Source organism: Perognathus longimembris, chromosome 16, assembly GCF_023159225.1.
Source record: "Perognathus longimembris pacificus isolate PPM17 chromosome 16, ASM2315922v1, whole genome shotgun sequence".
NCBI classification, from domain to species: Eukaryota; Metazoa; Chordata; class Mammalia; order Rodentia; family Heteromyidae; genus Perognathus; species Perognathus longimembris.
In genome coordinates this window covers 4,298,762-4,442,940 of record NC_063176.1, presented here as the reverse complement: position 1 = coordinate 4,442,940, position 144,179 = coordinate 4,298,762, and the positions used below count along the sequence as shown (strand labels likewise).

Genomic DNA, 144,179 nt, shown 5'->3' with positions numbered 1-144,179 from the left:
TTGAGGTTATAGTCACAGAGGGTTGTTAATGACGGTCTCAAGTGCTCTGAGCAAGTCTTTACTTGATAGCTTTCTTATATCCACTTGCACAGCTGCTCCTTTGGCCACCATGTGAGCAATGTCATCATGTTGTTCCCCAAACAAAGGAATGCCCACCATGGGAACCCCGTGATGGATGGCCTCGTAGACACCATTAGCTCTACCATGAGTGATGAAGGTTATTGTTTTGGGATGACCTATGAAGAGTTTTAGCCTCATTAAAATTATCTAGATTGAAAAAGAATAGTTGTATTTAGAGGGAAAGACCATCATTTTTAGCCTTAAAATTATCTTCACAGGCAAGAAGAAGACTATCATCTGGGATTTAAAATGACTTATTCCAGCATAGGGCATAAATTTATTGAAACAAATTAAAGCATTGTTACTTGGAGAACTGCAAGGATGGTTTATCATAGTGTTTCCAATAAATCTATTTAGATAATTGACACATTTTAAGACAAAAATAGAGTAACTTGATGTCACTAATGTGAAGGACGAAATGAAGGAGACTGATGAAAGGGGTAAACTGACGAGGAAATGTTGTGCTCATAACATGATTTATGGACCTGTAAACAACCAACTTTTTATGACTACTTAATACTAACAATAACAACAATAATATCTATATTTTATGTAGCCTGTATGGTCAAAATTTGGAAATGTTTTATCTACTTCGAGTTTTGCAATACTATAAATAATGACTTTACAACAATAATTAGTTTTATATATTGGAAATTTTATATTCAAAGGTAGGGTTATAATTTCATTGTGACAATAAGTACCTGAATATGAAGAGGCAATGAAAAATGCCTCAGAAACTGTTGCATGTTTTTGACAAAATGCTAAGGGAAATGTTTTCCTTCGCTAACTGTGTGTATAGTAGGAATGATGTACACTGTATCTTGTTGGTCCATTGAAGGCCTGTTTGGAGGCCCACCCGTTAACTGATGGCAATATTATTAGGTAGCATAACTTTAAGGAAGCAAAAAGGTTTAGAGTAAAGGAGTTATATCATTAAAAATGTGGAGATAGAGAAAGCTGGCGCCAACAGAACAGGGAGGCACCCCGACTCGCTCCAACTAAATAGCAAGCTGGAAACTCCAATACCCAACACCCCACCAAGAACCCAGCAAAACCAGCAGCCAGAAGCAGTGGAGAAACGCAGGAAAACAAAAAGGAGCAAAAAAGAAGAACCAAAAACGGACACGGAGCCGGAGAATCTCCGGGGCACCCTCCCCCCACCAGCCGATCCTGGCCCAAACAGGGCCAGGCCGGGAAAGGGGAACCCGGCGATCGGCAGACAGGCTGCCAGGAGCGCAGAATTCATATAGCGGGAGACCCCACGGACACAAGGCAGGGTGCGGACCAAGACACACACCGGCAGCGACGAGAAGTTCGGGTCCACACCGGGTTCGGACAAGGGAACCCAGCGCGGCAGAAAGAGGGAATGGGGAAGCCACCACTACACTTCGCCAACCCCTGGAGGGCCAATGGCTGCGCGGGACACACACACAAATCAGCAAAAGTGAGTTATTATCCCCTCCCCCAACGGGAGACCAGCTATCAGAGACCCAAGCCCGACAAAGAAGCTAGATCCCCCTCCCTCTCCCTCCCCACCCCGAGGGAACAAAGAACCCCCAAATCAGGCGGGGAGCCCCCATCAGGCGCTGGGAAGGCAGTTTAGCAGGGGAAGGGCGGAGCAGCCCCAAGGTCACACAGGTTCCTGAACTGGCAGAACCTGCCCCGCCCCCTTCCCAACAGGGGCCGGGAGACGGCCGGCAGGGCAAGCCCCACCCGAGGCGCCTGGACCTCGCAGACTCTTACAACTAAAACCACAGATCGCTGGTGGGCAATACCAGCCCAGCAGGGTCACCTGAGCCTGATCATGTCCCCCCCTTGCAGCGGAGGCGAGGTCTGAGGGTGCCAAGCCACACCCAGACAGTCGATCCCACTGGGCCCCACACATACCGCCTCCCCCAAGGAACTCGTGGGAGGGCGCAAGCACAACCCAACAACCCGGGGCTCGCTCTGGGAGGCATATCCCACTAAAGTTCATGTTGTAGTGGACAACAGCACACAGGAGGGCGGGGCCTCGGCGACAGCGCCCGCTCTGGTAGGCGTACCCGGCACTGGTGGGTGGGGCCACAGCGACAGCACCTGCTGCCGTAGACACGCCTACACAGAAGGGAGGGAAGGACCTACACAGACCTCCAGATGCGCAAATCACAAAGAAACATAACTCAGTTCATCAAGGGCAAGCCAACTCGCCAGCTCCAAAAAGCAGCACGACTGAAGAGGAGATGGAGACTAAAAAAGCAAATGAGGCCATGTTAACAGGAATGATAGAAAGCGTCAGAAATGAAATCAGAAAACAATTCCAGGAGTTTAGAGCGGAAATCTGGAAGGACACCCAGGAAGCCAAGAAAGAAATGGAAGCAAAAATGGATACAATGCAAGCCTCGTTTAAAGAAATGGAAGCAAAAATGGATACAATGCAAGCCGCCTTTAAAGAAAATCTCCACATCCTGAGAATTGAAATGCATGAAAAAATAGATTTAAAATACAACTCTTTAAAGGAAGAAATTTCCATGATCAGAGCTGATATGACAACCATAAATAGCTCTCTGACATCCATAAACTCCGCAATTGAAACCATAACACAAAGAGTGGACCACATAGAATCCAGAATCTCTCACCTGGACGATGAAGCAGCTGACAACAACCAGAAAATGACCACACTCCAAGAAAAGGTGAAGCTTCAGGGAAGACTAATCCAGGAACTAATGGACAAAGACAAGAGGTATAATCTGCGCATAATTGGAATAGAAGAAGGAGCCAAATACCAGAACAGAGGGCTTAATCATGTTCTCAATAAAGTTATTGCAGAAAACTTCCCCAATCTCACAGGGGACCCCTTCCAGGTAACCGAAGCCTATAGGACACCTGGCAGGCCAGACCCCAGGAAAGCTACCCCAAGGCACATAATATTCAAGACTACAGACCTCAAGATTAAAGAGCAAATTCTGAATTCAGCCAAAGCAAAGAAGGAAACTTTTTTCAATGGGAAAAGGATTCGAATAACATCCGACTTATCCACACAAACTTACCAAGCTCGAAGTGAGTGGAAGAACACCATCCAAGTACTTCAGAATAACAATTTACAACCTCGGATCAAATATCCAGCGAAATTGGAGTTCACATTCGAAGGAAGAACCAGATCTTTCCACACCAAAGAGGAGCTAAAGGAGTATGTGAATAAAAACCCAGCCCTACAGCGAATATTAAGAGGGGAACCCCACCCAACAGAGATCGTAAAAGACACACAGACAGAATCAGAAAGAAACTTCAATAGCCAAAGTCCAGCAGAAAGACCAGCTCACTAAAGACAGAAAAAAAAAGAGGAAAAAACAGCCCAACAAGAAAATGGAAGGAGAAAAAACACCCTTATCCTTGATCTCTTTAAATATAAATGGTTTAAACTCCCCGATAAAGAGGAGCAGACTGGCAGAATGGATTCGCAAACAAAAAGTTGACATCTGCTGTCACCTTACAGCAAGGGACAAAAACAGGCCTCGAATGAAAGGATGGAGCAAGATCTACCAAGCAAATGCACCCACCAAAACGGCAGGTGTACCCATTCTGATCTCAGACAAGCTGGACTTTTCATTAAAGTCCACTCAAAAAGACAAATAAGGACACTACATATTAATACAAGGAAAAATCCAGAATCAAGAAATCACGGTGATAAATGTATACTCACCGAACAAAAGAGGCCCGACATGTCAAGCAAATTCTCACAGAATTACAGAGCAAGATAGACACAAACACAATCATAGTGGGTGACTTTAATACTCCTCTCTCTCCAAGAGACAGATCCAACACCCAGAGGATTAGTAAGGGAGCTGAGGACCTAAATAACACCATTTCCCAAATGGATCTAACAGACCTATATAGAACTTTCCACCCTACAGAGACCCAATACACCTTCTTTTCAGCATCCCATGGATCATATTCAAAAATAAACCACGTCATAGCCCACACAAAGAACCTCAGCAAATACAAAAGTATTGACATCATCCCATGTATTATATCTGATCACAGTGGATTAAAGGTGACCCTCAACAACAAAGGAAACCACAGACACTATACACACTCTTGGAGGCTAAACGCCATGCTGCTATCCAACACTTGGGCCACAAACCAAATTAAAGATGAAATCAACGAATTCATAAGCCACAATGACAAAGAGAACACATCACAAAGAAACCTATGTGACACAGCTAAGGCAGTACTGAGGCGCAAGATCATTGCACTCAGCAACCACATTAAGAGAATGGAAGCAGAGCAGGTGAATACCCTCACGATGAAACTAAAACAACTGGAGAAACAAGAAATGACAGAATCTAAAACGACTAGGAGGGGAGAGATCACAAAGATTAAAGAAGAGATAAATCTGATTGAAAATAGAAAGACCATTCAACAAGTAAATAAGACTAAAAGCTGGTTCTTTGAGAAAATAAACAAAATTGACAGACCCCTTGCAAGACTTACAAAAAAAAAAGAAGAGAAGAGACTCACATACGTAAAATCAGGGACTCCACCAGAAAAATTACAAGTACACACGATATTCAAACAATCATAAGGAGCTATTTCCAAAACCTCTACTCAGCAAAAAACAATAATTTTACAGAAATGGATCAATTCTTAGAGAAGTACAAACTGCCCAAACTGAACCAAGAAGAAATAAATCAAGTAAATAAACCAATGACTTACAGTGAGATACAGGAGGTAATCAAGAACCTCCCTAGTAAGAAAAGCCCAGGCACAGATGGATTCACCAATGAATTCCACAAAACCTTTAGTGAGGAGCTAATACCAATACTCCTCAAACTCTTCCATGAAAAAGAAACAGAGGGAGAAATCCCAAACTCATTCTACGAAGCTAATATCATACTCATTCCCAAACCAGGCAAAGATCAAACAAAAAAAGAGAACTACAGACCAATATCACTAATGAACACAGACGCAAAGCTCCTCAATAAAATATTAGCTAACAGGATCCAAAAACTAATCAAGAAAATCATACATCATGACCAAGTAGGCTTCATCCCTCAGTCACAAGGATGGTTCAACATCTGTAAATCAATCAACATAATTCACCACATAAACAGATCTAAAATTAAGAATTACATTGTTATCTCAGTCGATGCCCAAAAAGCCTTTGACAAAATACAACATCCATACCTATTAAAAGCTTTGGAGAGAACAGGAATAGATGGAACATTCCTCAAAACAATAAAAGCCATATACAACAGACCAACTGCTAATATCATATTAAATGGAGAGAAACTTAAATCATTCCCCCTAAACTCAGGAACAAGACAAGGATGCCCACTCTCCCCACTTCTGTTCAACATAGTGCTGGAATCCCTAGCCATAGCAATAAGGCAAGAGGAGGACATCAAAGGGATCCACATCGGCAAGGAAGAAATCAAGTTATCCCTATTCACAGACGACATGATCCTATATCTGAAGGACCCAAAAAACTTAGTACCCAAACTCCTACACCTAATAAACCAATTTGGCAAAGTAGCAGGATACAAAATCAACCCACAAAAGTCAGCAGCTTTTCTGTACACCAGCAATAGACAAACAGAAAAGGAAATTATGGAAACAATTCCATTTACAGTAGCCAAAAAAAGAATAAAGTACCTAGGGATCAACTTAACCAAGGACGTGACGGACCTATTCAATGAAAACTACAAAAATCTAAAAAGGGAAATCAAAGAAGACACAAGGAGATGGAAAGACCTCCCATGCTCATGGGTAGGCAGAATCAATATAGTGAAAATGGCCATATTGCCCCAATTGTTATACAAATTCAATGCGATACCTATCAAAATCTCACCCACATTTTTCACTGAAATAGAGAAACCAATCCATAAATTTATATGGAACAGCAAAAAACCTAGAATAGCCAAAACAAATCTAGGCCAAAAAAATTAGTGCAGGAGGTATCACAATACCAGACTTCAAGCTCTACTACAAGGCCATCATAACAAAAACAGCATGGTATTGGTATAAAAACAGATCGGAAGACCAGTGGATTAGAATTGAAGACCCAGAAATAAAACCGCATTCTTACCACCAACTGATATTTGACAAAGGAGCTAAAGACATACAATGGAATAAACATAGCCTCTTCACCTACTGGTGCTGGGAGAAGTGGGCAGCCATATGCAGAAAACTCAAAGTAGACCCAAGCCTATCACCATGCACCAAGATCAACTCAAAATGGATCAAGGACCTCAACATCAGACCTGAATCCTTGAAACTACTGAAGGACAGAGTAGGAACGACACTAGAACTTATAGGCACAGGAAGGAACTTCCTGAAGAGTCCCCGGGGCACAACAAATAGGGGAAAGACTCGACAAATGGGACTACTACAAATTAAAAAGTTTCTGCACAGCTAAGGTCATAGCCACCAAAATAGAAAGACAGCCAATGATATGGGAAAGGATATTTACCAGCACAGCAACAGACAAAGGCCTGATATCGGTCATCTACAGAGAACTCAAAAAACTAAGCCCCTCCAAGCCCAATAAACCTATTAGGAAATGGGCAAAAGAGCTAAAGAGAGACTTCACAAGAGAAGATATAAAAATGGCAAAGAAACACATGAGGAAATGCTCAACATCCCTGCTAGTAAAGGAAATGCAAATAAAAACAACCCTGAGATACCACCTCACCCCAGTTAGAATGGCCTATACTCTGAACTCAGGAAACAACAAATGCTGGAGGGGCTGTGGGGAAAGAGGAACCCTTCTCCATTGTTGGTGGGAATGCAAATTAGTACAACCACTTTGGAAAACAGTATGGAGGTTTCTCAAAAAGCTCAATATAGACCTACCCTATGACCCAGCCATACCACTCCTAGGCATCTATCCTAAACAGCAAAACCCAAGATATCAAAAAGACATTTGTACTTCCATGTTTATCGCGGCAGAATTCACAATAGCCAAAATATGGAAACAACCCAGATGCCCCTCCACAGACGAATGGATCCAAAAAATATGGTACTTATACACAATGGAATACTACATAGCGATTAGGAATGGTGAAATATTGTTATTCGCAGGGAAATGGTCAGAACTCAAACAAAAAATGTTGAGTGAGACAAGCCTAGAACACAGAAAACAAAGGGGCATGATCTCCCTGATATATGACTGTCAACAAAGGGAGACGGAGAGACAGTAGAGACCAAGTCTGTGAAGACTGTATATGTTCTTGATACATTGTATATTGTATATATGTCTACCTGACTTAGACAAGGGATAGAAAAACAGGTCGTAAGATATCACAAGAAATGTACACACTGCCCTACTTTGTAACTGCACCCTCTTTGCACAACACCTTGTAAAAAAATTTATGTTCAATTAATAATAAAAAAAATGTGGCCTTGAAGGATATATTTACTTCATTTTTCTTTGTATTTACATGCCTAAAGAGAGTTACTGACACACCCAACATGATATTCTTGCTCGCCATAGTCCCAACTCTCTGCAAACCTACTGAATCATGGAACAAAGTAGAATCATGCCATGTAAACAAAACCATTCCACATGACTCTGGAGTAAAATCTCTGAAACTGGGAGCCAAATGAACCTTTCTTCCTCATAAATGGATTATCACAGTTATTTTGCTCTCGCAACAGAAAACTGACTACCAATTGGGAAGGGGAAGAAGAAATCAGCAATATATGGGATAATTATTGTACAACAAGCAATTACATTTTTAAAGTGGCGTTCATTAAGACCCAAGTTGAGAATAATAACCATGTAATTCCAAGCACACATTTCCCCCAAGGGCCTTTATTTAATGAAGAATTGCATTAGATTTATACTGGGAAAAGGTCTGTTAATAACGCTAAAAATTCAGGTTCCTCCAGTGTTACCGAGGTTAAAACCAATTTCTAATGTGATGGGTCATCCCTACAGGATGTGTCTACATTTCCACAGAACACAGCGAATATTCATCTGCCTACCTTCGTAGCTCCAAGTGCTTGATGCTGTCTACTGGACGACTTGGGCACTGTCTTCAATGTAGAAACATCAATTAAATAAACTTTTCCCCCCCTCTGTGTAATAGCAATACGTTAAGGTGAACAGACCAATTTTAATGAAATGGAAGTATAAATATAGAACTTTCATAAAATGTCATAATTTTATGACAATTTTAACTAGCTGTACTCTTTGATATCCTTGTGTTCATATATCATATTTAAAAAATGACTAGTACATCTGTATAATATGAAGGTTAATTTTTTTCTACCAGAAGTAAATGCAAACTTAAATAAGAGGCTATTGTATTATTTTTCTAGTTATTATCTTCTATAATCTAAGGTTCAGGAGTTGGGGGAGTTGCTCAGTTGGTAGAGTACCAGCCAATGAATGAAAGTGTCAGGAACCCCGTTTGAGTCCCCATCTTGGACCTACAATAAAAAGATTCCCTTTGTCAGTTTTACTCTGACCAAGAATCTAGTCAGGCACGTGTGTGTAGCTCAGTGGCAGTGAAATGTCCTAGCATGTTTGAAGCCCTGGGTTTTATATTAGCTTTACAGAAAAAGTAGTACTGAGAATAATTCCTATCTATGAGAATTAGTATAAAATAATAACTTAAAAATACTTACATTAATCAGCTATGTATCAATATAACTAATATATTATTATGATTGTACTTTCTTTAGCTCATACAAACCATGGTAGTCTTCCCTTTTTTTACAAGGGAGTAAAATTAACCTATATTGGCAGTACAAAAGTTTAGCTTGCTGTTTCTCTGCATGCATATTTTGTACTTTGGTCAAATTCAACCTCTGTATTAGTGCTAGGCACATTTCCAAGAGAATACAAGATACTGTAAAATCAAAGATATTAATGCTATTTTCTCATTCTCAAATATTTTTAAATGATTGAAATATGATCTGAAAATGTAAAATAAAGGAGACACAGAGAGTATCATTTTTGTTTTAAAATTTATGTCTTTTATTTTTATTTTCCCTTGCTTGCCTTAATCAACATTTTCCATGTTATTTTGAATCAGTCTTTTACATAGTTTTCTCTTCACTGTATATTTGGTGTCTGTGAATTCTTTTTTTTTCATCACTAATAATTGAAAAAGGCCTACAATCCTGCCAGAAAAGCACTGTGTTCATTGACCTTCATACACAGCCCTTATGTTTGTACTTGCTTTTGAGAGATTTTCAGTTACTATCTATGATCTGGCCTCAAAATCAAGATCTTCCTGCACCAGCTTTCCCCACTTGCTGAATTATAAGCTTCAGCTACCTTGTATGCCTGACTCTAAAGTGTAAGGTCCTCTCCCTGAGGGCTCCATGTAGATGCCCCACCTTATTAAGTCTCCACCCAGTTACCTGGGTAACCTGCAGACCTGGAGGCAGTTACCTCCCCTTTCCCTGAGGTCACATCCTAATCTACCTGGCCACACCTCTTACCCCTGCCCTAGATATAAGGCAGGGCTGGGTGGGGGTCGCTCTCTCTCTGCCTTCTCCCCAGCCATGGATCACCTTGGCCACAGGCCAGCAGTTCGCTAATAAATTTTATCTCCTGCCTGAATACCGCGTGGCGTTCTCCTTTACCGGGTACCTACTTTAAAAAACTAACATATATGGTGCTGAGACTTGGATGGGGCTTAAGAGTCAGGACAGGCAGAATTCCCCTCTATTTTTCTTCTTTTTCTGGGAGTATCCCCAGTCCTGACAGCCCTTTTTCCACGAACTCAACTGCTGCGAGTCGCCATGTGGCACTTTTCACTAATACCATTGCTGGCCTCCACATCCACCTCCACACCACTTGTCTACCCTGGTGAGTGAAACTGCTGCTGCTCCGGTTCTCTGCCGCTCTGTCCGCAGCTTCTGCCGCTTCTGCCACTTCTGCCTGCCGCTTCTGCCCGGTAAGCTCATCCACTCACCAGGCGCCTCTCTCCCGTGCTTTTTGGGTTTTGCATCAGTCACATCCAAGCCGGGAAACTGCTAGCACGACTCTCGGCAGTGCAATGAGGCCTGCTCGAAATACTGAAACAGATACAGTTTTTGCCACTGCAATGGTAAATGGTTAGAAGTCACTTATATTCAGGCTCTCTCTATCTTTCTCTTTTCCTCTCTTTCTCTTCCTTTTTCTCCCTCTCTCTCTCATCTTTCTGCTTACTTGCTTACTTTATAAAATTCCCAAGTCGTACTGAAGTGCCAGACTTTGAAGTCAGGCCCCATTTTACCACGTGAACCCCATTTTACCACGTGAACCCCATTTTAGAATCGAACCCTGAGCCAATCAGATTTGTACCTATGTCCTAATCTTGATTGTTTGAACACCTGATTGTTGTAACCTTGTTCTTTGCCTTTATAAGCCCTGTGTAATCACAGCTCGGGGCTCCCTCCTAACCTCCGCTGTGTCGGTGGGTAGGACGAGGCCCGAGTTGCAGCTCGCTTAAATAAAGCCTTGCCTTGCTTTTGCATTTCGGAATGTCTGAGTCTTGGTGGTCTTCTTGGTGGTGGTTTCGCGACTTGGCACAACAGTACCATCGTTGTGTGCCTTGCTCACAAACTGCCTATTTTCACAGACCTTCGATACTGAGGCTTGACCACCAATGTGCTTTGTCAGCAAAGATATCTTAAAAGTTCTCTTCTCTAGCATTGACCACGTGATGGATATTGGATTTAACAGGCATCAGCTCAGGTGCCATTATGCCATGCCACGTGTTCTCTATTAGTGTGTTTGTGTCCTCCTTCCACCCCCCTCAACATGGCTTGCCACTAGAGTTTATCAAAATATGGTTTCTCCATTTTATATTCTGAAAACTGTTGTTTGCTAGCAAAATTGTTTTTCTAACCAACCATGTGATTATAAAATATTTGACAAAAAATGTCATTTACTATTGGAATTCCGAGTCTACTGCTGAAATTCATTTTTGCATGATGTAAGACCTATGTGCACAGTGTGTATGTGTGTTCCATGTGTGTATGTATGTGTAAACGTCATTTGTTAGTATGTCCATCTAGCTATATATCTGTGCTAAAACTCATCACATCTACTGAGTTTTGTCATTGCAGAATTCTGGCAAGTATTTGGTCAGTTCTTGACAAGGTACAAGTAAGCTCTAGTCCCCTTGGTCTCCTTATTGTTTTATTTATTTATTTATTTTTATTATTTTTTTTTGGCCAGTCCTGGGCCTTGAACTCAGGGCCTGAGCACTGTCCCTGGTTTCCTTTTGCTCAAGGTTAGCACTCTGCCACTAGAGCCACAGCGCCACTTCTGTCCGTTTTCTGTATATGTGGTGCTGGGGAATCGAACCCAGTGCCTCATGTATACCAGGCAAGCTCTCTTGCCACTAGGCCATATCCCCAGCCCTCCTTATTGTTTTAATTGGAAATCAAAAAGGGCTTTTGTGGCAAAGACTCCTTGGATTGCAGTTCTAAGCCAGCCCGGGCAGAAAATCTCTCAAACTCCATCTCCCAATTAACCAGCGAAGAGCCAGGCTGGAAGCATGGCTGAAGAGACTTATCTCTTACCAGCCAAATGCTGGAAGTGGAGCTGTGGCTCAAGTGGTAGAGTGCTAGCCTCGAGCAGAAGTGCTCAGGGACAGTGCCCAGGGCCTGAGTTCAAACCCCGTGAATGCCAATGGGGGCAAGCCATCCCAGCAACAAGCACCTAGACCACTGGGACTCAGCCAGTTCTGGGAACAAGTATCATGGAGTGGAGTAAGAGGAAAATGATCGCATCCAAAATGGAGTCACTTTGTCTCGCCCTTTCAAAACTAATCAGAGCCGGGGGATCAAGAGATAGTAGCTTGTCCATCTAATGTCCATACCTGAGTATAAGAACTATCCAAGTCATCCAATTTTTAATTTTGTGCCCTAAGCCCTTCCTTTTGCCTTAATATTTTTTTTGTCCAGCCCCTGCCTCATGAGACTTCTTCCAGGCTTCATTCAAGGACTGGCATCTAACAGCAAGGGACCCTGCTGCTCACCTTCTCTAGGAGAGGCCACATTTCTGCCTTTTACCCCTAATGCCCATGTCCCTTGCCAGCAGGAAGCAGCCAGAGAGAGTCTTAGCCCTTTTTCATAACTATTAAAAGGCTGGAATGTAAGGTCCTCTTCCTGAGGGCTCCATGTAGATGCCCCCACCTCATTAAGTCTCCACCCAGTTACCTGGGTAACCTGCAGACCTGGAGGCAGTTACCTCCCCTTTCCCTGAGGTCACCTCCTAATCCACCTGGCCACACCCCTTACCCTGCCCTAGATATAAGGCAGGGCTGGGTGGGGGTCTCTCTCTCTCTCCCTTCTCTCCGGCCATGGATCACCTCGGCCACAGGCCATCAGTTCGGTAATAAACTTTCTCTGTTGCCTGAATACTGCGTGGCGTTCTCCTTTACCAGCTACCTACTTTAAAAACCTAGCATAAAGTTTTTGTTTTACTGCTTCTCTTTAAGTAGCTTAAAAAACACTTGCCATTCCCTGTGATGATTTCTTTTTTTTTTTTTTTTTTTTGGCGAGTCCTGGGCCTTGGACTCAGGGCCTGAGCACTGTCCCTGGCTTCTTCCCGCTCAAGGCTAGCACTCTGCCTCTTGAGCCACAGTGCCGCTTCTGGCCATTTTCTGTATATGTGGTGCTGGTGAATCGAACCTAGGGCCTCGTGTATCCGAGGCAGGCACTCTTGCCACTAGGCTATATCCCCAGCCCCTGTGATGATTTCTTAAATGAGGCCCAAAGAAATGAAAACTACAGCCATATAAGGGGCTGGCAATTAGGAAGAATGTGAATCACAAGCATTTCACACAACAAAATGTAGTTGTTTGGTTGTTAATGTGTTCCTGGTTTTCTCGGAGCCTGATCCGCGTGGGCCAGGGCCGGGGACCTCCGGCTTGGAGTCGTGGGAGCTGCAGGTCTCACCCGAAGAGACGCCACCTGGCTAACGGGCCGATTCCAGAGTGGAACTGAGTATTTGAAATATTTCAACCATGACTAAAATAGAAGCAGAGGAGCTGATAGAGATTGAGATTGTTAAAACTGTGGAAACGGTTGAAGTGGTGATTGATCCAGATGAACACCAGGTGGAAGCAGAAGCCCATCTTGTTGAGGAAGCCCAAGTGATAACCATCGATGGTACAAAACACATCACGGCAATTACAGATGAAACTGCAGAACAAGTGCCACGATGGGCTGCTGCACTGGAAGGTTATAGGAAGGAACAGGAACTCCTTGGGATACCCTATGACCCTATTCAGTGGTCCACAGACCAAGTGGTTTGGGTGGTTTGGGTAATGAAGGAGTTCAGCATGACTGATACAGACCTCACCACACTCAACGTTTCAGGAAGAGAATTACGTAGTCTCAGCCAAGAAGATGTTTTTCAGCGGGTTCCTCGGAGAGAAATTCTTTGGGAGTCATCTGGAGCTACTTTGAAAATATGTGTTGGCAAGCCAGGAACAAGAGATGAATGAAGTAGTTGCAATTGATCAACCTGTGCAAATTATTCCAGATAACCCTTTCAAGATGCTAGTAAGTTACTTTAAAAGTTTATGAAAGAGAAGCCTAGGCTTCATTATTGGCAGTCTTCTCTTTAAAGAAGACCTTTCCTCTTCCTTATGTTTTTCCTTTTGAATCATATGTGCATGTACAAATACCTATATATGTTCAATTGACCACTTCATACCTACACACAAACACACAGACACACACATACACACACACACACACGAAGGCTTAAAAATATTCAAAAGGACAATTATTAAATTACTTTTAGTTAAGTAATCTGTATGTGAAATTCCTTACTACAAACTAACACTAAACAGAGATAGCTTTAACAAAAATTCTCTCTCATTGTTTCTACAATGTTATGTGCAAGTCAAATGTGAGACTGGGTAGAGCTTTTGTAGCAGAAAGGCCACTCTGAAGATAATCCTTTCAATACCTCTCATTATTTCCTTTGAAATTCATCCCCAGAGCAGCTTTAGAAGTTGCTTGATTGGAGGGGCCGGGTACTGCCAGCACTAAGCGGTGCCTTAAATGAGCACCATAGTCAGAATCTTAGGGACCGGAAGACAAAGCAGGTCTGATTTCCTTATCTGGTAACTTTAAGTCATTTTCAATACTGGCTATAGGATTTCAAACTGCATTGTTACTTCATTTATACTGTATAAGGCCTTTAAGATTCTGTAGTAAATAACTAACAAAAATAAAATCTATATCTTTTATTAGCACTTATTTGGGCACCATGGCTTTAAGAATGTCCAAATAGAATGTTACAACATGTAACAGTATATAGAAACCCCTAACATCTATCTGGTCACAGTAGCAGCTATCAAAGTTTTGCACCTTCCCTTTAAGTCCTATGGAATTGATAAGTCATTTCCTGTTTTAAACGAAAATACTAAAGTATAACCTGGTATCTCAAGAGCTTAAGAATCTTGACTTTTAGATTTGAAATTCTTTTGATACATTATTTTTTAGAAAAGAAGACAACAGATTTTATATCTCAAATTCCATGTGTGTGTTTTGAAGGAAAGGAATAAAAAGAAGCTTTTTTTCTCCTTTAAGCATTCTTCAGATGCTTTTTATCATTTTTTAAAAAAAACTGTTTTCCCCCTTGGGAAGTTTTTCTTTCGTTCTTTGAAGAGTTGTGGCGTGTGGTTAGATGCTCTTTCTTCTTCACTTCTCTCCTCACCATTATTTTATGCACCATTACAGCTGACATGTCTCATTTTTTCCAATTGATTAAAGAAGCATTTTAAGTACTATCTCTCAACGGAAAAATAAAATATTCTGTTGCCCTTATTGAGGTGACAGTTTCCTATTAACTGTAACTGTTAAGAAACTATAATTCATGCTTAGTTGTTTTTTTCCCCTGTAGAATGATATATTCAAAGAAAACAGACATATTGTTGATCATCTTTTGTACTGAATACAAAATAAAGAAATACTCACTTTTGTCTTAAAGCTATCTTTTTTCTTGCAAAGTTTATATTTGACCAACTTCCATACTGTCTTGCTGGCTTGAAAGTTTGTGTTGGCACTGGAAAAAAAGTCAAACACATAACACAGAATTTCCGAATTTCCATGTGTGGTTGATGTTCACATACATCAATTGATTCCATTCATTTTGGTATCAATCTGTGTCAAATTAGGAAAATTAATTGTATTTTCCCTGAATGGTAATACCCCAGTATGATATTTCTTTTTAAGGGCTGTGCCTCCAGATATTTTTGGTGAGGTCTGCTATTTTCTGCGTTCATCATTTTTGCTACTTTTATAAAGAAGTATGTATCTTTGAAATAGCACAAGAATGTTTAAAAATTCTTAATGACAAAAGCAGCTTAATGTCTTTAGACCTAAAGCATATAAAAATATGGATACTTCAATATTTCATTAGTGTCCAGGAAAAACTACTTGCAATCTTTTGTAAAAGGAGGAGGGTTTTTGCATACATTTTTACTCTTTAAATAAAGACGCTTATACTCTCATAATAACAATTGTGTATTTCTTTGTGTTTTTGTAATTTTACATAAAACAGTTATTTTCTATTTTTACTCAGATAAAAATATTTATGGGGTCCGGCCCACGCGCTCTCGGTGGACAGCCTGCTTCTGGCTCAGCTCCGCACACTGGGGAGTGGAATAATTAATGCAAATGTTACCACATTCATTGGAAATGGTGTGGGAATTCATCTGCCTGGATTGTTTGAAGAAGTAGGGAAAAACGTTCAAAAAGGAAACGGTCTAGAAGGCTGGGAAAAGAGACTTGCTGTATCTGACAGAGCTCATATTGTATTTGATTTGGGATCCAGGAACAAAGACAAGAACAAGCAGGAAAAAAAAAATTGGGTACTACAAAAAAGGGCATTGGCCCAGTTTACTCTTCCAAAGCTGCTCGAAGTGGACTTTGGATGTGTGATCTTGTGTCTGACTTCAGTGGCTTCTCTGAGAGGTTCAAATTTCTGGCTAACCAGTACAAATCTATGTATCCTACTTTGGAAGTAGACATTGAAGGTGAATTACAGAAACTCAAGGGTTATATGGAAAAAAATAAACCAATGGTGAGAGATGGAGTTTATTTCCTATATGAGGCCCTACATGTACCTCCAAAGAAAATCTTGGTAGAAGGTGCAAATGCAGCACTACTAGATATTGATTTTGGGACTTACCCTTTCGAAACTTCGTCAAACTGTACGGTTGGAAGTGTTTGTATGGGTTTGGGTATGCCGCCTCAGAACAATGGAAAAGTGTATGGAGTATTGAAGACTTATACCACCAGAGATGATATTGGCGCCTTCCCTACGGAACAGGACAATGAAATCAGATAATTATTACAAACAAGGGGTATGGAGTTTGGTGTCACTACTGGAAGGAAAAGAACATGTGGTTGGTTGGACCTTGTTTCAATCAAATATGATTAATGGATTTACGGCATTGGTCCTTACCAAGTTGGACATTTTGGACATGTTTACAGAAATCAAAGTTGGAGTGGCTTACAAGTTAGATGGTGAAATCATAACTCATTTTCCAGCAAACCATGATGTCTTAAATAAAGTTGAGGTCTAATACAAGACTCTTTCAGGATGGAACACAGACATACTGAATGCATGGACGTTTAAAGAACTACCTGTAAATGTGCAGCATTATGTTCGCTTTTTTGAAGATGAGCTTCAGATTCCAGTGAAATGGATTGGTGTAGGTAAATCCAGAGAGTCTATGATTCAACTCTTTTAAGGATGGTCAGGGGATGCAAGAAACACTCCTATGAGTGAGGGAAAAGACTCCCTTAAATACTCCTTTACGACCTACAAGTTGCAGAATGAAGACATGGAGTGAGTTTGGAGCCTTGCACCTGTTTCTAGGCTGTAAGGCGGTGGCTGGTGTGGAGATAGACGTGGGCATATTCCAGTGCCAGCTTCCTTACCTGGCACAATGGCCGAATCGTCTGTTGCTCCTGCTGCTCATGGTGCCACGTTTCCTGTCAATGTTTAGTCGTAGATAGCATCCCTGTTGTTTGAACTCCAATGAGTGTCCTCCAGTGTGGGTTTTCTTCATTGTCATTGTGTGTTCCTTAGTTTTGCCCCCTAGTGCTGTAGATAGTAAGGACAAGGCAGTTTTGCACAAGCATTTCTTCATTTTGATCATTCTTTCACTGTAATCTTTGTTGTTAGAAAAAGTGATGGCAGGATGGCTTTGTAAACTCCATAATGCTAGTAATTCTGTCTTACATAGGAACTGTTACTTTTAGCGGAGACCATTGCAAAACTGAGCTTTGGCGGGGTGGGGGCTATGTCATAACGTGTCCCTTAGTTTGTACAGAACTTACTTCTCTCTTCACATTATTTAATGCATTAAATGTTCAAAGAGAAAAGATGTTTCCCCCAGCAACAACCTTAATGTTTAAAAAATATAGTCATTAAAAAGATCTATTATGATACTTGGTGGATATTTTTCTTTAGTTTGAGACATGAACTGAACTTAAAAAAAAATTTAAATCTAATGGATTGATTTTTCAACATTGTGCCAGCCAGTATATCTACAAAATCATATTCAAGTGTCTAATGAGCCCAAATTGTTGGCCATATTTTGATCATGCCTTAATTTCTTTCTTAGACAAAAAAGGGTGTTGTTTTGATAGTTAGGCATAACATATTGTGTTGTAGATTATCCTACCATGAACTAGTAAATGTTTACGTACCACTTAAATTTATTTCATGATGCCATCAATAGCTGATTAAAAGGGACCAAATATTTCTAGTAAAATAAATTTGTGGATAAAATGTAAAAATAGAAAATGAGAAAAATAAAACTATTATACAGTAAAATAAAAATATGTTTCAATTTAACTTCTGGATATTTAAAAACATCCACAATAAACTTTTCTCAAATTAAAGGCATTGAAATTTATAACCCTGCATTTACCACATTCTTGGTTGCAAAACTTTCTTTCGTAAATATAAATCATTGATTTGTATAATTACTCTGAATCAGCCTCTTGCTTAAAATCACAGGTTAACATTTAGAACGTACCCTTGTTCTAAACATATTATGGATGGAAATACCCAAGTAAGCATGTGAGAGTCCTTTCATGATCAGGTGCAATTCATAACACACAATAGGAATCTGAAATAGGTTCTTAATTGATCATAGTCCAGCTTAGACTATCATGGCCTTCTGTATCGATTTCCAGAGACTAGGATGACAGAAAAATACACCCCTATTCAGCTGTTGGTTTTGGGCTTTATGACCTTTACTGACCTGTGTGAACTGTGATCTGAACTTTTCTGTTCCCTGTGAACTTTGGTATGATGTTTGTTTCTGTTGTTTTTTTTTCAGATCAGAAAATTTTTATTATTCAGTTTACTGATGATTGTAAAAATTTTACTTTTTTGGCCTATTCTGATATGTGTATGTTATAGTGCAATTTCTGAGGATTTCAGGTCACTTAACCTACAACATTGAAAAGCACTAATGATGCCTTCTGAAGTATTCTACAGTTCATCAAAATTACTGTTTTAATAAGCTGAGGGATTTAAAAATACGGAAAATGAAAGTAATCTCTATAATCTTTAAATCCAAGTGAAACAAATGTCTTTGTAGTCCAACAAATTGTAAAATGTAACCAGGTCTCTAGACCAACATATTAGTGTATAACTTTAATAATTTCTAGCAGCAAAACAACTGGAATAGCCAATAACAAATGTTTTCACTGAGTTGTAGAATAGTTTCTTTATAAGTAATCTTTATAAGTAATCTTTATAAGTAATGATTGTTAAAAGTACTCTAAAGTATTGTTCCACTGCACCCAAATATGAAAGATATCAAAGATCTTGTTTATCTCCACTTTTTCCTGTGGAATCAGGTGTACCAGGAACCTTATTAGATTCAACCCAAATAGATTGAAAGGCAGGTTCCTGTTCATCCAAGGAATTGGCAGCTGTGGCTCCTTTAATTACTGTCGGGTTGGTAAAAGACTGTTGCTGCTGGGAAATTTGACTCAATTCTACCATTTCTCTACCTCTTCTTTCACCCAAAATTTTGACATCATTTGCAGGAATAAGTCCTGTTGTTTGACCATCAAGACTTGCCAGAAGCCAGCCACGCATGTTGGGTTGCTGTTCGTTGAGAGCCAAGTTCAATTTATCACCAGCACAGAAAGAAATTTCTTCTCCAGAGAGAGCAGCAAAATCATATTTTGCTCTACAACTATGTGGTCATTCTCGCCACTTGTCCAGTTGAAGATGCCTGTTACTTCATCACTGTGAGTAGACAGAAGCTTCCAGATGAGATAAGGACCACCAAGAATAAGAGCAAAGAACGAGAATATTGGCCAAGATGTTGCTGAGTTAGCTGCTGGGTCCAAAGCACCGAGGGAGGCCACAGTTCCTTCGCTCTCTGTCCACAGGTCTTCATTCTCTGAGCCTTTCTTAAACCCATCATCTACTGTGTTCCTCTAGAAAGGTATCCTATAGTCCTAACTAAAGCACTAGCTGAAAAACCCTGTGTAAAGTGTATTTTTAGTCGGGAAATTGATTTGCTACATCCAATACAGCCCGGAAACTGCTACAGACAGCAGAAAAGGTATCATTCATCATGATACTAACAGAGGCAAATGCATGCACGGTACTTTCGATGGACAGAAATGCACCTCTGCTGCTTTCTGTTGCTTGCTGAACAAATCTACTGGGTGGAAGTTCATCTACACCGAGGCGGTTAAAGCTCAGGCCATTCTGTCCATAATTACAAGGGCTATAGCGTCCATAAAATGAATTTCCATAGGTGCCGTAGACAGAAGACAATGAACTGTAGGCAGGTCTGGAAGCGTTCACACTGCTTGCTGCTCCGTGTCTGCTAGGATGGCCTTGGAAGGACAGGAGGGGGCTCTCTGGTTAGTGGCGGTTGTCCAGGTCTTGTCACTAAAGTAGGACCCAGTCAGCAGAATGGAAGGTGGGGCCGGGGCCCAGGCCCTGCCCAGCCCCCGGAATTGGGCGGGTCTCCCATTGTTTGAGGGGAGGCTGAGTCTGCAATGTCATCTCTAGGCGTCCGGTCGGCTCCCCTGTCTCTGTTTTTGAATCATGATCTACATGGTGTCCTTGTCCAAAATGGCTAAGATTACAGAGAAGAGACATTATTGTTGGGCCTAAATAAAGTTTTTAATAGAATGTGCCTTATTCATTTGGTTTTCTCTACTGTTTGAGATATCTTGCAAAGCACATTAAATATATATGTGTATGTTAGGAGTTACATTTTTTTTTTTTTTTTTTTGGCCAGTCCTGGGCCTTGGACTCAGGGCCTGAGCACTGTCCCTGGCTTCTTCCCGCTCAAGGCTAGCACTCTGCCACTTGAGCCACAGCACCGCTTCTGGCCGTTTTCTGTATATGTGGTGCTGGGGAATCGAACCTAGGTCCTCGTGTATCCGAGGCAGGCACTCTTGCCACTAGGCTATATCCCCAGCCCCAAGAGTTACATTTTTAAATGTAGAAAACTCTCTTAGTCAAACTAAAGAAATGCTCATCATTCCTGGCAAAGCAAACATCTCACCCCAGTTGGACTGACACTTACACCAAATGGAATTTTGCACAAATGTTGGAAAGAAAAATGTTCTGCGATTTGCAGGGAAAGGGATGGACCTAGAACAGATTAGGGCAAGTGATTCTAGCTAAGCTCCAAGAGAACAACAGGGTATGCATTCGCTCTTTTGGGGAATGTAGACCATTAGGTCTAGTGAGATATCATAGACATCCAGTCCATATGTAGAGTTTTTACGTGGATTGTATGTGCTAGATTTCTTCTTTGTCAGACCATTTCATATCTTCCATTCTGTCATGTCTCTATCACCACTACAACCATATTTCCCTGAGGCACTCTGCCTCATACTCTCTGAGCGAATAAGTGCTGTTTTTAGCTGATTAGGTCCTTCCTTTTGGGTGAAGCATTCACAATGCTTTGAGTTTGCCATCTTGATGACTTCCTAAGCGCATTTTCAGGATTCCTTATTAGAGTGCTTGAATGCTTGAACACTTGATAGCGAAAGTAATTGCAGGCTTTGGAAGCACACTACAATGAATTGATGCTATACTTCAAACTGAATTGTAAAAATGTGAATTATATTTCAGTACAATTGCTACAAGTATTTCTTGAATCATGTTATAAAACAATGAGAACAAGAAATGTACTCACTGCCTTTCATAAGAATCTGTAACCCCTCTGTACCACACTCTGACATACAAAGTAAAAAAAGAGTAAATCTGAGCCCCTATGAAATTGGCATGTCCATTTCTGTGTCAAAGAGGATGCAAAGACAAGTCACCGCTCATGTGGCATAATTCAGTAATCATGAAATGGCTTACATAAGACAGGTGTCTTCTATATAAGGTCAATGAGTCCTAGGAACATGAAAGCAGATCCTTACAAAAAGAAATGTTGAATTTACCTGTTTAATCATCAGGGAATGAAATGTCTTTTGTAAACCTGCCCAGCTTTCCACGCACATGAAATGGACATCAAACATATTTACTTTCATTGACCCCAGTTATAATTTAACTTCAGGATCTATTTTTTTCTTACATACCAAACAAAAGACATGGGCCCAAGTCAGCATAGTTTGGCGGACACTGTGCTGTCAGTAAGGATGCCTGGGAAATGGATTTGGGTTCTCCTGCTACTGCAACTGAATTGTTACTTTAGCTCTGGAAGCTGTGGGAAAGTACTGGTGTGGCCGATGGAATACAGCCACTGGATAAATATGAAGGTAATACTGGATGAACTCATCTTGAGGGGTCATGAACTAACAGTTGTGAGACCATCATCTGCTATTTTTGTTGATAGCAATGAAACATCCAGCATGAAATTTGAAACTTTCCCTTCATCCTTCAATACTGATGAAATGATAGATATTATCTCAGGAATTATCAATTTGTCGACATATGAATTGCCAAGAACAAATTGTTTGGCATATTCGCCATTATTGGAGAACTTATTTAGGAAATTTTCTGACACTTGGCTCAATATTTGTAAAGAAGCAGCTTTGAATAAGGAACTGATGTCAAAGCTACGAAAAGCAAGATTCGATGTTGTGATTGCAGATGCCATCGGCCCTTGTGGGGAGCTTCTGGCTGAGCTCTTGGAGATTCCCTTGGTGTACACTCTCCGCTTCTTTCCCGGCTATACAACGGAGAAGTACAGTGGAGGCCTTCTGGTCCCTCCTTCTTATGTGCCTGTCATTCTGTCAGGATTGAGTGGTCAGATGACGTTCATGGAGAGGGTGAAAAATTTCATATGCATGCTGTATTTTGACTTTTGGTTTGAAACATTTGAATCAAAGAAGTGGAGTAGCTTGTACAGTGAAGTTTTAGGTAAGTCAGGTTTCATTTTTAGTCAGATAGGATAGTAACTTTCTTGAACTTTGGAAGAGGTACTCTGAGATGCACGTGAAAGAGAAGTTGGTCTGTTGTAGGTAAGACAGTTAAATGAGATGTAAAGGTGTCTTCCAGACTCCTGACTCTGGAAAATCTCACATTACAGTGTCAGAAGGAGAACAGTTACCTATCTGTATAGGACACTCCATATAGGAGACTCTAACAGGTCATCCCGTATGAAAAGCTTCATGCACAATGAAAAATTCTTTACTTTTCCTCATTAGCAAAATCAATAATTATTTCCCTAAGAGACTGATAAATGAAAAAATATATATACATAGGAGATTCATTTTTATTATCCCTATGTATGTAGGAAATAAGAAACTGTTTCCCTTGATCATTTTCCTCATTTAAATCAAAATATTTTATTTGTATTCTCTTCCTTGTTTTTCTTTTTACTTTTACCAAGGTTTGTACTCAAAGTCCTCAAGTTTGCTTGGCTTACTTGTTTGGGCTTGTACTTTCTGACTTGAACCACAACTCCATTGGAGGGACAGTCTTGAGGATATTTCTGCCCATCTTAACTTCAGACTTCCTTTTTTTGAGATCTGGGTATCCTGGGTAGCTAGGGATACATTATTAGCCTCTGCTGTCCAATTTACTGGATTATCTAAAAGGTTTCCTATTCTTGATAAACCAATGTTTTAGTACACACTGGATAACTATAACTTCTAGTGATTTTTTTTTTTTTTTTTTTTTGCCAGTCCTGGGCCTTGGACTCAGGGCCTGAGCACTGTCCCTGGCTTCTTCCCGCTCAAGGCTAGCACTCTGCCACTTGAGCCACAGCGCCGCTTCTGGCCGTTTTCTGTATATGTGGTGCTGGGGAATTGAACCTAGGGCCTCCTGTATCCGAGGCAGGCACTCTTGCCACTAGGCTATATCCCCAGCCCCTCTAGTGATTTATTTTTTAATTACCCATTTTATGACTATAAAATCTGGTAAAGTGTGAGTGTACCTGTGATTATTGTCTTTCATTTTCAATCATGTTTCTTCATTTAATAAATTATTAGCCATGAATGAGATAAATTTAATTATATATTCTGGTTATTTCTAAAATACTTTCAGAGGATATTTGCCAAAGTTTCTATATAATAAACATTTTAGGTCCTAATGTGAATCAAGTTGAAGGAAAAATATCACACACAGTCATATCCTTATTTATGATGAACTTTTGCCCATCTCTATCCCTGTCCACTCAGGACGACCCACTACCTTAATGGAAACAACAAGTAGAGCAGAAATCTGGCTTATTCGATCCTACTGGGACTTGGAATTCCCTCGTCCTACTTTACCAAATTTTGACTTTGTTGGAGGACTCCACTGCAAACCTGCAAAACCCTTGCCTAAGGTAAATATGTTCCTTTTGTCTGTTATTTGATTTTTTGTTCCATAAACATGGTTCAGCTTCACTAAATCCAAATCTTCACTTACAGTGACAGAGATACAGGAAGTGGGGGAATGCATTCTTGCAACTGAAAATAATTTTTGAACCATCACATGTTTCTTAATTTCAGAAACCACCAAGTCATTCAGAACAATGTCAGTTTAATGAACACTTCATTATACAACACCTAGATGGAATCCTGTATCAATCATAAAACTGTGAAGTGATTACTATATATGGATGTTAATGTTAGATGAGCAAGAAACCAGCAATACTAGTTATTCCCAAACCCTCAAATCTTACACTCCATTTAAAAAGATAGATTAGAAGGAATAAAAATACTGTGAAAGACTCTTGGAAAGTGAAGATTACATTACTAAAAGACCAGAGAAGGTAATCATAGAAAGTTTCTCAGTCATTCATAGTAAGATGGTATATGGGCAATGCTCAGAAATCAGTGGAAGAATGAGAATTGAAAAATATTACTAATGAAAAACTATTGGGATTCTAAGAACAATTTGCAAGACCTAAACATTTTGCTTATCAAGGAAATTCTTAGAGAAATAATTTAGCATCCAGATGGAAATGTTTGGACAATATTTTGCACAATGATGCTAGGATACTGGGTACTAGTAAGTGTAACTTTATACATGGGGAATGGAAATTTTTGTTTTCTGTATTTAACTGTGTTAATATGTCTTCCTCTGTTATTTTCTGATATTAATTTTTTCCATATTTTAGTATTTTTTTCCAATACTAACTAGGGCTTGGACTCAAGGTCTGATCATTGAACCTGAGGCACAGTGCTGAAGACAAGTGTTTTACCACTTGAGCCACAATTCTACTTCCAGAATTTGGTGGTTAATTGGAGCTGAGAGTTCCACAGACTTTCTGCCTGGGCAGGCTTTGAACCATAATCCTCAGATTTCTGCCTCCTTAGTAGAATGGATTACAAAAAAGAACCACCCATGCTTGGATAGTTGGACATAAAAAAATCTTTAAATGTTTGCTTCACTATTGTTTGTATGTGTGTGTGTGTATGTGTTTGTGTGTGTGTGATAAAGAGAGAGGCAAAGAAAGAGACAGAGACAGAGAGAGACAGAGAGAGATAAATCAAATTTTTTGTCACAGGAAATGGAAGAATTTGTGCAGAGCTCTGGGGACAATGGTGTGGTGGTGTTTTCGCTGGGGTCAATGGGTGTTAACCTAACAGAGGAGACCGCAAATGCAATTGCATCAGCACTGGCACAAATTCCACAAAAGGTGAGATGTAGTACCTCAGTAGTGGTCTTCACTGAATGGGCTTAAACTCTGTAGATACCTGATTACACTAGATTCCCAGTGATAGATACATTGTTCCAATAGCTCTCATTTACCTTATCCAGTTCAAAGACAGATATGCATGGCAGGTGCTGAAGTAGTATGGAATTTGTATTGTGTTAAATTGATAATTACTACCACATGAATTTTGTGATGAGAAAGAAACACAGTGGCCACAATGTGAATTTTTTAAGCTTTGTTTTTTCCTTTGTTGTGACAATGAAGTACAGAGGGGTTACAGTTTGATATAGAAGGCAGTGAGCACAATGTGAAATGTTGTTACTATCATAATATTGTTAGCAAGACTTCAAAGAAATCATTAAATTTCATCATTTCAGAAAGGTTACACCCTCTCAATACACTAAGCATGTTTCAGAAAGAGGATAAATGTCACTCAATAATTTAAGTCATACAATAACATTTAGCCTGTAGAAAAAAGGTTTGAACTGTATTATATAGGTTAGTGTTCCCATTCAATCCTACCTTCCAATTTTGAAACTGACCCATTGAGAGTACCCTCAATGGGGTATTCAGAGAAAGAAAAAGGAAGATTCATCCGTGTTGTAGGTATATATTCAGCCTTTCTAATAGAGAATGTAATTAATACCGACTTTCCCTACCGGACTGGGTCTTTCTCATATCTGAAAGCAGATCTGTACACGCCATGTGAAAGTACACAGAGACTACTGAAGAATAAATGTAACATCATTAACATTTGGATTCTTTTCAGCAGCCATGAGACATATGAACTACATGCCAGCTCTATTTCCCACATTTAAAGATTTTCCCTCATTAATGACAGTAGGTGTAGATGTCAGGATCATAAAATTCAGCTTGCAATTTTTCCTAGATGTCCCAACTAATAATTTGTAATCTAAAATTAGGTTTATGTAACTAGTAAAAAGAATTAATTGATTGCTGATAAAGAATTGATTACACACATGTTGAGGAATTTGACTTTAAGATATGCTGTATAAAAATAACATGTGTTCTCGTGCTGGTCATGAAGCAGGAGTTGCAGCCTTAACATGCTGTCTTGGACTTGTTCATGTGGGTTGTACCATGCAAAGGCCTTGGTAATTACCCCATGATGGGTTCTAAGGGCCACTTGTCCGTCTGTCCAGATCAACGTGTCCAGGGGGATTAGAAACATCTAGAGGAGGCAAAATGGCCAGTTTAAAACCTACAGTATTGTGGGGGGTTTTTACAGTATGAATTGTATGTCAGTATTGTGAAATCACTCCATATTGCTATTATGTAGTACAATATCACTTAATATAATACTAAGTATTTTGTACTTCAAAATACTGAGCCATTTGCTTCAGTTTTTGTCAAACATAACAATAACTTTTCATATAACTTCTCTCCAAGGAAAACTGAGAATGTAAAATATTTGTCATAAATAGGCAGATGGCCCTCAGTAGATGAGTGGATCAAGAAAATGTGTCACACTGTAACTCTATGCCTCTGTCAAAAAGAATGATACTGCCCCATTCATAAGAAAATGGAAGGACTTTGAAAAAGTCATACCAAGTGAAATGAGCCAGACCCAAAGAAATATGAACTCTATGGTTTCCCTCACAGGGAATAATTAGTACATGTTTAGGTTCATCATAGCAGAAGATCACAATAGTTCAATAGCTATGCCCGTATGAATACATTAGATATTGCTAAGCAAAATGTACTCAGTTCATAGGAATATGTGGTATATCATTGTTGTAATTAATTTCAAAATACTATGTGAAACAGTACTTTTTTCTCTCATATTCTCTTTCCTGTTTTTTACTCCTACTGTTATTGTAACTTGTCCTATTACCCCAGATAGTATACCCTGGATATACGTGTATTGTACCTGGGGAAAGGAAAGGAACACCGAAATTGAGAGACAATGGATAAAAAGACAAACCATTGTAATAGCAATTCAGGCAAAACCAATTTGTGTAAACCAACCATACAACTCCTGGTGGGGGATTAAGCTGAGGAGGAGGAGATGGGGAGAAATGAGGGAGGAGTTAACAAGCAGGATAAGTAATGGACTTGCCTTACATAGGAAATTGTAACCATTTGTCCTTTACTTTGAAAATAAAGGAGAGGGGAAAAAAAGCAAAACAAATGAAAACTGTTCAACTCAAATTAATTTTCATAGAATAAGAGAATATTACCATGCTATCACTTTGTAAAGGTTAATAGCGAAGACTGGAAGAAGGCCAGTTTAGTTCATATTTACGTGTAATGATGTCAGTCTTATTAATTTTTAATGCTATTGTGCACCAGATCTATGAATATGACATAAAAATATCTTGAATGCCCTCATTTGCCCTGAAATACATCATTTGTCTTAGTACTGTGAAAAATTGTGATGCTATTCCATCTTGTTGAATATGAAAATAAGTACAGGAAAGGTTGGTATCCTTTCCCTCTCAGTTTTACAGTAATTCTCATTAACTAACACCACCTGTTCTCTTTACCCGTTCAATGAAAGTTATTTAACTGTGCCACATGTCAATTTTAAAGTGTGCCTTTTTACAAGTTAAAAATTCAGTGTCTTTCCCTACCAGATAATTTGGAGATTTGAAGGCAAGAAACCAGTCACCTTAGGACCCAATACTCGGCTGTACAAATGGCTCCCCCAGAATGACCTCCTTGGTAAGTAAGACTAAAAACAAATACTGAAAACATGAGTAAGTGCAGAAGTAGTTGATGGCAACACAACAGGAAACAAAATGAAGATGCCTTATTAGGAAAAACTCAGAAATTAAAGCAAACAGTTTATATTCACAATCCCTTGCTAATGAAAATAAGACTTCACAGTTGGGATTTTATTACACTCTGTTGTATTCCTTATAATCAGTTTAAACTTGATTCAAACTATGATTAACATTGATAAAGAATTTCCTGTAATTACGTGTAGTTATATCTCCATGCCTTCATTCAATCATTCCATTATCCGTCCTCCAAAAGCAGGGCAAGTAATTACAATGCCACTGAAACAAACACCTTTTATGCATGAGTTTGCATTTTCTGTGTTTCTTAACAGGAAGTGGTTATACACTATTTTTCAAACACCCCTCCTTCATTAGGTTAATTTACCATTATTAAGTGTATGAGAGCATAATCTAATATGGATGTTTTTTTTATTTCAGAATCTTTTCTCTATTATCCATTCTGCGTTTTCCTATCTGTTCAACAAACAGCAAATGTTACAATCTTAACTCACACAAAGCTTAGTGCACGTACCTTCAGAGTTTTACTTAACTCTCAAGTGGATTAGGTGCTACTTGCAATGAGATAGGAAGTCGATGTAAATGTAATGTCATTGGCCCAATAATTGTTATTTGGAAAGGACTGTTCCATCCAGTACTTCACGTTAGACATTTTTTTTGTCTAAGACTTTTAATGAGAAATGTTATTGAAATTCACCTAATCGTAGGTCATCCAAAAACGAAAGCCTTCATCACTCACGGTGGAGCTAATGGCATCTACGAGGCCATCCATCACGGGGTTCCCATGGTGGGCATTCCTTTGTTTGGGGAACAACATGATAACATTGCTCACATGGTGGCCAAAGGAGCAGCTGTGCAACTGGATATAAGAACACTGTCAAGTAAAGACTTGCTCAGAGCACTGGAAACCGTCATTAACAACCCTCTGTGAGTATAACCTCAAGTGTGTGTGAGTGTGTGTGTACAAAAGTGTGTACTTACATGTGAGTGTGAGTGCATGTATCTGTCTGTCTTTCTGCGCATTAAATTCAGGGACAGCTCAGGGACTCATGACTGTAACCACTCTAATCTAGATATCTGTGAGTCGGATTGTTGTTCTACGACATAGCACTGTACTGGATATAATAGTATAGCAGACATATTGTAAAAGTCGTGTTATTTTAGTATTTGGGGGAGGTACTGGGTTTGAGCTCATAGCTTAATATTTAGCTTGTTTGCTTTCTCAGAGGCCTTCTACAAATTGGGCCATCACTTGCATGTTACTTTTTTGCTGGTTATTTCAAGATAAAGTCTAGGCACTTTTCAGTCATGTCTAGTCTTGAACTGTGATTGTCGGATCTCTGCCTACGGGGCTAGACAAGTTTACGGACAGGAGCCATGAGCGTTTAGCTCCCATTTGATTTTCCTACAGACATTGGGCAACCTAACAAATATTTTGTGAGCCATATTTTCTGCTCCTGTTTTTTATTTGTTGGATGTGAAAGTAATCTCTCACATATTGATCCTTTGAAATTTTCAGGAGATACAATGCTGCTACTGAGAAATACAGGGGATTTCTTAGACAATATAGGCTAAAACTGTTGGTATATTGTGCATTTCACCAATTTTTGATGTATTAAATTTAAGTTTTACCTGCTGTATTACAAAAGTATATACTAAGATTAGTATCACCACTGATGCTGCCTGAAAATCTTCCATGTTCTTCCCACTCAAGCAACCTGATTTGAGTATTTTAAATAGTAGGGAGAAAAGTCATCTCAATTTGCAATTGCTATACTCTCCTGCTATTACACCTTGGAACTTACACTTAATAATAACTTACTAATATTGTCTATATGCACATTTTCACCTTGCCTATAGGTTCTAATTATTTCAATACCAATCACATGTACCCACAATGCCTCAATGAAAATAGCCCTTTTGTCGGGTATAAAAATCATAATATTAACAAACAGTACAATAAAGCTATCCAATGCCTAACATATGAAATTGTAACCTCTCTGTACATCAGTTTGACAATATAAATTTAAAAAATAAAATAAATAAAAAAGAAATGTGAAAAAAATCATAACACTAACAAGAAAAATGACTGCAATATTAGCAAACATCCTTCCTATTCTATTTGAAAATATGAATACATAAAAGTATTCTAAATAAAAGTACATTACTTCTACAAGTCAAGGAGCTCAATTATTCCTTTTTGTCCACGTCCTATCTTTCTGTTGTGTAACAGTAAACAAGTAAATAGGTTCACAAAAGGATAAGGCAAGTAATTGGTATGAGTGGAACTTGCAAGTGATAGGGTCAAGAAATAAAGGGAAGGCTGAGAGCCAATGGCTGATGCCTGTGATCCTAACTACTCAAGTGGCTAAGATCTGAGAATTATGGTTTGAAGTCAGGCCAGGCAGGAAAGTCCATAAGAGACAGGCTAAGTAACAACTGAAAAGCCAGATTGGAGCTGTGCTTCAAGTGATAGAGTCCTTCCCTTGTGCAAAGAAAGTTCAAGAAAAGTAACAGGGCCCTGAGTTCAAACCCTAAGATCAGAACAACAACAACAACAAAAAGACACAATGGACTTTTATAGTTCCATAGTAATTGATCATTGACAAAAGATAAGTACATATCCTTGGGAGGTAAACTTCATTAATTTATCTTTCTATTTCTAAATTATGATGCAATTCTGAACTTCAAACAACAGGTGTATTAATAATTAAGCTTTCGTACTGCCTTTGAGATTTTACCACTTCTACTTTCAACTTCAGAAATTCTTGTGTTTAATAAGATTGTTTTAAATGGCTAAGTCCAGGGTCACTATGCTCTTGCCTTTCACACTAACATTTCCAGAAACATAGCAGAAGAAAAGCATTTCCTTTTCTCTTCAAATTTTATAGAATTATTTTTGTCATCTACAGAATATATCACACTGTCTTTTCTGGTGCATTCTCAAAATGATGTCAATTTGATTTGCCTTTAGGTATAAAAAGAACGCTATGTGGCTATCAACCATTCACCATGATCAGCCTATGAAGCCTCTGGACCGAGCTGTCTTCTGGATCGAATTTGTCATGCGCCACAAAGGAGCCAAGCACCTGAGGCCACTTGCCCACAACCTCACCTGGTACCAGTACTACTCTCTGGATGTCATTGGCTTCCTGCTGGCCTGTGTGGCCACCGTTACCTTCCTTGTCATAAAATGTTGCTTGCTTGCTTACCAAACTGTTTTTAAGATGGGAAAGAAGAAGAAGAGGGAGTAGAGCTTTCAACACCACAAAGAATGGACTAAGAGCCTACGAAGCAAGACCATCCTAATGAACTAGAGCACAATCAACATGGGAGAGATTCACCTCTACATTTCACCTAAACCTATGCCATTTGAATAAATAAAATATAATAAAGTGAAAATCATGAAAGTTACAGTTCCTTGAGCTTATTTCACTTAATTTAATTTTTTCCCTAGTCTTTCCATTTCCTTATGAATAGGGCAATGTCCTTTCTGATGGGAATATAAAACACCCGTGTGTATCTGTAACACACCTTCTTGATCTACTCATCCACTTATTGGCATCTGGGCTGGCTCCATATCTTAACTCTGGTAGATAATGCTGCAGTGAACATAGTCATAGCTTTCATGTGGCCTTATTTGTGCTCATTTGGGTAAATACCCAGGAGTGGGATTGCTGGGTCACAGGGGAGCTCTATGTATAGGTTTTTTGAGGAGCCTCCATAGTGCATTCTACAATAGAAGAACAAGTTTTCACTCAGACCAAAGAGTAGTGGGGATGCTGTCAGCATCTGTTGTTATTAGATTTCTTGATAATGGCCATTCTAACTGGGGAGAGGTGGAATCTCAATGTCATTGTGATTTGCATTTTGTTTTCTTTCTTTTTATTTTTTTTGTCAGTCCTGGGGCTTGAACTCAGGGCCTGAGCACTGTCCATTGCTCCTTTTTGCTTAAAGCGAGCACTCTACCACTTGAGCCACAGCACCACTTGGCCTTTTCTATATATATGGTGCTAAGGAAGCAAACCCAGGGCTGCATATATATGAGGCAAGCATTCCAGCATTTGGGCCATTAACCCAGCCCTGATATGTAATACTCTAATACATTCATGTGTCCACATCCACATACTCATTTTATATGTATGAATATGTATGTACATGTAAATGTGTATATAGGTATGTATGCATATATACCTACATATATACATATCTCTATTTTCTTCCACTGAAAAGTCAAAGGCCATCTATACTGGTTTCATAGCTGGCTATTAATAAGTAACACTGCAATAAAACATCTGTGTGTGCAATGACATTACTTCAAGAATGACATTGCTAGATCATTTCATAGTTTATTTCTAGGTTTCTAAAAATCTTCAATGTTCCTTTCCAAAGGAACTGCAATGATTTGCATTAGTGCCAACAGTATACAACATTTCCTTTCCCACCTATTGCCTGGTTAGCATCTGTTGTGTTCTTTTTAAGTATCTTATGTTTGAGTTTCTGTTTCTTTCAAATGAGGGGCTTTCCTTGTGATATTTCCATATATACAAATTATGTACTTTGAACATATTTTCCTTTCCACTCTATTTTTATTCCTTTCAACTTTCTCTCCTCCTTTCTCAAATAGTATTGCGTTCATTTTATCATGATTTTTCATAGATGTGTGTGTGTGTGTGTATTATGTGTCCTTTTATAGTCTTTGCTCCAAGCTAGTCCAACCTTCCTCTCTTCCTCCTTTTGCTGATCCTCTCCAAAAAAAGCTGCATTTACATTCATGTACCTTGTTTGCTAATTATTATCATCATCATCAGTTTAGTTGTTCACTCCACAAGTAAGCAAGATTGTGCTGCATTTGGTATTTTGCTTTCACTTCATAGGCCTCAAACTCATTATTTCCACTTTAATTTATTTTATTTATTAAAAAGGCATAGGTTTAGGTAAAAGGTAAAGGAAACTTCTCCCATGTTGACTGTGCTCTAATTCATTAGGATGGTCTTGCTTCATAGGCTCTTAGTCCATTCTGCGTGGAGTTGAAAGCTCTACTCCCTCTTTTTCTTCTTTCCCATCTTCACAACCATTTGGTAAGCAAGCAAGCAACATTTTATGACAAGGAACATAACGGTAGCCACACAGGCCAGCAGGAAGCCAATGACATCCAGAGAGTGGTACTGGTACCAGGTGAGGTTGTGGGCAAGTGGCCTCAGGTGCTTGGCTCCTTTGTGGCGCATGACAAATTCGATCCAGAAGACAGCTCGGTCCAGAGGCTTCATAGGCTGATCATGGTGAATGGTTGATAGCCACATAGCGTTCTGTTTATACCTAAAGGCAAATCAAATTGACATCAATTTGTGGAATGCACCAGAAAAGATAGAGTGTGATATATTCTGTAGATGACAAAAATAATTCTATAAAACTTGGAGAGAGGGGCTGGGAATTTGGCCTAGTGGCAAGAGTACTTGCTTTGTATACATGAAGCCCTGGGTTCAATTCCACAGCACCACGTATACAGAAAATGGCCAAAAGTCGTGCTGTGTCTCAAGTGCCAGAGTGCTAGCCTTGAGCAAAAAAGAAACCAGGGACAGTGCTGAGAACCTGAGTCCAAGGCATGGACTGGCAAAGAAAAAAAATTTGAGAGAAAAGTAAATGCTTTACTTCTACATATTTGGGGAAATGTTAGTGTTAAAGGAAAAAGCATAGTGACACTGGACTTAACCATTTAGAACAATATTATTAAACACAAGAATTTCTGAAGTTGGGGGGCTGGGAATATGGCCTAGTGGCAAGAGTGCTCATCTCATATACATGAAGCCCTGGGTTTGATTCTTCAGCATCACATATATAGAACAAGCCAGAAGGGGCGCTGTGGCTCAAGTGGCAGAGTACTCGCCTTGAGCAAAAAGTAGCCAGCGACAGTGCTCAGACCCTGAGTTCAAGGCCCAGGAGTGCCCCCCCCCCCAAAAAAAAAGAATTTCTGAAGTTGGAAGTAATAGCAGTGAAATCTCAAATGCAGTACGAAGGCTTAATTATTAATACACCTGTTGTTTGAAGTTCAGAATTGTACAATTTAGAATTAGAAAGATGATTTAATGAAGTTTACCTCCCAAGGAGATCTTTTGTCAATGATCAATTACTATGGAACTATAAAAGTCCATTGTGTCTTTTTGTTGTTGTTGTTGCTGTTGTTCTGGTCTTAGGGTTTGAACTCAGGGGCCTGTAACATTCCTTGATCTTTCTTTGCACAAGGGAAGGACTCTATCACTTGAACCACAGCTCCAATCTGGCTTTTCAGTTGTTACTTAGCCTAAGTCTCTTATGGACCTTCCTGCCTGGCCTGACTTCAAACCATAATTCTCAGATCTTAGCCACTTGAGTAGTTAGGATCACAGGCATCAGCCATTGGCTCTCAGCCTTCCCTTTATTTCTTGACCCTATCACTTGCATGTTCCACTAATACCAATTACTTGCCTTATCCTTTTGTGAACCTATTTACTTGTTTACTGTTACACAACAGAAAGATAGGAAGTGGAGAAATAGGAATAATTGAGCTCCTTGACTTGTAGAAGTAATGTACTTTTATTTAGAATACTTTTATGTATTCATATTTTCAAATAGAATCACAGGGTGTTTGCTAATATTGCTGTCATTTTTCTTGTTAGTATTATGATATTTATACCCGACAAAAGGGCTATTTTCATTGAGGCATTGTTTGTACATGTGATTGGTGTTGAAATGATTAGAACCTATAGGCAAGGTGAAAATGTGCATATAGACAATATTAGTAAGTTATTATTAAGTGTAAGTTCCAAGGGGCAATAGCTGGAGAGTATAGCAATTGCAATGACTTTTCTCTCTACTATTTAAAATACTCAAATCAGCTTGCTAGAGTGGGAAGAACATGGAAGATTTTCAGGCAGTTTCAGTAGTGATACTAATCTTAGTATATACTTTTGTAATACAGCAGGTAAAACTTAAATGTAATACATAAAAAATCGGTGAAATGTGCAATATACCAAAAGTTTTACCCTATATTGTCTAAGAAATCCCCTGTATTTATCAGTAGCAGCATTGTATCTGTTGAAAATTTCAAAGGATCAATATGTGAGAGATTAGTTTCACATCCAACAAGCCTATGAAGAATATACTGATTTTCAAAAAAACAGGAGCAGAAAATATGGCTCACAAAATATTTGTTAGGTTGCCCAATGTCTGTAGAAAAGTCAAAGTAGGAGCTAAATGCTTATGGCTCCTGGTTGTGAACTTGTCTAAGGCTGAGATCCCAACAATCAGAGGTCAAGACTAGATATGACTGAAAAGTGCCTAGACTTTATCTTCTAATAACTAGCAAAAAAGTAACATGCAAGTGATGGCCCAATTTGTAGAAGGCCTCTGAGAAAGCAAACAAGCTAAATATTAAGCTATGAGCTCAAACCCAGTACCTCCCCCAAATACTAAAATAACACGACTTTTACAATATGTCTGCTATACTATTATATCCAGTACAGTGCTATGTCGTAGAACAACAATCCGACTCACAGATATCTAGATTAGAGTGGTTAACAGTCATGAGCATGTCCCTGAATTTAATGTGCATGTCCCTGAATTTAATGCGCAGAAAGACAGACAGATACATGCACTCACACTCACATGTAAGTACACACTTTTGTACACACACACTCACACACACTCAAGGTTATACTCACAGAGGGTTGCTAATGACGGTTTCCAGTGCTCTGAGCAAGTCTTTACTTGACAGTGTTCTTATATCCAGTTGAACAGCTGCTCCTTTGGCCACCATGTGAGCAATGTTATCATGTTGTTCCCCAAACAAAGGAATGCCCACCATGGGAACCCCGTGATGGATGGCCTCGTAGATGCCATTAGCTCCACCGTGAGTGATGAAGGCTTTCGTTTTGGGATGACCTACGATTAGGTGAATTTCAATAACATTTCTCATTAAAAGTCTTAGACCAAAAAAATGTCTAACGTGAAGTACTGGATGGAACAGTCCTTTCCAAATAACAATTATTGAACCTATGAAATTACATTTAAATGGACTTCCTATCTCACTGCAAGTAGGACCTAATCCACTTGAGAGTTAAGTAAAACTCTGAAGGTGCGGGCACTAAGCTTTGTGTGAGTTAAGATTATACCATTTGCTGTTTGTTGAACAGATAGGAAAACGCAGAATGGATAATAGAGAAAAGATTCTGAAATAAAAAAAATCCATATTAAATTATGCTCTTATAAACTTAAAAATAGTAAATTAACCCAATGAAGGAGGGGTGTTTGAAAAATGGTGTAATACCACTTTGTGTTAAGAAACACAGAAAATGCAAACTCATGCATAAAAGGTGTTTGTTTCAGTGGCATTGTAATTTCTTGCCCTGCTTTTGGAGGACGGATAATGAAATGATTGAATGAAGGGATGGATATATAACTACAGGTAATTACAGGAAATTCTTTGTCAATGTTAATCATAGTTTGAATCAAGTTTAAACTGATTATAAGGAATACAACAGAGTGTAATAAAATCCCAACTGTGAAGTCTTATTTTCATTAGCAAGGGATTGTGAATATAAACTGTTTGCTTTAATTTCTGAGTTTTTCCTAATAAGGCATCTTCATTTTGTTTCCTGTTGTGTTGCCATCAACTACTTCTGCACTTACTCATGTTTTCAGTATTTGTTTTTAGTCTTACTTACCAAGGAGGTCATTCTGGGGGAGCCATTTGTACAGCCGAGTATTGGGTCCTAAGGTGACTGGTTTCTTGCCTTCAAACCTCCAAATTATCTGGTAGGGAAAGACACTGAATTTTTAACTTGTAAAAAGGCACACTTTAAAATTGACATGTGGCACAGTTAAATAACTTTCATTGAACAGATAAAGAGAACAGGTGGTGCTAATTAATGAGGATTACTGCAAAACTGAGAGGGAAAGGATACCAACCTTTCCTGTACTTATTTTCATATTCAACAAGATGGAATAGCATCACAATTTTTCACAGTACTAAGACAAATGATGTATTTCAGGGCCAATGAGGGCATTCAAGAGCAAGGGCATTTTATGTCATATTCATATATCTGGTACACGATATTATTAGAAAATATTGACTGACATCATTACACTTAAATATGTACTAAACTGGCCTTCTTCCAGTCTTAGCTATTAATGTTTTCAAAGTGATAGCATGGTAATATTCTCTTATTCTATGAAAATTAATTTGAGTTGAACAGTTTTCATTTGTTTCTCTTTTTTTCCCCTCTCCTTTATTTTCAAAGTAAAGGACAAAGGGGTTACAATTTCCTATGTAAGGCAAGTCCATTACTTCTCCTACTTGTTAACTCTTCCCTCATTTCTCCCCATCTCCTCCTCCTCAGCTTCCTCCCCCACCATGAGTTGAATGGTTGGTTTACACAAATTGGTTTTGTCTGTATTGCTATTACAATGGTTTGTCTTTCTATCCTTTGTCTCTCAATTTTGGTGTTCTGTTTCCCTTCCCAGGTACAATACACTTATATACAGGGTATATACATAGCTAATGAACTATTGTCTTCTTCTGCCATGACTAACCTAAACGTGTACTAATTATTCCCTGTGAAAGAAACCATAAACTGCATATTTCTTTAGGTCTGGCTCACTTCACTTGGTATGACTTTTTCCAAGTCCTTCCATTTCCTTATAATGAGCAAGTATCATTCTTTTTGATAGAGGCATAGGAGTTACATTGTGAAACATTTTATTGATCCACTCATCTACTGAGGGCCATCTGCCTATTTATGACAAATATTTTACATTCTCAGTTCTCCTTGGAGAGAAGTTATATGAAAAGTTATTGTTATCTTTGACAAAAACTGAAGCAAATGACTCAGTATTCTGAAGTACAAAATACTTAGTATTATATTAGGTGATATTATATTACATAATACTCAGCATTATGGAGTGAGTTCACAATACTGACATACAATTCATACTGTAAATACCCCCCACAACACTGTAGGTTTTAAACTGGCCATTTTGCTTCCCCTAGATGTTTCTAATCCCCTGGATACGTTGATCTGGACAGACAGACAAGTGGCTCCTGGAACCCATCATGGGGTGATTACCAAGGCCTTCGCATGGTACAACCCACATGAACAAGTCCAAGACAGCATGTTAAGGCTGCAACTCCTGCTTCATGACCAGCACGAGAACACATGTTATTTTTATACAGCCTATCTTAAAGTCAAATTCCTCAAATCTGTGTAATCAATTCTTTATCAGCAATCAACTAATTCTTTTCAGTAATTACATAAACCTAATTTTAGATTACCAATTATTAGTTGGGACATCTAGGAAATATGGTAAACTGAATTTTATGATCCTGACATCTAAACCTACTGTCATTAATGAGAGAAAAATCTTTAAATATGGGAAATAGAGCTGGCATGTAGTTCATCTGTCTCATGGCTGCTGAAAAGAATCCAAATGTTAATGATGTTACATTTATTTGTCAGTAGTCTCTGTGTACTTTCACATGGCGTGTACAGATCTGCTTTCAGATATGAGAAATCCCAGTCTAGTAGGGCAGGTTGGTTTTAGTTACATTCACTATTAGAAAGGCTGAATACATACCTACAAGAAGGGATGAACCTTCCTTTTTCTTTCTCTGAATAACCCCATTGAGGCTACTCTCAATGGGTCAGTTTCAAAATTGGAAGGAAGGGTTGCATGGGAACACTAACCTATATAATACAGTTCAAACCATTTTTCTACAGGCTAAATGTTAGTGTATGACTTAAATTATTGAGTGACATTTATCTCCTTTCTGAAACATGCTTAGAGTATTGAGAGGCCTTAACCTTCCTGAAATGATGAAATTTCATGATTTCTTTGAAGTCTTGCTAAGCAATATTATGATAGTAACATTTCACATTGTGCTCACTGCCTTCTATATCAAACTGTAACCCCTCTGTACTTCACTGTGTCAACAAAGGAAAAAAATGCTAAAAAACTATTGACATTGTGGCCACTGTGTTAGATTCTGGTGACAAAATTCATGTTGTAGTAATTGTCAATTTAACACAATACAAATTCCATACTACTTCAGCACCTGCCATGCATATCTGTCTTTGTACTGGGTAAGGTAAATGAGAGCTATTGGAACAATGTATCTATCACTGGGAATCTAGTGTAATCAGGTATCTACAGAGTTTAAGCCCATTCAGTGGAGACCACTACTGAGGTACTACATCTCACCTTTTGTGGAATTTGTGCCAGTGCTGATGCAATTGCATTCGCAGTCTCCTCTGTTAGGTTAACAACCATTGACCCCAGCGAAAACACCACCACACCATTGTCCCCAGAGCTCTGCACAAAGTCTTCCATCTCCTGTGAAGAAAATTTTGCTTCATCTTTATCTGTCTCTCTCTGTCTCTGTATCTTTCTCTGCCTCTCTCTTTCTCTTTCACACACACACACAAACACACACACACACTAACAAGAGTGAAGCAAACATTATTTAAAGAGTTTTTTACGTCCAACTATCCAAGGATGGGTGGTTCTTGCTTGTAATCCACTCTACTAAGGAGGTAGAAATCTGAGGATTATGGTTCAAAGCCTGCCCAAGCAGAAAAGTCTGTTGAACTCTCAGCTCAAATTAACCACCTAAAGCTGGAAGTAGGGGGCTGGGAATATGGCCTAGTGGCAAGAGCGCCTGCCTTATATACATGAAGCCCTGGGTTCGATTCCCCAGCACCACATATACAGAAAACGGCCAGAAGTGGCGCTGTGGCTCAAGTGGCAGAGTGCTAGCCTTGAGCAAAAAGAAGCCAGGGACAGTGCTCAGGCCCTGAGTCCAAGACCCAGGACTGGCAAAAAAAAAAAAAAAAGCTGGATGTAGAATTGTGGCTCAAGTGGTAAAGCACTTGTCTTTAACACTGTACCTCAGATTCAATGACCAGATCTTGAGTTCAAGCCCTACTTATTAATGTCAGAAAATAACAGAGGAAGACACATAAACACAGTAAAATACTTAAAACAAAAACTTCCATTCCCCATTAATAAAGTTACACTTACTAGTACCCAGTATCCTAGCATCATTTTGCAAAATATTGTCCAAACATTTCCATATGGATTCTTATTTATTTCTGTAACAATTTTCCCTGATAAGCAAAATGTTTAGGTCTTGTAAATTGTTCTTAGACTTCTAATTGTTTTTCTTCCACTGATTTCTGAGCATTGCCCATATACCATCTTACTATCAATGACTGAGAAACTTTCTATGATTACCTTCTCTGTTCTTTTAGTAATGTAATCTTCACTTTCCAAGAGTCTTTCACAGCATATTTATTCTTTCTAGTCTATCTTTTCAAATGGAGTTTAAAATTTGAGGTTTAGGGGATAACTAGTTTTGTTGTTTTCTTGCTTATCTAACATCTCCATATGTGGTAATCACTTGATAGTTTTATGAATGAAACAGGATTCCATCTAGGTGCTGTATAATTAAGTGTTCATTAAACTTACATTGTTCTGAATAACTTGGAAGTTTCTGAATGCAGAAACTTGTGATGGTTCAAAAATTAGTTTCAGATCAGGAAAATGTGGTATACAAACACAATGGAATTTTATGCCTCTATCAGAAGGAATGATATTGCCCATTCATAAGGAAAAGGAAGGACTTGGGAAAAACTAAGTGAACTGAGCCAGACCCAAATAAACAAGTCAAATAAACCCAAATAAACCCAAGTCACAGCAGAGGACCACAAGAGCCCAATAGCTATACCCTTTTGAACACATAAGATGATGCTTAGTGAAATGAACTCCGTGTTATGGAAACGACTGTTATATCACTGTTGTAATCACTTTCAACATGCCATTTGAAACTGTAGCTTCTATTATTGCAATTCTCTTGTATCCCGTTCCAGTGGTTGTACCTGCAATATCACTGTATCTTATCTGAGTACATTGGAAACCGTGTATACTGGCATTAGAACTAGTACACTGAAAGGGAATACCAAAATTGAGAGACACAGGATAAAAAGACAAATGTCTACAAAAGCAATACTTCCAAAACTGTTTGGTGTAAATGAACTGAACAACTCATGGGAGAGGGAAACAGGGAGGGGGTTGGGTGAATGAAGGAGGAGGTAAAAAACAGTACAAGAAATGTATCCAATGCCTAACTTATGAAACTGTAACCTCTCCATACATCAGTTTGACAATAAAATGTAAAAAAATATTATTTTCAGTTGAAAGAATGCATTCCCCCACTTCCTGAATCTCAGTCACTGTAAGCAAAGATTTGGATTTAGTGAAGCTGAATCATCTTTATGGAACAAAAAATCAAATAACAGACAAAAGAACATATTTACCTTAGGCAAGGGTTTTGCAGGTCTGCAGTGGAGTCCTCCAACAAAGTCAAAGTTTGGTAAAGTAGGACGAGGGAATTCCAAGTCCCAGTAGGATCGAATAAGCCAGATTTCTGCTCTATTTGTTGTCTCCATTAAGGTAGTGGGTCGTCCTGAGTGGACAGGGATGGAGATGGGCAAAAGTTCATCATAAATAAGGATATGACTGTGTCTGATATTTTTCCTTCAACTTGATTCACGTAAGGACCTAAAATTTTTATTATATAGAAACATTGGCAAATATCCTCTGAAAGTATTTTAGAAATAACCAGAATATATAATTGAATTCATCTTATTCATCGCTAATACTTTATTAAATGAAGAATCATAATTAAAAATGAAAGACAATAATCACAGGTACACTCACACTTTACCAGATTTTATATTCATAAAATGGGTGATTAAAAAATAAAGGAATGTGGAATCACTGGAAGTTATACTTATCCAGTCTGATCTAAAACATTGGTTTATCAAGAATAGGAATCCTTTTTGATAAACCAGTATATTGGACACCAGAGGCTAATACCTGTATCCTAGCTACCCAGCATTCCCAGATCTCAAAAAAAAGGAAGTCTGAAGTTAAGATGGGCAGAAATATCCTCAAGATTACCCCACGAATAAAGTCGTGGTTCTAGTCGGAAAGTACCAGCCCAAACAAGTAAGCCAAGCAAACTTGAGGCCTTTAAGTTCAAACCGTGGTAAAAGAAAGTAGAAAAAATAAGAAAGAGAATACAAATAAAATATTTTGATTTAAATGAGGAAAATGATCAAGGGAAACAGTTTCTTATTTCCTACATACATAGGTATAATAAAAATGAATCTCCTATGTATATATATTTTTTCATTCATCAGTCTCTTAGGGAAATAATTATTGATTTTCCTAATGAGGAAAAGTAAAGAATTTTTCATTGTGGATGAAGCTTTTCATACGCGATCACCTGTTAGAGTCTACTATATGGAGTGCCCTATACAGATAGGTAACTGTCCATTGTTCTTCTGACACTGTAATGTAGGATTGTCCAGAGTCAGGAGTCTGGAAGACAACGTTATATCACTTTTAACTGCCTTACCTACAACAGAAACTTATCTTTTCACATGCATCTCAGAGTACCTCTTCCAAAGTTCATGAAAGTTACTATCCTATCGTACTAAGAATGAAACCTGACTTACCTAAAATTTCACTGTACAAGCTACTCCATTTCTTTGAGTCATATGCCTCAAACCAAAAGTCAAAATACAGCATGCATATGAAGTTTTTCACCCTCTCCATGAAGGTCATCTGACCACTCAATCCTGACAGAATGACAGGCACATAAGAAGGAGGGACCAGAAGGCCGCCACTATACTTCTCTCTTGTGTAGCCGGGAGAGATGCGGAGAGTGTACACCAAAGGAATCTCCAAGAGCTCAGCCAGAAGCTCCCCACAAGGGCCGATGGGATCTGAAATCACGACATCGAATCTTGCTTTTCGTAGCTTTGACATCAGTTCCTTATTCAAAGCTGCTTCTTTACAAATATTGAGCCCAGCATCAGAAAATTTCTTAAATAGGTTCTCCAGTAATGGTGAATATGCCAAACAAGTTGTTCTTGGCAATTCATATGTCCACAAATTGATAATTTCTGAGATAATATCTATCATTTCATCAGTATTGAAGGATGAAGGGAAAGTTTCAAATTTCATGCTGGATGTTTCATTGCTACCAACAAAAATAGCAGATGATGGTCTCACAACTGTTATTTCATGACCCCTCAAGATGAGTTCATCCAGTATTACCTTCATATTTAACCAGTGGCTGTATTCCATCGGCCATACCAGTACTTTCCCACAGCTTCCAGAACTAAAGTAACAACTCAGCTGCAGTAGCAGGAGAACCCAAATCCATTTCCCAGGCATCCTTACTGACAGCACAGTGTCCGTCAAATTATGCTCACTTGGGCCCATGTCTTGTGCTGATAGGTAAGAAAAAAAATTGATCCTGAAGTTAAACTATAATTTGGGTTGATCAAAGTAAATATGTTTAATGTCCATTTCATGATTGTGGACTTCTGGTCAGGATTATACAAGAAATTTCATTCCCTGATGATTAAACAGGTAAATTCAACATTTCATTGGAAGTAAATGCTTTCATGTTGCTAGGAGTCGTTGACCTTATGTAGAAGACACCTGTCTTATGTAATCCATTTCATAATTACCAAATTTTTTCAGATGAGTGGTGACTTTTGTTTGCATCCTCTTTGACACAGAAATGGACATGCCAATTTCATAAGGGCTCAGATTTTCTCTTTTTTTACTTTGTATTATCAAAGTATGGTACAGAGGGGTTACAGATTCTTATGAAAGGCAGTGAGTACATTTCTTGTTCTCATTGTTTTATAACATGATTCAGGAAATACTTGTAGCAACTGTTCTGAAATATAATTCACATTTCTCCAATACAATTTAAAGCATAGCATCAATTCATTGTAGTGTGCTTCCAAAGCCTGCAAGTACCTTCGTTATCAAGCATTCCAGCATTCAAGCACTCTAATAAGGAATCCTGAAAATGCGCTTAGGAAGTCATCAAGATGGCAAACTCAAAGCATTGTGAATGCTTCACCCAAAAGGAAGGACCTAATCAGCTAAAAACAGCAGCTATTCGCTCAGAGAGTATGAGGCAGAGTGCCTCAGGGAAATATGGTTGTAGTGGTGATAGAGACATGACAGAATGGAAGATATGAAATGGTCTGACAAAGACAAAATCTAGCACATACAATCCACGTAAAAACTCTACATATGGACTGGATGTCTATGATATGTCACTAGACCTAATGGTCTACATTCCCCGAAAGAGCGAATGCATACCCTGTTGTTCTCTTGGAGCTTAGCTAGAATCACTTAACCTAATCTGTTCTAGGTCCATCCCTTTCCCTGCAAATCACAGAACATTTTTCTTTCCAACGTTTCCATTTGGTGTAAGTGTCAATCCAACTGGGGTGAGATTTTTGCTTTGCATTTCCTTTATCGCCAGGAATGATGAGCATTTCTTTAGTTTGACTAAGTGAGTTTTCTACATTTAAAAATGTAACTCCTAACATACACATATATATTTAATGTGCTTTGCAAGATATCTCAAACAGTAGAGAAAACCAAATGAATAAGGCACATTCTATTAAAAACTTTATTTAGGCCCAACAATAATGTCTCTTCTCTGTAATCTTAGCCATTTTGGACAAGGACACGATGTAGATCATGATTCAAAAACAGAGACAGGGGAGCCTACCGGAGGCCTAGAGATGGCCTTGCAGACTCAGCCTCCCCCCAAACCCTGGGAGACACGCCCAATTCCGGGGGCTGGGCAGGGCCTGGGCCACGGCCACACCTTCCAATCTGCTGACTGGGTCCTACTTTAGTGACAAGACCTGGACAACCGCCACTAACCAGAGAGCCCCCTCCTGTCCTTCCAAGGCCATCCCAGCAGACACGGAGCAGCAAGCAGTGTGAACGCTTCCAGACCTGCCTACAGTTCATTGTCTTCTGTCTACGGCACCTATGGAAATTCATTTTATGGACGCTATAGCCCTTGTAATTATGGACAGAATGGCCTGAGCTTTAACAGCCTCGGTGTAGATGAACTTCCACCCAGTAGATTTGTTCAGCAAGCAACAGAAAGCAGCAGAGGTGCATTTCAGTCCATCGGAAGTACCGTGCATGCATTTGCCTCTGTCAGTTTGCTGATGGAGGCTACCTTTTTTGCTGTCTGTAGCAGTTTCCGGGCTGTATTGGATGTAGCAAATCACTTTTCCCGATTAAAAATACACTTTACACAGGGTTTTTCAGTTTGTGCTTTAGTTAGGACTATAGGATACCTTTCTAGAGGAATACAGGGGATGGTGGGTTTAAGAAAAGCTCAGAGAATGAAGACCTGTGGACAGAGAGTGAAGGAACTGTGGCCTCCCTCGGTGCTTTGGACCTGGAAACTAACTCAGCAACATCTTGGCCAATATTCTTGTTCTTTGATGGTTTTTCTTGGTGGTCCTTATCTCATCTGGAAGCTTCTATCGATGCACATTTATGAAGTAACAGGTAATGTCAACTGGGCAAGTGGTAAGGATGACCACGTAGTTGTAGAGCAGAATATGATTTTGCTGCTGCAGCACAGAAATTTCTTTCTGTGCTGGTCATAAATTGAACTTGGCTCTCAATGAACAGCAACCCAACGTGCGTGGCTGGCTTCTGGCAAGTCTTGATGATCAAACAACAGGACTTATTCCTGCAAATAATGTCAAAATTTTGGGTGAAAGAAGAGGTAGAGAAACGGTAGAATTGAGTCAAATTTCCCAGCAGCAACAGTGTTTTACCAAACCGACAGTAATTAAAGGAGCCACAGCTGCCAATTCGTTGGATGAACAGGAAGATGCCTTTCAGTTTCTTTGGGTGAATGTAATAAGGTTCCTGGTGCACCTGATTCCACAGGAAAAAGTGGAGATAAACAAGATCTTTGATATCTTTCATCTGTGGGTGCAGTTAAACAATACTTAAGAGCTCTTTTGAGAATCATTTCTTGTAAAGAAATTAGTCTACAATTCAATGAAAACATTTGTTATTGGCTATTCCATGTGTTTTGCTGCTAGATATTATTAACGTTATACACTAATATGTTGGTCTAGAGACCTGGTTACACTTTACAATTTGTTGGAATACAAAGACATTTGTTTCACTTGGATTTAAAGATTATGGAGATTACTTTAATTTTTCTTATTTTTAAATCCCTCGGCTTATTAGAACAGTAATTTTGATGAACTAGAGAATACGTGGTTTACTTCAGAAGGCATCATTAGTGCTTTTCAGAGTTGTAGGTTAAGTGACTTGAAATCCTCAGAAATTGCGTTATAACATACACATATCAGAATAGGCCAAAAATTATTTTTTTCACAATCTTAAGTAAACTGAATAATAAAAATTTTCTGATCTGAAAAAGAAAAACGGAAGCAAACATTCATACCAAAGTTCACAGGGAACAGAAAAGTTCAGATCACAGTTCACACAGGTCAGTAAAGGTCATAACGCCAAAAACCAACAGCTGAATAGGGGTGTATTTATCTGTCATCCTCTGGAAATCGATACAGAAGGCCATCGTAGTCTAAGCTGGACTATGATCAATTAAGAACCTATTTCAGATTCCTACTGTGTGTTATGAATTGCACCTGATCATGAAAGGACTCTCACATGCTTACTTGGGTATTGCCATCCAATAATATGTTTAGAACAAGAGTACATTCTAAATGTTAACCACTGATTTTAAGCAAGAGGCTGATTTAGAGTAATTACACAAGTCAATGGTTTATATTTATGAAAGAACGTTTTGCAACCAAGATTGTGGTAAATCCAGGGTTATAAATTTCAATGCCTTTAATTTGAGAAAAGTTTATTGTGGTTGTTTTTAAATATCCAGAAGTTAATTTAGGAAAATATTAACCACCAAACAACTACATTTTGTTGTCTGAAATATTTGTGTTTCACGTTCTCCCTAATTGCCAGCCCCTTATATGGCTGTAGTTTTTATTTCTTTGGGCCTCACTTAAGAAATCATCACAGGGAATGGCAAGTGTTTTGTAAGCTACTTAAAGAGAAGCAGTAAATTTGACAAAACAAAAACTTTAGAGTCAGGCATACAAGGTACCTGAAGCTTATAATTCAGCAGGTGGGGAAAGCTGGTGCAGGAAGATCTTGATTTTGAGGCCAGATCATAGAAAGTAACTGAAACTCTCTCAAAAGCAAGTACAAACATAAGGGCTGTGTATGAAGGTCAATGAACACAGTGCTTTCCTGGCAGGATTGTAGGCCTTTTTCAATTATTTGTAATGAGTAAAGAAAGACCGAGAACACAGACACCAAATATACCATGAAGAGAAAAATATGTAAAAGACTGACTCAAAATAACACGGAAAATGTTGATTAAGCAAAGCAAAAAAATAAATATAAAAGACATAAATTTAATTCAAAAATGATACTCTCTGTATCTCCTTTATTTTACTTTTTCAGCTCATATTTCAATCATTTAAAAATATTTGAGAATGAGAAAATATCTTAATACCATTAATATCTTTGATCGTATAGTATCTTGTATTCTCTTGGAACTGTGCCTAGCAGTAATACAGAGGTTGAATTTGACCAAAGTACAAAATATGCATGCAGAGAAACAGCAAGCTAAACTTTTGTACTGCCAATATAGGTTAATTTTACTCCCTTGTAAAAAAAGGAATGACTCATGAGGGAGTAAGAGTATAATGTCTTCGTTGTCCTGTCCTGTAATACTGGACATGAACCCAGAGGCCCTTCTGCTAGTGGGGAAGGGTAAAACAGGAGGCCTCCCAACCATTCCCAGTCAGAATACCAATCCTGGATATTTGCTGCTGAGAAACCGTGCTCTCCTCATCACCCCTGAGCCCCTGTGGGGACATTCAGTTAGCAGACAAATGCATTGTCCTGGAGAAAATCTCCATCCATCCTGCGCCCTTGTCCCTCCCAGACCTCGAAGGTCCAGTTGCTTAGGGCCATGGTCCCTCCACCCTTAAGGGCCAGAGAAGCTGCTAGCTTGCTGCCCCAAGAGCTCAGTTGCCCATGGGCCAAGTGGTCCCATATGTTTTTTGGGTAGCCTGTGCAGTGCCAACTGCAGAGCGCCCTAGCAAACCACCGAGTCCCTGCCATCACTGACACTGCTAACCAGAAATCTGCTGGCCGCTTTACCCACAGGCCCAGCACACAGCCTGCAGTTCCCAAGCAGCTTCCCACTGGGCACTGGAAACTTGCCAGGACGCCTGTGCTGAGTTGGTCATGAAATACTGGCCCTTTGAAGGAGACAGGGCCTCTGCCCACCTGTCTTTCGGGTTCCCACAGCAGCAACCCCCGAAGCCTGAGTGTGCGAGCCTACTGGAGTTCTTGTGGAACAGCCAGGAGGCCTTGCCAAGACTCATGTGACCCAGGAAGACACATTCCCGCCATGCGCAGCTTACTCCCGCAGGCCTGAGGAGCAAGTGTTGCCCTTTCTCACACCTTCTCAGCCCCAGGGTGAAGCTGAGTAGCACCATGAGGGCAGTTTTGATGCTTGAAGGAACGATTTCACCACTGAGCACTGAAGGATTGCTCCAAAGCAATCAACAGATATTCAGTGATGCTTCATCCTACCTCCTGATCTTCTGCTGTACCGAAGAAACGTACGGAAGCCAAGCCCTATTAGAATAGCATGCTTTGCAAATAGGACGTTAACTGAATTATTACCTCTTTTTAAAAATAATCTCTGGACTTTGTCTTTTGAAATCTATGAGAATAATGAGTAGTTATTAAACTTGGTCTTTCAGCTGGCCTGTGGTGGATGTTATTTGCTGAGTTTTCGTTGCCTGTTGATTGTGCTTTCTGTTAAAAATTTTCAGGATCCACCATGAAATCCTAGGCTTTATCACTGACCCTCCCCCCCCCCCAGGCACTCAAATAAACCCACCAGAGTCCAACATCTACAGTTGACTTTACAAACTAGAGCTGCAGGTGACCCGCTCTGCCTATGAGAAATACATCTGAGCTGACAATGCAATCTCCTATCCCTACTAAGAAGCCACCAAGACACCCATAGCTCACTGTCGTCACCCACAGCTGATGGTCTTCATTGACACTCCACCAAAACACTCACCTGGCATCAAAGCCAATACATTAGATGTAGCCAATTCCCTAAGGCAGATTACTGCAAGCAAATATGTGCAAAAAAACCAAAAATGAGATGAAAGGAATATATACTTATTAGTAATGATCTTCAATGGAAACATGTTAACCTCTTCACTAAAAAACATATAGACCGAGTGGATTAAAAACAAATACAATGCAATGGACTGTGTCTAGCTGTGAAGACCGACATGGACTAAAAGTGAAGGAATAATAATTGTTATACACAGAAATGAATGCCAGATGAGAACAAGAGTGTTCATACTAAGGAAGATAAAATAGACAGTAGCAAAAACCTGTGAAACACTACAATGGAGGTCACTTCACAATGTAAATATATCAGTACAAACAAAAAAGAAATCATAATTATCAATATATATCCACCCAATCTTAGCAATATATGAATAAAACATTATTAACCTAATACTAGTGTGTTGATATTAAATAACACTTAGTACAATAAGCATTCAAATTTCATTAAAGGACAGATCATGCAGACAAAAAAATCAGCAAATAAACCATTAGAGTTAAATTATACTATAGACCAACTGAATTAGCAAATGTTAACATTCAGTTAAAGGTGCCTGAATGAACAGTTCTCTCACTACAATAAGGAAATTTTTCTAGGATAATATATATGACAGACACAAAACAAATCTGAAAAAATTTGCAAAACTACCATAATGAGATGTATTTTGTTGATAAAACATAAAGTTAAAAATATAGAGAAATTTAAAAGTACTCAAAACAGAGATTAAAGAAAATTCCGTGAATAAAGGATGTTTCAGTTAAGGGATCCAAAGGAAAATTAATATTTTATTGGTTCAGATAAAGTGGAATACAGCAGAAGTAAACATAAGGAGGAACTTAACACAAAGAAGGAATAGAAAGACAAATGACAATCAAGAATTTAGAAAAGAAATAACCAAGCAAACCTCAAATTAATATAGGCAAAGAAGAACAATGACCAGAAACAAAATAAACTACAGATTGAAAGATAAAGGACCAATGAAGTAATAAGTCAATTTTTGAAAAAAAAATTCACGAACCATTAGCGAACTGATGAGAAAACAAGAGGGAAGAAACATATGAAAAAAACAGGATGTAGGGGGAAATATTCCAATATATGCCACATTGCATGACATGAGAGGCAATTGCGCTAATTCTTTAGAAGGTTGGCACTATTTAGCATTGGCATCAGGCAGTCTTAGTCTTCTCTTTGCTGAGAATTTCTACCATATGTTTCATTCTGTCCATATTTCCTACATACTTGCAAGTCAAGTTTGTAGGTTATCTGTCCAGAAATAGATCTAGTTAGCTTACATCTTCCTATTCATTGCTTAGATATTGTTTCTGATAATCTCGACAGCTGCATTTCTGGAGTATCAATTGAGGTATATATGCCATTTTATATGAGTTCGCTTTCATCAGTGAGAGCTAACCTGACATACAGGTTGTCCATTTTGTGGTAAACAGTATTTTTTTGCATGATTTCACAGGTTTTCAGTTCACAGACATTTTCTACACTGTTGAATATAGTATCTATATCCAAAAGTACATGGTTCACAGAACAACTCTGTCAATGCCATGGCTTTTCTAAATGTTTCAATTCTCTATTTAGGAAGAGATCCCGCAATGAGATGCCAGTGTGATTTGGTAATTGTTTTTTAAACTAACTACTAAAGAGTGATTTTTTTTTTTTTTTTTTTTGCCAGTCGTGGGCCTTGGACTCAGGGCCTGAGCACTGTCCCTGGCTTCTTCCTGCTCAAGGCTAGCACTCTGCCACTTGAGCCACAGCGCCGCTTCTGGCCGTTTTCTGTATATGTGGTGCTGGGGAATCGAACCTAGGGCCTCGTGTATCCGAGGCAGGCACTCTTGCCACTAGGCTATATCCCCAGCCCTAAAGAGTGATTTTTTGAAGGGACACTATGAAAAAGGCAAGTATACACCTACTGTTTTCTCTGTTAGCTTTTCACTTTCCGTGGAAAAGATTCTGCTGCATTCTATTTTCACTTCCATCAAACCAGCACTGCAGTGGTTACTTTCTCGGGGCATCAGCTTTGATGGGTATTTGTTTTACCTACTGCATAGAACTGGAAAGTGTACCATGAATTGATGTGGCAAATCATGATTTATTAATCTGATTAGCTAATCATTTGAAGTTTATCATTCAACCAACAATCAGGGGCTGGCATTTGTCCCAAAGCATTTCTCTTTATTATTCAGCTCAAGGCTAGCACTCTACCACTTGAGACAAAGCTCCACTTCCAGTTTTAATGTTAAAATGGGTATTAAAGTCTCAAAGACTTTCCTCACAGGCTGGTTTTAGACGGTGGTCCTCAGCTGTCAACTTCTTTAGTAGCTAGGCACGAGCTCTTGAGTTCTGTTTTTGCAAAATCTCTACTTTTTATTGACAAATAAGAAAAGTAAATTTATCTTTGTATAAAATTCCTGAGTCATAATGATGGTGTCCTGGAGTTACTGGCAAAGACGGGAGATCAATCAAGGTTAGAGAAGCGGTAATAATTAACTAATAATTCAAGGTTGAATAAGGTTAGATTTTGAAATATTCTTCCGAATTGTTACAGGCAATTGGCAAGGTTAAGACAAAATAAATGATAAATAGAAGCAAGTAATGTGAATTAGTTCAATAAATACAAAAGCCGAGTAGTTGTGGCTGACTAAATAGCAAGAAACATGAGTGTGTTATGAAAGAAAGGATTAATATATGACATGAAAAATGGTCCATTTAACCTGTTACCTGCTACTCTGAGCAATTAAGTCATTTTCAAGTGGACTCTTCTATTCATGTTTACTCAGAAATCCAGAAAGTTCACTAAATATCTCCATTGCTGGTCATGATGGTCATCTATTGCTTCATTCATTCATTTGGTCCCGTTTCATGTCATTTCACATAATAAGGGAACAAACACATCTATAACTTCAAGAATATGGGCTAGCGTTCACTAACTGTTTCACCGTGTAATTTTGCATCCACATGTACTATACTGTGCTTTGATTAAATTAATACTGTATAGTACATTTTTTCTTTTTTTCTATTCCCCTTTATTTTTATTGTTCAAAAGCTTTCAGTAAGGGTCTATGTGCCATCTTTGCACACAACCAATACATTTGGTATTGTTTATACCAAAATCATTCTTTTCCTTTTTCTTTCTCCTCTTTTTCTCCTAAAACCATCCTATAGGGGCTGGAGATATGGCCTAGTGGCAAGAGTGCCTGCCTCATATATATGAGGCCCTGGGTTCGATTCCCCAGCACCACATATACAGAAAATGGCCAGAAGTGGCGCTGTGGCTCAAGTGGCAGAGTGCTAGCCTTGAGCAAAAAGAAGCCAGGGACAGTGCTCAGGCCCTGAGTCCAAGCCCCAGGACTGGCAAAAACAAACAAATAAACAAACAAAAAACCATCCTATAACTATACACTGTAGTATATGCAGTCATAGATAGACATATATTATATATAATATCATGTATACAAATATAACACTATATACAAATTCAGTACTGTATATGTATGTATATGTGTGTATGTATACATATATATATATACATAACAGACTACAAAGAGATTGTTTACTCTGCTTGAGAGAAAATATGTGATCTTCTCCTTCTAATTACTTGTTTTACATACCAATATACAGTTCTGCCCATTTTTCTTCCAAATGATATGACAATTTTATTGCTGTAAAATACTCTAAATTATACGTGTACAGATATCTTTGTACTCATTTTCTTATAAAGGTACATGTATCTATATATGCATACATAGGCCTATTATCATTATCCATTGAAAATCAAAAGGCATCTAAACTGACTTCATACCTTGGCTATTGGTAAATAACACTGCAATAAACACCCACATGTGCAATTACATTACTTCAGAGATAACTTCAAGATTGATATTGCCAGGTCATTGCATAGTTCTATTTCTAGGTTATTGAGAATCTTCCATGTTGCTTAACATAGGAGCTGCACTGATTTGCATTACTGCCAACAGTATACAGCATTTCCTTTCCCACCTATAACCTGGTTAGCATCTGTCATTGCCTTCTTTTCAAACATTTTACATTTGTGTTAACATTTCTTTATAATATGGGAGGGGGCCTTTCCTTGCAATATCTCCCTACATACACATTGTGTACTCTGAACATATTTTTCCTTTCCACTCTAGTCCCATTCATCTCAATTCTCTCTCCTCCTTTCTCAAATAGCATTTGCTAGATTGTATTATGACAATGTCAGAGACATATGTATTCTGTGTCCTTTTATTTTATTTTCTCCACAGTATTTAGTCCTTTCTCTCTTCTTCCTTTTGCTGACCCCCCCAGAAGCTCTTCCTTTTATATTCATTGACCTAGTCCACTAATTACTATCATCATCTGCATTGTCATCATTAGATTAGCTGTGAACCCCCAAAATGAGCATGAAATTCAGTATTTGGTATTTTGATTTTTGTTTACAGCAGTAAACCTGATGATTTCCAGATTCATTCACTTTCCTGAAAATGACATAATTTACTTCTTATCTATGATTATGTTTTAAAATATTCCTTTCTAGGATATGCACAATAAAACTTTGGGTTTTATGCTTCACGCAGATCAGTAGGCTCAAATCCCCATAACTCCCAGTTGATTCAGTTATACTATCTACATAAACCAGGAAAGTAAAACTTTTATAGGAATTCTAAAACTAGAATTGTACATTATTTCATGTACTTGTTGAAGAGATCTAATCTCACTTTTTCTTCTTCCAAATCTTAAATACCTTTGGTAAAGAAGCAAGCAACATTTTATGACAAGGAACATAACAGTGGCCACACAGGCCAGCAGGAAGCCAATGACATCCAGAGAGTGGTACTGGTACCAGGTGAGGTTGTAGGCAAGTGGCCCCAGGTGCTTGGCTCCTTTGTGGCACATGAAAAATTTGATTCAGAAGACAGCTCATGATTCCACAAAACTGGAGAGAAAAGCAAAGAATTTTTCTTTTGCTGACTTCAAGTAAAAGCCAAGAGCTTCTTAATGACACTGCACTTAACCAGTGACAAAAATCTTGTTAGACACAAGAATTTCTAAAGTAGAAAATGGAATCAGTTAAGTTTCAATGGCAAAATTAAAGCTTGACTTATCCAGTTATCAGTTATTAATGTAGCTGTTGCTCAAAATTCAGTAATTTATCATCATTTAGAGACAGGAAAAGTTAATGAATGAGGTTTTTCAGGCATTTTTATTTATCTTTTATCATTGGTTAATTAGTATATAAGTATAACCATTTGTTGCCCCTCTCTTTCTTTGTGTGTTGGTACTGGGGCCTTGGCACTGAGTTCTATTTTCTCACGGGAAGAACTCTATCACTTGAGCCACAGCTCCCCTCTGGCTCTTTGGTTGTTATTTGAAGATAAAAGTTTCATGGATTTTCTGCCTGGCCTGACCTCAAACATCAGTCCTCAAATCTCAGCCTCTAGATTTGTTAGTATTACAGGGATCAGCCAATGGCACCCAGCCTTCTTTTTATTTCTTGACCCATTTGTTCACTATAACCCTATCACTTCCCTTTTTCTTTAATAAACCTCTTTTAGAAACATCTCAGTTTTTCCTGTTATACAAGTAAAAGAAAGGAAATGGAAAAACAAGAACAATTGAGTTCTTGACTCATGAGTTATAATGTGCTGATATTTAAGTACTTCTGATTACTCATATTTTCAAGTAGAATACCAAAGATGATTACTAATATTTTCTTCAGTCTTTCTTCCACAGAGTTCTAATCTGATGTCACTATTACTGATTTTCGTACCATGGGTATCGAATATGCATGATTTTTGGAACTAGGGAAGGGAAGGGGAATATCAAAATGGAGAGAAAAGGGATAAAAGACAAACCATTGTGAGGGTTATATCACAAACTCTATTCTGTAAACCAACTGTACAACTCATGTTGTGAAATACTACAAAGGAGGTCACTCCATAATGATAAATGGATGAGTACAAGCAAAAGAGAAATGATAATTCATTGTGTATTTACCCTATTCTGGAATTATATGAATAAAAAATTATTAACCTAATACTAGTTTGCTGATACGAAATAACCCTTAGGAGACTAAATATCCAACTTCCATGAAAGGACAGATTATGTAGGCTTAAAAAATGTTTATAATCCATCTTCCAGTCAGGGCCTTACACTAAGGGCCTAGGCATTTTCCCTAAGCTTACTTTCTCTCTTTCTTTGTGCTGTAGGATAGCATTCTACCACTTGAGCCAAAGTTCCAATTGCAGCTTTTGGTGTTAAATTGGAGATAAGTGTCTCACAGACTTTCCTGCATGGGCTGATTTGAACTATGATACTCAGATCCCAGTCTTGTGAGTAGCTAGGATTATAGGCATGAGCTCTCAGTTTCTTTTTTCAAACTCTCTACTTTCATAAAGACAAGTAAGAAAAAATACATTTGTTTTTGTGAAAAGAATAATATTCCTGAGTCATAATGACAGTGATCCAGAATTCCTGGCAAAAATGGGAGATCAATCAAAGTTAGAAAAATGACAATAATTAACTAGTAATTCCAGGTCAAATAAAGTTAGATTTGGAAAAAATTTGTCACTTATTTGGAAATAATTGTCAACAAGCAACTAGTAAGATTTAAGACAACACAAAGTGTAAAACTAGAGCAAGTAATCTGAATCAGTTCACTAATTCAAAAGCTGAGTAGGTGTTATAGCTCACTAAACAGTAAAAATTAAGAGTGTGCAAAGGAAAGAGAGGACAACATCAAGTTAAAAAACATTGCATAACCTGTTACCAGGTTCTTTGGAGCACTAATGTGATTTTCATTGTGAGCTCTTCTATTCACGTTTACTCAGAAATCCAGAACATTCACTAAATGTCTCCTTTTCTGATCATGCACATCAATTACTTTTGCATTCATTCATCTATACTGATTTCATCTCAGATAATGAATGCATCTGTATCCTCAAGAATCTCTAGTAGTGTTTATCATCTATTTTACCATGTAATTTCACATGAGTGCAATCTTCATTATTAGCTCAGAAAAATGTACATGAAAACATTTCTTCTGTCAAAACTTAATGGTAAATAGCACTAATGCATTGTTTTTATAACTTACACATTGATATTTACTTAATTGTAAAAATGAGATAGATGATATATTTAAATTTCAATAGATGGTAGCCATCCTTACCTATTTCTTTTCTGAATATTATGCTCATCATTGGTCTTATTGATAGTAGCTCTGTTTCTGTAGCACTAGGAATTCAAATGAGAGTGCTTTGCTTGGAAATTGATGTAATAGCTGAGCATATATGGCATTGCCTTTACTGGCTTCAAACCATTGCGATACTGTCACCATTTCCTACCGATGTGGCATTACAGATGTTCAACATCATTGTCCCTCAGACTCCACCATTTATTTATTGTCAGTCCTGAGGCTTAAGTTCAGGGCCTGGACCATGGCCTTAAAATTTTTTCTCAAAGATACTGTTCATCTGTTTTCATTTACCACTCTAGTGGCTTTGAAATGGGATCTTCAGACTCAGCCTCCTGAGTGGCTTGGATTACAGGCATGAGCCACCAGCATCCACAATGATGCCTAGTTGTTTTTGTATTCATAAAACAGAGCTGTTAAATATTCTCCATATGTAAAAGCAATCATCTTTTCCATCATGTAATTATTTGAACCTATCTTTTGTCAGGCAGAAATATTCCTCTTCAACTGATTTCTTTCTTCCCTGTAGTTTGCTTTGCAAATTGTGTTCTGAGCTCAGACTGTGACAGTAGAATCTTAAAGGTGGTTTTGAGGAACCTTTGCAATTTTAAATGTTCTCTATAGCTTTAAAATTGCTTTACAATTGGCTCTGTATGTTACACATGAATAAGTACAAATACAATTTAGGGTTTCATATACTTAGTGTAAGGACTCAAAGCTAGAATTAATTGTTTAAAGAAATTAAAACAAGAAGACTTCCGGGAAGATGGCAGAGGAGCAGCAGAGCCCTAGCTGAGCTCCCTCCGATATCGCAGTTCCCAAGACAGATAAATGGTTTGTAACAGAGGAAGCCCAATTCCCAGCCCGAAATGAAGCTGAATTCCATACCCAGCTCTGCCGAGGAGGCCGCCCCGCACAGGAGGGAGGAACCTCCCCCAGGCAAGCAACTCTCAGCCGGGTAAACCAAGCCAGAGGTGCCCCGCCCTGCTGAGTCAACAGCCTATTCAGAGTCAGGCATTGAAGGCAGCAGCCCCACAGCAGATGGGAGGAGCCACAGTTGCCAAGACTGCTCACATCCACATCTACAGAGGATGCCCAAGGCCTATCTGCAAGCTGTCCAAAACACAGAGACCCAGGATTTCACTAACAGGGGAAGTGGGTCAGAGCAGATCCACCCCCTGAGAACTGAAAGCAAGGCAAACCAACCAAGCAGCAAAATAGATTGCAGACCATCGCAAGGAAACCAAAAACTGGAGAAAGCCCACCCAAACCAGGAAGTTTCCATTTTTTTGTCAAAACATTTAAGCGTGTTTTGTTTTTTTTTTCCATTTCTGAAATGTCATTGGTTTTTTTGTGTTACATTTTTACCTGTTTGTTTTATCAAGTTTTTTTTTTTGGTCAAAAAAAAGTCTTCCACAGTAAGGAAAAACTGAAACAATATATCTCCACCAAACCAGTTTTACAGAAAACCCTGAAAGATGTACTATACAGGGAAAATAATCAAGATCATAATACAGACAGAGAAATGAACCCTAAATGGAAAACCAGAATATTAGATCATGAAATGGGAAGACACAGCTTTTAACAAGACAGATATAATGGAAGGAACAAACAATCATCTCTCAATCCTAACTCTTAACATTAATGGATTTAATTCTCCAATCAAACGACATAGGCTCATAAATTAGATCCAAAATCAAGATCCATCTTTCTGCTGCCTCCAAGAGACACAGCTATGCAGCAAAAGTAAACATCTTCTAAAAGTGAAAGGCTGGAATCAAATCTATCAAGCAAATGGCCTTCATAAGCAGGCTGGTGTTGCAATTCTAGTATCAGATAAAATTGACTTCAAATTAAAAATGGTAAGAAGAGACAAAGAAGATTACTACATCCTAATAAAGGGATCTCTCCTTCAGGAGGATATAACCATCCTAAATATCTACACACCAAATACAGGAGCACCCAACTTCATCAAACAAACACTACTGACTCTAAAAACACTCATAGACCCAAACACATTGATAGTTGGGGACTTTAATACTCCACTATCGCCTCTGGAGAGATCAACATGCCAAAAACTGAACAAAGAAACCACAGAACTAAACAACTGCATAGACCAACTAGACTTAACTGACAGCTACGGAATATTTCATCCAGCAACAACTGAATACACATTCTTTTCAGCAGCACATGGAAAATTCTCCGAAATAGATCACATCTTAGGGCACAAAAAAAATCTGTACAAATTCAAAAGTATCAAAACCATTCCCTGCATTCTCTCAGACTACAGTGGAATAAAATTAGAACTCAACTCAAAAAACCACCGTAGAATATCCTACAATACATGGAGACTAAACAACACACTGCTGAAACATCAGTGGGTCATTGAAGAAATTTGAACAGAAATTCAAATGTTTATGGAATTCAACCAAGATGAGTACACAAAGTCCCTGCTCCTTTGGCACACAGCAAAGGCATTACTCAGAGGGAAATTTATATCTCTGAGTGCATACACCAACAAACTGGAGAAACAGCAACTCAATAATTTAAGAAAGCACCTTAATCTCTTTGAAAGAGAGAACAAACCAAACCCCAAGTCAATAGATGGAAGCAAATAATTAAAATCAAATCAGAATTAAATGAATTAGAGACAAAAAAAAAAACATCAAAAGAATCAACAAAACAAATAGTTGGTTCTTTGAAAAAAATCAAGAAGGTAGACAGACCCTGTTGGGCGCCAGCTTATAGCTTTAAGAGGCAGTTCTAGGCCTGCCTTGTCCCCTGGCCTGGGGCTACATGGCTGCTAGCCCTGCCTCCCACCTCGGACTGTGTGTGCACCAAGATGGCGGCGGGTGGAACCCAGGGGGCGGTCCTGTGGGACGTGACGACCGCCCATAGAGGAAGTCCTGTGACGTCACTGTGATGGACAGCTCATAATCAACCTATCACCATGTCTAGCTAGCCACTCCAAATCCCTCCCCTTCCTGCCGCCATTACTTCTATATAAACCCCACTCTGAAAATAAAGTCTTGGATTCTTGCGTGACATTCCTCAAAGCACCTGGTGACCTGAGTCCTTATTTAAATGTAAGAGGGCTGGGTGGGTGTTTATCACGACTTACACACGTCCTCGGCTTTTCACACTAGGGCACACTCCAGCCTTTCTCCGCGGGTCAGGAGAAAGCACACGAGGGCCGAGGGCCCTACATTTTGGTGCCACAATGTGCAGCACAAGCGCACAGGAAACGTAGACTTAGAGCTACTGGTGAGCTGGCGATTTTATTTTGGGGTGTGTTAGTCCCTCCATTGGAGAACGAAGGGGCAGAGCCAAAGTCAATGGAGCAACTCATCTTTTTAGATTTGAGGTCCACGCTCCAAAATACCGAGTTGCGGATTGGACTTTTCAGACACTCAAGCCAGGAGGGTCTGGAAGACTTGGAACATGGTGCACCCTCGGTGGAGACTGCTGGCCCTTTTGGCCTGGCTGCTAGGGAGAGGGGAGGACTTCCCACTGCCCAGAGGGAGAGGGGCTCGGTGTCCCACTCAGACAGGCTTGCACATGGGTCCAGGCCAGGAACCCTGGGTTCCGAGCTGGGAGCTGTGGCTCCGGGACGCATGGCGGATGGCGGCGCCAGCAGCAGCGCATGGAACATGTTGTGTCCAAGCTGCCAGAGCAAAGCGGGTGCTGCAGGGGCCACGTGTCCGGGCTCCAGGCGGGAGGCCTGGCAACGGCAGTGCTGGGGGCTGGCTGTGGAGCAGTGCGCGCCACTTTGGGCCTGGCTGCCTTTGCTCTCCCCTCCCCCCAGCTTCTGAGGCCTGGGAAATTTGCTGGGCTACCTACCTAACATGTTGTTGGCTAATCTGCTTTAAAAGAGACAAAAAAGGCTTTCGGTTTTTGTCGGTCTTCGCTAAATTGGAGATTTGGTTAAACTTTGTCGCTGGCTAAATCCCAAGCTTTCGGTTAACAATAGAATGGCTTAACAAGCGCCCCAGGTGAGGGGCATGCCAAATTCCTCAAGGCTGGGCGGGGGCTTGGAGGATCCCAAAAACCCTACCCTCCACCTGGGCCGTAGCCTTACAAAAAAGATGTCTTGCTGTGAGCCTGAATCTGTGACAATTTTTGTTTCCTAAGAAAAGTTCTTTTGTTCTCTAACTGACCACGTGGTTCTAAAATATGGGCAAAATAATATCATTTTGCCACTGGGATTCCAGTAAACTTACATGGCCAATTAAAACGAACAAACAAAAAAATTCTAAGCATGCCTCAAAACTTGTGCACAAGTATCAGTATGTCTGTCCGTGTGTGTTGGTAAAACATGGTTTTAAGTTACTTGCCTTTTGACTACTAATTTAACTCTAATTCTTAATGTTAAACTGTTCTTTGCAGCCTGTGGGTGGAGTCACAATAAACAGCCTGGAGGCAGGTGTGACTCTTATCACCAAACTCCAAGCCAAAAGAAAAAAAAAAAGTTATTCTTCCTCTCCTGTGCTCTCATAAACTCTTTTAAGATCAAGGGACCAGAGTCATTTTGGAACAACTGCGCAAACCTCTATTTTCCTGACTCAGGATTAATACTTTGCTTTATAGGATGCAGGTCGACGTGTGCTAGCTGCATGGACTGTGGCAGTCTGTGGCTACACGGAGTCCGAAGCTGACTCCACAGTCTGTTCCCAAACTGCCTTTGTTTTTTTTCAGGAAAGCACTCTTCCGCTAAACTAAATCCCCAGAGCCTTGTATATGCCTTTACAGATTGGAAAACTAAGCCCAGAGCACTTGCTCTGGAGAAATGTCTCCCCTTGTTTTCTCTTCAGGATAACAAAGACCGTGGTGGATTTTTACATGGAGAAACGGGAAAGCCTGCCTGTACCAGCGATGGACCCAGTGTCGGCCCTGTTTATTCCCTGGACCCAGCCTGGTGCCCTGCCATGTCATAAGAAAAAAAAAATAGATAAAAATAAAAATTGGAAAAAAAAAGGAGAGGGAGAGAGAGGAGAGTAGACCCCATGATTAGTAAGGATAGCTATGCTTATATTATATATCTTAAGAAAATATCTTAAGAAAATTTAAATCTTCCAAAAACAGTGGGAAAGAGCCTTGTAAATGCTTTTACAGATTCGAAAACTAAAATCCCAGAGCACTTGCTCTGGAGAAATGTCTCTTCTTGTTCTCTTCAGGAAAACAAGGAATATACTGCAATTCTTCTGCTCTTCTAAAGAGAATAAGCGCTTCTTGAGGCACAATATTTAGCTGTGGCAGTGTCGCTTGCAGTTTTGTACAAAAATTAAAGAAGTTTTGCACCATGTTTCTTCCACTCCTCTCCCCCTACTGTTTGGTTTAAGGGAGTCCCGTTACAGGGAAATAGGAGCTGAGGGTTTGACACCCAACCTTAATGTTTTTAAAAAGTAAGTGCAAAGGTTTAACACCTTCACTTTAATGTTTATATATAAAAAGAATATTTTACTAATCACTTATGTTTAAATTATCAGCTACTGTGAACTACCAGGGATGCCAGAGCTCCAGCCTACTTCTATTTCACCACCAAAAGAGGACTGATGTCTGCACCTTCCTGCACTTGGCAGAAACCAGCTGAGGATTCCAGCTTCTCTGTATAAAGCCAGATGGATGGCCACCTTACCTACCCCTTCCCTCTGTGGAAGAGGTCCCATATATATATACATATATATATATATGTATATATGTATATATGTATATATGTATATATATATATATGTATATATATATGTATATATATATACATATATATACATATATATATATGTCTTATGTTAGCATTTGCCTTATGCCTACATGTATGTTTACAACATCCCCTACTAATTTATAAAAAAAAAAAAAAGAGTAGCAGATGTTGGGGTCAGCTGCACCTTTAAGGGGCCACAGCTGACCTCAGCCTGTCCCTCCCCTTCCTGTCTTTAACCGGAAGAGAAGGAAGTCTGACATCACTTGAGGGACAGCCCCTTGGGACCAATCAGGGGCCCCTCTCTTGTGCCCGCCTTTGGAGTATATCTGGGAGGCTCCTCATTTGAATAAACAGAAGCCCTAGAGGTTTTCTCCAGGGACCCACGCGTCTGTGTCCTTCTTGGCGGCTTTGGGGCACCCTGCGACCACACGCCACCGAGGCTACCCGTGGCTATCGCTCCCGCGTGAACGATAATGGGCCACCCAGGAAGGGGCAGACAAGCCCCTTCCCCCCCCAAGCGAGGGGAAGTCGAGAGAGAGAGCCCACAAGACCCCTGGCAAACCTGACCAATAAACGAAGGCAGCACACTCAAATAAACAAGTTCAGAGAGGAAACAGGTGACATCACCACAGACATAACCAAAATTCAGAACACAATAAGGGACTATTTTGCAAACCTTTATGCCAACAAATTCGAGAACCTGGAAGAAATGGGTTATTTCCTGGAAAGAAATTGATATCCCCAAACTCAACTATGATGATTTAAAACTTCTAAACAGACCCATACCCATTACTGAAATAGAAATGGCAATAAGTGATCTCCCATCCGAGTAAAGCCCAGGTCCACACGGAGTCACAGCAGAGGATCATAAGAGCCCAATAGCTATACCCTTATGAACACATAAGAGGATGCTAAGTGAAATGAATTCCATGGTATGGAAATGACTGTTATATCACTGTTGTAATTACTTTAAGCATGCGATGTGAAATTGTAGCTTTTATTATTGATGATCCTCTTGTATCCCCTTCCTGTGGTCGTACCTTCACTAACTCTGTATCCTATCTGAGTACATTGGAAACCATATGTATAAGTATTAGAACTAGGAAACTGAAAGGGAATACCAAAATCGAGAGATACAGGGGAAAAAGACAAATGATTACAAAAGCAATATTTCCAAAACTGTTTAGTGTAAATCTACTCAACAACTCATGGAGGGAAAGGGAAAGGGGAAGTGGGAAGGGAGAACGACGGAGAAGGTAACAAACAGTATAAGACATGTATTCATGCCTAAAGGATGAAACTGTAATGGCTCTGTATATCAGTTTGACAATAAAAAATTAAAAAGTATTAAAAAATTTTAAAAAAGAAAAAAAAGAAGTTAGAAAAAGAAATAGGATGTCATGTTTCAAGAGGAAGAAAATGTAGCATTACACTCTAATGAGACAGAAATTGTCTTGAAGAGTTATCTGTCTCATTAAGTGAAGAACCATACATTTTCTTGCAGCACTATTATATGGGTTCATTCAGTGACAAAAAATAATCACTTGTGAACTCAAGGTGGTATAGGAGAAAAATCCTTCATTTACCAATGAAGATTTTACTTGGTGGCCCACATTAAATGAAAGCCTTTGGGACTCTACAGTTCTTCCAAAACAACAACAACAACAACAACACACACACACACACACACACACACACACACACACACACACACACACACATTCTGAATTTCAAGAGGGATGTGCACTACATATTATTCCATGCTACTAAACACATAGCAACAACATTGCTGAGAAAATTGATCACATATATCCTGGCTACTACCTACACCAAGTTACGTGTTGGTCATTTCAGGAGACCACAATATTTTTTTGCTCATGAGAACATGACACAAAGAATGGACAATGTACAACCTGAAGCTCGTTCACCCAAGGCATGCCATTATCGGTAATTTTTCACTTCTTTTGTAGTTATTTATCTTCAGATAGGTCTGCATTACCCTTTGATTCTCCTTTTCTCACTTCCTCTTACTCATTTTTTATGTTTATGAAAAATCTCAGTTGGCTTTGACTCAACAGAGGTTAACTTCAGTTACTGTTGATTGTCTCCCATATTCCAGGAATCTGAATAATATTGGTTACCTCTCTTAACCTATCCCTCTCTTTTGTGTTTTGAACAGACATGCAAAAAGCCCATCTGAGTATGTTTTATTAAAATATTCTCTTTTGGTTATGCAAAATAAAACGTTGGGTTTTATGATTCACACAAATCAACAGGCTCAAATTTCATCTGGTCCCACTTGATTCAGTTATACTAACTACATAACCCAGGGAAGTGAAAATTTTGGAGAAATTCTGAAATTAGAATTGTAAATTATTTCATGTTTAATCGGGAGTAAGATTCACAGGAATATACAGAAGGTACAGGTTTGGTAAAACGTGAAGGAGAATCTTTCCCATGTTGATTGTGCTCTAATTCATTAGGATGGTCTTGCTTAGTAGGCTCTTAGTCCATTCCGTGTGGTGTTGAAAGCTCTACTCCCTCTTTTTCTTCTTTCCCATTTTAAAAAATATTTGAAAGTAGTTACAATTGTGATATAATAATCATTTCCATAAAATGGAGTTAATTTCACTTGTAGTTTATACTGTTGATGATGTTCTTGTATCACCTTCTTGGATTGTATCTACACTATCTCTGTAATCTTATCTGAGTATATTGGAAACCGTGTATACTGGTATTAGAATTAGGAAATTGAGAGGGAATACCAAAATTGAGAGACAAAGGGTAAATTAAGAGAAACAACAACAAAAGCAATACTTGCAAATCTGTATGGTGTAAGCGAACTGAACACCTCAGGGGGGGAAAGAGGGAGGGGGGAGGGGGGCATGAGGGACAAGGTAACAAACAGTACAAGAAATGTATCCAATGCCTAACGTATGAAACTGTAACCTCTCTGTACATCAGTTTTATAATAAAAACTTAAAAAAAAATTGGTAAGCAAGCAAGCAACATTTTATGACAAGGAAGGTAACGGTGGCCACACAGGCCAGCAGGAAGCCAATGACATCCAGAGAGTGGTACTGGTACCAGGTGAGGTTGTGGGCAAGTGGCCTCAGGTGCTTGGCTCCTTTGTGGCGCATGACAAATTCGATCCAGAACACAGCTCGGTCCAGAGACTTCATAGGCTGATCATGGTGAATGGTTGATAGCCACATAGCGTTCTTTTTATACCTAAGGGAAATCAAATTGACATCCATTCATGGAATGAACTAGAAATATGTTAGAAGATTTCTGTCAATGTTATAAATGATTCCAGAAAAGTTGAAGAGAGCTGGGCACCAGTGGCTCATGCCTGTAATCCTAGTTATTCAGGAGGCTGAGATCTGAGAATTTTGGTTCACAGTAAGCCTGGGCAGGAAAGCCCATAAGACTCATATATCCAAATATCCATCAGAAAACCAGAAGAGGTTCTTTCTTGTAACTGGTAGCTCACTAGCTTTGAGATGAAGAACTCAAGAGACAGTGCCCAGGAAAAAGAAATGATTTTCTGTATCGTTTTCATAGAAATGTTAATGTGAAAGGATGGAGCTTCTTAATGACATTAGATTTAACAATTTAGAAAGACATTTTAAAAGCAAGATTTAATAAAAAATAGCAGAATCAATTAATTTTCAAAGGCAAAACTAAAGCTTAATTTATCTAGTAAACAATTACTAACCCACCTATTGTTCAAAGTTCAGAATTGCATCTTAAGTTAGAGACAGATGGTCAATTTGGTGCATAAGTTGTTCTCCCCACAGACAACTTGAGTCATATTGATCTTTTATCAGTGCATAATTATTTTATAATAAAAGTTTACTGTCTCTCTCTTCTCTCTCTCTCTCTCTCTCTCGAAAATTTGGTCCTGGAAATTGAGCTCAAGGCCTTGGCAATGTCCTTGAATATTTGTTTTTCTTAAAGGAAGAGTTTCACCACACGAGCCAGGGTTCTACTTCTGGCTCATTTTATGTTAACTGGAAATAAGAATGTTATGGACTCTCCTGCTTGTCCTGACATCAAACCTTAGTCCTCAGAGCCCACCCTCTTGAGTAGCTAGGATTTCAGGCATCAGCCCTGGAACACAGACTTCCTTCTAATTTAATGACCCTAACACTTACTTGTTCCACTGTTATTCTGTAAGTTACCTTTTCCTTCAAATGAATACTGAACTTAATATACTTCTGTAATGTAGTGGGTAAAAACAAGTGAAATGCATTAAGAACTACCGAACAGCTTATGATACCATAAGCTGTAGTATGCATTCTCTAATTAAGGAATCCCTTGCTTTTTTTCAGTATCAACATTGTATTTACTCAAAATTTAAAACAAAAAATATTTTAGACAGTTACTTTTACATCCAATCAGTCTACAAAAGACAAATTGGTTTTCATAGGAAGGAAGAGAAAATATGCCTCACAAAATATTTGCTAGGTGTCCAAGATGTGTTTGAAAATCAAAGTGAGAGCCAGAGGCTGATAGCTCCTGCCTGTAATCTTGTCTATCCCAGGAGGTTGAGGGCATAACAAGCATAGCTCAAAGTAGACCGGACAGAAAAATCCTTAGGTTTCATCTTCAAAATATCCATGGAAAAGCAAGATGGGAGTCAGAGCTCAAGGGGCAGAACGAGTTCAAACCCCAGTGCCTTGAAAAAGCTTCAAAGCAAAATTGCTTTTAAATTTACCTGCTATACTAGTATTGCAAATACATTTCAAAATATAATGCTTTATTTTGCAGTCATGGTGAAAGGACATATATACAGAATATTGCTCCTAAGAGTAAATTGACAGTAGTATTAATGAAATTATTACATATACTGACATAATTTGAATTGCAAATTATGAATATTAAATAGCAATTTATGATTTCTACTTTGAGGTTAATTTTTTAAATTATAATGTTTCTCATTATGATAACCATATCTCTGAGGATCTCATAATATCCACAACATTTTTCTAATAGGGTTAGTCAGGTAAATTCAAAAGCCCTACTGAGAGAATTAAAGAATTCACATAGATAATTTAGGCATCATAAAATGCAATAGCAATTAGAGCTTTGATAACTTATTGTGTAACAACAATATAGACTATTGTAGAAGTTTTTTTTTAAGGAAACCATAAAAAAACAGAAACTGAAATGATAGCGTGTTCATCCATTTCCCTATAGCAACATATAGTATTTGTCGAGTTTTGATCTTATAAACCTTTATTTTATAAACAGTAACTAGTGAGATCTTAGGCAGCAAAATGTGTTATAACTCAACTGGATTAATGAGTGTCATTTATGGAGGGAATGTTCATCTTCCCCCAATTCATTGCTTTCCTCAACTTCCTTGCGGCCATTCTGTTGCCATCCTACATGATTCCTTTCAGTCCACATTTGCCCTGTTTTAGAATTCTCAAGGGTTTGAAAATTCTTTTCCATTGAAATCTTTAGTGAAAATAACAACTTATTAGGGCTGGAAATGAAAGTACATCCCTGAAATCTCAGCATTCCAAAAGCTAAAAGATGATGGTCATGAGTTTAAACCCACCCTTACCTGTGTAGCACAACCATGTTTCAACATACACAATGAAATGCACACACACGCATGTGCATGCACACACACATGTCTATTGTGAATTGTTACATACATGATAGGTTAATGATGAAGTCTTTCAATAGTAATCAACTCTAAACTGATGGTAACACTGAACTGGTAGTTCAAACGCATAAATATAGGCATACTACCAGAAGAGTGGATATTTACCAATAAGGAACAATTCCCTAGGTTTAATGACTAGAAAACCACACACACACACACACACACACTTACACACACACACACACACACACCGCCCCCCACATAAAAACATACTCAAGGTTATATTCACAGAGGGTTGTTAATGACGGTCTCCAGTGCTCTGAGCAAGTCTACTTGATAGCTTTCTTATATCCAGTTGCACAGCTGCTCCTTTGGCCACCATGTGAGCAATGTTATCATGTTGTTCCCCAAACAAAGGAATGCCCACCATGGGAACCCCGTGATGGATGGCCTCGTAGACACCATTAGCTCCACCATGAGTGATGAAGGCTTTCGTTTTTGGATGACCTACGATTAGGTGAATTTCAATAACATTTCTCATTAAACTTCTTAGTGACAAGGTATAATACGAGGCAGTGAAAGGAACATACTGTTCCAAATAACAATTATTGGACCTATGAAATTACATTTAAATGGCTTTCTTATCTCACCTCAAGTAGCACTTAATTGACTTGAGATTTTAGTAAAATTCTTAAGGTATGTGCCTTAGGTTTTGTGCGAATTGAGATTTGAAAATAAATGAATCACTTTCAGTTGTTGAGATAGCAAAAGCACACAATGGATAAAAGAGAGCAATTCATCAAGCAAAAAAGGTCACGTTAGATTATGCTCTCATAAACTAAAAATTAGAGCATTAGCCAAATAAAAGAAGGATGCTTGAAACACAGTGTATAACCAGTTCCTCTTAAGAAACAACACTTTTTATCCCCACATAGAATTCAGACTCATTCATAATAAGACAATGGTATTTGTTTCAGTGGCATTGCAAATCCTCACCCTACTTTAGGAGAACTGCTAATGTAATGATTGAAATTAGAGACAGATAGATGACCTCAGATAATTATACAAAATTCTTTGTCCATGGTAAATATACTTTGAAAAATAATACACTGATCATAAACTGTTAGAGCTTATTTCACATAGAACAGGTCTATAAGCATATTATTTTGGTTTCATTTTTGAGTTTTTGCTAGCAAATCTCCATGTGTTTCCTGTTGTATTGTCATCAACTACTTCTACAGCTACTCATGCTTTTGGTATTTGATTTTTCATTGTCTTACCAAGGAGGTCATTCTGGGGGAGCCACTTGTACAGCCGAGTATTCTTTCCTAAGCTGTCTGGTTTCTTCCCATTAAATCTCCAAAGAATCTGTGAGGTAAAGACACTGTAATTTTAAGTTTTAAAATGTCACATTTTAATTAAATTATATTCATAGAATGGAATAATAAAAAGACAACAAGAGGGGTCATTTGAGGACAATTACAAGACTGAGAGACAAGGGACATCAACACTTCCCATACTCAATTTTCTATTCACTAAGATTGAATACAATCATAATTTTACTGTACTTAGACACATTAATGTAGTACATGACAACTAAATGTATTCAAGATATTTTTATGTGGTCAAAATTATAGGTCTTTTGCAAGATAAGAATCAAATTAGTAAGATTTACATCTTTACACATAAATATTTACTAAACTAGCTCTCATCTTCCAGTTTTAGCTGTTAGTCTTTAATGACATTAGGGTAATATTCTCTTATTTCAAAGGGTGTAATTTTAGTTTAACATGTTTTGTTTGGCTTTTACTCCCTATTCATGACAAATAGTTTATATTCACAGTTGTCCCTGGAGAGAAGGTCTGTGAAAAAATACTGTCTTGTTGACCAATCAGAAACAGAGTCCAACTACTTTGAATTATGTACATCACAATACAACGTATTATATATATTGCCAGTCCTGAGCCTTGGACTCAAAGCCTGAGCACTGTCCCTGGCTTCTTTTTGCTCAAGGCTAGCACTCTGCCACTTGAGCCACAGCAACAATTCTAGCCATTTTCTATATGTGAGGTGCTTGGGAATCCAACCCAGGGCTTCATCTATACAAGGCATATTCCCAGTCCCAGAGTATAGTATTGAGGGATATTAGACTACATAACACTCAGCATTATGGAGTGAGTACATAATACTCCCATACTATTAATATTATGAATGACCTCACAAAACTGTATGTTATAAAATAACATTTAGACTCTTGAAGGCATGGTCAACCTGGGCAAATTTATCTGGACAGACAACAAATGGACCTCAGAACCAATCTTGTGGTGGTTGCCAAGGCCTACTAGTAACACTCACATCAACAATACACACTGTTGTGCTGCATGTTACGACTACAGCTTCTTCCTCATGACCAGCACACAAGCAAATGTTATTTTTGTAACTATTTTTTTGACAAACCTGATCAAATCTATGTAAACAACTCTTCATGATAAATGAATTCGTTTTAGTAATTTCATGAAACTAGGTTTAGATTACGAATTGTTAGTTGTGAAGTCTAGGAAATTTTGAACATAAATTCATGATAGTGACATCTAAACATATTAATTATCACTACTCTGGGAAAAATCACTGCATGTAGAAAATAGATCTGGCTTGTAGTTCATAAGTCATAGGGTTGCTGAAATTAAACTAAATTGTAATGATGCTACCTTTATTTTTCAGGCAACTATGCACACATTCACATGAACTGTAAATATCTAGTTTTACATATGAATAAGGGCCAATCCATTAGGACAGGTTGGTTTTATTTTTCTCTTAATGAACAAAGCTGAATGAATACATGGAAGGAAAGACAAACCTCCTCTTTGCTTTCTCTGAATAACCTCCTCATGGGTCCATTTCAAAATTGGAGGAAAGGATTACTTGGGAACACTAAACTATATAATATATCAATCTACACTAAACTGCTGTCAAATGCTATTGTAGGACTCCAATTATTAAGTGTAGTTTACCTCCCTTCTGAAGTATGTCTAGTGTATTGATGGGCTTAGTATTCTTGCAATTACTGGATGAAATTTGATGCTCTCTGGGAAGTCTTGCTAGCAATCTTATGAAAAAACATTTCACCTGTGACAACTGTGTTTCTTTCTGATGACAAAATTCATGATTCATTTATTGTCAATTTAAAAATCCAAAATTCCATGCTATTTCAGCACTTTCCATGCATATTTTTACTTTTAGCTGCTTAAGACAACTTAGAGTTATTGTAACAGGAAACTAGTATAGTCACATACGTACAGAGTTTATGTCCCTTACAGTGAAGACCACTGCTGAGGTACTACATCTCACCTTCTGTGGAATTTGTGCCAGTGCTGATGCAATTGCATTGGCGGTCTCGTCTGTTAGGTTAACAATCATGGACCCCAAAGAAAACACCACCACACCATTGTCCCCAGAGCTTTGCACAAAATCTTCCATTTCCTGTGAAGTAAAAGTGTACATCATCTCTCACATGCACGCAGACAGCAACACATACAAATAACAGTTAAGCAAGCATGACTGAAAGTTTGGTTATATTGAAGTAGCAATGTGCTGATGGTGCTTGCCTATAATGGTAGCTACTGAGGAAGTTGAGGTCTGAGGATCCTATTTCAAAACCTGCCTGGGCAGAAAAGTCTGTGAGACTTTCATCTCCAACTAAGCACCACAAAGCTCTAAGTAGAGCTGTGGCTCAAGAGATAAGCACTAATCTTGAGCACTGAAACTCAGGAGTAATGCCAAGCCTTAGGTTCAAAACCTACATAGAAGTGGCAAAAAAAAAGGTTTTTTTCAATGTAGGGAGAGAAAATCAAATATTAACAGAAATGATCAGAGGAATAACAGTGAGATTAAAAACCAAAACCAAGATATTCCACTAGCAACTAGTAAGAGCACAGGTAGTAATATGAAGTATATTGACACCATTATACTACAAATTTTCCAAACATTTCCATCTGGTTTCTAAGTTATTTCTGTAACAACTTTTTCCTACTTAGGAGAAATTTTAGGCCTTGTATATTGTTCTTACTATTCTAATTGCTTTTCTCTGTATTTTTTTTCTATTCTGATTCCTTAACTGATTTCTGAACATTGTTCACCTGTCATCTTACTGTCAAGGACTAGGATTGTGTGTTGCAGAACCATATGCATTGCAAAGGAAATCTAATAAAAGAGACAAAAAAGGAACATATTTACCTGAGGCAAGGGTTTTGCAGGTTTGCAGTGGAGTCCTCCAACAAAGTCAAAACTTGGTAAAGTAGGGCGAGGGAATTCCAAGTCCCAGTAGGAACGAATGAGCCAGATGTCTGCTCTACTCATTGTCTCCAATAAGGTAGTGGGGTTTCCTGAGTAGAGAGTATAAAAAGTAAAGAATACATCAGGACACAACAGAGTCTTTTCTAATAATAGGGTTTTTACCTTGAGGATTGCTATAATTTTTACTTAATGATTAATAAATGTTTTTTGTTGGTGCGTCAACATATCTATGAGATGTAATTTATGTGCATAATTTATTTTGGGGCTAATGAATTATGTAGGTATGTGTGTGGTGTATGTATATTTGTGTGTTAAAGGCAAACTGATAAAAGACTATTTTTTTTGGTAACTTCTTATATTAGTAGTCATGAATAATCATTAAAATAAGTAACTGTATTACAGCTAGCATTGTACTTCATGGTGAAAGTTAAAGGCATTCCCTTTAAAATTAGAAGGAAGATAAGTATGTCTGCTCTCTCCACTCCTTTTCAATATTGTTCTAGAATTCTTAGCCAGAGCAATATGGCAATATGCAAATATAAGGGGGATCCAAATAGGGAAAGAAGAAGTTATACTCTTTCTCTTCCAAGAGGACATGAGCCTGTATTTAAAGAACCCCATAGACTCTACTCCCAAGTTACTTGAGCTTATCCAAAACTTTGGCAAAGTAGCAGGATATAAAATAAATCCTCAAGAATTAACAGCATTTCTGTACGCCCACACTATGAAGAGCAAGGCTGAAATCAGGAGAGCAACTCCTTATACAATCGCCTCAAAAACACAAAAAACTTAGGACTAACCTTAACCAAAGAAGTGAAAGACCTGTATGAGGAACACTTTAAAAAGCTGAAAAATGAAATTAAAGCATGAGTAAGGAAATTGAAAAATCTTCCACTCTCTTGTATTGGGAGGATTAACATTGAGAAAATGGCAATAATGCCAAAGGCTTTCTACCAATTCAATGTTTTACCTGTCAATATCCCAACACCATTCTTTAATGAAATAGAGGAAGCAATCCCAAAATTCATATGGAACAATAAAAGATTCTGAATAGCAAAAACAATCCAAAGCAGGAAGATCCGTGGTGGAGGGATTAAATACCAAACTTCAAACTCCATTACAAAGTTATAGTAGCATAAACATCTTGGTATTGGCACAAGAACAGACCGGGGGTCCAACTAAATAGAACTGAAAACCCAGAAATGAACCCGCAGACCTATGGCTACTTAATCTTTGATAAAGGAGCTAAAAATAGGATGGAAAAAAGGGCAGCTTATTCAACAAATGGTGCTGGCACAATTGGTTAAACACCTTTAACTAACAAGCTAGAGCCATATATATCACCCTGCACCAGAATTAATTCCAAATGGATCAAAGAACTCGAGGTAAAATCAGATATCTTGAACACATCATGGGAAGGAAAAGGAGAAACACTTGGGCTCCTTGGAACAGGTTGAAACTTTTTGATTAATGGCCCAGAAGCACAAAAAAAAAAAAATCAAAGAAAGGTTGACAAATGGAATTGCATCAAACTGCAGAGCTTTAGTACGGCAAAGGAAATAGCTAGCAAGATAAATAGAAAGCCTACAGATTGGTAGAAGATCTTCACTGGCCATACAACAAACAAGGGCCTCATATCTAAAATATACATAGAACACAAAAAATTAAATTCCTCCAAAACAAATCATCAAAGAAACACCTGCTTCCTTAGTAAATGTGCTAAAAACCTAAAAGAGACTTCTCTGAAGAGGAAATGAGAATAGCCAAGAGACACATGAGGAATATCACTGGCCATTAAAGAAATAAAAATCAAAACAACACTGAGATGGCACCTCACCCCAGTAAGAATATCCATTATCTGAAGGAAGCCATTGTTTATTTACTTACTTTTTGCAGTAAATTTGGTTTGAACTCAGGGACTTGTGCTTGCTAGGTAGGTGCTCTACCACTTAGCCGCATCTCTAGCTGAGAGATGGAACGTCCATTATCAAGAAAACTTAAAGCAACAGATGCTGGAGGGGATGTGGCCAAAAGCAAACCGTACTAAATTGTTGGTGGGAGTGTAAACTTGTCCAACCATTCTGGAAATCAGTATGGAGGTTCCTCAGAAGGCTTAACATTGAGCTCACCTATGACCTAGCAACTCCACTCTTGGACATTTACCCAAAACATTACAAGCAAGACTATTGTAAACACAACTGTACAACTCTTAGGGATGTGGGAGGGAACTGAGGAGGTGGGAAGGCTGGAGAAAATGAGGGAGGAGATAAAAAGCTGGAAAAGGAATGTACTCACCGCCTTACCTACAGGACTGTACACAATCTGTACATAACTTTGACAATAAATAAATTAAAATTTTAAAGTGAATAAAAATAAGAACAAGTGATTGTATAATTAACTGTGATTTCTTTTCTCTTTATCCAATTAATTAATATTCCATCTCCGGAATTAATAATTCTATCATATTCACAAAATCTATTTTCTCTGAACTTCTCAAAATAGTTTTCTACACAAAAAAACTGGGTGCTTGAAAGTGTTTATATATTATGTAGCCACATTTGCTAATATCACTGGGAAATTTTTCAGAAATACTGAGGGTATTCATGTCTAATATTTAGTAAATGCAGAAATATGTTAGTAATGATAGTGAATAATCATATGTACCTTCCCAATTTACTAGACTTTACCTCTATGAAACAGATGATTAAAAAAATAACAAGGTATTCTTAGGAGCAAGGGAACATTTTAGATAATCCAACAAAGTGGGCAGCAGTGGCTCAGTGTATAACCCCTCAAGATTCTGAGAATTGGAGGACTTAAGATTAAAGCTAAACTGGGTAGAAATATTCTTCCAGTAGTATAGTATCAGCACAAAGCAAGAATACAAAACAACCAGTACGTCCCAACGTTCAAACCTTGGGACTAGCAAAAAGAAAAAGAAAGAAAGAGAACACAGATAAAGTATTTTAATTTAAATAAGGAAATTGATCAAGGGAAACAAGTTTCTACTTCCTGCCCCCATAGGTAGAGTATAAAAGGAATATCCTCAGTCTACATATTGCCATCCATCAGTTTCTTAGGGATGTAATTACTGATTTTGATAATAAAGAAAAATAGACAATTTTCACCATGGATGTAGAATTTCACACTGGATGAACCCCCAGAGTTTCCTATATAAGAAATCATCCATTGTCTTCTCTCTGACTCTATAATGGAAGCTTTTACATATTCAGGAATCTGGTATACAGTCTTACATTTCATTAAACTTTTCCAACCACAAAAGACAAATTTAACTTATTTCACATGCACATGAGAATACCTCTCTCAACTTTCATAAACGTTTTGACTGTTTCCTTCTCATAATAATGCATGACTTACCTAAAACTTCACTGTAAAATTTACTCCATTTCTTTGAGTCATATGCCTCAAACCAAAAGTCAAAATACAGCATGCATATGAAGTTTTCCACCCTCGCCATGAAGGTCATCTGACCATCCAATCCTGACAGAATGACAGGCACATAAGAAGGAGGGACCAGAAGGCCTCCACTATACTTCTCCACTGTGTAGCCGGGATAGAAGCGGAGAGTGTACACCAAAGGAATCTCCAAGAGCTCAGCCAGAAGCTCCCCACACGGGTTGATGGCATCTGCAATCACGACATCGAATCTTGCTTTTCGTAGCCTTGCCATCAGTTCCTTATTCAAAGCTGCTTCTTTACAAATACTGAGCCAAGCATCAGTAAATTTCACAACCATATTATCCATTAATGGTGGATATGCCAAACATGTTGTTTTTGGTAATTCATACATCCACATTTCCACGAATTCTCTGAAAGTAGTAATCATTTCATCAGTATTGAAGGATGAAGGGAAAGTTTCAAATTTGATGCTGGATGGTTCATTGCTATCGATGAAAATAGCAGATGACGGTCTCAAAACCGTTACTTCATGACCCCTCAATATGAGTTCATCCAGTATTACCTTTATATTTATCCAGTGGCTGTATTCCATCGGCCACACCAGTACTTTCCCACAGCTTCCAGAGCTAAAGTAACAACTCAGCTGCAGTAGCAGGAGAACCCAAATCCTTTTCCCAGGCATCTTGACTGGCACTGGCTCCTTCGAACTATGCTCACTTCTGTCAATTTTTGGCATTTATATTCAAGGTAAAAAATTGATCCTGAAATTAAAAAATAACTTGTGTAGATAAAAATAAATATGCTAAATGACTAGTGAGGACATATGTACCGAATGGCAGAGTTATAAAAGAAATTTTAACTGATAACAATTTTAATGGCAATTATTAACCAGTAATTCTAGGTAAAATAATGTTAGATTTGGAAATAATTGTCAATTATTTGGAAATAATTGTCAACAAGCAACTGGTAAGATTTAAGACAACACAAAGTGTAAAACTGGAACAAGTAATGTGAATCAGTTCAATAATTCAAAAGCTGAGTAGGTATAGCTCACTAAACAGAAAGAATTAAGAGTTTATTAAGGAAAAAGAGGACTAACATCAAGTTAAAAAATATTGCATAACCTGTTACCTAGTTCTCTGGAGCACTAAGGTGATTTTCATTGTGAGCTCTTCTATTCATGTTTACTTAGAAATCCAGAACATTGACTAGATCTCTCCTTTTTTGATCATGCTCGTCATTTATTTTTTCATTCATTCATTTGTACTGATTTCATCTCAGATAATGAATGCATCTATAGCTTCAAGAATCTGTAGTAGTGTTTAGCATCTATTTTACCGTGTAATTTCACATGAGAGCAATCTTCGTTATTAGCTCAGAAAAATGTACATGAAAATATTTCTTCTGTTAAAACTTAATGGTAAAGAGCACTAATACATTGTTTTTTTTTATAACTTATACATTGATTTTTACTTAATTAAAAAATTTAGATTGACAATATATTTAAATTTCAATAGAGAGTAGCTGTAGAAGTACGATATTCCTCTGACCAGTTGGGGAACTTAGCCTCAGCACGAAATTCAGACGCCTTTTCCTGGAATACCAAAGGGCCAGTGGGGGAAAACTCCCACTAAGGGATTTCCTCTTTCTGTTGGCCAAAGGAAGCCACTTTGTCATGAGATTCTCCTTCCATGAATAGAAAGTTCCTGGGTTGTATTGTTTGCCCAAACTATTCTGGAGAAGTGCTTTCCTGGGCTGTATTATTTGCCCTAACTATTCCGGAGAAGGGCTTTTCTGGGTTGTATTATTTGCCCAAACTATTCCAGAGAAGGTCTTCTCTGGGTTGTATTATTTGCCCAAACTATTCCGGAGAAGGGCTTTCATGAGGAGTATAGTTTGCACAATTACTCAGGAGAAGGGCTTTTGGGGGTCTTCATAGCTATCCTGGAGAAGGGTTTCTATGGGTTAATTGTCTACCCAATTACTCCGGAGAAGGGCTTTCCCAGTATTAGGGAATGACATCGTCAAGACAATTGAGTTTTTCGGAAGCTAATTAGAGCTTTACTTTTGCTAATCTGATCTTTTATTACAATGACATTCTTGGTGTGAATGGAGGTGTAAATTATTTTGTTTTGCTCCTGGATTTATGAATTGATCTCTAGCCCTATATAACCCTCACTTCCCAAAAATAAAGCACGTGTCTTCTTCTCACAGAATCACGTCCCCCATGTCCTGTCTTTGTTGCAGTTACCCATGCCCTAACAGGTAGCCATCTTTACTTATTTCTTTTCTGAATATTATGCTCATCACTGGTCTTATTGAGAGTAGCTCTGTTTCTGTAGCACTAGAAATTAAAATGAGAGTGCTTTACTTGGAAATTGATGTAATAGCTGAGCATATATGGCATTGCCTTTACTGGCCTCAAACCATTATGATACTGTCACCATTTCCTACGGATCTGGTATTACAGATGGTCAACATCATTGTCCCTCAGACTCCACTATTTATTTATTGTCAGTCCTGAGGCTTAAGTTCAGGGCCTGGACAATGTCCCTAAAATAGTTTTCCTCAAAGCTACTGTTCAACTGCTTTCATTTACCACACTCCTGGCTTTGAAATGGGATCTTCAGACTCAGCCTCCTGAGTGGCTAGGATTACAGGCATGAGCCACCAGCATCCACAATGATGCCTAACTGTTTTTATATTCATATAACAGAGCTGTTAAATATTCTCCATATGTACAAGCAATCATCTTTTCCATCATGTAATTATTTGAACCTATCTTTTGTCAGGCAGAAATAATGCTCTTCAATTGATTTCTTTCTTCCCTGTAGTTTGCTTTGCAAATTGTGATCTTAGCTCAGACTGTGACAGCAGAGTCTTAAATGTGGGTTTGGAGAACCTTTACAATTTTAAATGTTCTCTATAGCGTTAAAATTGCTTTACAACTGGTTCTATATGCTATAAATCATGAATTAGTACAAATACAATTTAGGGTCTCAGATACTCAGTGTAAGTACTCGAAACTAGGAGTAATTGTTGAAAGAAAATAAAACAAGAAGCAGGATGTTGTGTTTCAAGAGGAAGGAAATGTAGCATTACACTCTAGTCAGAAATTGTCTTCAAGAGTTTCACCTGTCTCTTTAAAGGAAGGAACACACATTTTTTTTTTTGCTACAGCATTATATGGGATCATTCAGTGACACAAAATATTCACTTGAGAACTCAGGGTGCTATAGGAAAAGAATCCTTCATTTACCAATGGAGATTTTCCTTGGTAGCCCACATTAACTGAAAGCCTTTGAGATTCTACAGATCTTCCAAAACAACAACAAAAACCACACACACACACACACACACACATCCTGAATTTCAAGAGGGATGTGCACTACATATTATTCCATGCCAGTAAACACATAGCAACAACATTCCTGAGAAAACTGATCAGATTTGTCCTATCTACTACTTCACCAAGTTACGTGTTGGTCATTTCAGGAGACCACAATATTTTTTTGCTCATGAGAACATGACACACCAAGAATGTATAACAGACAACCTGAAGCTCTTCCACCAAAGGCATGGCATTATCAATAATTTTCCACTTCTTTTGTAGTTATTTATCTTCAGATAGATCTGCAGTCCCCTTTGATTTTCCTTTCCTCACTTCCTCTTACTCATTTTTTATGTGTGAGAAAAATCTCAGTTGGCTTTGACTCAACAGAGGTTAACTTCAGTTATTGTCGATTGTCTCCCGTATTCCAGAAGTCTGAATAATATTGGTTACCTCTTTTAACCTATCCGTCTCTTTTGTGTTTTGAACAGACTTACAAAGAGTCCATTTGATTATGTTTTATTAAAATATTCTCTTTTAGTTATGCAAAATAAAACTTTGGGTTTTATGCTTCACTCAAATCAATAGCCTCAAATTACCTCTGGTCCTACTTGATTCAGTAATAAGAACTACATAACCCAGGGAAGTGAAAGTTTTTGAGGAATTCTCAAAATAGGATTGTACACTATTTCATGTTTAATCGGGAGTAAGATTCACAGGAATATACAGAAGGTATAGGTCTGGTAAACCGTGAAGGAGATCTCTCTCATGTTGACTGTGCTCTAATTCATTAGGATGGTCTTGCTTCGTAGGCTCTTGGTCCATTCCGTGTGGTGTTGGAAGCTCTACTCCCTCTTTGTCTTCTTTCCCTTCTTAACAACCATTTGGTAAGCAAGCAAGCAATATTTTATGACAAGGAATGTAACGGTGGCTACACAGGCCAGCAGGAAGCTAATGACATCCAGAGAGTGGTACTGGTACCAGGTGAGGTTATGGGCAAGTGGCCTCAGGTGCTTGGCTCCTTTGTGGCGCATGACAAATTCGATCCAGAAGACAGCTCGGTCCAGAGGCTTCATAGGCTGATCATGGTGAATGGTTGATAGCCACATAGCGTTCTTTTTATAGCTAAAGGAAAAACAAATTAGTATCTGATTATGGAATGAACTAGAAATATGTTAGAAGATTTCTGTCAATGTTAAAATTGGTTCCAGAAAAGTTGAAGAGAGCTGGGCACTGGTGGCTCATGCCTGTAATCCAAGTTACTCAGGAGGCTGAGATCTGAGGATCTTGGTTCACAGTAAGCCCGGGCAGGAAAGCCCATAAGACTCAAATCTCCATATATCCATGAGAAAACCGGAAGAGGTTCTTTCTCTTAACTGGTAGCTCACTAGCTTTGAGATGAAGAACTCAGAGACAGTGCCCAGGAAAAACAAATTATTTTCTCTACTGTTTTTATAAACATCTTAATGTTAAAGATGGAGCTTCTTAATGACATTAGATTTAACAATTTAGAAAGACATTTTAAAAGCAAAATTTAATAAAAAAACAGACAGCAGAATCAATTAGGTTTCAAAGCCAAAACTAAAGCTTAACTGATCCAGTAAACAATTACTAACACACATGTTGTTCAAAGTTCAGAATTGCATCTTAAGTTAGAGACAGACAGACAATTTGGTGCATAAGTTGTTCCCCACACACACACTCTGAGATATATTGATCTTTTATCAGTGCTTAATTATTTTAAAATAGTAAAAGTTTACTGCGTCTCTATGTTTAAAATTTGGTCCTGAAATTTGAGTTCAAGGCCTTGGCAATATCCTTGAATATAAGAGTTTCTCCAAGGAAGAGTTTCACCACACGAGCCAGGGTTCTACTTCTGGCTCGATTTTTGTTAATTGGACATAAGTATGTTTTGGACTTTCCTGCTTGTCCTGACATCAAACCTCAGTCCTCAGATCCCACCCTCTTGAGTAGCTAGGATTTCAGGCATCAGCCCTGGAACACAGACTTCCTTTTAATTTCTTGACCCTAACACTTACTTGATCTACTGTTATTCTATAAGTTACCTTTTCCTTCCAATGGATACTGAACTTAATATACTTCTGTAATGTAGTGGGTATAAACAGAGTGAAATGCATTAAGAACTACCAAAATGTGTGATGCCATAAGCTTTAGTATGCATTCTCTAATTAAGGGACCACTGCTATTTTCAGTATCAACATTGTGTCTATTCAAAATTTAAACCAAAAAATATTTCAGATAGTTACTTTTACATCCAATCAGTCTATAAAAGACACATTGGTTTTCATAGGAAGGAAGAGAAAATATGCCTCACAAAATACTTGTTATGAGTCCAATATCCATTTGAAAATCAAAGTGAGAGCCAGAGGCTGATAGCTTCCGCCTGTAATCTTGTCTATCCCAGGAGGTTGGGGGCATAACAAGCACAGCTCAAAGTAGACCGGACAGAAAAGTCCTTAGGTTTCATCTTCAAAATATCCATCGAAAAGCAGGATGGGAGTCAGAGCTCAAGGGGCAGAAAGCCAGCTGGGGAATTAAATGAGCTAAACAAGCATCGAGTTCAAACCCCAGGGCCTTGAAAAAGCATCAAAGCAAAATTGCTTTTAAATGTGCCTGCTATTTTATTACTGTATGTACATTCCAAAATATAATGCTTTATTTTGCAGTCAAGGTGAAAGTAGACACATACAGAATATTGCTCCTAAGAGTGAATTTATGGCTGGGGATATAGCCTAGTGGCAAGAGTGCCTGCCTCGAATACACGAGGCCCTAGGTTCGATTCCCCTGCACCACATATACAGAAAACGGCCAGAAGCGGTGCTGTGGCTCAAGTGGCAGAGTGCTAGCCTTGAGCGGGAAGAAGCCAGGGACAGTGCTCAGGCCCTAGTCCAAGGCCCAGGACTGGCCAAAAAAAAAGAGTGAATTGATACTAGTATTAATGAAATTATTACATATACTGACATAATTTGAATTGCAAATTATGGCTATTAAACAGCGGTTTGTAACTTTTGAGGTTAATTTTTTAAATTATAATGTTTCTCATTAAGATAACCATATCTCTGAGGATCTCATAATATCCACAACATTTTTCTAATAGGGTTAATCAGGTAACTTTAAAAGTCCTACTGACAGAATTGACGAATTCACATAGATAATTTAGGCATCATAAAATGCAATAGCAATTAGAACTTTGATATCTTACTATTTAACAACAATATAGACCATTGTAGAAGTCTTTTTTTTTTAAGGAAACCATAAAAAAACAGAAACTGAAATGATGGTGTGTTCATCTTTTTCCCTATAGCATCATATAGTATTTGTGGAGAATTTATTTTATAAACCTTTATTTTATAAACAGTAACTAGTGAGATCTTAGGCTGCAAAAAAGTGTTATAACTGAACTGGATTAATGAGTGTCATTTATGGAGGGAATGTTCATCTTCCCCCAATTCATTGCTTTCCTCAACTTCCTTGCAGTCATTGTGTTGCCATCCTAAGTGATTCCTTTCAGTCCATTTTTGCCCTGTTATAGAATTCTCAATGGTTTGAAAATTCTCGTCCATTGAAATCTGTCATGAAAATAAAAACTTATTACGGCTGGAAATGAAAATACATCCCTGAAATCTCAGCATACCAAATGACAAAAGATGATGCTCATGAGTTTAAACCCACCCTGACCTGTATAGCACAACCATGTTGCACCATACACACTGACATGCGCACACACCCACACAGGCTCACACACACACGCATACACACACATGTCTATTGTGATTTGTTACATACATGATAGGTTAATGATGAAGTCTTTCAATAGTAATCAACTCTAAACTGATGGTTCAGATGCTTAAACATAATTATACTACCAGAGGAGTGGGTATGTACCAATGAGGAACAATTCTCTAGGTTTAATGACTAGAAAACCACACACACACACACAACACACACTCACACACACACCACAAATACATACTCAAGGTTACACTCACAGAGGGTTGTTAATGACGGTTTCCAGTGCTCTGAGCAAGTCTTTACTTGATAGTGTTCTTATATCCAGTTGCACAGCTGCTCCTTTGGCCACCATGTGAGCAATGTTATCATGTTGTTCCCCAAACAAAGGAATGCCCACCATGGGAACCCCGTGATGGATGGCCTCGTAGACACCATTAGCTCCACCGTGAGTGATGAAGGCTTTCGTTTTTGGATGACCTATGATTAGGTGAATTTCAGTAATATTGTTCATTAAACTTCTTGGTGATAATGTATACTATGAGGCAGTGAAAGTAACATACTTTTCCAAATAATTATTGAACCTATGAAAATACTTTAAATGGCTTTCTTATCTCACCTCAAGTAGCACCTAATTGACTTGAGATATTAGTAAAAATCTTAGCGTATGTGCCTTAGGTTTTGTGCAAATTTGAGTTTTGAAAATAAATGTTTCACTTTCAGTTGTCGAGATAGCAAAAGCACCGAATGGATAATAGAGAGCAATTCATGAAGCAAAAGAAACGTTCACCTTAGATTATGCTCTTATAAACTTAAAAATAGAGAATTAGCCAAATGAAAGAGGGATGCTGGAAACAGTGTATAACCAGTTCCTCTTAAGAAACAAGACTTTTTATCCTCACATAAAATTCAGACTCATTCATAATAAGACAACAGTATTTGTTTCAGTGGCATTGCAAATCCTCGCCCTACTTTAGGAGAACTACTAATGTAATGATTGAAATTAGGGACAGATAGATGACCTCAGATAATTATACAAAATTCTTTGTCCATGGTAAATATACTTTGAAAAATAATACACTGATCATAAACTGTTAGAGCTTATTTTACATAGAATGGGTCTATAAGCATATTATTTTGGTTTCATTTTTGAGTTTTTGCTAGCAAATCTCCACGTGTTTCCTGTTGTATTGTCATCAACTACTTCTACAGCTACTCATGCTTTTGGTATTTGATTTTTCATTGTCTTACCAAGGAGGTCATTCTGGGGGAGCCACTTGTACAGCCGAGTATTCTTTCCTAAGCTGTCTGGTTTCTTCCCATTAAATCTCCAAAGAATCTGTGAGGTAAAGACACTGTAATTTTAAGTTTCAAAATGTCACACTTTAATTAAATTATTTTCATAGAATGGAAAAAGAAAAAGACAACAAGATGGGTTATTTCGAGGACAATTATAAGACTGAGAGAAAAGGGTTATCCCCACTACCCAATCTTGTTTTTCTATTCAATAAGATTGAATACAATCATGATTTTACTGTCCTTAGACACATTAATGTAATACATGACAAATAAATGTATTCAAGATATTTTTACGTGGTCAAAATTATAGATCTGTTGCAAGATAAGTATCAAATTAGTAAGATTTACATCTTTACACATAAATATTTACTAAACTAGCTCTTATCTTCCAGTTTTAGTTATTAGTCTTTATAAAGTGACAATCGGGTAATATTCTCATTTTTCAAAGGGTGTTATTTTAGTTCATCATGTTTTGTTTGGCTTTTACTGCGTATTCATGACTAACAGCTTATATTCACAGTTTGCCCTGGAGAGAAGGTCTGTGAAAAAATACTGTTCTGTTGACCAACCAGATTCAGTCCAACTTCTTAGTCTTATGTAGTTCACAATACAAAGTATATATATATATATATATATATATATGCGCCTTGGACCTGGGCCTGGGCCTGGGCCTTGAACTCACGGCCTGAGCACTGTCCCTGGCTTCTTTTTGCTCAAGGCTAGCACTCTGCCACTTGAGCCACAGCGCCACTTCTAGCCATTTTCTATATGTGAGATGCTTGGGAATCCAACCCAGGGCTTCATGTATATGAGGCAAGCACTCGCCACTAGGCCATATTCCCAGCCCCAGAGTATTTTATTGAGGGATATTATATTACAATACTCAGCATTATGGAGTGAGTACCTAATACTTCCATACTATTCATAATATGAATTACCTCACAAAACTATAGGTTATGCAGTACCATTTAGACTCTTGAAGTCATGGTCAACCTGGGCAAATTTATCTGGACAGACAGACAAATGGACCTCAGAACCAATCCTGTGGTGGTTGCCGAGGCCTCCTAGTAACACTCACATCAACAATTCACACTGTAGTGCTGCATGTTAAAGCTACAGCTTCTTCCTCAGGACCAGCACACAAACAAATGTTATTGTTGTAACTATATTTTGACAAACCTGGTCACATCTTTGTAAACAACCCTTTATGATAAAGGAATTCTTTTTTTTTTTTTTTTTTTTTTTGGCCAGTCCTGGGCCTTGGACTCAGGGCCTGAGCACTGTCCCTGGCTTCTTCCCGCTCAAGGCTAGCACTCTGCCACTTGAGCCACAGCGCCGCTTCTGGCCGTTTTCTGTATATGTGGTGCTGGGGAATCGAACCTAGGGCCTCGTGTATCCGAGGCAGGCACTCTTGCCACTAGGCTATATCCCCAGCCCAAAGGAATTCTTTTTAATAATTACATGAAACCAGTTTTACATTATGAATTATTAGTTGTGAAGTCTAGGAAATTTTGAACATAAAATTCAGGATACTGACATCTTAACCCATTAATTATCACTACTCTGGGAAAAATCACTGCATGTAGAATATAGATCTGGCATGTAGTTCATAAGCCATGGGGTTGCAGAAATGAAACTAAGTTGTAATGATGCTACCTTTATTTTTCAGGCGACTATGCACACATTCACAAGAACTGTAGAGATCTGGTTTCAGATATGAATTAGGGTCAGTCCAGTAGGACAGGTTGGTTTTATTTTTTCTCTTAATGAACGAAGCTGAATAAATACATGGAAGGAGAGACAAACCTCCCCTTTGCTTTCTCTGAATAACCTCCTCATGGGTCCATTTCAAAATTGGAGGAAAGGATTACTTGGGAACACTAAACTATATAATATATCAATCTACACTAAACTGCATGTCAAATGCTATTGTATGACTCCACTTATTAAGTGTAGTTTACCTCCTTTCTGAAGCATGTCCAGTGTATTGATGGGCTTAGTATTCTTGCAATCACTGGATGAAATTTGATACATTCTGTGAAGTCTTGCTAGCAATATTATGATAATAACAATTCACCTTGTGACTTCTGTGTTTCTTCCTGATGACAAAATTCATGTTGCATTCATTGTCAATTTAAAAATCCAAGATTCCATGCTATTTCAGCACTTTCCATGCATATTTGTACTTTTATTTTCTTAAGATAACTTGGAGTTATTGTAACAGGAAACTAGTATAGTCACATACGTACAGAGTTTATGTCCCATACAGTGGAGACCACTGCTGAGGTACTACATCTCACCTTCTGTGGAATTTGTGCCAGTGCTGATGCAATTGCATTGGCTGTATCTTCTGTTAGGTTTTCAACCATGGACCCCAAAGAAAACACCACCACACCATTGTCCCCAGAGCTTTGCACAAAATCTTCCATTTCCTGTGAAGAAAAAGTGTACATCATCTCTCACATGCACACAGACAACAACACATACAAATAATAGTTAAGCAAGCATGACTGAAAGTTTGGTTATATCGAAGTAGCAATGTGCTGATGGTGCTTGCCTATAACGGTAGCTACTGAGGAGGTTGAGATCTGAGGATCCTATTTCAAAGCCTGCCTGGGCAGAAAAGTCTGTGAGACTTTCATCTCCAACTAAGCACCACAAAGCTCTAAGTAGAGCTGTGGCAGAAGAGATAAGCACTAGTCTTAAGCACAGAAACTCAGGAATAATTCCAGGCCTTGAGTACAAAACCTACATAGGACTGGCAAAAACAAAGTTTTTTCAATATAAGGAGAGAATAACAAATATTATCAGAAATTATCAGAGGAACAACGATGGGATTAAAAAAAAAAGCCAAGATTTTCCACTAGCAACTGTTTTGCTTGAGTTCAGGATGCCCAAAAAGACCACCAGAGACCAAGACCGATGCAAACAAAGAGGCGAAGCAAAGAGGCGTTTATTGAGAGCTAGCTCGGTCCTCCGCGAACATAGCAGCAGCTGGTCACACTGAGGCCCCGAGTCAAAATGTAGCAGGCTTTTTATATCATGAAACAAACAACTCTTAAGCAGTCTGGAGAAACTTCCACACAGTCCGACATATGTTTGATTAACAATACATCACACTAAGCAAGCAGAGGGAAATAGGCTAATCTTATCTGTAGTTAACTTTGTTAGCAGAGGCCATAGTTAACTCTGTTAGCAGAGGGCTATAGTTAAACCTTGTTAGCAGAAGGGTAAACCGCATTCCTAAAGTTAAACTTCCATCTCTGTTTATATCTAACACATACATCCTCCGTTTGAGACATTCATCAGTTTTTCTCAAATAATGTTTTGTGCAGGCTTTCTGTGTAACCTCCTGATTTAGGTGGGAACAAGATTAGATTTTTAAGATGGAGTCACTTAGGTCTTTCCAGCAACTAGTAAGAGCACAGGAAATAGTATGAAGCATATTGACATCATTATGCTACACATTTTCCAAATATTTCCATCTGGTTTCCAAGTGATTTCTCTAACAACTTTTTCCTATTAAGGAGAAATTGTAGGCCTTGTATATTGTTCTTACTATTCTAATTGCTTTTCTCCATATTTTTTTCTTTCTTTTTTTTTTGTTCCTTTATTGTCAAAGTGATGTACAGAGTGGTTACAGTTTCATATGTTAGGCGTTGGATACATTTCTTGTACTGTTTGTTACCTCCTCCCTCATTCCTCCTCCCTCTCCCCCTTTCCCTCTCCCCCCCATGAGTTGTTCAGTTGGTTTACACCAAGCAGTTTTGCAAGTATTGCTTTTGGAGTCATTTGTCTTATTATCCTGTGTCTCTCGATTTTGGTATTCCCTTTCCACTTTCCTAATTCTAATACCGGTATATACAGTTTCCAATGTACTCAAATAAGATACAGTGATAGTGCAGGAACAAACACAGGAAGGGGATACAAGAGGATCATAAACAATAGAAGCTATGGTTTTACATGGCATGTGGAAAGGAATTACAACAGTGATATAACAATCGTTTCCATAACATGGAAGTCATTTCACTTAGCATTATCTCATGCATTCATAGGGGCATAGCTATTAGGCTCTTGTGATCCTCTGCTGTGACTAGCCTAAACCTGTGCTAATTATTCCCTATGAGGGAGACCATAGAGTCCTTCCATTTCGTGACGAATGGAGCAATGTCATTCTTTCTGATAGAGGCGTAAAATTCCATTGTGCATTTTGTGTATGGATTTTTTCTATTCTGATTCCTTAACTGATTTCTGAGCTTTGTTCACCTGTCATCTTACTATCAAGGACTAGGATTGTGTGTTGCAGAACCATATGCATTGCAAAGGAAATCAAATAACAGAGACAAAAAGGAACATATTTACCTTAGGCAAGGGTTTTGCAGGTTTGCAGTGGAGTCCTCCAACAAAGTCAAAATTTGGTAAAGTAGGGCGAGAGAATTCCAAGTCCCAGTAGGAACGAATGAGCCAGATGTCTGCTCTACTCATTGTCTCCAATAAGGTAGTGGGGCGTCCTGATTGGAGAGTATTAAAAGTAAAGAATACATAAGGACACAACATACTCTTTTCTAATAATAGGTGTTTTTCCTAGAGGATTGCTATAATTTGTACTTAATGGATACTAAATGTTTTTGTTGGTACATCAATAAATCTAAGAGATGAAATTTATGTGCATAATTTTATTGGTGGGTAATGAATTATGTAGGTACATGTATAGTGTTTGTATATTTGTGTATGAAAGACAAACTGATAAGAAACATTTCGATGGTAGCTTCTTATATTAGTAGTCATGAATAATGATTAAAATAAGTAACTGTATTACAGCTAGCATTGTACTTCATGGTGAAAGTTAAAGGCATTCCTTTAAAATCAGGAGGAAGATAAGTATGTCAGCTCTCTCCACAAATGGTGCTGGCACAATTGGTTAAACACCTTTAACTAACAAGCTAGAGCCATATATATCACCCTGCACCAGAATTAATTCCAAAGGGATCAAAGAATTCGAGGTAAATCCGATATCTTGAAAACAGCACGGGTAGAAATAGAAGAAACACTTGGGCTCCTTTGCACAGGTTGAAACTTTTTGAGTAATGGCCCAGAAGCACAACAAATCAAAGAAAGTTTGGACAAATGGAATTGCATCAAACTGCAGAGCTTTAGTACGGCAAAGGACATAGCTAGCAAGATAAATAGAAAGCCTGCAGATTGGGAGAAGATCTTCACTGGCCATACAACAGACAAAGGCCTCATATCTAAAATACACATAGAACATAAAAAATTAAATTCCTCCAAAACAAATCCTCAAAGAAACAACTGCCTCCTTAGTAAATGTGCTAAAGACCTAAAAAGAGACTTCTCTGAAGAGGAAATGAGAATGGCCAAGAGACACATGGGGAATATCACTGGCCATAAAAGTAATGAAAGTCAAAACAACACTGAGATCGCACCTTACCCCAGTAAGAATGTCCATTATCTGAAGGAAAACACCATTTATTTACTTATTTTTTGCAGTAAATTTGGTTTGAACTCAGGGACTTGTGCTTGCTAGGTAGGTGCTCTGCCACTTAGCCACATCTCTAGCTGAGAGATGGAACGTCCATTATCAAGAAAACTTATAGCAACAGATGCTGGAGGGGATGTGGCCAAAAGCAAACTGTACTACATTGTTGATGGGAGTGTAAATGTGTTCAACCATTCTACAAATCTGTATGGAGATTCCTCAGAAGGCTAATCATAGAGCTCACCCATGACCCAGCAGCCCCATTTTTGAACATTTAACCAAAAGTTTACAAGCAAGACCACACTAAAACCATCAGCACAACTACATTCATTGTAGCACAATTTGTCATCACTAAACTATGGAATCAACCCCGATGCCCCTCAGTAGATGAGTGGATCAAGAACATGTGGTACATGTGCACAATGGAATTCTATGCCTATATCAGAAAGAATGACACTGCCCCATTCGTAAGGAAAGGAAAGGATTAGAAAAAATCATACTAACTGAAGTAAGCCAGACCCCAAATTATTCCCTCATTGTGAATAATTAGTACACATCTTGGATAGTCCTAGCAGAAGATCACAATAGCTCAATAGTTACATATATCTGAACACATAAAACGATGCTAAGTGAAATGAACACCACACTATGGAAATTAGTGGTTTACCATTGTCATTATTTTCAACATACCATGTGAAATTATGTCATTTTCTTCAGTCTTTCTTCCACAGAGTTTTACTCCTGATATCACTATTATGGATTTTGGTACTATGGGTAATGAATAAGCATGTTTATTGGAACTAGGGAAGGGAAGGGGAATATCAAAATGGAGAGACAAAAGATAAAAGACAAACCAATGTGAGGGCAATACTTACAAAACTATATTCTGTAAACCCAACTGTACAACTCATGGGGACAGAGGAGGAAACTGGGAGGTGGGAAGGCTGGAGAAAATGAGGGAGGAGGTCACAAGTTGGAAAAGGAATGTATTCATCGCCTTACATATGGAACTTTACCGACTCTGTACATCACTTTGGCAATAAATAAATAAAAATTTTAAAATGATTAAAAATAAGAACAGGTGATTTTATAATTAACTATGATTTTTTTCTCTTTATCCTTTAAATAAATATTCCTTCTACAGAATTAATAATTCTATCATATTCACAAAAAGCATTTTTTCTGAACTTCTCATTATAGTTTTCTACATAAAAAAACTGTTGCTTGAAAGTGTTTATTTTAAAGCCACATTTGGTAATATCACTGGGAAAAATTTCGGAAATACTGGGGGTGTTAATGGCTAATATTTATTAAATGCAGAAATATGTTAGTTAAGATAGTGAATAATCATATGTACCTTCCCACTATACTAGATTTTACCTCTATGAAACAGTCGATTGAAAAAGTAACAAGGTATGTTGAATCTGCTATGAATCAGTGTATGTCTTAGGAGCAAGGGAAAATTTTAGATAATCCAAAACAGTGGGCAGCAGTGGCTCATTGTGTAAGGCTAGCGACTCATGATTCTGAGAATTGCAGGACTTAAGTTTAAAGCTAACCTTGGTAGAAATATGCTTCAAGTAGTATAGTACCAGCACAAAGCAAGTAAGCTAAACACCCTGGATGTCTGTAAGTTTAAACCTTGTTTGTTTGTTTGTTTGTTTTTGTTTTGTTTTGTTTTTGCCAGTCCTGAGCCTTGGACTCAGGGCCTGAGCACTGTCCTGACTTGTTTTTGCTCAAGGCTAGCACTCTGCCACTTGAGCCACAGCGCCACTTCTGGCTGTTTTCTATATATGTGGTGCTGGGGAATTGAACCCAGGGCTTCATGTATACGAGTCAAACACGCTTGCCACTAGGTCATATTCCCAGCCCAAGTTTAAACCTTGGGACAAGCAAATAGAAAAAGAAAGAAAGAGAACACAGATAAAGTATTTTAATTTAAATACAGATATTGATCAAGGGCAACAAGTACCTATCTCCTGCCTCCATAGGTAGAGTACTAAAGGAATCTCCTCAGTCTACATATTGCCATCCATCAGTGTCTTAGGGATGCAATTAGTGATTTTGATGATAAAGGAAAATGGACAATTTTCACCATGGATTAAGTATTTCACGCTGGATGAACTCCTAGAGTTTCATATATAAGAAATCATCCATTGTCTTCTCTCTGACTCTATAATGGAAGCCTTTCCATATTCAGGAATCTCGTATACAATCTTTCATTTCATTTAACTGTTCCAACTACAAAAGACAAATTTATCTTATTTCACATATGTGTTAGAATACCTCCCTCAACTTTCAGAAGAGTTATGAGTGTTTTCTACTAATGATGAACTATGACTTACCTAAAACTTCACTGTAAAACTTACTCCATTTCTTTGAGTCATATGTCTCAAACCAAAAGTCAAAATACAGCATGCAAATGAAGTTTTCTACCCTCTCCATGAACTTCATCTGACCACTCAATCCTGACAGAATGACAGGCACATAAGAAGGAGGGACCAGAAGGCCTCCACTATACTTCTCCGTTGTGTAGCCGGGATAGAAGCGGAGAGTGTACACCAAAGGAATCTCCAAGAGCTCAGCCAGAAGCTCCCCACCAGGGCCGACGGCATCTGCAATCACAACATCAAATCCTGCTTTTCGTAGCCTTGCCATCAGTTCCTTATTCAAAGCTGCTTCTCTACAAATGTTGAACCAAGCATCAGAAAGTTTCACAACCATATTATCCATTACTGGCGAATATGCCAAACATGTTGTTCTTGGCAATTCATATGTCCACTTTTCCACAAATTCTCTGAAAACAGTGATCATTTCATCAGTATTTGAAGATGAAGGGAAAGTTTCAAATTTGATGCTGGATGGTTCATTGCTATCAACGAAAATAGCAGATGACGGTCTCAAAACAGTTATTTCGTGACCCCTCAAGATGAGTTCATCCAGTATCACCTTCATATTTATCCAGTGGCTGTATTCCATCGGCCACACCAGTACTTTCCCACAGCTTCCAGAGCTAAAGTAACAACTCAGCTGCAGTAGCAGGAGAACCCAAATCCTTTTCCCAGGCATCTTGACTGGCACTGGCTCCTTCGAACTATGCTCACTTCTGTCAGTTTCTGGCATTAATATTCAAGGTAAAAAATTGATCCTCAAGTTAAAAAATAACTTGGGTAGATCAAAGTAAATATGGTAAATGGGTAGTGAGTGCTGATGTACCGAAAGGCAGAGTTATAAACAAAAATTTAACTGACAATAATTTTAATGACTATAATTCACTAGTAATTCTAGGTTAAATAAAGTTAGGTTTGGAAATAATTGTCAATTATTTGGAAGTAATTGTCAACAAGAAACTGATAAGATTTAAGACAAAACAAAGTGTAAAACTAAAGCAAGTAACCTGAATCAGTTCAATAATTCAAAAGCTGAGTAGGTATAGCTCACTAAACAGTAAGAATAAGAGTTTGTTAAGCAAAGAGATGACTAACATCAAGTTAAGAAATATTGCATAACCTGTTACCTAGTTCTCTGGAGCACTAAGGTGATTTTCATTGTGAGCTTTCTATTCATGTTTACTCAGAAATCCAGAACATTCATTAAATCTCCTTTTGTGATCATGCACGTCATTCATTTTTTCATCCATTCATCTGTACTCTTTTCATCTCAGATAATGAGGGAATGCATCTATACCTTTAAGAATCTGTAGTAGTAGTGTTTATCATCTATTTTACCATGTAATTTCACATGAGAGTGATCTTCAGTATTAGCTCAGAAAAATGTACATGGAAACTTATCTTCTGGTAAAACTTAATGGTAAAGAGCACTATTACATTGTTTTTATAACTTATTAATTGATTTTTACTTAATATAAAAAATAGATTGATGATATATTTAAATTTCAACAGACGGTAGACATCCTTACCTATTACTTTTCTGAATATTATGCTCATCATTGATCTTATTGGTAGTAGGTCTGTTTCTGTGGCACTAGGAATTAAAATGAGAGTCCTTTGCTTGGGAAATGATGTAATAACTGAGCATATATGTCATTGCCTTTACTGGCCTCAGACCATTACAACAATGTCACCATTTCCTATGCATCAGGTATTACAGATGTTCAACATCATTGTCCCTCAGATTCCACTATTTATTTATTTTCAGTCCTGAGGCTTAAGTTCAGGGCCTGGACACTATCCCTAAACTCTTATTGCTCAAAGCGAAAAGTCATGTGTTGGTCATTTCAGGAGACCACAATATTCTTTTACTTATGAGAACATGACACACCAAGAATGTACAACGGACAACCTGAAGCTTTTCCACCCAAGGCATGGCATTAACAGTAATTTTTCATTTCTTTTGTAGTTATTTAATTTCAGCTAGATCTGCAGTCCCCCTTGATTGTCCTTTCCTCACTTCCTCTTACTAATTTTTTTTTTTTGACAGTTCTGGGCCTTGGACTCAGGGCCTGAGCACCGTCCCTGGCTTCTTTTTGCTCAAGGCTAGCACTCTGCCACTTGAGCCACAGCGCCACTTCTGGCCATTTTCTGTATATGTGGTCCTGGGGAATTGAACCCAGGGCCTAATGTATACGAGGCAAGCACTCTTGCCACTAGGCCATATCCCCAGCCCCCTCTTACTAATTTTTATGCTTATGAAAAATCCTATATGGCTTTGACTCAACAGAGGTTAACCTCAGTTATTGTCGATTGTCTCCCATATTCCAGAAGTCTTAATAATATTGGTTACCTCTTTTAACCTATCCCTAACTTTTATATTTTGAACAGACATACAAAGAGTAAATTTGATTATTTTTTAATAAAATATTCTCTTTTGGTAATGCAAAATAAAACTTTGGGTTTTGTGCTTCACTCAAATCAGCAGGCTCAAATTTCCTCTGGTCCCACTTGATTCAGTTATACTAACTACATAACCCAGGGAAGCGAAAGTTTTTGAGGAATTCTGAAATTAGAATTGTACCTTATTTCAGGTTTAATCGGGAGTAAGATACACAGGAATATACAGAAGGTAAAGTTTTGGTAAAACATGAAGGAGGATCTCTCCCATGTTGATTGTGCTCTAGTTCATTAGGATGGTCTTGCTTCTTAGTCTCTTAGTCCACTCTGTGTGGTGTTGAAAGCTCTACTCCCTCTTTTTCTTCATTCCCATCTTCACGAACATTTGGTAAGCAAGCAAGCAACATTTTATGACAAGGAACATAACAGTGGCAACACCGGCCAGGAGGAAGCCAATGATATCCAGAGAGTGGTACTGGTACCAGGTGAGGTTATGGGCAAGTGGCCTCAGGTGCTTGGCTCCTTTGTGGCGCATGACAAATTCGATCCAGAACACAGCTCGGTCCAGAGGCTTCATAAGCTGATCATGGTGAATGGTTGATAGCCACATAGCGTTCTTTTTATAGCTAAAGGCAAAACAAATTGACATCCATTTATAAAATGAACTATAAATACATTAGAAAATTTCTGTAAATGTTAAAAATGGTTCCATAAAAGGTGACGAGAGCTGGGCACCTGTGGCTCATGCCTGTAATCCTAGTTATTCAGGAGGCTGAGATCTGAGGATTTTGGATCACAGTAAGCCCGGGCAGGAAAGCCCATAAGACTCATATCTCCTTATATCCATGAGAAAACTGGAAGATGTGCTTTCTCTTAACTGGTAGCTCACTAGCTTTGAGATAAAGAACTCAGAGGCAGTACCCAGAAAAGAAATGATCTTCTCTACTTTTTTCTAGACATATTATTGTGAAAGGATGGAGCTTCTTAATGACATTAGATATAACAATTTGGAAAGATATTTTAAAAGCAAGATTTAATAAAAATAGACAGCAGAATCAATTAAGTTCCAAAGGCAAAATAAAGCTTAACTTATCCAGTACACAATTACAAACACACATGTTTTTCAAAATTCAGAATTGCATCTTAAGTTAGAGACAGACGGACATTTAGTGCATAAATTGTTCCACCGCGCTCCCAGAGTTATATTGATCTTTTATCAGTGCCTAATTATTTTATAAAAATGAAAGTTTACTGCGTCTTGCTGTTTAAAATTTGGTCCTGGAAATTGAGCTCAAGGCCTTGGCAATGTCCTTGAATATTTGTTATTCTCAAAGGAAGAGTATCACCACTCGAGCCTGGGCTCTACTTCTGGCTCAATGTTTGTTAATTGGACATAAGAATGTTATGGACTTTCCTGCTTGTCCTGACATCAAACCTCGGTCCTCAGATCCCAGCCTCTTGAGTAGCTGAGATTTCAGGCATCAGCCCTGGAACACAGACTTCCTTTCATTTCTTGACCCTAACACTTACTTGATCCACCGTTATTCAATAATTTAACTTCTCCTTCTTATGGGTACTAAACTTAATCTACTTCTGTAATGTAGGGGTTAAAAACAGAGTGAAATTCATTAAGAACTACCAAAATGTGTGATACCGTAAGCTTTAGTATGCATTCTCTAATTTAGGAATCCCTTGCTTTTTTCAGTATCAACATTGTACCTATTCAAAATTTAAAACAAAAAAATATTTCAGATAATTACTTTTACATCCAATCAGTCTATAAAAGACACATTGGTTTTCATAGGAAGGAAGAGAAAATATGCCTCACAAACTACTTTTACGAGTCCAATATCCATTTGAAAATCAAAGTGAGAGCCAGAGGCTGATAGCTCCTGCCTGTAATCTTGTCTATCCCAGGAGGTTGAGGGCATAACAAGCACAGCTCAAAGTAGACCGGACAGAAAAGTCCTTAGGTTTCATCTTCAAAATATCCATCAAAAAGCAGGATGGGAGTCAGAGCTCAAGGGGCAGAATGCCAGCTGGGGAATTAAGTGAGCTAAACAAGCATTGAGTTCAAACCCCAGGGCCTTGATAAAGCAGCAAAGCAAAATTGCTTTTAAATGTGCCTGCTATAGTAGTATTGTAAGTACATTCCAAAATATACTGCTTTATTTTGTAGTCATGGTGAGAAGAGAGACATACAGAATATTGCTTCTAAGAGTAATTGATACTAGTATTAATGAAATTATTACATGTACTGATGGTAATATGAATTGCAAATTATGGCTATTAAACAGCAAATTGTAACTTCTATGTTTGAGGTTAAGTTTTTAAATTATATTGTTTCTCATTATGATAACCATATTTCTGAGGTTCTAATAATATCCACAACATTTTTCTAATAGGGTTAATCAGGTAACATTAAAAGTCCTACTGACAGAATTGAAAAAATCACATAGATAATTTAGGCAACATAAAATACTATAGCAAGTAGAGCTTAGATAACTTACTGTTTAACAACAATATAGACCATTGTAGAAGTCTTTTTTTTTAAGGAAACCATAAGAAAACATACTGAAGTTATGGGTGTGTTCATCCTTTTCCCTATAGCAACATATAGTATTTATCGAGAATTTATTTTATAAACCATTGTTTTATCAACAGGAACAAGTGAGATTTTATGCAGCAAAAAATGTTATAACTGAACTGGTTTAATGCATGCCATTTATGGAGGAAATGTTCATGCTCCCTCAGTTCATTGCTTTCCTCAACTTCCTTGCAGTCATTTGTTGCCATCCTAAGTGATTTCTTTCAGGCCACTTTTGCCCTGTTTTAGAATTCTCAAGTGTTTGAAAATTCTTTTCCATTGAAATATGTGGTGAAAATAATAACTGGTTATGGCTGGAAGTGAAAGTACATCCCTGAAATCTCAGCATTCCAAATGCTAAAAGATGAATCTCCTGAGTTTTAATCCACCGTGACCTGTATAGCACAACCATGAGGCAACAAACACAATGACATGCACACACACACACACCCCCACACACAGCTATTGTGATTTGTTACATACATTAAAGGTTAATGATGAACTCTTTCAATGCTAATCAACTCTAAGTTGATGGTAAGTCTGAACTAATGGTTCAGACGCGTAAAAAGAAGCATACTACCAGAAGAGTGGGTATTGGCCAACCAGGAACAATTCCCTAGGTTTAATGATTAGAAAACACACACACATGCGAGTGCACACACACAAACACACACGCACACACACCCCACACAAAAACATACTCAAGGTTATACTCACAGAGGGTTGCTAATGACGGTTTCCAGTGCTCTGAGCAAGTCTTTACTTGACAGTGTTCTTATATCCAGTTGCACAGCTGCTCCTTTGGCCACCATGTGAGCAATGTTATCATGTTGTTCCCCAAACAAAGGAATGCCCACCATGGGAACCCCGTGATGGATGGCCTCGTAGATGCCATTAGCTCCACCGTGAGTGATGAAGGCTTTTGTTTTAGGATGACCTACGATTAGGTGAATTTCAATAAAATTGTTCATTAAACTTCTTAGTGATAAGGTATACTATGAGGCAGTGAAAGGAACATACTTTTCCAAAGCAATTATTGCACCTATGAAATTATATTTAAATGGCTTTCTAATCTCACCTCAAGTAGCACTTAATTGACCTGAGATATTAGTAAAATTCTTAGGGTATGTGCCTTAGGTTTTGTGCGAATTGAGATTTGAAAATGATGTATCAGTTTCAGTTGACTAGATAGCAAAAGTACTGAATGGAAAAGAGAGAAATTCCTGAAGCAAAAAAAAAAAGTGTATTGTATTAAGGGATACTATGTTATAAAACACTCAGCATTATGGAGTGAGTACATAATACTCCCATACAATTCATATTGTGAATGACCTCACAAAAGTGTACGTTATGAACTAACATTTAGACTCTTGAAGACCTGATCAACATGGGAAAATTTATCTGGACAGACAAACAAACGGACCTCAGAACCAATCCTGTGGTGGTTGCCAAGGCCAACTAGTGATACTCACATCAACAATTCACAGTGTTGTGCTGCATGTTAAGACTACAGCTTCTTCCTCATGACCAGCACACAAGCAAATGTTATTTCTGTAACTAATTTTTGACAAACCCGATCAAATCTATGTAAACAACTTTTTATGATAAATGAATTCATTTTACTAATTACATGTAAACTTTTTTTAGATTACGAATTGTTAGTTGTGTAGTTTAGGAAATTTTGAACATAAATTCATGATACTGACATCTTAATTTATTAATTATCACTACTCTGGGAAAAATCACTGCATGTAGAAAATATCTGGCATATAGTTCATAAGATATAGGGTTGCTGAAATGAAACTAAATTGTAATGATGCTACCTTTATTTTTCAGGCGACTATGCACACATTCACATGAACTGTAGAGATCTGGTTTCAGATATGAATAAGGGCCAGTCCAGTAGGACAGGTTGGTTTTATTTTTTCTCTTAATGAACAAAGCTGAATGAATACATGGAAGTAAAGACAAACCTCCCCTTTGCTTTCTCTGAATAACCTCCTCATGGATCCATTTCACAATTGTAGGAAAGGAATACTTGGGAACCCTAAACTATATACTATTTCAATCAACACTAAACTGCATGTCAAATGCTATTTTAGGACTCCACTTATTAAGTGTAGTTTACCTCCTTTCTGAAGCATGTCTAGTGTATTGACGGGCTGAGTATTCTTGTGATCACTGGATGAAATTTGATGCTTTTGTGAAGTCTTACTATCAATATTATGATAATAACATTCACCTTCTGACTTCTGTGTTTCTTTCTGAAGACAAAAATCATGTTTGATTAATTGTCAATTTAAAAAATCCAAAATTCCATGCTATTTCAGCATCTTCCATGCATACTTTTGCTTTTAGTTGCTTAAGATAAATTGAAGTTATTAAAACAGGAAACTAGTATAGTCAGATACATACAGAGTTTATGTCTCATACAGTGGAGACCACTACTGAGGTACTACACCTCACCTTTTGTGGAATTTGTGCCAGTGCTGATGCAATTGCATTGGCGGTCTTGTCTGTTAGGTTATTAATCATTGACGCTAAAGAAAACATCACTACACCATTGTCCCCAGAGCTTTGCAGAAAATCTTCCATTTCCTATGAAGAAAAAGTGTACATCATCTCTCACATGCACACAGACAGCAACACATACAAATAATAGTTAAGCAAGCATGACTGAAAGTTTGGTTATACCGAAGTAGCAATGTGCTGATGGTGCTTGCCTATAACGGTAGCTACTGAGGAGATTGAGATCTGAGGATCCTATTTCAAAGCCTGCCTGGGTAGAAAAGTCTGTGAGACTTTCATCTCCAACTAAGCACCACAAAGCTCTAAGTAGAGCTGTGGCACAAGAGATAAGCAATAGTCTTGAGCACAGAAACTCAGGAATAATGCCGGACCTTGAGTTCAAAACCTACATAGGACTGTCAATAAAAAAGTTTTTCAATATAAGTAGAGAAATTCAAATATTACCAGAAAATATCAGGGGAACAGGAGTGAGATTTAAAAAAATACCAATATTTTCCATTAGCAACTATACTAAACAACCTGGACGTCTCTAAGTTTAACCTTAGAATGAGCAAAAAGAAAAAGAAATAAAGAGAACAGAGATAAAGTATTTTAATTTAAATATGGATATTGATCAAGGGCAACAAGTTCCTACCTCCCGCCTCCACAGGTAGAGTATTAAAGGAATCTCCTCAGTCTACATATTGCCATCCATTGGTGTCTTAGGGATGTAATTAGTGATTTTGATAGTAAAGAAAATTGGATAATTTTCACCGTGTATGAAGTATTTCACACTGGATGAACTCCTAGAGTTTTCTACATAAGAAAACATTTATTGTCTCCTTCTGACCCTATAATAGAAGCTTTTCCATATTCAGGAATCTCGTATACAATGTTTTATTTCATTAACTGTTCCAACTACAAAAGACAAATTTATCTTATTTCACATGCGTGTTAGAATACCTCTCTCAACTTTCAGAAAAGTTATGAGTGTTTCCTACTAATAATGAACTATGACTTACCTAAAACTTTACTGTAAAAGTTACTCCACTTCTTTGATTTAAATGTTTGAAACCAAGAGTCAAAATACAGCATGCATATGAAGTATTCCACTCTCTCTATGAAGGTCATCTGACCACCCAATCCTGACAGAATGACAGGCACGTAAGAAGGAGGGACCAGAAGGCCTCCACTATACTTCTCCATTGTGTAGCCAGGATAGAAGCAGAGAGTGTACACCAAAGGAATCTCCAAGAGTTCAGCCAGAAGCTCCCCACGAGGGCCAATGGCATCTGCAATCAGGACATTGAGTCTTGCTTTTCTCAGCCTTGCTATCAGTTCTTGATTCAAAGCTGCTTCTTTACAAATATTGAGCCAAGTGTCAGAAAATTTCATAAATAGGTTCTCCATTAATGGAGACAACGCATCAGTTAATTTCTAAGCCTTTTTACATAGGAGCTATGAAAGTCATTGAAAAAGTCATTAGTTGACTGTCGGGAGCCGAGCTAGCAGCTAAGCTCATCCTGACCTCTGGCTGTGCTGATGTCGCCAAAATGTCGGGAGCCAAACCTGCACCTAGGTTCATTATCACCTCTGGCTGTGCTGTTACCGCCAGGATATGCTAAAGGCAAGGACAATTGTTCACAGCCACTATCCGGAATTGCTTTGCTATGTCCCCACCTTGCTATGTCTGCTGGAGTAGATTCCTATGTTAATCAACCTTGTCCTGTGTCTACTGTAATCAAATGTTGCAAACTTCAAAGCCTCTTTATGTTCTGGAATTTTAACAATCCTATGCTATTCCCTGGTTCCAAAACTGCATATAAGCTGGGAGTGAGAATAAACTGTTGCTGCAGTCTTGAGGTTCAACCTTGCGGCTGCAGACCTCCTGTACCCCATCTTTGTCTCTTGTCTTTTTTCTCTTGCCTTATTTTTCCTTTTCCTTAATCCTCGTCGCCCCTCAGTCAGGATTCTCGTTTCCCTGCTGGCTGGCCCGGCAGGGTTGACTTACAGAAAGTAGTTAAGAAATCATTAGTATACTGGAATTTGGCTTAGGTAGTCTATGTCGAAAGGTTCATTTTTGCCTCAAAATAATGTGCATGCGTAAAGTTTCTCTTCTTTAAAAAATAACACACCACAACATTCAAGCATGCTTCCATTGTATATTTTCATTTGATTTTTTAAATGTGGTTTAATAAAAAATTTTTATTTCATTTTGGAATTATTATCATTTGTAGATTTTACAATTATCATACCTAACACTAATAAAGATTAGTATTATAAAATATTTTCTCTGATTTGGTATTTTTCCATGTATCTCACCAAACTGATTAAGCCTAAATGTTACCTATCTGGCCAAAGAAGTGTTTTGTATTTTGGGTTTTTTTTGTTTGGTCATGAGGCTTGAAATCTGGGCCTTGGCACTGTCCCTGCGCACTTCAACTCAAAGTTAGTGCTCTGCCACTTTGAGCCACAGTGCCACTTCAAAGAAATGTTCTTTCCTGAGTTATTTTTTCCTCATGTTTTTAGACTGTATTCTGAGTCCACACACACTATGATTCTAGAGAATACACAAGGCTACATAAGAAAAAAATACCTTTCTAGGCAGTAAGAGAGGTTAGCTAGGTTTCCTGATTTTTAGATAGGCAGCCTGTTAACACCCTCCAGAATTTGTAAAATGAAGAAAAATCCCATAATAAAGTATTTTTTATTAGAAAAAGAGTATACTGCAATTTATTCATACAAAGATGTGCTTGAAATATCTATTCTGGCTTTCAATAGAAGACTCCAGCACCCATACTTCCTCTTGTTCAGACAAATGTGATAATAATGTACTATAGAATGCGTTCCATATACCTTGCCAAATTTCAATTTCAGCAAAAATTAAATCTAGGAGAGAATAAGCTTGGAATTTTGACTTGATGCCTACTACAAATGTGCAATTTCTTAAGCATGAGAGAATGAATTTCTTCCTTGAGTGTTCATTTTATTTTAGGTTACATAAAAAAGAGTCTAGACCTACATGACTTCAGGATATGACAGAAAGAACAAGTAAGCTGGCAGTGATTTGAAGAAAACGTTGGAGCTTAAGGAGAAGATAGGAAGTTGGGGTACAATTGACCACTAGAACTAAAGCGGATTATGGTTCCTCATGTATACTACCTCCTCTCTTAGTAGGTGGTGCTATTACAAAACATAAAGGTTTTCTTTAAGGCTCCTATTTCTAGTGGGGCACAGGCAGCTGACTTTTTTAAGTTACCTGAATTAGGTGCCCAGGAAATCCAGGTGTCAGGCTTGCAAAGGTATAAGAAGACGATTGACACAGTGACAAAAATCCTTAAATATTGAAAAATGAACAATAAAGATAGGGTTCGGGTTGTGGGGGACGCTAAAATGTTAGGATTATATTTCTAGAGATTTTACGTTACAGCTTCAGCACCCACCAGGAAATCCTATGCTGAGCGTGCCCCCGGCCTTGCTCCTGAACGCAGGGCTCGGGATCCAGGATTAGGAGTGAGACCTGCTTCCCAAGTAACCCTGGGGATCTACAAGTAACTGCACATGCAAATGTCTTGACTTTGGTTGCATCCTTTCCAAAAGTTGTATTCTTGCCACAGAGTAAGCAGATAGACTGAGGATGGCTCTCTGCTCACTTTGAGACCAAAATGTAGTTAAACTCACATTTTTAGTGTATCTTTCCTACATATTGGTGCAGGAAAAAGGATAGCCCCAGAATGATATGTTATGATTGGGGGCTTATGTGGGACATGCCAGGCATGTTACATCAGAAAGAGGCAACAAGCTGGCCCCGCCTGTTTCCCAGCCCTGGTGCCACATGTGGCTATTACGCCAGAACCCAGAAAGGAGGTTCCAGCCAGCCCCGCCTCCCAGCCTAGGGACCACGTGCGCCTAAGATGGTGCCTGGTGCCTGGTGATGAACCCGGAGACGGTCCTGTGGGCTGTGACTTAGAATTAGGCCGCCTCTTAGGATTGGTCCCCTGGGCCTCCACTCTTGACGGACAGCTCAGGCCCTCCTTTCACAGTCCCTAGATAGGTGCACTTACCCCTCCCCTTCCTGCAGCTCTCTGACCTATTTAAGAGAGGAACGTATTTCAATAAGGCATGACATGCACAAGACATTCTCCCATAAGTGTCTGAGTGTCCTCCCGTGAGTGGGGGCTGGGTGCAGGCAGTCCTTGGAACCTTCTCTATTCTTGGCTTGCACCAGTCGGGATGAGCTTCCCCATCTCTCCTGCATGTCGGGAGAGTGCTGGGGGCTGAGACCCCGAAACCTGACGTCCAACGTGGGGCACAAGGAAGTGTAGGTTTAGAGCTATCGGCAAGCCAAATAAAGCAAGTTCTGAGAGGTAAGGGTATCCCTGGAAAAGACAGGGCAATCTCAAACGCAGCATGATGATCCGGCGCTCAGGGTGCTGAGGCTCATGCTTCAAAGCATAGGTTTAGACATCTCAGTGCTCCAGGCCTAAAGGGTCTGGGAGACCTTGATGCGCTGGGCACCTTGACTGGCGGAGGCCAATCTCTTCAGCTGGGCTACTTGGGACCGCGGAGAACAAGTGGTGAGAAGGAGGGAAATTAATTTGGGAGAGGATTCCCCTCTTGGAGTTTACCCTATCCTATCCCCCCTCAAGGCCTGTTTCTCTCCAGGCCCCCCAATGCCTGGGAACAGTAAAGGCCCTTTTAAGACTCTCACTCCCTGTGCTTCTTGGATGGAGGGGAGATGGCACCCTGCCTGCCCAGGAGGAAAATTGCTTATTTGCTTAACATCTGCTTTAAAGGTTTTCTGTTCTTGTTATTGATGTTTGCTAAGTTTGGAGGTTCGGTTGAATTCTGCTTGTTGGCTAAATCCTCAGTTTTCTCTAGCATTGACCTTGTGGTGGACAATAGAATGGGTTTTAGCAAGCGCCTCCCACCCCTGCCCCAGGTAATGGGCATGCTGAATTCCTGGAGGCTGGGCAGGGATGTGGAGGCTCAGCTCCTGGCAACCCTGCCCCCCACCCTAAAGCCTGCAGCTGTGGCCTTACAATTCAATGTATCTTGCAATTCAAATGTGCCTTGCAATTCAAATGCTGGAAGGCAAAGGTGTCTTGCTCTAAGCCTGCTGAGGCTCTGCCCAGCTCCACCTCCATTGTGTCTTTGTTCTGTTTGAGTCTTGTCTTTCATCTCCTGGACCTTCTCTGGTCATTGTTAGGACCTCTCCCTGAGGGCTACATGCAGATGCCCCCACCTCATTAAGTCTCCACCCAGTTACCTGGGTAACCTGCAGACCTGGAGGCAATTACCTCCCCTTTCCCTGAGGTCACCTCCTAATCCACCTGGCCACACCCCTTGCCCCTGCCCTAAATAAAGCAGGGCTGGGTGGGGGTCTCTGTCTCTCTCTCCCATCTCTCCCGCCATGGATCATCTTGGCCACAGGCCAGCAGTTCAGTAATAAACGTTCTCTCCTGCCTGAATACCGCGTGGCGTTCTCCTTTACCGGTTACCTACTTTAAAAACCTAACAGTCATAGCATCCCACTTCAGTCCCCCATTGGAGCTGAACTGGTTTCTCAAAATGTGGCTTCTTCATTTGCCAAATAATCTGTGAAAATTTTTGTTTCCTAGGAAAAGTTTTTGTTTTCTAAATGACCACGTGGTTCTAAAATATAGGCAAAGTGATATCATTTTGCCACTGGAATTCCAGAAAACTTACATGGCCAATTGAAAAAAAAAGAATTCTAAGCACGCCCCAAAGCTTGTGCACAACTGTCTGTATGTCTGTCTGTTGGTAAAAGATGTAAAAACTAGCATCATGGTTCAAAATTACTTGCTTTTGACTACTATTTTAACTTGCTTTTAAGTCTTGTGTTAACTGATGTTTGCAGCCTGTGGGTGGGGTCACAGTAAACAGCCTGGTGGCAATCCTGACTCTTATCACCAGAAAACCAGTGTGTTATTCTTTATGTCTATCTACTTCTCCATTTTTCTCTCCTGTGCTCTCATAAACTCTATAAGATCAAGGGACCAGAGTCATTTTGGAGCGAGTGCACAAATGTGGCTACTAACCTCGATTTTCCTGATCCGGGCTTGATATTTTGCTTTATAGGATGCAGGTCAAAATGCGTGCTAGCTGCATGGACTGAGGCGGTCTGTGAAGCTGCCTCCACAGTCTGCTCCCAAACTAATATCTTTAACCAGTCTGTGTAGAAATTTGCAGGCAACCCAAAAGGAGGTGTGTAATCCACCTCTCCTGCCTGCCTCCATCACACATGACTAACGAGGACAGCTGATTTGGGATGGAAGACACAGCCACTTTCGGTCCACTGAAGCTGAGACTTTTCCATTGTCCTGATCCTTGATTGTCCTCTTGATTGTTATTTATTTGTGCTCTCTAACACCTGCTGGTAAGGTTAAATGATATAATTTGATTTGATGGCACCTATACTTTGGTGGAGCTACAAAACTGTTAGGTGAGATTAACTGGTTAAGGCCTTGGCTTCACCTGCCTACAGAAGATCTGCTTCTGCTTTTTGACTCTTTAAAGCATAAAGCCCCCACTGATGTTATTACAATAACTCCATCACTTCAAGTAATATTTCAAAAAATTCAGACAGCCTTAAATATGGCACAATTGGCTTGTTATAGGCCCCAATCCCCCCTTTGACTTTGGATCCTTCCTGGCTCAGAGCCATTACTCAGTTGTGTGAGCCTCTCCAATGGGTACATGCATCTGTGGGAGGGACTCCCAGGTTTTACTCCCAGCTAGACCAGCTAGCTGATCTGGTCATTAAGGGCAGGGATATTTCCCTGAGACATTATGGGTGGGATCCTGATGTGCTAGTTATTCCTTACTGGCTGTAAGACTTTGAGTGGGTTAAAAGAAACCATAATCAGGTGTCCATGCCTTAGAGTGTTTCCTGGGGAAATTGGACTGCCATTATGGCACTTCAAGATGGGTAACCTAATTTTTGAGGTTACACTGGACTGCCCCCATACATTTGCCTACCAAACCCCTTATTAAAGCTGCAAAAGCTTTCACTGATGGGGGAAAATCAGGAACTGCTTTAGTGCTTAAGGCGAGAGCACTGTCATATGTGCCACAGATCCACTTCTGGCTTTTCAAGAGTTGATTGGGGATAAGTATATCAGGGAAATTCCTTTTTTTTTTTTTTTGCCAGTCCTGGGGCTTGGACTCTGGGCCTGAGCACTGTCTCTGGCTTCTTTTTGCTCAAGGCTAGCACTCTGCCACTTGAGCCCCAGCGCCACTTCTGGCCATTTTCTGTATATGTGGTGCTGGGGAATCGAACCCAGGGCCTCATGTATATGAGGCAGGCACTCTTGACACTAGGCCATATCCCCAGCCCCATCAGGGAAATTTCTATCCTGCCTGGCTTTGAATAATGTTCTCATATCTCAGCCCTCTGAGTAGCTAGTGAGCTACCAAGTAAGAAATCCTGCACTATCAGGACTATCATAAACAAGGCAACTGAGGAAAAGTGCTTTAATCCACAACAAAGGAACAATGCACAGATAAACCACAGTGATTTTCCTGGAGTTTGAAGCAGAGTTCAGGGAAAGTGTGAATAGGACACTGCGTGGAGAACACAAGATTGTACTACAGCTTTACAACATAAGGGAGTAAGAGCATAATGTCTTTGCTGTCCCGTCCTGTAATACTGGACATGAACCCAGAGGCACTTCTGCTAGTGGGGAAGGGTAAAACAGGAGTCTTCCCAACCATTCCCAGTCAAAATACCAATCCGTGGTATTTGCTGCTGAGAAAGCCTGCTCTCATAAGCCCTCAGCCCCTGTGGGGACATTCAGTTAGCAGACAAATGCATTGCCCGGGAGAAAATCTCCATCCCTCCTGCGCCTTCGCCCTCCCAGACCAAGAAAGTCCAGTTGCTAAGTGCCATGGTCCCTAGCACTTAAAGGCCTGACAAGCTGCTAGCTTGCTGCCCCAAGAGCTCAGCTGCCCGTGGGCCAAGTGGTCCCATATGTTTTCTGGGTAGCTTGAGCAGTGCCAACTGCAGAGCGCCCTAGCAAACCACCGAGTCCCTGCCATCACTAACACTGCTAACCAGAAATCTGCTGGCCGCTTTACCCACAGGCCCAGCACACAGCCGGCAGTTCCCAAGCAGCTTCCCACTGGGCACTGGAAACTTGCCAGGACGCCTGTGCTGAGTTGGTCATTAAACACTGGCCCTTTGAAGGAGACAGGGGCCTCTGCCCGCCTGTCTTTTGGGTTCCCATTACAGCAAACCCCAAGCCTGAGTGTCTGAGCCTACTGGAGTTCTTGTGGAACAGCCAGGAGGCCTTGCCAAGCCTCATGTGACCCAGGAAGACACATTCCCGCCATGCGCAGCTTACTCCCGCAGGCCTGAGGAGCAAGTGTTGCCCTTCCTCACACTTTCTCAGGCCCAGGGTGAAGCTGAGTAGCACCATAAGTGCAGTTTTGATGCTTGAAGGAACGATTTCACCATTGAGCACTGAAGCATTGCTCCAAAGCAATCCACAGATATTCAGTGATGCTTCATCCTACCTCCTGATCTTCTGCTGTACGGAAGAAACATACGGAATCCAAGCCCTATTGGAATAGCATGCTTTGCAAGTAGGATTTTAACTGAATTGCTACCTCTCTTTAAAAATAATCTCTGGACTTTGTCTTTTGAAATCTATGAGAATAATGAGTAGTTATTAAACTTGATCTTTCGGCGAGCCTGTGGTGGACGTTATTTGCTGAGTTTTTGTTGCCTGTTGATTGTGTTTTCTATTAAAAATTTTCAGGGGCTGGGGATATAGCCTAGTGGCAAGAGTGCCTGCCTCGGATACACGAGGCCCTAGGTTCGATTCCCCAGCACCACATATACAGAAAACGGCCAGAAGCAGCGCTGTGGCTCAAGTGGCGGAGTGCTAGCCTTGAGCGGGAAGAAGCCAGGGACAGTGCTCAGGTCCTAAGTCCAAGGCCCAGGACTGGCCAAAAAAAAATTTTCAGGATCCACCATGAAATCCTAGGCTTTATCACTGACCCCCCCCCCCCACCAGGCACTCAAATAAACCCACCAGAGTCCAATATCTACAGTTGGCTTTACAAACTAGAGCTGCAGGTGACCCACTCTGCCTATGAGAAATACATCTGAGCTGACAATGCAATCTCCTATCCCTACATAAGAAGCCACCAAGACACCCATAGCTCACTGATGTCACCCACAGTTGATGGTCTTCTTTGACATTCCACCAAAACACTCACCTGGCATCAAAGCCAATACGTTAGATGTAGCCAATTCCCTAAGGCAGATTATTGCAACCAAATATGTGGAAAAAAATGAGATGAAAAGAATATATACTTATTAGTAATGATCTTCAATGGAAACATGTTAACCTCCTCACTGAAAAACATATACACCAAGTGGATTAAAAAAATACAATTAAATGGACTGTGTCTAGCTGTGAGGACCAACGTAGACTAAAAGTGAAGGAATAAAAATTGTTATACACAGAAATGAATGCCAGACAAGAACAAGAGTGTTCATACTAAGGAAGATAAAATAGACAGTAGCAAAAACCTGTGAAACACTACAATGGTGGTCACTTCACAATGTAAATATATCAGTACAAACACAAAAGAAATCATAATTAACAATATATATCCAACCAATCTTAGCAATATATGAGTAAAATATTATTAACCTAATACTAGTGTGTTGATATTAAATAACCCTTAGTACAATAAGCATTCAACTTTCATTAAAAGACAGACCATGCAGACAAAAAAAAATCAGCAAATAAACCATTACAGTTAAATTATACTATAGACCAAACTGAATTAGTAAATGTTAACATTCAGTTAAAGCTGCCTGAATGAACATTTCTCTCACTACAATAAGGAAAATTTTCTAGGATAATCTATATGACAGACACAAAACAAATATGAAAAAATTTGCAAAACTACCATAATGAGATGTATTTTCTTGATAAAACAAGAAGTTAAAAATATAGAGAAATTTAAAAGTACTCAAAACAGAGATTAAAGAAAATTCCTTGAATAAAGGATGTTTCAATTAAGGAATCCAAAGGGAAATTAATACTATATTGGTTCAGATAAAGTGGAATACTGCAGAAGTAGACATAAGAAGGAACTTAACACGAAGAAGGAACAGAAAGACAAATGACAATCAAGAATTTAGAAAAGAAATAACCAAGCAAACCTCAAATTAACAGAGGCAAAGAAGAACAATGACCAGAAACAAAATAAACTACAGACTGGAAGATAAAGGACCAATGAAGTAATAAGTCAATTTTTGGAAAAAAAAAATTCACCAACCATTAGCGAATTGATGAGAAAACAAGAGGGATGAAACAAATGGAGAAAACAGGATATAGGGGGAAATATTCTAACATATGCCACATTGCATGACATGAGAGGCAATCGTGCTAACTCTTTAGAAGGTTGGCACTATTTAGCAGTGGCATCAGGCAGTCCCAGTCTTCTCTTTGCTGGGAATTTCTACCATATGTTTCATTCTGTCCATATTTCCTACATACTTGCAAGTCAAGTTTGTAGGTTATCTGTCCAGAAATAGATCTAGTTAGCTTACATCTTCCTATTCATTGCTAGGATGTTGTTTCCGATAATCTCGACAGCTGCATTTCTGGAGTATCAATTGAGGTATATATGCCATTTTATATGAGTTTGCTTTCATCAGTGAGAGCTAACCTGACATACAGGTTGTCCATTTTGTGGTGGACAGTATTTTTTTGCATGATTTCACAGGTTTTCAGTTCACAGACATTTTCTACACTGTTGAATATAGTATCTATATCCAAAAGTACATGGTTCACAGAGCAACTCTGTCAATGCCATGGCTTTTCTAAATGTTTCAATTCTCTATTTAGGAAGAGATCCCACACTGAGATGCCAGTGTGATTTGGAAATTGTTTTTTAAAGTAACTACTAAAGAGTGATTTTTTGAAGGGACACTATGAAAAAGGCAAGGATACACCTACTGTTTTCTCTGTTAACTTTTCACTTTCTGTGGAAAAGATTCTGCTGCATTCTATTTTCACTTCCATCAAACTAACACTGCAGTGGTTACTTTCTCGGGGCACCAGCTTTGATGGGTATTTGTTTTACCTACTGCATAGAACTGGAAAGTGTACCATGAATTGATCTGGCAAATCATGATTTATTAATCTGATTAGCCAATCATTTGAAGTTTATCATTCAACCAAGAGTCAGGGGCTGGGCATTTGTCCCAAAGCATTTCTCTTTATTATTCAGCTGACGGCTAGAACTCTACTACTTGAGACAAAGCTCCACTTCCAGTTTTAATGTTAAATTGGGTATTAAAGTCTCACAGACTTTCCTCACAGGCTGGTTTTAGACAGTGGTCCTCAGCTCTCAACTTCTTTAGTAGCTAGGCACAAGCTCTTGAGTTCTGTTTTGCAAAATCTCTACTTTTTTATTGATAAATAAGAAAAGTAAATTTATCTTTGTAAAATTTCTGAGTCATAATGATGGTGTCCTGGAGTTACTGGCAGTAACTGGTGTCCTGGAGTACCTGGTGTACTGGAGTTGATGGGAGATCAATCAAGGTTAGAGAAGTGGTGATAATTAACTAGTAAGTCAAGGTTGATAAAGGTTAGATTTGGAAATGTTCTTCGGAATTGGCAATTGGCAAGGTTAAGACAAAATAAATGATCAATAGAAGCAAGTAATGTGAATTAGTTCAATAAATACAAAAGCCGAGTAGCTGTGGCTGACTAAATAGCAAGAAACAAGAGGATGTTAGGAAAGAAAGGATTAATATATGACATGAAAAATGTTCCATTTAACCTGTTACCTGCTACTCTGAGCACTTAAGTCATTTTCAAGTGGACTCTTCTATACATGTTACTCAGAAATCCAGAAAGTTCACTAAATATCTCCATTGCTGGTCATGATGGTCATTTATTGCTTCGTTCATTCATTTGGTCCCCTTTCATATCATTTCACATAATAAGGGAACATATCTATAACTTCAAGAATATGGGCTAGCGTTCATTAACTGTTTCACCATGTAATTTTGCGTCCACATGTACTATACTGTGCTTTGATTACATTAATACTGTATAGTACATTTTTTTCTTTTTTTACTCCCCCTTATTAGTATTGTTCAAAAGCTTTCAGTAGGCACTATAAGCCATCTTTGAACATAGACAATACATTTTGGCATTGTTTATACCAAAATCATTCTTTTTCCTTTTCTTTCTCCTCTTTTTCTCCTCAAACAATCCAATAACTATACATGGCAGTATATGTAATCATAGATAGACATATATTATATATTCTATCATGTATACAAATATAAGACTACATACAAATACAATTCTATATATGTATGTATATGTGTATATATACACAAACACACACACACATATATATATATATATCAGACTACAAAGAGACTCTGTACTCTGCTTGTTATCTTTGCAAACTCTCTTCTTTCATATGGACAAGTAAGAAAAATACACTTGTTTTTGTGGAAAGAATAATATTCCTGAGTCATAATGACAGTGATCCAGAATTCCTGGCAAAAATGGGAGATCAAAGTTACTGTTGGGGTCAGCTGCACCTTTAAGGGGCCACAGCTGACCTCGGCCTGTCCCTCCCCTTCCTGTCTTTAACAGGAAGAGAAGCCCCTGTTCCTGGGGCTAGCACTTGTGCTATGGCGGAGGGGTATCCCAGGGGCCCATCCTTGGGGGCTGGACCTCTGCCCACAAAGGAAGTCTGACATCACTTGAGGGACAGCTCCTTGGGACCAGTCAGGGGCCCCTCTCTTGTGCCTGCCTTTGGGGTATATCTGGGAGGCTCCTCATTTGAATAAACGGAAGCCCTAGAGGTTTTTCTCCAGGGGCCCATGCATCCGTGTCATTCTTGGCGGTTTGGGGGCACCCTGCGACCACACGCCACCGAGGCTACCTGTGGCCATCGCTCCCACGTGAGAGCGATAAAGGACCACCCAGGAAGGGGCTGACAAGCCCCTTCCCCCGCAAGCGAGGGGAAGTAGAGGGAGAGAGAGACAGAGAGAGACAGAGAGCCCACAAGTTACAAAACTGACTAATTAACTAGTAATTCGAGGTCAAATAAAGTTAGATTTGGAAACAATTGTCAATTATTAGGAAATAATTCTCAACAAGCAACTGGTAAGATTTAAGTCAACACAAAGTGTAAAACTGGAGTGAGTAATCTGAATCAGTTCAATAATTCAAAAGCTGAGTAGGTATAGCTCACTAAACAGTAAGAATTAAGAGTTTGTTAAGCAAAGAGATGACTAACATCAGCTTACAAAATATTGCATAACCTGTTACCTAGTTCTCTGGAGCACTAAGGTGATTTTCATTGTGAGCTCTTCTATTCATGTTTACTCAGAAATCCAGAACATTCACTAAATTTCTCCTTTTCTGATCATGCTAGTCATTTACTTTTTCATTCATTCATTTGTACTGATTTCATCTCAGATAATGAATGCATCTATAGCTTCAATAATCTGTAGTAGTGTTTATCATCTATTTTACCATGTAATTTCACACGAAGGTGATCTTCATTACTAGCTCAGAAAAATGTACATGAAAACATTTCTTCTGTTAAAACTTAATGGTAAAGAGCACTAATACATTGTTGTTATAACTTATACATTGATATTTACTTAATTTTTTTAAAAAATGAGATAGATGATATATTTAAATTTCAATAGATGGTAGCCATCCTTACCTATTTCTTTTCTGAATATTATGCTCATCATTGGTCTTATTGATAGTAGCTCTGTTTCTGTAGCACTAGGAATTGAAATAAGAGTGCTTTGCTTGGAAATTGTTGTAATAGATGAGCATGTATAGCATTGCCTTTACTGGCCTCAAACAATTACAGTACTGTCACCATTTCAGAAGGATCTGGTTTTAAAGATGGTCAACATCATTGTCCCTCAGACTCCACTATTTATTTATTGTCAGTCCTGAGGCTTAAGTTCAGGGTCTGGACAATGTCCCTAAAATCTTTTTTCTCAAAGCTACTATTCAACTGCTTTCATTTGCCACACTACTGGCTTTGAAATGGGATCTTCAGATCTCAGCCTCCTGAGTGGCTAGGATTACAGGCATGAGCCACCAGCATCCAGAATAATGCCTGATTGTTTTTGTATTCATAAAACAGAACTGTTAAATATTCTCCATATGTACAAGCAATCATCTTTTCCATTATGTAATTATTTGAACCTATCTTTTGTCAGGAAGAAATAATATTCTTCAATTAATTTCTTTCTTCCCTGTAGTTTGCTTTGCAAATTGTGTTCTGAGCTCAGAATGTGACAGCAGAGTCTTAAAGGTGGGTTTGGGGAAACTTTGCAATTTTAAATGTTCTCTATACCTTTACAATTGCTTTACAATTCGCTCTATATGTTACAATTCATGAATAAGTACAAATATAATTTATGGTCTCATATACTCTGTGTAAGTACTCGAAGCTAGAAGTAATTGTAGAAAAAAATTAAAACAAGAAGCAGAATGTCGTGTTTCAAGAGGAAGGAAATGTAGCACTACTCTCTAGTCAGAAATTGTCTTCAAGAGTCTCACCGGTCTCTTGAAAGGAAGGAACACACATTTTCTTGCTACACAATTATATGGGATCATTCAGTGACACAAAATGATCACTTGGGAACTCAAGGTGGTATAGGAGAAAAATCCTTCATTTACCAAAGAAGATTTTACTTGGTGGCCCACATTAACTGAAAGCCTTTGGGACTCTACAGATCTTGCAAAACAAAAACAACAACAAAAACCACACACACACACACACACACACACACACACATCCTGAATTTCAAGTGGGATGTGCACTAAATATTATTCCATGCCACTAAACACATAGCAACAATATTGCTGAGTTACTCATCAGATATATCCTGGCTATTACCACACCAAGTGATATGTTGGTCAATTCAGGAGACCACAGTATTTTTTTGCTCATGAGAACATGACACAAAGAATGGACAATGGACAACCTGAAGCTCTTCCACCCAAGGCATGCCATTATCAGTAATTTTTCACTTCTTTTGTAGTTATTTATCTTCAGATAGATCTTCAGTCCAAGTTGATTCTCCTTTCCTCACTTCCTCTTACTCATTTTTTATGTTTATGAAAAATCTCAGTTGGCTTTGACTCAACAGAGGTTAACTTCAGTTACTGTCGGTTGTCTCCTGTATTCCAGAAGTCTGAATAATATTGGTTACCTCTTTAAACCCATCCCTCACTTTTATGTTTGAACAGACATAAAAATAGTCCACCTGATTATGCTTTATTTAAATATTCCCTTTTGGTTAAGCAAAATAAAACTTTGGGTTTTATGCTTCATTCAAATCAATAGCCTCAAATTTCCTCTGGTCCCACTTGATTCAGTTATACTAACTACATAACCCAGGGAAGCGAAAGTTTTTGAGGAATTCTGAAATTAGAATTGTACCTTATTTCAGGTTTAATCGGGAGTAAGATACACAGGAATATACAGAAGGTAAAGTTTTGGTAAAACATGAAGGAGGATCTCTCCCGTGTTGATTGTGCTCTAGTTCATTAGGATGGTCTTGCTTCTTAGTCTCTTACTCCACTCTTTGTGGTGTTGAAAGCTCTACTCCCTCTTTTTCTTCTTTCCCATCTTAATGAACGTTTGGTAAGCAAGTAAGCAACATTTTATGACAAGGAACGTAACAGTGGCAACACCAGCCAGGAGGAAGCCAATGACATCCAGAGAGTGGTACTGGTACCAGGTGAGGTTGTGGGCAAGTGGCCTCAGGTGCTTGGCTCCTTTGTGGCGCATGACAAATTCGATCCAGAACACAGCTCGGTCCAGAGGCTTCATAGGCTGATCATGGTGAATGGTTGATAGCCACATAGCGTTCTGTTTATAGCTAAAGGCAAAACAAATTGATATTTGTTTATGAAATGAACTAGAAATATGTTAGAAGATTTCTGTCAATGTTAAAAATGATTCCATAAAAGTTGAAGAGAGCTGGGCACCGGTGGCTCATGCCTGCAATCCTAGATATTAAAGAGGCTGAGATCTGAGGATTTTGGTTCACAGTAAGCCCGGGCAGGAAAGCCGATAAGACTCATATCTCCAAATATCCATCAGAAAATCAGAAGTTCTTTCTCTTAACTGGTAGCTCACTAGCTTTGAGATGAAGAACTCAGAGGCAGTGCCCAGGAAAAAGAATTGATTTTCTCTACTGTTTTCATAGACATTTTAATGAGAAAGGATGGAGCTTCTTAATGACATTAGATTTAACAATTTATAGAGATATTTTAAAAGCAAGATTTAATAAAAATAGACAGCAAAATCAATTACGTTTCAAAGCCAAAACTAAAGCTTAACTGATCTAGTAAACAATTACTAACCCACCTGTTGTTCAAAGTTCAGAATTCCATCTTAAGTTAGAGACAGATGGACAATTTGGTGCATAAGTTGTTGCTACTCCACAACCTGAGATATATTGATCTTTTTCAGTGTTTAATTACTGTATAATAATAAAAGTTAAGTGCCTCTCTCTCTATTTTTAAAATATTGTTCTGGAATTTGAGCTCAAGGCCTTGGCAATATCCTTGAATATATGATTTTCTCCAAGGAAGAGTTTCACCACACAAGCCAGGGCTCTACTTCTGGCTCATTTTTTGTTAACTGGAGATAAGTACGTTATGGACTCCCCTGCTTGTCCTGAAATCAAACCTCAGTCCTCAGATCCCACCCTCTTGAGTAGCTAGGATTTCAGGCATCAGCCCTGGAACACAGACTTCCTTTCATTTCTTGACCCTAACACTTATGTGATCCACGGTTATTCTATAACATACTTTTTCCTACCAATGGGTATTGAACTTAATATACTTCTATAATGTAGTGGGTAAAAACAGAGTGAAATGCATTAAGAACTACCAAAATGTGTGATACAGTAAGCTTTAGTATGGATCCTCTAATTAAGGAACACCTTGCTATTTTCAGTATCAACATTGTGTCTATTCAAAATTTAAAACAAAAAATATTTCAGATAGTTACTTTTACATCCAATCAGTCTATAAAAGACACATTGGTTTTCATAGGAAGGAAGAGAAAATATGCCTCACAAAATATTTGTTAGGAGTCCAATATGTGTTTGAAAATCAAAGGGAGAGCCAGAGGCTGATAGCTCCTGCCTGTAATCTTGTCTATCCCAGGAGGTTGGGGGCATAACAAGCACAGCTCAAAGTAGACCGGACAGAAAAATCCTTAGGTTTCATCTTCAAAATATCCATCGAAAAGCAGGATGGGAGTCAGAGCTCAAGGGGCAGAACGCCAGCGGGGGAATTAAATGAGCTAAACAAGCATCGGTTCAAACCCCAGTGCCTTGAAAAAGCTTCAAAGCAAAATTGCTTTTAAATGTGCCTGCTATACTCTTGCTGTAAGTACATTCCAAAATATAATGCTTTATTTTGCAGTCATGGTGAAAGTAGACACATACAGAACATTGCTCCTAAGAGTAAATTGATACAAGCATTAATGAAATTATTATATATACTAACATAATTTGAATTGCAAATGATGACTACTAAACAGCAATTTGTAACTTTTGAAGTTAATTTTTTAAATTATAATGTTTCTCATTACGATAACCATATCTCTGAGGATCTAATAATATTCACAACATTTTTCTAATAGGGTTAGTCAGGTAAATTCAAAAGTCCTACTGATAGAATTGAAGAATTCACATAGATAATTTAGGAATTATAAATTGCAATAGCAATTAGAGCTTTAATATCTTACTGTTTAACAACAATATAGACCATTATGGAAGTCATTTTTTTAAGGAAACCAAAAAGAAACCGAAACAGAAATGATAGATATGTTCATCCTTTTCCGTAGAGCAACATATACTATTTATCGAGTATTGATTTATAAACCTTTATTTTATCAAGAGTAACTAGTGAGATCTTAGGCTGCAAAGAAGTGTTATAACTGAACTGGATTAATGCATGTCATTTATGGAGGAAAAGTTCATGTTCCCCCAATTCATTGCTTTCCTCAACTTCCTTGCAATCATTCTGTTGCCATCCTAAGTGATTCCTTTCAGTCCACTTTTGCCCTGTTTTAGAATTCTCAAGGGTTTGAAAATTCTTTTCCATTGAAATCTGTGGTGAAAATAAAACTTGTTACGGCTGGAAATGAAAGTACATCCCTGAAATCTCAGCATTTGAAATGCTAAAACATGATGATCAAGGGTTTAAACCCACCCTGACCTGTATAGCACAACCATGTAGCAACATAGACACTGACATGCACACACGCATGTGCACGCACACACACACACCACTAATGTGATTTATTTCATACAGGATAGGTTAATGATGAAGTCTTTCAATAGTAATCAACTCTAAACTGATGGTAACTCTAAACTGTTGGTTCAGATGCTTAAACATAAGCATACTACCAGGAGAGTGGGTATGTACCAATGAGGAACAATTCCCTAGTTTTAATTACTAGAAAAGCACACACACACACACACACTTACACACACACACACACACACACACACACCCCACACAAAAGCATACTCAAGGTTATACTCACAGAGGGTTGTTAATGACGGTTTCCAGTGCTCTGAGCAAGTCTTTACTTGACAGTGTTCTTATATCCAGTTGCACAGCTGCTCCTTTGGCCACCATGTGAGCAATGTTATCATGTTGTTCCCCAAACAAAGGAATGCCCACCATGGGAACCCCGTGATGGATGGCCTCGTAGACGCCATTAGCTCCACCGTGAGTGATGAAGGCTTTTGTTTTGGGATGACCTATGATTAGGTGAATTTCAATAACATTTCTCATTAAACTTCTTAGTGATAAGGTATAATACGAGGCAGTGAAAGGAACATACTTTTCCAAAGCAATTATTGCATCTATGAAATTATATTTAAATGGCTTTCTCATCTCACCTCAAGTAGCACTTAATTGACCTGAGATATTAATAAAATTCTTAGGGTATGTGCCTTAGGTTTTGTGCAAATTGAGATTTGAAAATGATGTATCAGTTTCAGTTGACTAGATAGCAAAAGCACCGAATGGATAATAGAGAGCAGTTCATGAACCAAAAAAAAAGTTCACGTTAGATTATTCTCTCATGAACTTAAAAATACAGCATTAGCCAAATGAATGAGGGATGCTTGAAACATAGTGTATTACCAGTTCCTCTTAAGAATCAAGACTTTTCATCCCCATATAGAATTCAGACTCATTCATAAAAAAATTGGTATTTGTTTCAGTGGCATTGCAAATCCTCACCCTACTTTAGAACTGCTAATGTAATGATTGACATTAGGGACAGATAGATGACCTCAAATAATTATACAAAATTCTTTGTCCATGGTAAATATACTTTGAAAAATAATACACTCATCACAAATTGTTAAGGCTTATTTTCCATAGAATGGGTTTATAAACATAAAATTTTGGTTTCATTTTTGAGTTTTTGCTAACAAATCTCCATGTGTTTTCCTGTTGTATTGTCATCAACTACTTCTACAGCTGCTCATGCTTTTGATATTTGATTTTTCATTGTCTTACCAAGGAGGTCATTCTGGGGAAGCCACTTGTACAGCCGAGTATTCTTTCCTAAGCTGTCTGGTTTCTTCCCATTAAATCTCCAAAGAATCTGTGAGGTAAAGACACAGTAATTTCAAGTTTTAAAATGCCACATTTTATTTAAATTATTTTCATAGAATGGAATAATAAAAAGAAAACAAGAGGGGTCATTTGAGGACAATTACAAGACTGAGAGAAAAGGGATATCAACACTTCCCATACTTAATTTTCTATTCACTAAGATTGAATACAATCATAATTTTACTGTACTTAGACATATTAATGTAATACATGACAAATAAATGTAGTCAAGATATTTTTACATGGTCAAAATTATAGATCTGTTGCAAGATAAGTATGAAATTAGTAAGATTTACCTCTTTACACATAAATATTTACTAAACTATCTCTCATATCTTCTAATTTTACCTATTTGTTTTTACAAAGTGACTTTCAGGTAATATTTTCTTATTCCAAAGGGTGTTATTTTAGTTTAACATGTTTTGTTTGGCATTTACTGCCTATTCATGACAAATAGTTTATAGTCACAGTTGCCCCTGGAGAGCAGGTCTGTGAAAAAATACTGTTCTGTTGACCATGCAGAAATAGAGTCCAACTACTTAGCATATGTACTTCAGAATACAGAGTATTGTATTATTTTTTGCCATTCCTGGGCATTGGACTCAGAGCACTGTCCTGGGCTTGTTTTTGCTTAAGGCTAGCACTCTGCCACTTGAGCCACAGCACTAATTCTGGTCATTTTATATATATGAGTTGCTTGGGAATCAAACCCAGGCCTGTATACGAGGCAAGCACTCTTGCCACTAGGCCATATTCCCAGCCCCAAAGTATTGTATTAGGGATATTATAATACCTAACACTTATCATTATGGAGTGAGTACAAAATACTACCATATTATTCATATGCTATTAATAACCTCACACAACAGTAGGTTAAAATCTCCCATTTAGACGCTTGAAGACATAGTCAACATGGGCAAATTTATCAGGACAGACAGAAAAATGGACCTCAGAACCAATCCTGTGGTGGTTGCCAAGACCTAGTAATAACACTCACATCAACAATTCACACTGTTGTGCTGCATGTTAAGGCTACAGCTTCTTCCTCATGACCAGCACACAAGCAAATTTTATTTCTGTAACTATTTCTTGACAAACCTGATCAAATCTATGTAAACAACACTTTTAGGATAAATGAATTTGTTTTAGTAATTACATGAAATTAAGTTTAGATTATGAATTGTTATTTGTGAAGACTAGGAAATTTTGAACATAAATTCATGATAGTGACATCTAAACTTATTAATTATCACTACTCTAGGAAAAATCACTACATGTAGAAAATAGATCTGGCTTGTTATTCATAAGTCATAGGGTTGCTGAAATGAAACTAAATTGTTAGGATGCTACCTTGATTTTTCCAGGGTCTATGCACACATTCACATGAAATGCAGTGATCTGGTTTCAGATATGAATAAGGGCCAGTCCAGTAGGACTGGTTGGTTTTATTTTTTCTCTTTATCAACAAAGCTGAATAAATACATAGGAGGACAGACAAACCTCCCCTTTTCTTTCCCTGAATAACCACCTCATGGGTCCACTTCAAAATTGGAGGAAAGAATTACTTATGAACACTAAACTATAGTATATTTCACTTTAAGCTAAACTTCTGTCAAATGCTATTGTAGGACTCCAATTATTAAGAGTAGTTTACGTCCTTTCTGAAGCCTGTCTAGTGTATTGACGGGCTTAGTATTCTTGCAATCACTGGATGAAATTTAATACATTCTGTGAAGTCTTGCTAGCAACATTATGATAATAACCTTTAACCTTGTGACTTATGTGTTTCTTTCTGATGACAAAATTTATATTTCATTCACTGTCAATTTTAAAAATCCAAAATTCCATGCTATTTCAGCACTTTCCATGCATATTTTGACTTTTAGTTTCTTAAGACAACTTGGAGTTATTGTAACAGGAAACTAGTATAGTCACATACGTACAGAGTTTATGTCCCTTACAGTGAAGACCACTATGGAGGTACTACATCTCACCTTCTGTGGAATTTGTGCCAGTGCTGATGCAATTGCATTGGCAGTCTCGTCTGTTAGGTTATCAATCATGGACCCCAAAGAAAACACCACCACACCATTGTCCCCAGAGCTTTGCACAAAATCTTCCATTTCCTGTGAAGAAAAAGTGTACATCATCTCTCACATGCACACAGACAACAACACATACAAATAATAGTTAAGCAAACATGACTGAAAGTTTGGTTATATTGAGGTAGCAATGTGCTGATGGTGCTTGCCTATAATGGTAGCTACTGAGGAGATTGAGATCTGAGGATCCCATTTCAAAGCCTGCCTGGGTAGAAAAGTCTGTGAAACTTTCTTCTCTTACTAAGCACCACAAAGCTCTAAGTAGAGCTGTGGAGCAAGGGATAAGCACTAGTCTTGAGCACAGAAACTCAGAAATAATGCCAGTCCTTGAGTTCAAAACCTACATAGGACTGGCAAAAAAAAAAAAGTGTTTTCAATATAAAGAGAGAAAATGAAATATTATCAGAAATTATCAGAGGAACAACAGTGAGATTAAAAAAAAAAAACACACCAAGATTTTCCACTAGCAACTAGTAAGAGCACAGGTAGTAGTATGAAGTGTATTGACATTATTATGCTACAAATTTTCCAAACATTTCCATCTGGGTTCCAATTTATTTCTCTAAGAACATTTTCCTATTAAGGAGAAATTTTGGCCTTGTATATTGTTCTTACTATTCTAATAGCTTTTCTCTATATTTTTTTCAATTCTGATTCCTCAACTGATTTCTGAGCATTGTTCACCTGTCATCTTACTATCAAGGACTAGGATTGTGTGTTGCAGAACCATATGCATTGCAAAGGAAATCTAATAAAAGAGACAAAAAGGAACATATTTACCTTAGGCAAGGGTTTTGCAGGTTTGCAGTGGAGTCCTCCAACAAAGTCAAAACTTGGTAAAGTAGGGCGAGGGAATTCCAAGTCCCAGTAGGAACGAATAAGCCAGATGTCGGCTTTACTTATTGTCTCCAATAAGGTAGTGGGGCGTCCTTAGAGGAGAGTATAAAAAGTAAAGAATACATAAGGACACAGCAGAGACTTTTCTAATAATAGTTTGTTTTTTTCCTAGAGGATTGCTATAATTTGTACTTAATGATTAATAACTGTTTTTGTTGGTACAACAACAAATGTATGAGATGTAATTTATGTTCATAATTTATTTTGGGGGTAATGAATCATGTAGGTACATGTGTGCTATTTGTAATTTGTGTGTGAAAGGCAAACTGGTAAGAGACTATTTCGTTTGTACCTTCTTATATTAGTAGTAATGAATAATTAAAATGAGTAATTGTATTACAGCTAGCATTATACTCAATGGTGAAAGTTAAAGGCATTCCTTTTAAAATAAGGAGGAAGATAAGGATGACAGCTCTCTTTACTCTATTTCTATATCGTACTAGAATTTCTAGCCAGAGCAATATGGCAATATGCAAATATAAAGGGGATCCAAATAGGGAAAGAAGAAGTTATGCTCTCTCTCTTTCCACAGGACATGATCTTGGATTTAAAGAACCCCATAGACTCTACTCCCAAGTTACTTGAGCTTATCCAAAACTTTGGCAAACTAGTAGGATATAAAATACATCCTCAAGAATCAACAGCAATTCTGTATGCCCACACTATGAAGAGCAAGGCTGAAATCAGGAAAGCAACTCCTTATACAATCGCCTCAAAAACACAAAAACATAGGACTAACCTTAACCAAAGAAGTGAAAGACCTGTATGAGGAACACTTTAAAAAGCTGAAAAATGAAATTAAAGCAAAAGTAAGGAAATGGAAAAATCTCCCATTCTCCTGTATTGGGAAGATTAACATCTTGAAAATGGCAAAGGCTCTCTACAAATTCAACGCTATGCCTGTCAATATCCCAATACCATTCTTTAATGAAATAGAGGAAGCAATCCCAAAATTCATGTGGAACAATAAGAGATCCTGAATAACAAAAACAATCCAAAGCAGGAACATCCATTGTTGAGGTATAACAATACCAAACTTCAAACTCCATTACAAGTCAGAGTAACAAAAGCCTCTTGGTATTGGCAAAAGAACAGGCTGGGGGTCCAACTAAATAGAACTGAAGACCCAGAAATGAACCCGCAAACCTATGGCTACTTAATCGTTGATAAAGGAGCTAAAAATAGGATGGAACAAAGGCAGCCTCTTCAACAAATGGTGCTGGCACAACTGGTTAAACACCTTTAACTAACAGGTTAGAGCCTTATATATCACCCTGCACCAGAATTAATTCCAAATGGATCAAAGAACTCGAGGTAAAATCAGATATCTTGAACACATCATGGGAAGGAATAGGAGAAACACTTGGGCTCCTTGGCACAGGTTGAAACTGTTTGAGTAATGGCCCAGAAGCACAATAAATCAAAGAAAGGTTGGACAAATGGAATTGCAACAAATTGCAGAGCTTTAGTACGGCAAAGGACATAGCTAGCATGATAAATAGAAAGCCTGCAGATTGAGAGAAGATCTTCACTGGCCATACAACAAACATGGGCCCCATATCTAAAATATACATAGAACACAAAAAATTGAATTCCTCTAAAAGAAATCCTCAAAGAAACAACTGCACCCTTAGTAAATGTGCTAAAGACCTAAAAATAGACTTTTCTGAAGAGGAACTTTGAGTGGCCAAGAGACACATGAAGAAGTGCTCCATTTCACTGTCCATAAAAGAAATGAAAAGCAAAACAACACTGTGATTGTACCTTTGCCCAGTAAGAATGTCCATTATCTGAAGGGAGCTCCTGTTTATTTACTTACTTTTTGCAGTAAATTTGGTTTCAACCCAGAAACATGGGCTTGCTGCGTAGGTGCTCTACCACTTAGCCACATCTCTAGCTGAGAGATAGAATGTCCATTATCAAGTAAACTAACAACAGATGCTGGAGGGGATGTGGCCAAAAGGAAACCCTCCTACATTGTTGTTGGGAGTGTAAACTTGTTCAACCATTCTGATATCAGTATGGAGGTTCCTCAGAAGACTAAACATAGAGCTCAGTTATGACCCAGCGGCCCCATTTTTGGGCATTTACCCAAAAGATGACAAGCAAGACCACACTAAAGCAACCAGCACATCTATGTTCATAGTAGCACAATTTGCCATCACTAAACTAAGGAGTCAACCCAGATGCCCCTCAGTAGATGAGTGGAACAAGAACATGTGGTATGTGTACACAATGGAATTTTATGCCTTTATCAGAATGAATGACATTGCCCTGTTCTAAAGGAAAGGAAAGGATTGGAAAAAATCATACTAAGTGAAGTGAGCCAGACCCCAAATTATTCCCTCAGTGTGAATAATTAGTACACATCTTGGATAGTCCTAGCAGAAGATCACAATAGCTCAATAGCTACATATATTTGAACACATAAAATGATCCTAAGTGAAATGAACTCCACATTATGGAAATTTGTGGTTTATAATTGTCATTATTTTCAACATACCATGTGAAATTATGCCATTTTCTTCAGTCTCTCTTCCACAGGGTTTTACCCCTGATGTCACTATTACTGATTTTGGTACCATAGGTATTGAATATGCATGTTTATTGGAACTAGGGAAGGGAAGGGGAATATCAAAATGGAGAGACAAAAGATAAAAGACAAACAAATGTGAGGGCAATATTCACAAAACTATATGCTGTAAACCAACTGTACAATTCATGGGGATAGGGGAGGGAACTGGGGAGGTGGGAAGGCTGGAAAAAGTGAGGGAGGAGGTCACAAGTTGGAAAAGGAATGTACTCACTGCCTTACATATAGAACTGTACCCACTCTCTACCTCACATTGACAATAAATAAATTAAATGTTTAAAGTGAATAAAAATGAGAACAAGTGATTGTATAATTAACTATGATTACTTTTCTGTTTATCCATTAAATAAATATTCCAACTCCAGAATTAATAATTCTATATATTCACAAAAACTATTTTCTCTGAACTTCTCAATACAATTTTCTACATTAAACAAAACTAGTGCTTGACAGTGTTTATTTATTGTACAGCCATATTTGCTAATATCACTGGGAAAATTTTCAGAAATACTGGGGGTGTTCATGGCCAATATTTATTAAATGCAGAAATATGTTAGTAAAGATAGTGAATAATCATATGTACCTCTCACTATATTAGGTTTTACCTCTATGAAACATGTGATTGAAAAAGAAACAAGTTATGTTGAATCTTCTATGAAACAGTGTATCTCTTAGGAACAAAGGAAATTTTTAGACAATCCCCAAAAGTGGGCAGCAGTGGCTCAGTGTATAACACTTCCGACTCAAAATTCTGAGAATTGGAGGAGTTAAGTTTAATGGTAACCTGGGTAGAAATATCCTTCAAGTAGTACAGTACCAGCATAAAGCAAGTAAGCTAACCATCTGGACCTACCTAAGTTAAAATCTTGGGACAAGCAAAAAAAAAAAAAACAAAGAAAGAGAACACAAATAAAGGATTTTAATTTAATTAAGGAAATTGATCAAGGGCAACAAGTTCCTACTTCCTGCCCCCATAGGTAGAGTATAAAAGGAATATCCTCAGTCTACATATTGCCATCCATCAGTGTCTTAGGGATGTAATTAGTGATTTTGATAATAAAGAAAAATGGACAATTTTCAGCATGGGTGAAGTATTTCAAACTGGATGAACTCCTAGAGTTTCCCATATAAGAAATCATCCATTGTCTTCTCTCTGACCCTATAATGGAAGATTTTCCATATTCAGGAATCTGATATACAATCTTATATTTCATTTAACTGTTCCAGCTACAAAAGACAAATTTATCTTATTTCACATGCCTTTTAGAAAACCTCTCTCAACTTTCAGAAACGTATTGTTTCCTACTCATAATGAACTATGACTTACCTAAAACTTCACTGTAAAAGTTACTCCACTTCTTTGAATTAAAGGTCTCAAACCAAAAGTCAAAATACAGCATGCATATGAAGTTTTCCACCCTCTCCATGAAGGTCATCTGACCACTCAATCCTGACAGAATGACAGGCACATAAGAAGGAGGGACCAGAAGGCCTCCACTATACTTCTCCGTTGTGTAGCCGGGATAGAAGCGGAGAGTGTACACCAAGGGAATCTCCAAGAGCTCAGCCAGAAGCTCCCCACAAGGGCCAATGGCATCTGCAATCACAACATCGAATCTTGCTTTTCGTAGCCTTGCCATCAGTTCCTTATTCAAAGTTGCTTCTCTACAAATTTTGAGCCAAGTATCAGAAAATTTCATAAATAAGTTCTCCAGTAATGGGGAATATGCCAAACATGTTGTTCTTGGCAATTCATACGTCCACAGTTCCACGAATTCTCTGAAAGCAGTGATCATTTCATCGGTATTTGAAGATGAAGGGAAAGTTTCAAATTTGATGCTGGATTGTTCATCTCTATCAACGAAAATAGCAGATGACGGTCTCACAACTGTTATGTCATGACCCTTCAAGATGAGTTCATCCAGTATTACCTTCATATTTATCCAGTGGCTGTATTCCATCGGCCACACCAGTACTTTCCCACAGCTTCCAGAACTAAAGCAACAACTCAGCTGCAGTAGCAGGAGAACCCAAATCCTTTTCCCAGGCATCTTGACAGGCACTGGCTCCTTCGAACTATGCTCACTTCTGTCAGTTTCTGGCATTTATATTCAAGGAAAAAAATTGATCCTGAAGTTAAAAAATAACTTGGGTAGGTCAAAGTAAATATGGTAAATGGCTAATGAGTGCATAAGTACCGAATGGCAGAGTTATAAAAGTAATTTTAACTGACAGTAATTTTAATGGCAATAATTAACTAGCAATTCTAGGTCAAATAACGTTACATTTGGAAACAATTGTCAATTATTAGGAAATAATTGTCAACAAGCAACTGGCAAGATTTAAGACAATACAAAGTGTAAAACTGGAGCAAGTAATGTGAATCAGTTCAATAATTCAAAAGCTGAGTAGGTATAGCTCACTAAACAGTAAGAATAAGAGTGTGTTAAGGAAAGGGAGGACTAACATCAAGTTGAAAAAATATTGCATAACCTGTTACCTAGTTCTCTGGAGCACTAAGGTGATTTTCATTGTGAGCTCTTCTATTCAAGTTTTCAGAAACCCAGAACATTCACTAAATGTCTCCTTTCCTGATCATGCTCGTCATTTATTTTTGCATTCATTCATCTGTACTGATTTCATCTCAGATAGTGAACGCATCTGTAGCTTCAAGAATCTCTAGTAGTGTTTATCATCTATTTTACCATGTAATTTCACATGAGAGTGATTTCATTATTAGCTCAGAAAAATGTACATAAAAACATTTCTTCTGTTAAAACTGAATGGTAAAGAGCAATAACACGTTGTTTTTACAACTTATACATTGATTTTTACTTAATTTTTTTTAAATTTAGATTGATGATATATTTAAATTTCAATAAAGGGTAGCCATCCTTACCTCTTTCTTTTCTGAATATTATGCTCATCATTGGTCTTATTGATAGTAGCTCTGTTTCTGTAGCACTAGGAATTGAAATGAGAGTGCTTTGCTTGGAAATTGTTGTAATAGCTAAGCATGTATGGCATTGCCTTTACTGGCCTCAAACCATTGCGATACTGTCACCATTTCCTACAGATCTGGTATTACAGATGTTCAACATCATTGTCCCTCAGACTCCACTATTTATTTATTGTCAGTCCTGAGGCTTAAGTTCAGGGACTGGACAATGTCCCTAAAATCTTTTTTCTCAATGTTACTGTTCAACTGCTTTCATTTACCACACTCCTGGCTTTGAAATGGGATCTTCAGATTCAGCCTCCTGAGTGGCTAGGATTACTGGCATGAGCCACCAGCATCCACCATGATGCCTAATTGTTTTTATATTCATAAAACAGAACTGTTAAATATTTTCCATATGTAAAAGCAATCATCTTTTCTATCATATAATTATTTGAACCTATCTTTTGTCAGGCAGAAATAATGCTCTTCAATTGATTTCTCTCTTCCCTGTAGTTTGCTTTGCAAATTGTGTTCTGAGCTCAGACTGTGACAGCACAGTCTTAAAGGTGGGTTTGGGGCACCTTTGCAATTTTAAATGTTCTCTATATCTTCAAAATTGCTTTACAATTGGCTCTGTATGTTACAATTCATGAATAAGTGCAAATATAATTTAGGGTCTCGTATTCTCTATGTAAGGACTCGAAGCTAGAAGTAACTGTTAAAAGAAATTAAAACAAGAAACAGGATGTCATGTTTCAAGAGAAAGGTAGTATAGAGTTACACTCTAGTGTGACAGAAATTGTCTTTTTTTAATGTCCTAACTTCTCATCAGAGAAGTCTCTTTTTAAGTCTTGAGCCCACTTGTTGAGGGGGCTATTGGTTTTTTGCTGTTTTGTTTTGGAGGAATGTAATTTTTTTAGTTCTGCATATATTTTAGATATGAGGCCTTTGTCCTTTGAATTGCCGGTAAAGATCTTCTCCCAATCTGTGGGCTTTCTGTTTATCTTGCTGCAAGCAATGTCCTTTGCCCTGCAGAAGCTCTGCAGTTTGGTGCAGTCTCATTTGTCCATCCTTTCTTTGATTTGGAGCATTTCTGGGTCTTTGTTAAGGAAGTTCCGTCTTGCACCAAGGAGCCCAAGTGTTTCTCTGACTCCTTCCTTTAGTGTCTTCAGGGTGTCTGTTTTAATTTCAAGGTCTTTGATCCATTTGGAATTGATTTTGGTGCAGGGTGAAATATAAGGATCTAGTTTTAGTTTTTTGCATGTGTTGAACCAGTTTTGCCAGCACCATTTGTTAAAGAGGCTATCTTTCTTCCATCCTACTTTTTTAGCTCCTTTATCAAAGATTAAGTAGGCATATCTGTGGGTTCATTTCTGGGTCTTCAATTCTGTTCCATTGGTCTTCAGGTCTGTTCTGGTACCAATACTAAGCTGTTTTTATTACTATAGCGTTATCATACAGCTTGAAGTTGAGTACTGTAATTTCTCCAGCACTGTTCTTTCTGCTTAGGATTGTTTTTGCTATTCTGGGCCTTTTATTTTTTCATATAAATTTCTAGATTGCTTCCTCTATTTCATTAAAAAATGGTGTTGGGATATTAAAGGGTATTGTATTGAATTTGTAGATAGCCTTTGGCAATATTGCCATTTTGATTATATTAATCCTCCTAATCCAAGAGCATGGGAGGTTTTTCCATTTCCTTAGTTCTGCCTTAATTTTGTTTTTCATGTTTTTAAACCTCATCATAGAGGTCTTTCACTTCTTTGGTTAAGGTTATTCCTAGGTATTTTATGTTTTGGGGGGCTATTGCAAAAGGAGTTGCTTTCCTGATTTCTGCCTAGGCATTCAGGTCATTAGCATATAGAAAGGCCATTGATTTTTGAGGGTTTATTTTATATCCTGCAACTTTGCCAAAGTTTTGGTTCAGCTCTAGTAGCTTGGGAGTAGAGTCTATGGGGTTCTTTAGGTATAGGATCATGTCATCTGCAAAGAGAGAAAGATTAACTTCATCTTTTCCTATTTGGATCCCCTTTATATTTTCTTCTTGCCTAATTGCTCTGGCTAGGAATTCTAGTACTATGTTGAAGAGATGGGGAAAGAGCAGACATCCCTGTCTTGCTCCTGATTTTAAAGGGAATAGATTTAGTTTTTCACCATTTAGAGTTATGCTTGCTGTTTGTTTGTCATAAACTGCCTTGATTATACTTAGGATTGTTCCCTGGAATCCCAGTTTTTCCAGGACTTTTAGCATAAACGGGTGCTGGATTTTATCAATGGCCTTTTCTGCATCCAGAGATATAACCATGTGGTTCTTTACCTTGCTCCGGTTGATGTGGTGGATTACATGAATTGACTTACGTATATCAAACCAACTTTGCATCCCTGGGATGAATCCAGTTTGATCGTGGTGTATGATTTTTTTGATGACCTGTTGATGTCAACTGGCCAGAATTTTGTTGAAAAATTTTTGCATCAATGTTCATCAGGGAAATCAGTCTATAGTCCTCTTTCCGTGATGAGTCCCTGTCTGGTTTTGGGATGAGGGTTATACTGTCTTCATAGAATGTGTCTGCTAGTGAACGTTCTCTTTCACTTTCCTTGAAGAGTTTGAGAAATATTGGTGTGACATCTGTATTGAAGGCCTTGTAGAATTCTGCTGTGAATCTGTGTGGACCTGGGCTTTACTTGGATGGGAGATCACTTATTGCCATTTCTATTTCAGTGATGGGTATGGGTCTGTTTAGAAGTTTTAAATCTTCATGGTTGAGTTTGGGGATATCAATTTTTTTCCAGGAAATAATCCATTTCTTCCAGGTTCTCGAATTTGTTGGCATAAAGGTTTGCAAAATAGTCCCTTATTGTGTTCTGAATTTTGGTTATGTCTGTGGTGATGTCACCTGTTTCCTCTCTGAACTTGTTTATTTCAGTGTGTTGCCTTCGTTTATTGGTCAGGTTTGCCAGGGGTCTTTCTATCTTGTTGATTTTTTTCAAAGAACCAACTATTTGTTTTGTTGATTCTTTCGATGTTTTGTTTTAGTCTCTAATTCATTTAATTCTAATTTGATTTTAATTATTTGCTTCCATCTATTGACTTGGGGTTTGGCTTGTTCTCTCTTTCAAAGAGAGTAAGGTGCTTTCTTAAATTATTGAGTTGCTGTTTCTCCAGTTTGTTGGTGTATGCACTCAGAGATATAAATTTCCCTCTGAGTAATGCCTTTGCTGTGTGCCAAAGGAGCAGGGACTTTGTGTACTCATCTTGGTTGAATTCCATAAACATTTGAATTTCTGTTCAAATTTCTTCAGTGACCCACTGATGTTTCAGCAGTGTGTTGTATTGTAGGATATTCTACGGTGGCTGTTTGAGTTGAGCTCTAATTTTATTCCATTGTGGTCTGAGAGAATGCAGGGAATGGTTTTGATACTTCTGAGTTTGTACAGATTTTCTTTGAGCCCTAAGATGTGATCTATTTTGGAGAATGTTCCATGTGCAGCCAAAAAGAATGTGTATTCAATTGTTGCTGGATGGAATATTCTGAAGATGTCGGTTAAGTCTAGTTGGTCTATGCAATTGTTTAGTTCTGTGGTTTCTTTGTTCAGTTTTTCATGTGTTGATCTGTCCAGAAGTGATAGTGGAGTATTAAAGTCCCCAACTATCAATGTGTTTGGGTCTATGAGTGTTTTTAGAGTCAGTAGTGTTTGTTTGATGAAGTTGGGTGCTCCTGTATTTGGTGTGTAGATAATTAGGATGGCTATATTCTCTTGAAGGAGAGATCCCTTTATGAGGATGTAGTAACCTTCTTTGTCTCTTCTTACCATTTTTAATTTGAAGTCAATTTTATCTGATACTAGGATTGCAACACCAGCCTGCTTAGGGGGGCCATTTGCTTGATAGATTTGATTCCAGCCTTTCACTTTTAGAAGATGTTTACTTTTGCTGGATAGCTGTGTCTCTTGGAGGCAGCAGAAAGATGGATCTTCCTCTGTGACAGGACCGTTTATCTGTCTCAGGAACTGTTTGTTCCCCCATCTGGTGGTTCCGTGCCACCTGTAGCTGCTCGCTGCTTTTGCTTTAAATTTAGAAATTCTGGCGGGCAGGGCAGGGCACCTCTAGTTGTGCTGAGGCCCAGGACGAGCCTCCCTCCTGGGCAGGGGGCGTTCTCCTGGGAGGAGCTGGCTCTCACTGGTCCATCCGTCTTGCCCTTTTCAAAGATGGCCCCTTTGTCCTTGCTTTCCCCAGGCCTGCTTTAGTTCCAGTGGGGTCTGGTGAGTACATTTCTTGTGATATCTTACACCCTCGTTTTCCTTTCCCTTCCCTAGATCAGGTAGGCATATATACAAAACCGAGTGTACCAAAAAATATACAGTAGTCACGTGGCATACGCCAAAGGAAATTCACCTAGAACTTTAAATATAATGTCAAAAATAGAGTGCTTATCCTTATCTTACATGATCATACATACGTTTGAGGTATTGTGATCCACTGAGAGGTCTATTTTAGACCTTAACATGTTTAGTAGTTGTTTGTTTTAGTTACATAATATAAGATCGCTGACCCAAACCTGTGGGAAATACCGTTTGACAAGAATTTTTTTGTTTTGCAGACCTGGTCTCTAGTGACCCCCCCACACACACACACCTTAACAGTCATATATCATGGAGATCATGCGCCTTTGTTTTCTGTGTTCTAGGCTTTTCTCTCTCAACATTATTTGTTCAAGTTCTGACCACTTCCCTGCAAATACCAATATTTTATCATTTCTAATTGCTATGTTGCATTCCATTGTGAATAGGTACCACATTTTTTGGATCCATTCGTCTGTGGAGGGGCATCTGGGTTGTTTCCATATTTTGGCTATTGTGAATTGTGCCGCGATAAACATGGAAGTACAAATGTCTTTTTGATATCTTGGGGCTTTCTGTTTAGGATAGATGCCTAGGAGTGGTATGGCTGGGTCATAGGGTAGGTCTATGTTGAGCTTTTTGAAGAACCTCCATACTGTTCTCCAAAGTGGTTGTACTAATTTGCACTCCCACCAAGAGTGAAGAATGGTTCCTCTTTCCCAGAATCCCCTCCAGCATTTGTTGTTGCCCGAGATCAGAGTATAGGCTATTCTAACTGGAGTGAGGTGGTATCTCAGGGTTGTTTTTATTTACATTTCCTTAACTTCCAGGGATGTTGAATTTTCCTCATGTGTTTCTTTGCCATTTTTATCTCTTCTCCTGTGAAGTCTCTCTTTAGCTCCTTTGCCTATTTAATAATTGTTTTACTGGGCTTGGTGGGGGTTAGTTTTTTGAGTTCTGTGTAGATGACGGATATTAGGCCTTTGTCTGTTGCTGTGCTGGTGAAGAACCTTTCCCATATGGTTGGCTGTCTTTCTTGTTTGGTGGCTATGTCTTTAGCTATTCAGAAACTTTTTATTTTGTAGTAGTCCCATTTGTTGAGACTCTCCCCTATCTGTTGTGCCCTTGGGACTATATTCAGGAAGTTCCTTCCTGTGCCTATAAGTTCTAGGGTCTTTCCTACTCTGTCCTTCAGTAGTTTCAAAGATTCAGGTCAGATGTTGATGTCCTTGATCCAGTTTGAGTTGATCTTGGTTCATGGTGATAGGCTAGGGTCTACTTTGAGTTTTCTGCATATGGCTGCCCAGTTTTCCCAGCACCAGTAGTTGAAGAGGCTATGTTTTTTCCATTGTTTGTCTTTAGCTCCTTTGTCGAATATCAGCTGACTGTAAGAATAATTTAGGGTCTCATATACTCAGTGTAAGGGCTCAAAACTAGAAGTAATTGTTGAAAGAAATTAAAACAAGAAACAGGAAGTCGTGTATCAAGAGGAAGGAAATGTAGCATTACAGTCTAGTGAGACAGAAATTGTCTGGAAGAGTTTCACCTGTATCTTTAAAAGAAGGATCACACATTTTCTTGCAACACCATTTAATGGGATCGTTCAGTGACACAAAATAATCACTTGAGAACTCAAGGTGGTATAGGAGAAGAATCCTTCATTTGCCACTGCAGATTTTACTTGGTGACCCACATTAAATGAAAGCCTTTGGGAATCTACAGATCTTGCAAAACAAAAACAAAAACAAAAACCACACACACACACACACACACACACACACATACACACACACACATCCTGAATTTCAAGAGGGATGTGCACTACATATTATTCCATGCCACTAAACACATAGCAACAACATTGCTGAGAAAACTGATCAGTAATATACTGGCTACAACCTACACCAAGTCACGTGTTGGGCATTTCAAGAGACCACAATATTTTTTTTGCTCATGAGAACATGACACACCAAGAATGGACAATGGACAACCTGAAGCTCGTCCACCCAAGGCATGACATTACCATTAATTTTTCACTTCTTTTGATTTTATTTATCTTCAGATAGATCTGCAGTCCCCCTTAATTGTTCTTTCCTCAAGTCCTCTTACTCGTTTTTTATGTTTATGAAAAATCTCAGTTAGCTTTAACTCAAGAGAGGTTAACTTCAGTTATTGTTGATTGTCTCCCATATTCCAGAATTCTGAATAATACTGGGTACCTCTGTTAATCCATCCCTCTCTTTTGTGATTTGAACAGACATACAAAAATCCATCTGATTATATTTTATTTAAATATTTCCTTACGGCTATGCAAAATAAAACTTTGGGTTTATGCTTCACTCAAAACAACAGGCTCAAATTTCCTCTGATCCCACTTGATTCAGTTACACTAACTACAAACACAGGGAAGTGAAAGGTTTTGAGGAATTCTGTAATTAGAATTGTACATTATTTCATGTTTAATCGAGAGTAAGATTCACAGGAATATCCAGAAGGTACAGGTTTGGTAAAACATGAAGGAGAATCTCTCCCATGTTGACTGTGCTCTAATTCATTAGGATGGTCTTGCTTCGTAGGCTCTTAGTCCATTCTGTGTGGTGTTGAAAGCTCTACTCCCTCTTTTTCTTCTTTCCCATCTTAACAACCATTTGGTAAACAAGCAACCAACATTTTGTGACAAGGAAAAGAACGGTGACCACACAGGCCAGGGGGAAGCCAATGATATCCAGAGAGTGATACCAGGTGAGATTGTGGGCAAGTGGCCTCAGGTGCTTGGCTCCTTTGTGGCACATGACAAATTCGATCCAGAAGACAGCTCGGTCCAGAGGCTTCATAGGCTGATCATGGTGAATGGTTGATAGCCATATAGCGTTCTTTTTACAGCAAAAGGCAAAACAAATTGACATCCATTTATGGAATGAACTAGAAATATGATAGAAGATTTCTGTAAATATTAAAAATGGTTCCATAAAACTTGAAGAGAGCTGGGCATCGGTGACTCATGCCTGCAATCCTAGATATTCAAGAGGTTGAGATCTGAGGATTGTGGTTCACAGTAAGCACAGGCCAGAAAGTCCATAAGAATCATATCTCCAAATATGCATGAGAAAACCAGAAGAGGTTCTTTCTCTTAACTGGTAGCTCACTAGCTTTGAGATAAAGTACTAAGAGATAGTGCCCAGGAAAAGAGAAATGATTTTCTCTACTGTTTTCATAGACATCTTAATGTGGAAGGATGGAGCTTCTTAATGACATTAGACTTAACAATTTAGAAAGGTATTTTAAAAGCAAGATTTAATAAAAATAGACAGCAGAATCAATTAAGTTCCAAAGGCAAAACTAAAGCTTAACTTCTCCAGAACACAATTACGAACACACATGTTTTTCAAAATTCAGAATGGCATTTTAAGGTAGAGACAGACGGACATTTGGTGCATAAATTGTTCTGCCCCGCTCCCAGAGTTATATTGATCTTTTATCAGTGCCTAATTATTTTATAATAACAAAAGTTTACTGTGTCTCACTGTTTAAAACTTGGTTCTATAATTTGAGCTCAAGGCCTTGGCAATGTCCTTGAATATTTATTTTTCTCATAGGAAGAGTTTCACCACTCGAGCCTGGGCTTTACTTCTGGCTCAATTTTTGTTAATTGGACATAAGAATGTTATGGACTTTCCTGCTTGTCCTGACATCAAACCTCGGTCCTCAGATCCCACCCTCTTGAGTAGCTGAGATTTCAGGCATCAGCCCTGGAACACAGACTTCCTTTCATTTCTTGACCCTAACACTTACTTGATCCACGGTTATTCTATAATTTAACTTTTCCTTCTAATGGGTACTGAATTTAATATACTTCTGTAATGTAGGGGGTAAAAACAGTGAAATGCATTAAGAACTACCAAAATGTGTGATACAGTAAGCTTTAGTATGCATTCTCTAATTTAGGAATCCCTTGCTATTTTCAGTATCAACATTGTACCTATTCAAAATTTAAAACAAAAAAAATTTCAGATAATTACTTTTACATCCAATCAGTCAATAAAAGACACATTGATTTTCATAGGAAGGAAGAGAAAATATGCCTCACAAAATATTTGTTAGGAGTCCAATATGTGTTTGGAGGCTGATAGATTACACCTGTGATCTTGTCTATCCCAGGAGCTTGAGGTCTTAACTATCACAGCTCAAAGTAGACCGGACAGAAAAGTCCTTAGGTTTCATCTTCAAAATATCCATCGAAAAGCAGGATGGGAGTGAGAGCTCAAGGGGCAGAACGTCAGATGGGGAATTAAATGAGGTAAATAAGCATTGAGTTCAAACGCCAGGGCCTTGATAAAGCAGCAAAGCAAAATTGCTTTTAAATGTGCCTGCATATGCTAGTATTGTAAGTACATTCCAAAATATAATGCTTTATTTTGCAGTCATGGTGAAAGGAGAGACATACAGAATATTGCTCCTAAGAGTAAATTGACACTAGTGTTAATGAAATTAATACCTATACTGACAGTAATTTGAATTGCAAATTATGGCTATTGAACAGCAATGTGTAACTTCTACGTTTGACGTTAAGTTTTTAAATTATATTGTTTCTCATTAAGATAACCATGTTTCTGAGGGTCTAATAATATCCACAACATTTTTCTAATAGGGCTAATCAGGTAACTTTAAAAGTCCTACTGACAGAATTGAAGAAATCACATAGAAAATTTAGGCAACATAAAATGCAATAGAAAGTAGAGCTTTGATATCTTACTGTTTAACAATATAGACCATTGTAGAAGTCTTTTTTTTTTAAGGAAACCATAACACAATGACATGCACACACACACACACACACACTATTGTGATTTGTTACATAAATTATAGGTCATTGATGAAGTCTTTCAATACCAATCAACCCTAAATTGATGGTAAGTCTGAACTAATGGTTCAGAAGCGTAAAAAGAAGCATACTACCAGAAGGGTGGGTATTTGCCAACCAGGAACAGTTCCTTAGGTTTAATGACTAGAAAACCACACACACGGGCGAATACACACACACACAAACACACACAAACACACACCACACACAAAAGCATACTCAAGGTTATACTCACAGAGGGTTGTTAATGACGGTTTCCAGTGCTCTGAGCAAGTCTTTACTTGACAGTGTTCTTATATCCAGTTGCACAGCTGCTCTTTGGCCACCATGTGAGCAATGTTATCATGTTGTTCCCCAAACAAAGGAATGCCCACCATGGGAACCCCGTGATGGATGGCCTCGTAGATGCCATTAGCTCCACCATGAGTGATGAAGGCCTTTGTTTTTGGATGACCTACGATTAGGTGAATTTCAATAAAATTGTTCATTAAACTTCTTAGTGATAATGTATAATATGAGGCAGTGAAAGGAACATACTTTTCCAAAGCAATTATTGCACCTATGAAATTATATTTAAATGACTTTCTTATCTCACCTCAAGTAGCACTTAATTGACTTGAGATATTAGTAAAATTCTTAGGGCGTCTGTCTTAGGTTTTGTAAGAATTGAGATTGAAAATGATGTATCGCTTTCAGTTGACTAGATAGCAAAAATACCGAATGGATAATGGAGAGCAATTCCTGAAGCAAAAAAAAAGTGTATTGTATTAAGGGATACTATGTTACATAACACACAGTATTATGGAGTGAGTACATAATACTCCCTTACTATTCACTTTGTGAATGACCTCAAAAAATGTAGATTACAAACTAACATTTAGACTCTTGAAGACATGATCAACATGGGAAAATTCATCTGGATAGACAAACAAACGGACCTCAGAACCAATCCAGGGGTGGTTGCCAAGGCCTACTAGTGATACTCACATCAACAATTCACACTGTTGTGCTGCATGTTAAGACTACAGCTTCTTCCTCATGACCAGCACACAAACAAATGTTATTTCTGTAACTATTTTTTGACAAACCCGATAAAATCTATGTAAACAACTCTTTATGATAAATGAATTCATTTTAATAATTACATGTAACCTGTTTTAGATTACAAATTGTTAGTTTTGGAATTGTTAGTTAGGAAATTTTGAACATAAAATTCTGGATACTCACAACCTAACTTATTAATTATCACTACTCTGGGAAAAACCACTGCATGTAGAAAATAGATCTGGCATATAGTTCATAAGCCATAGGGTTGCTGAAATGGAAATAAATTGTAATGATGCTACCTTTATTTTTCAGGCGACTATGCACACATTCACATGAACTGTAGAGATCTGGTTTCAGATATGTATAAAGGCCAGTCCAGTAGCAGAGGTTGGTTTTATTTTTTTTCTTAATGTACAAAGCTGAATAAATACATGGAAGGAAAGACAAACTTCCCCTTTGCTTTACCTGTATAACATCGTCATGGGTCCATTTCAAAATTGGAGGAAAGGATTACTTCGGAACACAAAACTATATAATATTTCAATCTACACTAAACTGCATGTCAAATGGTATTGTAGGACTCCACTTAGTAAGTGTAGTTTACCTCCTTTCTAAAGCAGTCTAGTGTATTGACAGGCTTAGTATTCTTGCAATCACTGGATGAAATTTGATGGTTTCTGTGAAGTCTTGCTAGCAATACTATAATCATAACATTCACCTTGTGACTTCTGTGTTTTTTTCTGATGACAAAATTCATGTTTTCATTCATTGTCAATTTAAAAATCCAAAATTCCATGCTATTTCAGCACTTTCCATGCATATTTTGACTTTTAGTTTCTTAAGATAAATTGGAGTTATTGTAACAGGAAACTAGTATAGTCAGATATGTACAGAGTTTATGTCCCATACAGTGGAGACCACTACTGAGGAACTACATCTCACCTTTTGTGGAATTTGTGCCAGTGCTGATGCAATTACATTGGCAGTGTCATCTGTTAGGTTATCAATCATTGACCCTAAAGAAAACACCACCACACCATTGTCCCCAGAGCTTTGCACAAAATCTTCCATTTCCTATGAAGAAAAAGTGTACGTCATCTCTTACTTGCACAAAGACACCAACAGATACAAATAATAGTTCAGCAAACATGACTGAAGTTTGGTTATATCGAAGTAGCAATGTGCTGATGGTGCTTGCCTACAATGGTAGCTACTGAGGAGGTTGAGGTCTGAGGATCCTATTTCAAAGCCTGCCTTGGTAGAAAAGTCTGTGAAACTTTCTTCTCTTACTAAGCACCACAAAGCTCTAAGTAGAGCTGTGGTTCAAGAGATAAGCAATAGTCTTGAGCATAGAAACTCAGGAATAATGCCAGACCTTGAGTTCAAAACCTACATAGGACTGTCAATAAAAAAGTTTTTTCAATATAAGTAGAGAAATTCAAATGTCACCAGAAATTATCAGGGAAACAACAGTGAGATTAAAAAAACACCAAGATTTTCCACTAGCAACTAGTAAGAGCACAGGTATTAACATGAAGTATATTGACACCATTATACATTTTCCAAACCTTTCCACCTAGTTTCCAAGTTATTTCTCTTAACAACTTTTTCCTATTTAAGAGTAATTATAGGCCTTGTATATTGTTCTTACTATTCTAATAGCTTTTCTCTGTATTTTTTTCAATTCTGATTCCTCTACTGATTTCTGAGCATTGTTCACCTGTCATCTTACTATCAAGGACTAGGATTGTGTGTTGCAGAACCATATGCATTGCAAAGGAAATCAAATAGCAATGACAAAATGGAACATATTTACCTTAGGCAAGGGTTTTGCAGGTTTGCAGTGGAGTCCTCCAACAAAGTAAAAACTTGGTAAAGTAGGGCGAGGGAATTCCAAGTCCCAGTAGGATCGAATAAGCCAGATGTCTGCTCTACTCATTGTCTCCAATAAGGTAGTGAGGTGTCCTTAGAGGAGAGTATAAAAGAAAAGGAATACATAAGGACACAACAGAGTCTTTTCTAATAATAGGTTTTTTTTCTTAGAGGGTTACTATAATTTGTGTTTAATGATTAATAAATGTTTTTGTTGGTAAATCAACAAATCTATGAGATGTAATTTACATGCATAATTTATTTGGAGGGTAATGATTTATGTAGGTACATGTGTCGTATTTGTATATTTGTGTGTGAAAGGCAAACTGGTAAGAGACTATTTCTATGGCATCTTCTTATATTAATAGTCATGAAAAATCATAAAATAAGTAAGTGTATTACAGGTAGTAATATACTTCATGGTAAAAGTTAAAGGCATTCTCTTTAAAAGCAGAAGGAAGATAAGGATGTCAGCTCTCTCCACTCCTTTTCAATGATGTACTAGAATTCCTAGCCAAAGCAATAAGGCAAGATGCACATATAAAGGGGATCCAAGTTGGGAAAGATGTTAAAGTCTCTCTCTTTCCAGAGGACATGATCCTGTATTTAAAGAACCCCATAGACTCTACTCCCAAGTTACTTGAGCTTATTCAAAACTTTGGCAAAAGAGCAAAATATAAAATATATGCTCAAGAATCAACAGCATTTCTGTGTGCCCACAATATGAAGAGCAAGGCTGAAATCAGGAAAGCAACTCCTTTTACAATAGCGACAAAAACACAAAAAACTTACGATTAACCTTAACCAAAGAAGTGAAAGACCTGTAGGAGGAACACTTTAAAAAGCTGAAAAATAAAATTAAAGCTAAATAGAACTGAAGACCCAGAAATGAACCCGCAGACCTATGGCTACTTAATCTTTGATAAAGGAGTTAAAAATAGGATGGAAGAAGGCAGCTTCTTCAACAAATGGTGTTGGTACAATTGTTTAAACACCTTTAACTAACAAGCTAGAGCCTTATGAATCACCCTGCACCAGAAATAATTCCAAATGGATCAAAGAACTCGAGGTGAAATCAGATATCTTGAAAACATCGTGGGAAGGAATAGGACAAACACTTGGGCTCCTTCACACAGGTTGAAACTTTTAGATTAATGTCCCATAAGCACAACAAATCAAAGAAAGGTTGGACAAATGGAATTGCATCAAACTGCAGAGCTTTAGTATGGCAAAGGACATAGCTAGCAAGATAAATAGAAAGCCTTTGAATTGGGAAAAGTCTTCACTGGCCATACAACAAAAAACGGCCTCATATATAAAATATACATAGAACACCAAAAAATTAAATTCATCCAAAACAAATCCTGCAAGAAACAACTGCCCACTTAGTAAATGTGCTAAAGACCTAAAAAGAGACATCTCTGAAGAGGAAATGAGAATGGCCAAGATACACATTTAGAAGTGCTCCATATCACTGGCCATAAAAGGAATGAAAATCAAAACAACACTAAGATTGCAACTCACTCCAGTAAGAATGTCTATTATCTGAAGGAAGCTACTGTTTATTTACTTAGTTTTACAGTAAATTTGGTTTGGACTCAGGGACTTGTGATTGCTAGGTAAGTAATATTCCACTTAGCCACATCTCTAGCTGAGAGATAGAGTGTCCATTATCTAGAAAACATAGCAACAGATGCTGGAGGGGATGTGGCCAAAAGCGAACCTTTCTACATTGTTGTTGGGAGTGTAAACTTGTTCAACCATTCTGGAAATCTGTATGGAGGTTTCTCAGAAGGCTAAACATAGAGCTGCCCTAAGACCCAGCATCCCCATTTTGGGGCATTTCCCCAAAAGATGACAAGCAAGACCACACTAAAGCCACTAGCACAACTATGTTCATTGTAGCACAATTTGCCATCACTAAACTATGGAGTCAAGCCAGATGCACCTCAGTAGATGAGTGGGTCAAGAACATGTGGTACATGTACACAATGGAATTCTATGCCTCTATCAGAAAGAATGACATTGCTCCATTCCAAGGAAAGAAAAGGATTGGAAAAAATCATACTAAGTGAAGTGAGCCAGACCCCAAATTATTCCCTCAGTGTGAATAATTAGTACACATCTTGGATAGTCCTAGCAGAAGATCACAATAGCTCAATAGCTACATATATCTGAACATATAAAAGGTTGCTAAGTGAAATGAACTCCACATTATAGAAACTAGTGATTTATCATTGTCATTATTTTCAACATACCATGTGAAATTATGCCATTTTCTTCAGTCGTTCTTCCACAGGATTTTACCCCTGATGTCACTATTACTGATTTTGGTACTATGGGTATTGAATATGCATATTTATTGGAACTAGGGAAGGGAAGGGGAATATCAAAATAGAGACAAAAGATAAAAGACAAATAAATGTGAGGGCAATAATCAAAAAACTATATGCTGTAAACCCAACCGTACAACTCTTCGGGATGAGGGAGGAAACTGGGGAATTGGGAAGCCTGGAGAAAATGAGGGAGGAGGTCACAAGTTGGAAAAGGAATGTACTCACCACCTTACATACAGAACTGTACCGACTCTATACATCACTTTGACAATAAATAATAAAATGTTTAAAGTGAATAAAAAAGAGAACAAGTGATTGTTCCAAGTGAATATTCCATCTCCAGAATTAATAATTCTATCATATTCACAAAATCTATTTTTTCTGAATTTCTCAATATAGTTTTCTACATAAAAAAAATCGCGCTTGAAAATGTTTATTTGTTATATAGCCACATTTGCTAATGTCACTTGGAAAAATTTTATAAATACTGGGGGTGTTCATGGCTAATATTTATTAAATGTAAAATATGTTAGTTAAGATAGTGAATAATCATATGTACCTTCCCACTATACTAGATTTTACCTCTATGGAACAGGTGATTGAAAAAGTAACAAGTTATGTTGAATCTGCTATGAAACAGTGTATGTCTTAGGAGCAAGGGAAAATTTTAGATAATGTCAAAAAGTGGGCAACAGTGGCTCAGTGTGTAACCCTAGTGACTCAAGATTCTGAGAATTGGAGCACTTAAGTATAAAGCTAACCTGGGTAGAAATGTTTTTCAAGTAGTATAGTACCAGCACAAAGCAAGTATACAAAACAACCTGGACGTCTCTAAGTTTAACCTTAGAACGAGCAAAAGAAAAAGAAAGAAAGAGAACACAGATAAAGTATTTTAATTTAAATACGGATAGGGGATCAAGGGCAACAAGTACCTACCTCCCGCCTCCATAGGTAGAGTACTAAAGGAATCTCCTCAGTCTACATATGGCCATCCATCATTGTCTTAGGGATGTAATTAGTGATTTTGATAGTAAAGAAAAATGGATAATTTTTACATTGGATGAAGTACTTCACACTGGATGAACTCCTAGAGTTTCCTTTATAAGAAACCTTCTATTGTATCCTTTCTGACCCTATAATAGAAGCTTTTCCATATTCAGGAATCTTGTATACAATCTTATATTTCATTAACTGTTCCAACTACAAAAGACAAATTTGTCTTATTTACATGCGTCTTAGAATACTTCTCTCAACTTTCAGAAAAGTTATGAGTGTTTCCTACTAATGATGAACTATGACTTACCTAAAACTTCCCTGTAAAAGTTATTCCACTTCTTTGATTTAAATGTCTCAAACCAAAAGTCAAAATACAGCATGCATATGAAGTTTTCCACCTTCTCCATGAACGTCATCTGACCACTTAATCCTGACATGACAGGCACATAAGAAGGAGGGACCAGAAGGCCTCCACTATACTTTTCTGTTGTGTAGCCAGGATGGAAGCGGAGAGTGTACAGCAAAGGAATCTCCAAGAGCTCAGACAGAAGCTCCCCAAAAGGACCAATGGCATCTGCAATCACGATGTCGAACCTTGCTTTTCGTAGCCTTGCCATCAGTTCCTTATTCAAAGCTGCTTCTTTACAAATATTGAGCCAAGCATCAGAAAATTTCATAAATAGGTTCTCCAGTAACGTCAAATATGCCAAACATGTTGTTCTTGACAATTCATATGTCCATAAATTTGTCAATTGTGAGAAAACACCCATGTATTCCTCAGTACTGAAGGATGAAGGGAAAGTTTCAAATTTGATGCTGTATGATTCATTGCTACCAACAAAAATAGCAGATGATGGTCTCACAACTGTTATTTCATGACCCCTCAAGATGAGTTCATCCAGGATTACCTTCATATTTATCCAGGGGCTGTATTCCATCGGCCACACCAGTACTTTCCCACAGCTTCCAGAGCTAAAGTAACAATTCAGCTGCAGTAGCAGGAGAACCCAAATTCTTTTCCCAGGCATCTTGGCTGGCACTGGCTCCTTCAAACTATGCTCACTTTGTCGTTGCCTTGTGCTTATAGTCAAGAAAACAATTGATCCTGACGTTAAAAATATAACTTGGGTTGATTAGATAAAATATGTAAAATGACCAGTCAGAGCATGTTGACAGAATGACAGATTCATAAAACAAATATATATGTATTCTTTTTGAGTACACATTTCATATAATTTCCCAGTGGGAAGGTCATAGATGAAAACTCAACAAGTATTAGCATTTTTATATGATAATCTGAAAATTGTTGTTTGCTAGCAAAATTGTTTTTCTAACCGACCACATGGTTTTAAAATATTGGGCAAAAAAAAAAACAAAAAACCTGTCATTTACTATTGGAATTCTGAAAGAGTCTACTGCTGAAATTCATTTTTATATGCTGTAAAAACTA

The 144,179-nt window shown here is 38.2% G+C and overlaps 5 protein-coding genes and 5 pseudogenes across 5 annotated transcripts; 3 read left to right on the top strand and 7 right to left on the bottom strand.

Moving 5' to 3' along the window:
* The first annotated feature begins 15,279 nt into the window (after window positions 1–15,279).
* Window positions 15,280–16,832, top strand: LOC125365013 (annotated as a pseudogene).
* A 2,024-nt stretch (window positions 16,833–18,856) lies between these two features.
* LOC125365012 lies at window positions 18,857–20,215 on the bottom strand (annotated as a pseudogene).
* Window positions 20,216–21,717: 1,502 nt separating this feature from the next.
* On the top strand, window positions 21,718–31,295 carry LOC125364903 (UDP-glucuronosyltransferase 2B17-like). The gene is made up of 6 exons (XM_048364678.1): window positions 21,718–22,441; window positions 23,704–23,852; window positions 25,020–25,151; window positions 27,767–27,854; window positions 28,639–28,858; window positions 30,906–31,295. Exons 1-6 carry the CDS (start codon window positions 21,718–21,720, stop codon window positions 31,183–31,185), a joined length of 1,593 nt encoding a protein of 530 aa, XP_048220635.1. The 3' UTR covers window positions 31,186–31,295.
* Window positions 31,296–32,970: 1,675 nt separating this feature from the next.
* On the bottom strand, window positions 32,971–43,210 carry LOC125364907 (UDP-glucuronosyltransferase 2B17-like). Its single transcript, XM_048364682.1, has 6 exons — window positions 42,487–43,210; window positions 41,281–41,429; window positions 39,167–39,298; window positions 36,634–36,721; window positions 35,632–35,851; window positions 32,971–33,250 (listed from the first exon to the last, which is right to left on the bottom strand). The coding sequence occupies exons 1-6, from the start codon at window positions 43,208–43,210 to the stop codon at window positions 32,971–32,973; spliced, it is 1,593 nt and encodes a 530-aa protein (XP_048220639.1).
* Window positions 43,211–44,589: 1,379 nt separating this feature from the next.
* Window positions 44,590–45,798, top strand: LOC125364913 (annotated as a pseudogene).
* Window positions 45,799–64,327: 18,529 nt separating this feature from the next.
* On the bottom strand, window positions 64,328–75,954 carry LOC125364911 (annotated as a pseudogene).
* A 3,494-nt stretch (window positions 75,955–79,448) lies between these two features.
* Window positions 79,449–92,224, bottom strand: LOC125364918 (UDP-glucuronosyltransferase 2B17-like). Its single transcript, XM_048364694.1, has 6 exons — window positions 91,495–92,224; window positions 88,015–88,163; window positions 85,953–86,084; window positions 83,605–83,692; window positions 82,614–82,833; window positions 79,449–79,728 (listed from the first exon to the last, which is right to left on the bottom strand). The coding sequence occupies exons 1-6, from the start codon at window positions 92,216–92,218 to the stop codon at window positions 79,449–79,451; spliced, it is 1,593 nt and encodes a 530-aa protein (XP_048220651.1). The 5' UTR covers window positions 92,219–92,224.
* A 2,061-nt stretch (window positions 92,225–94,285) lies between these two features.
* On the bottom strand, window positions 94,286–100,444 carry LOC125365011 (UDP-glucuronosyltransferase 2B17-like). Its single transcript, XM_048364867.1, has 4 exons — window positions 100,148–100,444; window positions 98,969–99,124; window positions 97,244–97,521; window positions 94,286–94,565 (listed from the first exon to the last, which is right to left on the bottom strand). Exons 1-4 carry the CDS (start codon window positions 100,442–100,444, stop codon window positions 94,286–94,288), a joined length of 1,011 nt encoding a protein of 336 aa, XP_048220824.1.
* A 14,244-nt stretch (window positions 100,445–114,688) lies between these two features.
* Window positions 114,689–126,392, bottom strand: LOC125364917 (UDP-glucuronosyltransferase 2B17-like). The gene is made up of 6 exons (XM_048364693.1): window positions 125,663–126,392; window positions 121,626–121,774; window positions 120,738–120,869; window positions 118,645–118,732; window positions 117,656–117,875; window positions 114,689–114,968 (listed from the first exon to the last, which is right to left on the bottom strand). Exons 1-6 carry the CDS (start codon window positions 126,384–126,386, stop codon window positions 114,689–114,691), a joined length of 1,593 nt encoding a protein of 530 aa, XP_048220650.1. The 5' UTR covers window positions 126,387–126,392.
* Window positions 126,393–134,226: 7,834 nt separating this feature from the next.
* Window positions 134,227–143,757, bottom strand: LOC125364899 (annotated as a pseudogene).
* Window positions 143,758–144,179: the final 422 nt, after the last annotated feature.

Excerpts from the sequence above, each read along its gene's own strand:
- LOC125364903 (XM_048364678.1), top strand. The coding sequence starts at position 21,718 with ATGCCTGGGAAATGGATTTGGGTTCTCCTGCTACTGCAACTGAATTGT. Across the intron at positions 22,442-23,703 it reads CTTGTACAGTGAAGTTTTAG|GACGACCCACTACCTTAATG; the intron begins GTAAGTCAGGTT and ends CTGTCCACTCAG. Across the intron at positions 25,152-27,766 it reads TGGCACAAATTCCACAAAAG|ATAATTTGGAGATTTGAAGG; the intron begins GTGAGATGTAGT and ends TTTCCCTACCAG.
- LOC125364907 (XM_048364682.1), bottom strand. The coding sequence starts at position 43,210 with ATGCCTGGGAAATGGATTTGGGTTCTCCTGCTACTGCAGCTGAGTTGT. Across the intron at positions 41,430-42,486 it reads CTTGTACAGTGAAATTTTAG|GACGACCCACTACCTTAATG; the intron begins GTAAGTCAGGTT and ends CTGTCCACTCAG. Across the intron at positions 33,251-35,631 it reads ACCGTCATTAGCAACCCTCT|GTATAAACAGAACGCTATGT; the intron begins GTGAGTATAACC and ends ATTTGCCTTTAG.
- LOC125364918 (XM_048364694.1), bottom strand. The coding sequence starts at position 92,218 with ATGCCTGGGAAAAGGATTTGGGTTCTCCTGCTACTGCAGCTGAGTTGT. Across the intron at positions 83,693-85,952 it reads TGGCACAAATTCCACAGAAG|ATTCTTTGGAGATTTAATGG; the intron begins GTGAGATGTAGT and ends TTTACCTCACAG. Across the intron at positions 82,834-83,604 it reads CCCCCAGAATGACCTCCTTG|GTCATCCAAAAACGAAAGCC; the intron begins GTAAGACAATGA and ends ACCTAATCATAG.
- LOC125365011 (XM_048364867.1), bottom strand. The coding sequence starts at position 100,444 with ATGGAGAACCTATTTATGAAATTTTCTGACACTTGGCTCAATATTTGT. Across the intron at positions 99,125-100,147 it reads AGATGACCTTCATAGAGAGA|GAAATGGAAGATTTTCTGCA; the intron begins GTGGAATACTTC and ends TTTTCTTCATAG. Across the intron at positions 97,522-98,968 it reads GGTGTAGTACCTCAGTAGTG|TATACCTTATCACTAAGAAG; the intron begins GTCTCCACTGTA and ends ACTGCCTCATAG.
- LOC125364917 (XM_048364693.1), bottom strand. The coding sequence starts at position 126,386 with ATGCCTGGGAAAAGGATTTGGGTTCTCCTGCTACTGCAGCTGAGTTGT. Across the intron at positions 121,775-125,662 it reads CTTTTACAGTGAAGTTTTAG|GACGCCCCACTACCTTATTG; the intron begins GTAAGTCATAGT and ends CTCTCCTCTAAG. Across the intron at positions 117,876-118,644 it reads TCCCCAGAATGACCTCCTTG|GTCATCCCAAAACAAAAGCC; the intron begins GTAAGACAATGA and ends ACCTAATCATAG.